At 52.9% G+C, this 141,484-nt stretch overlaps 1 protein-coding gene, 2 long non-coding RNA genes and 1 other non-coding gene across 8 annotated transcripts; 1 reads left to right on the forward strand and 3 right to left on the reverse strand.

The window, feature by feature from the left end:
- Nucleotides 1-300: 300 nt before the first annotated feature.
- SEC14L1 (SEC14 like lipid binding 1) lies at nt 301-56,504 on the reverse strand. The gene is made up of 17 exons (XM_058705096.1): nt 56,356-56,504; nt 55,133-55,236; nt 54,262-54,354; nt 21,181-21,330; nt 20,929-21,060; nt 18,885-19,013; nt 17,864-18,098; nt 17,162-17,271; nt 14,095-14,284; nt 12,016-12,104; nt 10,850-10,920; nt 9,767-9,938; nt 9,295-9,429; nt 6,846-6,980; nt 4,465-4,716; nt 3,022-3,200; nt 301-2,830 (listed from the first exon to the last, which is right to left on the reverse strand). Exons 3-17 carry the CDS (start codon nt 54,322-54,324, stop codon nt 2,725-2,727), a joined length of 2,148 nt encoding a protein of 715 aa, XP_058561079.1. The 5' UTR covers nt 54,325-54,354; nt 55,133-55,236; nt 56,356-56,504; the 3' UTR covers nt 301-2,724.
- Nucleotides 56,505-63,298: 6,794 nt separating this feature from the next.
- On the forward strand, nt 63,299-72,260 carry LOC131498542 (uncharacterized). 2 transcript variants are annotated; one of them, XR_009255467.1, is made up of 5 exons: nt 63,299-64,710; nt 64,791-64,968; nt 65,082-65,520; nt 65,602-65,720; nt 69,839-72,260. It is a non-coding gene; the product is annotated as an uncharacterized LOC131498542 (long non-coding RNA). The 2 variants fall into 2 exon arrangements; XR_009255466.1 differs by having other exon boundaries at nt 64,791-65,520.
- A 13,616-nt stretch (nt 72,261-85,876) lies between these two features.
- On the reverse strand, nt 85,877-93,466 carry LOC131498541 (uncharacterized). 4 transcript variants are annotated; one of them, XR_009255465.1, is made up of 4 exons: nt 93,420-93,466; nt 92,885-93,004; nt 87,908-90,968; nt 85,877-87,069 (listed from the first exon to the last, which is right to left on the reverse strand). It is a non-coding gene; the product is annotated as an uncharacterized LOC131498541 (long non-coding RNA). The 4 variants fall into 4 exon arrangements; XR_009255463.1 differs by lacking the exon at nt 93,420-93,466 and adding an exon at nt 93,193-93,411; XR_009255462.1 differs by lacking the exon at nt 93,420-93,466 and having other exon boundaries at nt 92,885-93,111.
- LOC131498639 (small Cajal body-specific RNA 16) lies at nt 92,660-92,848 on the reverse strand. The gene has a single exon (XR_009255520.1). It is a non-coding gene; the product is annotated as a small Cajal body-specific RNA 16 (non-coding RNA).
- Nucleotides 93,467-141,484: the final 48,018 nt, after the last annotated feature.

Here is a 141,484-nt window from a genome sequence, read left to right on the forward strand (position 1 = left end):
ACTGAAGAAAGGACACATCGGACACCCTGCCCCCGGGCCGGGTTTGCCTTCACGGAGTCCAAGAAACCTACAGCAGGTCCCCTGACAGGAGCGAGGCAGCCGCCAGCCCCGGGTCGCCTCTGTGCGCCAGCCGCTCACAGCCGCGATCCGGCTCCTGCACCAGCTGGGCACTGCTCGGGAACTTCTCGAATACCAGCACGCTGGCTCCAGCTCGGCCTTGGCCCCCTGAAGTCTCCTAAGAATGTCAGCCTCTTCAAGGGAGACGGCCGCTCTGCATTTCACAGTAAGAAAGAGACATCCTTTTCTTTAAACGGTTCACGTTTATTATCGAGAACAGTAAAAAAATCTTTTAAAGACTATCAGTATTGTATTACCAAGAGTGAGGTAATATGCTTACAAAACATTTACAGAATTTGATATGCAAATAAGGAACTTAGGAAGAAAAAGGAGTTAAGACATTAGTAATAGAAGGGAAACCGAAAGAACCCTTAGTGCGGGGGAGAAGTGCGGGGCACTGACAGTCGAGGCTCGGTCCAGACTCGTGTGCCCGCGGCCCCTCCCGGGAGATGCAGGTGCCGTGGCCGTGAGCCAGCCCTATAAACGTGCTCCGAACTCTCGGAGGCACTCAACTCCCTGGGGACAGGACAGGGACACTTCCGAGTCAACTTAAAAGGAACACATCTTCAGCCTGGGGGAGGGGGTGGCTGCAACTCAAAGAGTTCTACAAACATCCCTGGGCTGAGGTGGGCTGTGGAGGGAAGTGTTTTCCTGGCAGCTGGCAGCAAAATCGCCATCTGACAGAGAGAGAGAGAAAGAGAAGGAAGGGACCGCCTTCAGGTCCTTGAAATCAGGAAGGAGGAAGCGCTGATCGGAAGCAGCGCGGGTGTAAGCAACCCTCCTGTGCTTTCTGGAAACAAGGCTCTAGGTGCCAATGACGAGCGTATCTTCTCAGAGGAAGCCGGTGGCTGTGCCCCGGGGAGGCCGGCAGTCCCGGAGGGGCCCAGGGCTCAGCGTGCAGGCCACCCCGGAGCCGCACTGACCGGGCGTCCCTCCCGTCTCGGCGCTCGCAAGGGAGCACAGCGCCCTCCACACGCTCCTCCGCTGCGTGGCCACCCCACCTGGGCCCTCAGAGCAGGCCGCGAGCACCGCGGCCCGGGACGCACGTGCCCCTCACGCACACCCAGAGCGGCCGCGTGGGTTTTGGCACGGATCTTTAAAGACACAGCCTCTTCCGACACCACCCGAGACACGTCACGTCCTTATCACAAACGCGAACCCGATGCAACCTGCAGTCGGATCTGCGAATGACCCGCGTTTCCCGTAAAAAGCTGAAAAAACCACGGGCCACCACGAGATGGACCGTGCTCTGTCGCTGGGGTCAGAAAGAAAACGTAAAAGGCAAAGCAAGCCCACGTTCTGATTTGCTTCTAGAAGAATCCCTTGTAACTTGGACTTACTTTCTACTTGCCCGTTTCTCCCCAGCATCGCACTGCTGCCCCCCGCCCCCGCCCCCCTCCCCGCCCTGCTCAATGCCACCCACTCGTGCTCGGTCTCACACGCACGCGCCCCCCCCCCTCCCCCGCCGGCACTGACTCACAGACACCCCTGCACACGTTGACACGCGTCGACATGCACGTGCGCCCCACTGCTGCCACAGGCACCCCCACGGTCACACCCACTCGCACCACTGCCACCCCCCACCCACATGCCCGCACCCGCAAACACACCCCCAAAGTCCGCACTTTTCTTCTACAAAGCAGCGGGGCTCCCGCAGGCCGCGGGCTCTCCCGGAGCGGCCACACGGCGAGAACACGGTTGGCTGAAGTGGACACCGGACGATCTCAACGTGGCAAAAGCGACTGGGCCTTCAAAATACCCCTCCAGTGACGAGAAGGACCACAGGGGCCCCGATGCTATTAGGCTCTGAGGAGGCACCGGGATTAACGCTGGAGGGAGTTCTGAACCAGCGTCCATAGGGAGAGAGGACGACACGCCACGGGAAGAGGGCAAGAATCCCTTCCCTGCGGGTTCGCTTCCAGAAAAATCCTGCTCTGAAAGTATCAAAAAGGTGTGAAAAGGAGGCAAGAGGAAGTGTTTAATGACGGCGGTGGTTTCCGGGCGTCGCGGGGAGTCCCCGAGGGTCCCCTGCCCGCGGACGCACCTGCCCGCGGGAGCAGAGCTCGGCGCTCCCACCGGCCACCCCCAAGGCCTCCCAGGGTAGCAGGTCTGCCCCCGGGAACGAGGGTGGGGGGGGGAGGCGGCCACTCAACCTGCGGGCCGGGTGGGCTGTGCACGCGGGGTGGGGACCAGCTGGCAGCTTCCACTCCGTGTAGGGGGGTGGCTCGTCTCTGAAGGACGGTGTGGGGACCCACCCGCTAACGGACAGCGTGTGGAGGTTGTCGGAAACGTTTTTTGCATCAGCTTCGGAGACAAAGTCAATGTCTTAACTGTACACGAGCTACTTGCCTTTCGAGGGAGCCCTTGTGCTCTGGTTTGCTTTTGTGCCCACTGTGTACAAAATCTATGGCTATCGAGTTAGAGTTAAAACTACCTGCCGAGAGGGTCTGTCTGGGGCGGAGGACTACGTCTGCCGTCTGCAGAGCTATCCGCGGCCTACAAGGTGAGGAGTCGGCACAACGCGGCCACCGGCAGGGGGCGGAGCGCGGCGGGCCGTCCGAGGAGGCGCGCTGTCCCCTCCGCGCACCGGACACGGGCGTCGCGGCACTACCTGGAAACCATGGAGCCGCAGTGAGACTGGCTGGAGGACGTGGTGGCGGCGCTCAGCTGCGAGAACCCGCTGTGGCTGGACTCCAGGCTGGTCATGGAGCCCCTGCGAGCGGCACAGGGAGGGACGAGGCATCAGGACCCCGCGGCGGGCCGCCCCGCCCCCGCTCTCGGCCGCCCCGCCCCCACCGCCCCCGCACACGGAGGACGTCGCGCGCCGGCCGCCACGGACGGTCCCCGAGGCCACGGCCACCCGTACGCGAGACCCGGCGGCCCCGGTGGGAGGGGAGCCCGTACCGGAAGTCCTCGGACCCGATCACCTCGGTGTAGTACATCACTTTGCACTTGTGGGACGACACCTGCAGCGAGGCCAGCACGTCGTCCACCCGGGGCAGGTTGGTGGCGGCACACGCCGGCATGCTGTGGAACTTCCACTGCAGGATGTAGAAGCCCGGCCACCGCGTCACGTGCGAGCCCTGGAACAAGTCGGTCGGTGCCGGCTGAGAGCTCACTTCGGAGCCCCTCCCCCAAGCCCACCCCCCAGCAGACGCCACCCGGAGGCTGGCCCCGGTCATCGCGCTCCGCAGTGACCGCCGGCCATCTCGGTGGGTGGCCCGCCTGCCGGCCCCGCGGCGAGGGCCCCGCTGGGCGCCGAGGAGGACCTGTGGCCTCATGGGGAGGACGGCCGCAACAGGGGCAGGCGCCTGGGGGGCTGGGTGAGCTCAGGCCACCCTTCGCTCAGCCCTAAGGGGCTCAGAAAAGGTCATCTGACCTGGCGATGCTCTCCTGGACCTGCTCGCAATCATCTACCTAGAGCATTCTGGTTAAAAGGATGTCAACCTAGGGGCTCCTGGAGGGCTCAGTTAAGCGTCTGACTCAGCTCAGGTCATGATCTCACGGCTTGTGAGTTCGAGCCCCGCGTCGGGCTCTGTGCTGACTGCTTGGAGCCCGGAGCCCGCTTCCGATTCTGTGTCTCCCTCTCTCTCTGCCCCTCCCCCGCTCGTGCTCGGTCTTTCTCTCTCTCTCAAGAATAAATAAACACGAAGAAAAACCTTATAAACCATCTAAAGTAGGACTCAACGTCAACGTGGGAAAATGACCGGAGCCTCACCTTCAACTGTCCGTTACTTTTAAAACAGAGTAAAAGCCTCTCTTTTACTCTACTTCTCAGACCAAACACTGACAGGCTTATCCCTGAAAACTGTAAAGGCAGCAAAATTACACGTCTATTATGCAGGCTAGAAGCGCCCAAGGACCACTGTTCTTAGTACAAGCACTGAAAATAGCCGGCCACGACTTAACAAATGAACCGACAGAGCATTTTTAAACGAATTAGAATGCTCAGTAACGACTGCGGACAGCTCCCGAAGCACGTGCCTCTCTCCCCCTGCTGATTTAGGGCACTTTTCCTCTCGGCGGAAGCCTGCATCCAGCTGTACAAGTGCACAGAACGCCTCTCCCTTCCCTCCACGTCACTTTCATGAAAAGAACTTCTAAAAAAACCTCATGCACTTTAGATCCAAGTCATGGATTCAGTCCAGAACCGTCACTCAGGTCTGAGTTTTCTTCGGGGTCTCGCTTGGCTTCCTGAGAGTCGTCCTGACCGGAACGGAAGCTGGACACAGCTACGGGCTCGCCCGAGGACACACCGCGCCAGCCACGCGGGGCATCGGTGAAGCCCGAGCGCCCTCCTTTGCGAGACGAAATACGCAAGCTGCAGGGAATGCCGGACGGGCCTACCTGCACGCTCTCCCCTTCTTTGCAGATCAGAGGGGACTCGACCATGCTGTAGTCACGGCCCGGCTGCCAGACTCGGTCTATCAGCTGCACGTTGTTCCCTCCCGGGGAAGTGATGCTGTGCGCCCCCAGGGAGTCCTTTTTGGGAGGCTGGGGCGACCTCTTGGAGTGGTAGATGTTGAAGACGATGTCCCCTTTGCACACGTCAAAATCCCAAGTGATCACTGAAGAGGCATCCACAATCTGAATGAGGATCTGGAAGAAGAGGTTGCATGAGGCGACCAAGGGAAGCACGAGGCCGCCCCCCTCCGCCCCCGCCCTGTGCTGCCACTGCCACTGTGGTGGCTTCGTCTCCGGAGGGGCTTTCTGGCCCAGCGGTGTGTGGGGGGGTTGTGGGAGGAAGGGAGACGTGTCACGTCGGCCGTCTCTTCACCCACATCCGCCTTCCGGCCACCCAGCCTCCCGGCTCTCCCTTCTTTCGACCAATGGCCCCCGCTCCGGGTCAAGCTCTGTGCTCTTCCTTGGCTGCCCCCACGGCCCAAGACTTCCCACTGCACGAGCCTCCGCGCTCGAAACACCGGGCCCTGGCTGTCAAAATGCCTTAGCCACACAGAACAGAAGGAACTCAACACGGTACAGAAGCGGTTCCGCAGGTCGCTCTAGGCTGGCCAGCACAAGGAAGGTGCCGGAGAAGGCACCAGCGGAACAGAGGGCACGTGGAGGAACAGAAAAGGAAACGTTGCGGGCAAGCGGAGGGAACAGAGGCTCGCAAGGCACGGTGGCAGCCAGCGCAGTCGGGGGAGCAAAGAGCCACGTGGCACGGGGCAGGGGAGGCGCCCCGGGGACCGAGCGCCAACCTAAAACCCGAACTTCCTAACGGCGCGCCCGTATCAAGTTTCCCAGTAGGGGATGATCAAAGTTACATGGTTCAGAACATGACTACGGGAGGGACGTGAGAATTGAAGCCAGCTGTACGAGGCTCTGTGTTCGCTCGGAAACCTCAGCCGGGGCCGGGGCCCCCTCTTCCCGGGAAGAGCCTTCTGCTCGTCGTCGGGCAGACTCTTCCCTCCTCACCACAGAAATACCGCTCCGGAATCTCCCGGAAGAGCAGATTCCGGGAGCACCAGAGCCCTTTGTGGGAACCGCGGTTCCCTTCCTGCAGCGAGGCGGCTCCCCAGGGGCGCAGCTCTCCCGAGAGGCACCCCGTCTGCCCACGGGCCCCCTCCTTCCTGCGCTCATGAGGGGGACACTGAATTCAGCCTTCGTTTCAGGGGCGTCACCATCCTCGATTTGTGTTTTACTTCAGCCCCAAAGCACGTTCTGGTGCTGTGACATAGAAGACGTTCCCACTTCCACAGATACCCCGTGACTCTCAAAAAACGGTCATGCACCACCGAATTCTGTGCCACAGACAAGACGGGGTCACCGGAAAAACGAGAACTCTGCCTCCTTGAGCCTGGTCCCCGTGCAGGAGATCAATATAAATGATCCTGAAGGCAAAGCCCCGAGAATTCGAGATCTCCCTACAGAATCTAGGAATGAGGCACACCAAATGTGCCTCCGCTTGCGTGAGCACAGTGACGGTCCCTGCCCGCCCCGCAAGTGACAGGCCGGCCATTCCGGGACACACACCAGCAAGGACAGATGGTGGGTGGCGGTAAGGGGTCAGCTCCCGGCCACCGGCTGCGGCCTGAGCCCGCAGCCCCTCCTCGCTGACCCCTCGCTGGGAGCCCAGGGCCGCCGTCCTCGGCAACAACCCTCGAGGCGGAAAGCTGCCTGGAGCTCAGGAGGGGGGGCTCGGCTGGGAGCCCTCACAGCTCAGGCCGCCCCCACAATGTCACCAGAGGACACACGGCGTATACAAAACACAGGCGCACTCTTGCTTCCGCACCAGAGGGGACAGCAAGAAGGGAAGAGAAATGTGCTTTTCTCCTCACTCTGCTTGACTTACAAAAACGGGCAAATTCCTTAAAATCTAAACCACCAAGGCCCAGTCAGGAAAAAAGAGAAATGAAAGCGGCCCCATGTAATCGCTAAACTAACCAAACCGAGGAGTCAAACATCTTCCACAGGAAAGACTTTCCACGTGCCCCCCCTCTCATCCCTGCGCTAAGAGGTTATCCAGTAAAACAGAGGTCAGGAGGCCTGATCTCCTTCTGAGCACAGATGCCTTGAGAGATGCCTGCCCTTCAGTGTAGACATGTGCCTCAACTACACATTTAAAAAAACAAACAAGCAACAAAAATTGACAACAATCTAAAGACAACAACCAGAGAAAGCATCTGATTTTCCTGAACTAAATCCTATTCGGAAGGCCGCCTGAAGAATTTCTCCCTGGGGAGAAGGGGCCCCACCGCCCTGGGCCGTCACCGCGGAGGGCGCACCTCGTGCGGGGCTCCCTTGAAGACGCTGGCAGACTGGTAGATGGTCTCGGTGCACAGCTTGAGATCTTCGTTCTCCAGCTCCTCCGCGGTCCTGTACAGAGATTTGGGGACCAGTCCGCCCTCGGGCACTTCACACTGGAAACAGAAACGCGGCAATAAAAGTTGTGCCCGCACACGGGGACCCCCTGAACACCAAACACTCCGGCGAGGGCCACGTCCCAGCACGCTCGACTCCTCCGGGTCGCTCGGGAAACGGAAAACGCTGGCGAGGTCGAAAAACGTTCTGTACGACTTAGCAAAAGGATTTGTTTTTTTTTTTAATTTTTTTTTCAACGTTTTTCATTTATTTTTGGGACAGAGAGAGACAGAGCATGAACGGGGGAGGGGCAGAGAGAGAGGGAGACACAGAACCGGAAACAGGCTCCAGGCTCCGAGCCATCAGCCCAGAGCCCGACGCGGGGCTCGAACTCACGGACCGCGAGATCGTGACCTGGTTGAAGTCGGACGCTTAACCGACTGCGCCACCCAGGCGCCCCAGCAAAAGGATTTTTAAGAACCTCTTAAATACACGTGTCATACTTTAAATGAGAGCAAGTTGAAGCTGATATAGCACAGAATTCACACGAGTATTTACGAGGTACTGGACTCAAATTACGAAAGCTGGTTTATGTAAGAATCGCAAGCATTCACACGGCACCGTGAAGAGGAAACGTTTACGTTCAGAGAAGCTGGATTCTTGGGGTGCCTGGGTGGCGCAGTCGGTTAAGCGTCCGACTTCAGCCAGGTCACGATCTCGCGGTCTGTGAGTTCGAGCCCCGCGTCAGGCTCTGGGCCGATGGCTCGGAGCCTGGAGCCTGTTTCCGGTTCTGTGTCTCCCTCTCTCTCTGCCCCTCCCCCGTTCATGCTCTGTCTCTCTCTATCCCAAAAATAAATAAAAAACGTTGAAAAAAAAAAAATTAAAAAAAATAAAAAGCAACTATCTAAAAAAAAAAAAAAAAGAAAAGCTGGATTCTCGGCAACTACAGGCATTTCTTTACTACATGCAATTGCCGTCGATACATACGTAACCAGCGATGAGAGCTTTGTGTCTGACCCGGGTCAGAGGATCCGTCCACAATGCCAGACAAAAAAATAACAAAGGAGAGCTTCTTCTGAAGCCGCTGCAAACAGGCTAAGTTGAACTAGAATCTGTGTATTTCATAAACTTCCTAGTCGACCTTGACAGAGTGACCCAGCACTCAAGTTCACAGCATCTTAGCAGCTCTCGCACCATCGGCCCCGGGAGGCGAGGACACAGGGAACCCACACGATGGTGTCCGGCCGGCAGTGCGGCCAGCCTGGAGACCTATCCCAGCATGACGTCCTGTTAGGGGACATCGGAGCGCCGAGTGCAAGAAGCACAGTGTGCAGGGACACATGACAGCCGGGAGAGCCTCAGGCGCCGGAGCCTGGACGCGTGGACAGAAGAGGACTCTCAGCCCGGTAATCGCATCACGGTGGTCGGTGCCTGACAAACGTGGTCCGATCCGCCGTGAGCCAGGCCTCCCTCCAGCTCACAACAGAAGGACCGGCCGCTCGGGACCGTTCTCATGTAACGCGAACCGTCTGTAGGATGCTACATGCCTGACCTCCCGATTCAACGTCACGGCGCCTGGTGAGGAGGGCCCTGTAGTTCATTTGCCCCTCGCACCGCGACGCCGCCTGCAATTCCTGAGCGCAGGACCCACGACCTGAAAGCTGGATCCGAATGCTGTTCAACCTCCTCCACCCATCCCGAAAGATTCTCCCGAAAGCCCAGTTCGTTAGCTCATAAACACACACGTCAGATCCAGTGTGTACGTATCCGAAGCGGGTAACTTTATTTACCGGGAGGATGACAGAGGTCCTTCCTCTAACGAGAGCCTGACCCCCCTCTGGCTCCGGCTGTCACTTCGGGAAGCCACCTGCGCCTCCGCAGGTCTCTTTCACCCTTGTGTCATGCCCTGGGGCTGTAAGGTCCTCAAGGACCCCTCATCACAGTTCAGGGCACACAAGTGGAGGTGTCTGCCCGAGAAGCTAGCAACCCCCTTTGAAATGTTATCCTGATTTATGGTCGGGGGGAAATCTTGGGAGAATCATCTGGAGTTAAGTGTTTTTAAAAAACGCACAGCTTCCCCCCCGACAGGTAAAAGAAATCTGATCCACACGAAGCTGAGTGAATAAAGCAAGCCGTAATTATATTAGAGTCTAAAACAAATTCTCATTAGTATTTAACGACAAAGAAATGGGCATGTTATCGACCATCACTTACATGGTTCTATTTAGTTTAACTCTGGGTCAGAGAAATGTCAGCCAAAAGAAAGACAATACTCCCAACTAAAGGTTCTGAAAATCATCTGTACCAACCAACGCCCACCCTCCCTATCCCTGTAAGGCGGCCAAACATGTAACTACTTGCCTAAATACATACCATGCACTCCCCGCTCAGGAAATCTGGAATAATCTCTTTATCGATGTAATCCAGCAGGCCGCCAGGACCCTGGTAGTCATTTCCTGCGTAAATCAGGAATTTCCTTCTGGTGTTGTCATCGATGAATGGACTAACCTGTAGGTAACGAGAGAAGACCATGTGGTCATTTTTGCTTGGCCGTCCGATTTCCAAAGATTAAAATGACAACGAGACAGTATGAGTGGGGGGGGGGGGTGGGGGAGAGGGGGCCGGGGAAGGGAGTCTATACACGGAAAGTCTGTTCCGCGTGACAGAAGGACGCTCGGGAATTCTTTCTTCCCTTCACTGGTTTGAGAAACTGCGTATCTTTCCACGTTTATTTTGTTATTTCCTAGCCAGCTAAGGCTAAGGGTCAGGGACACACGCACGCGGATGCACGCACGTCCGCCTTCCAAGTGGCTCGTCGTTTGTGCAAAGCGGCGTCCAGACCTACCAGCGTCCAGAGGACGGGAAACACCCTGGGAGCGCGAAGAATGAGGAGGCGGCCGAGCGTCTCGGGGTAGTTGGCCTCGACCACCTCTATGATGCGCAGCAAGGCCTTGACGCCGGGTCTCCACAGGTGGCGCATGTTCAGACCCTCCAGGTCCACCAGGCAGGTCCACGAACTGTAAGGGCGTGCAGACGTGTGTCACTCGCCAGACGGCACACTCGCCAACCGCGTCCCAAGCGACTGCTACTGTTTTCTCGTTTCGATACTGGGCAACGGCCCTTTACACACATCAACACAAGTCCACCAGTCTCGAAAAACCAAAGTGTCGCGCACCGTGTTTCTATCTACTCGAGGCAAGCACGCGGGATCGGTGGGGTGGGACCAATCCCCGAGACGGCAGAGCATCAGCGGCTCATCGACCATCGCAACCTCACCCGGGCACGCACGTGACCCAGCACAACGAGGTGACGTGCCGTGCTTGACCCGCTGCGCGGCCTCTGCTGACCCAACGGGGCACGGGCCTGGCCTTCTAATGCGCGCTGTGGCGAACCACGATAAGCTCTTCTTCCGCAAGGATCTGGGTCCAGCGCGGCCTCAGGAGCCGAGACTACGGCAGGGAACGGAAAACCCTCGAAACTCCTTCCTGTCATGGCGGAACTTCCGTTCCAGTTAACCTGCCGTCCCCTTCTGGTGTGAGCCTCTGAACCGCTGCACATTCTCAGAATGGTTTACCAGAACTACAAGTATGGTTTAGAAATGCAGAATAAGTTTTTGCACCCCCGGGGGCTCCCCCCACAAGGACCATGCAGACTAACCAGACAGGCCGACCCACTCAGAGTGAGGTGACAGCAATGCCTCGGGGTTAAAAATGCCAAAACCCAGCACCTGTCCCTCCCAACTAACCGTATTACACGGTTATCCTTCTTCCGCCTTTGAGTACGCTGTAGAAAACAGGCTACTATTTAGATTGGGTTCTAAAACCCTAAAAGCGTGACAATCAAACCAGACTTGGGTCCTAAAAGTCAACTAGAAATATTTAACTCGTATTCTCAATAAGCTGGAAGGGAAAACAACATCAATGTCTACCTGATAGGTCGACCAAAGACTTTTGTATTTTCCTCACACCGTCTCAGCCCTTCTTCGTTTATGGAGAGAACCTAAGTGAAAAAGGGCCATAAAAAACCCACAATTAGTCTAAGCAACACCACCGTGTCAAGCTAGGAACCAAAGGGACAATAACAAAGCCCGTTTTAGGCAAGTAAGTCAACCGAAAGAGTCATCGGTTTAGATTTTACGACACGTTCATACACACACAACCTGTGGCTGACAAAGAATCTCTCTCTCTCTCCACAGGGGGTGAGCACTGTCCTCTGGGCAAAGGTGACAGCTACGTCCCGTGAGATCGGAGCTAGGTGTCACCGGATGGGCGGGGAGGGCGTGCCCCGCTGACCTGTCTCTGGAATCAGCGCCTCTGGGGTATTGGGGGGGGGGGGGGAGGGTAGCTGCGAGCAGGGGAACGTTCAGCCACACGCAAATCCACGAGGAAGGGCAGTGTTAGAGCGGACTGGAAGCACGGCTGAGGGGACTCTCTGATCTGGATTCACTTCCCCTGGAGACACAGTCTATCCACATCTCTATGTGCACGAGTGCGTATATGCGGCCACGCGCGTGTGCACGTGTAAACGCTCTCACGGTGGCGAGGCCGACAGAATACACGACGAGATGCCAACGACAGATATTCGAAGACAATGGGATCATGGAGGTGTCTTTTAAAGTTTTCGTTTGTTTTTTGGTTTAAGGACAACACTCTTCTCCTAACTGCCCGCACTGTGGAGGCTGAAGGGGCAGGGGGGAGCCCGGGGTCCAGGGGTGGGAAGGAAGCATTTCTAATCGCTCAGATGGGAGATGCTAACCGCCCTCCCACCCCCTGGTGAGGCCGTGCTGGGGAAAGAATACCATGAAGAGGTCTGACCTGAGTGAGACACATCTCAAAAGGAGGAAGGGGGAGGGAGCAATTCGATGGAAAAAGAGGGCTCAAAATCGGCCCCAAGAAGCCATTCTGAGTGGCCATGGTGATTTTTCGTTCACGCTTTCCTGTGAAAAATATCTCTAGAGCTCCTGGGCCCTCTTTTGAAATTCTAAAAACGTACTGAGAGAGTTCCTTTCCTGACTGCAAACGCACTCCACGCTCGCTCTGAGGGGACAGTTGTGACGGTCGGAAGGGGGCGGTGGCCTCCCCGGGAAGCACTTACGTATCGCAGCAAAGCCTCCTCGCCGAGCGCTCGCACCAAACCCTTGGTGTCCATCTGCCCCAGCCTGAGCACATACAGCGGCCGGCCGTCTACGGAGGGGAAGGAAACGCATGATCGGCACCGTTCCTGGCGAGCAGCTGACCGGAGCCCTAACAAGGAGCGTGCTTCCCCGCTCAGAGGCCGCAGACGGCTGCGTGGGCACAGCAGAGCCCCCCCAGCAGCCGCCCCTCTGCCCGGGACCCGGGCACCCAGCAGAGCTCAGCCTCCGTCCGGCCCTCCTCTAACCGCCGGTGCCGACCGGGGCTCAGACTCCTCGAGAACAACCAGGGGATTGAACAGAGCCCACTTTCAACAGCGGGGGGGACCTCAGAGTACCCACGCTTCTTCCGTGAGCAGGGAGTATTTTAAATCTTTGATTTTTTTCGGGAAGAAAACGTGTTCATTTCATGGGTTACCAAAAAGTTAAAGTCTAGATTTCCTAAAAGTCCGCTTACCCTTGATTCCCACCTAGAGGATCAAGATAATTGAGGACTTTCAGGAACTCTTTACTTTCATACCAACCAGCACAGGGCGGCTCTACGTGTTTATAGCCTGGAGGCCTAACATGGAGCCTGAGGAACCTCATTCGCTATACAGATGCGCTGTCATCGCACGACAGCTACGCGGACGGCGTAAAGACCTCAGTGGCCACAGTGGGTCCCGGAATCAACAGATTCTCTAGATTCTAGACCCCTGACACTTGTTGTCTCAGGGAAGCAGGGGAAAGGATAGGGAAGGAATCTGCTCCTGACAAGCACCTGAGACCCGTCTTGTGTCGTCCACGGGGGGCCAGCCCGCTCCTCTGACAGACGGGGCCCAACTTTTCCTTGTGTTTATCACCTGGTGAACTTCATTCACCTCCCACTGGCTCTAGACCTGTTCTACGTTTTGTTTTGTTTTTTTAATTTTTTTTTTTAATGTTTTATTTATTTTTGAGGCAGGGAGAAACAGAGCATGAACAGGGGAGGGTCCGAGAGAGGGAGACACAGAATCCAAAACAGGCTCCAGGCTCTGAGCTGTCAGCACAGAGCCCGACGTGGGGTTCGAACTCACAGACCGAGAGATCATGACCTGAGCCGAAGTTGGACCCTTAACCGACTGAGCCACCCAGGCACCCCATAGACCTGTTCTACTTAAAACAAACTCTCGGGGCGCCTGGGTGGCGCAGTCGGTTAAGCGTCCGACTTCAGCCAGGTCACGATCTCGCGGTCCGTGAGTTCGAGCCCCGCGTCAGGCTCTGGGCTGATGGCTCGGAGCCTGGAGCCTGTTTCCGATTCTGTGTCTCCCTCTCTCTCTGCCCCTCCCCCGTTCATGCTCTGTCTCTCTCTGTCCCAAAAATAAATAAAAAATGTTGAAAAAAAAAAAAAAATTTAAAAAAAACAAACTCTCTAGACTCTGGCTCTAGATCTGTTCTACTTAAAACAAAAAGGTCTTTGCGCTCCCAAATCCTGTTGAAGGGAAGGTTTATAAAAAGTGTCTCCCAACGTTTATAAAATACATTAATGTTTTACTACGACGCTTCAGTCTTCGAAGGGTCGGGAAACAGAATAAAGAGATGTTTCCAGTAAGAACTAATAAAGCTACAATTAATATGGAAAAGCACAAAAGATGACGTCTGGAAAACAGACACATCAGACCTATTCCGCTTGGGAAGGGCCTGCTTTGAGGGGGAGGGCGCGCCAGGGCCGCCCCGTGCCCTGTCCACGTCTGCGATCCCGTCCTGTCCGCTGCCCAGCTCCGAACCAGGATGCAGCGGACACGCCTCTGGCAATGCCGGCCTTCCCGCAACGCGAAGGAACTTGGCGGCCAAGGGGGGTGGGGGGGGCGAGAGCGGAGAGAAGGAAGGGACAGCCCGTGCCGGCGTTCCACAGGGACGCAGGGCGGGGGGAGCTCCCAAGCAGGTGGGGGGGGGGGGTGTGGGGCTGGCCGCGATGAACGGGCGCCCCTTTGCCCAGGCGGAGAGAGGCGGGGAGACCACCCACAGGCCCTCTGGACTCCGCGCGAGGCGGCCTCTAAGCGCGCCCGGGATTCCCAGCACACCTCTGTCGTGATGGTGCCAGCCTCCGGCGTAGTAGTCCTGGAGGACCTGGGGGGGGCTCCAGGTATCGAGGATGTAGTCCACCTGGTGCTGCTTCCGCCAAGTCAAAGACTGACACATGATCTCCCTGGCTTTGTCGATGTTGAAGTCCCGGGCACGTAAGAACCGAAGAATGTGCTCGTCCTTTGGAATCTGTGAAGACAATAAGAGGTTTCTAAGCAACGGTAAAAGCCGCTAAGGGAAGAAAACCAAGTGACTAAAGGGGAATGAAACTCTAAAACTCACTTCTCGTCCAGAACGAGCTGCATTATTGCACCATTTAAAATCAGCCGCTACTTGTCGCTCAAAAAGAAACATTCAAAAAACAATTTGTTTTTTAAATCGGCTGTTACTAAAAAACCCCCCTCAAGGCTTTAGAAAATCACTACAGCTAATCTGAGTAATCTTTCCAGAATTCTATTTTAGTGTCAGCAAAGCAGAGCGAAGGCAGAAATAATCTGTTAAACGTCAAATGCTCCGGCCTGCCGGACCGATCCGTGATTGTGATCTGCGTGCGCTTCTGCACACGTGTATCGCACCCGAGCCAAAGTCAGAACGCAAAAGCGTTGTTGGTTTTGGTGGCGGTGTCGCTAACACACAGGGACCTTCTCTGGAGAGTCTGCTACCGGACGAGTCGGCTCCTCTGAGGGAAGGACCAGGCCAGGACCGTGTCCGAGTCTCATCTGGCCCGGCCGTCTTCCTCCACGGCCACACGCTCGCTGGTGCACACCGCCGGTCCACGGCGGGTGGGAGGGCAGGGAAGGGGGAGCCTTCCGACTCCCCCACTGCTGGGAGAGTAACTCCAGGCACAGAGATGGCATCGCTGTGACTCAGAAGGACCAGCATCCCACGGAGGTGGTAAAGAACGAGGGTTCTGGGACCAGAGGGCCCGGCTTCAAACCCTCACGCCAGCACTCCCTCGGGGGAAGACCTCGGGCAAGTTACTTCACTGCCCTGTGCCTCAGTTTCCTCGTATGTACAACAGGGGTGGAAGACCTGTCACCGTCTCAGAGGGACGTTGGGAAGATCTCGTAAAGGTCGTGAGAGCGTCTAGCCCGTGGCAAGCTCACGACAAACGACAGCCATCATTACAGCGGCTGTGCTCCCGGTAAGTGCGACCAACAGTCGTCAGACACGGAGGTGCTGGTAACCAAGGCCGGCAGAAACCAGCGCGTGGGTGGGCTCCATGCAATGCCCAGCTTCCCTTTACTAAGCGATGCCAGTAACTAGCGGGACATAGCAACGTGCCTGTGTTCACTCCTAGTCCCCTGTTAGCATGAGGTGGGTTACAAAAACCTGACTCCTTATAAGGCTAAAATTTTACCAAAAACCTCAAAATCGAAACTCAAACACTTCTAGTCTTAGAACAATCCGTGAATTCCTTCCAAAGCTTCTGAAAATTAAAATGTCAGAATACTTGGAACGTGATATCACTTTATAATTTGACAGGTAATTTTTGAAAACCTTTTCTTCTTTTTATTGCCGAATTTTTTTTTAATGTTATTATTTATTTTTGAGAGACAGAGAGAGAGAGAGAGACAGAGCATGAGAGGGGGAGGGGCAGAGACAGAGAGAGACACAGAATCCGAAACGGGCTCCAGGCTCTGAGCTGTCAGCACAGAGCCCGACGCGGGGCTTGAACCCATGAACCACGACATCACGACCTGAGCCGAAGTAGGACGCTTAACCGACTGAGCCACCCAGGCGCCCCTAAAGATTTTATTCTTTTTTTTTTTTAATTTTTTTTTTTTTTTAATGTTTATTTATTTTTGAGACAGAGACAGACAGAGCATGAACAGGGAAGGGTCAGAGAGAGAAGGAGGCACAGAATCTGAAACGGGCTCCAGGCTCCGAGCTGTCAGCACAGAGCCCGACAAGGCGTTCGAACTCACGGACTGTGAGATCATGACCTGAGCCAAAGTCAGCTGCTTAACCGACTGAGCCACCCAGGCGCCCCTTTAAATTTTTTTTTAACGTTTATTTATTTTTGAGACAGAGAGAGACAGACCATGAACGGGGGAGGGTCAGAGACAGGGAGACACAGAATCCGAAACAGGCTCCAGGCTCTGAGCTGTCAGCACAGAGCCCGACGCGGGGCTTGAACCCATGAGCCACGACATCACGACCTGAGCCGAAGTCGGACGCTTAACCGACTGAGCCACCCAGGCGCCCCTAAAAATTTTATTCTTTTTTTTAAAATTTTTTTTTTTTTCAACATTTTTAATTTATTTTTGGGACAGAGAGAGACAGAGCATGAACGGGGGAGGGGCAGAGAGAGAGGGAGACACAGAATCGGAAACAGGCTCCAGGCTCCGAGCCATCAGCCCAGAGCCCGACGCGGGGCTCGAACTCACGGACCGCGAGATCGTGACCTGGCTGAAGTCGGACGCTTAACCGACTGCGCCACCCAGGCGCCCCTAAAAATTTTATTCTTTTTTTTTTTTTTTTTTTTTTTTTTTTTCAACATTTTTTATTTATTTTTGGGACAGAGAGAGACAGAGCATGAACGGGGGAGGGGCAGAGAGAGAGGGAGACACAGAATCAGAAACAGGCTCCAGGCTCCGAGCCATCAGCCCAGAGCCTGACGCGGGGCTCGAACTCACGGAGCGCGAGATCGTGACCTGGCTGAAGTCGGACGCTTAACCGACTGCGCCACCCAGGCGCCCCTAAAAATTTTATTCTTAAGTGATCTCTACGCCTAACGTGGGGCTCAAACCCACAACCCTGAGATCATGAGCCACACACTCCACTGACTGAGCCAGCCAGGTGTCCCGACGTGTAGCTGTTTTTAAGTGAGACCCTTCTCTGGTAAACCTAGAAAAATAAACTAATTCTAAATAGAAGGGCATCACAATTTGCCATCAAGGACTCGGATGCCACACAGAGAAACACAGATCCTGTGACTCTGGGACTGGGAGGGGCTTCCCCAGCTACGGTAATCGGGAACATTTACTCCGAGGAACCATGAACAGGACCCGGGCCCACAGTTCCACGGACAGCACCACCACACACGGGGGGGCCGGTTCTCACTTTGCCCTTGTGGGTTTCCTGGAGCCACTGGCGAAGCCGGATCAGGCAACTCTCCTGCAGCGGGGTCAAGTCCCCCAGGTATCTCTTGATGTAGTCTGCGTCTAGTTTGTCTGGAACAGAAATTACATGACAGCGTTTACAACAAAGAACGCTGGAACTTGAAGGCGTCCAAAGTCGTCCTGCTCAGTAAAGTGCGGTCCTCCGGCCACAGAACTGAAGGATGCCACAGGGACAGCAGGGTCAAGCCGGCCCCCCCTTAGAGACCCTCAGTGATCGTCTGCAAGACCAAATCCCTGGCCAAGCCGCAGCTCAACCTACTGACTCAATTACCTTTAGGGCCTAGCACACGGGAAGCATAGAGTATCTGGCGACGCTACGATTGCAGTAAAAGGCTTAGTTGCTCCCTTTCGTTTGCTAAGTACGCCTTCAATTAAAATAACTGAAAAACATCTCCCGGTTTCAATAAAAGAACAACTTGATAGAACTCTTCCTGCCCATTAAAAAAAAAAAAAAGAAAAAAAAAAAAGAAACTTTTCTTCGTTCTAAGAGAAAACTACAATGGGTTACCTAAGCCAGAGGAAAAGGGACAGCGACAAAATGATACCTAAAGGTCCTAAGGAGACAAGAACGGGTCGAGGAACTGGAGGGAAAGGACCCCATACGACCCCCGGTCCTGCTCGTGGGACACCGCATCTTTCCTACCTTCAGGGGTCCCCGCCGCCGGCTCGGGCGGCCCGCCGGGGCTGCTGAGGGCCTCGCCGCCCAGCCCCTCCGCCTGGGCAGCGTCCGAGACGACAGCAGCCGAGGACGCCGCCTGTTTCTTGCAGGACGCGGACGTCTCTGAAGAGGAAGCTATGGGAGGCGGAGTCCAACGGGGCACGAACGTGATGCCTTCTTCTTCCAGCTGACGAAGATAGTATTCAATGATTTCTTTCCCCTTGAAAATAAAACCGATTTGACGGTTAGTATATGATCCACATTCAAATTATTCGCCCCTCCCCCAGATTTTTAAGACACTAACAAAAACCGAATAGCCACAGAAGAAATCTATAAAAGCAAAAGCCAAATGCCTCTGTGTCTGGGTTTTGCATAATTATTTTACTTCCTCTTCTCCAAAGGTCCAGGAAGTAATTTCTAAAGAGACGGGGTTTTTTAAATGACTGATTAAAAGCACCCATGTATCACCCTTGTACTCAATCTGTGCTTTGTGTCTCGACCCAAGTTCTTTCCAACACCCTGAAAATAAAGCCAGCCTTCACATAACATTCACGATCTCACACGGACACTCTCAAAACCAAAATCCCACAGCAGCACTGAGCAACAGCACGAGAACGAGACGGAAAGTTTTCCACGCAAGGTGAACCTAAGAACCCGAGGCCTGGGGACCCCCGGGGATCCCCGACAAGCGCTCCCCCTGCCCACAGACAGGTCCGCTCCCGCCTCGCCCACCCACCCCAATCGGCCAACGATTCTGGGCAGAGGGCACAGCGGCCAGTGGCCGCACCTTCCTTCTACATCACTGGCAAGAGCAATATCTGAACTCCCACCCAACCCTCCCCCTCCCTAGAACCCAAGACTCGGGGGAGAGTCAAATCATTTCCGCGTCGTGAAACGGCCGGGACGCCCGACTGGCCCGTTTCCGGCCTTCTGAAAACACTGCCAGCCTCGAGCACCTCAGAGGCTCCTGCCTCCCCTTTTCCATAAAATCCCAAGCTGGACTCACTTTTTTTATGTTGCTGGTGTATTGTTTCATTGCAATTTTTTCCACTGTACTTTCGAAACCAAAGAAAGACTTAATATCTAAACTTGCAGACTGTTCAAAACAGGTCCAGTCTTCATTTTCAGGGTGAACCTGCAGACAGATGAGAAATCATTCCCATTAACTATGCTGATGAGTGACGGCATCATCTGTCGGCTTCTCCATCAACTAGTAACCAAAAGAAAACACTTACTCTACCAGTAACGTTACGGTCATGAAAGCAGCAGATGGAAAATTTACACAGGGAGGCTCAAAATCATAAAAAGACCTAAATATTTGTAAAATATTCTAGGAAAAAAAAAATCGAAAAACGCCTGTTAAAAGGAGAGCTCTGCTTTCATTGGTGGTTCATTCATTCACCGTATTTCCTGAGCAGGGTTCTCCAGTGTAGACAAAACGAAGATCCCTGCCTGATGCAGCATACGGTCCGGAGGGGGAGACAGCCAATTAGCCATGAACATAAAGAGGTAAGAAATTGAAGACAAGCGCTAAGGGAAAAAGGAAAAGCTGGAGCAGGTGAACGAACTGGGGGGCGGGCAGCAGAATTGAACAGGGCGTTCAGGCTGGCTTCATCCGGAAGGGCAGATGTGAGCACAGACCGAAGGTGAGGGCGGGAGTCCAGCAGAGATCCGGGGGCACAGCGCCCCCGGCAGAGGGCGCACTTGGAGCAGAGGTCCTTAGGGGAAGCAGCCTACGCCATCAGGGAACAGCAGGTGCGTAGGCTTGTGCACAAAGACAGCAGGACAGCAGATGTGTGAGGACGAGAAAATGAGGGGCCCTGTAAGCCCCTGGGAGGCCTCTGGGCTTTTCTGTGTGAAACGCAGGAAGGCTGCAGAAAGTATGATACGATCTGACACACTTTATTTATTTATTTAAAGTTTTTAATCTTTATTTATTTTTGAGAGAGAGAGAAAGAGCAGGGGAGGGGCAGAGAGAGAGGGAGACACAGAATCCCAAGCAGGCTCCAGGCTCCGAGCTGTCAGCACAGAGCCCGACGCGGGGCTCGAACCCACGGACCGTGAGATCCGTGACCTGAGCCGAAGTCGGACGTTTCACGGACGGAGCCCCCCAGGCGCCCCTGATCTGACATACTTTAAATGAATCACTTGGGATTCAGCGCTAAGGATACGGTGTAGAAGGGTGAGGAAGAAGCGAGAGACCCTATTAGATTATTCTAGTAATCTGGTGGCGAGTTAGTGACGAAGAACAGCAGATCAGCCTGATACAGAGGTACCCACCACAGGCAAGCCCTGCTTTCCCGAAGTCTGCATTCCGCCCCATCGCCTCTACAAAAGACTGACATTCGTGCCTGTTTTGGCTAACCAAAAGAAATCTAAAGAGGATTTCCTCATTTAGGGAAATGGGTGAACGTGAAAACAGCGTTCCCCGTTTGTTTTGCAAAAGCCGTTACGGAGGCAGCTCGTACCCCAAGCGGCGAGGATAGCACCAAGCCCCCCACCCCGCCTCCGGAAGCCTCGAGACTCCAGAGCTTAGAACAGTGTCTGTGGGCCTCTGGGCTTTGTCTCCGTTTATTCTGTGCACCTGTTAGCAAGACGGGTCCTGGGGCACCAGAAGCCCCTAAAGAAGCTCTGTTTTGCATACGGGAAGGCTAGAAAATCTTCCCATATACACTCGTAATTGCTGCTTTGCTTTGCCCGTGTTCGGCATACGAAAGGCTTCACGGGAATCCTCTACTTTCAGAGAGCGGAGAAAACTGTTCTCTTGGGTCCTTCCCGTGTACTTCTGAAGTGTTAGAGTGGTGCCGGAAAGGAAGGGACATGGGAAGGTCACAAGGCGACCTTGACTGCTACAACCATGTGACCCATTCTGCAGTAAACCACAGCTGCCACCCGCTGACCCCACGCGTCAGAAGCGAGGGGCGGTATCTGAAGAACACAAGGCGGTGTGCCGTTTAGCGCGACGGCCACGCGGGTCCCAGAAGCACAGGCCGGCCCAAGCCTGCGTCCCCTGCCCTCCCCGCGCCACCCCCGCGAGTGCGGTTACTCACAGTGTAGCAGCAATGTTCGTGGATGATGACCCGGTTGGAGAACGTTTCGTTATGGGCCTCGATGTGCAAAGTACGTTCCCGAGAATTCAGTGAGTTTTTTTGGACAAAATAAACATAATCGACTCCTGCAATCTTTAAAAAAAAAAAAGAAAAAAAAGGAGAAAACGGACTTATTAATGACACCGAGTGCAACAGAAGCCGTGAGCGTTAAGTTCGTCTGCAGGGGGACGGCCTAAATGCCCCCGTGGGTACCTTTTTCAGCAGCCTTGGTGCGTCTATGTCCAGCTTGCAGCGCCGTTCTATAATGTGAACGGCCCCGTCTTCGCTCTTGAACTCGTTCACGGTGTCACTGTCCACAAACATCGGGATCAAAGGACACGTAGGGAACCTCCTTTCGTAGGCCTGGGGATAAATTGTTTTAAAAAAAGGAATTAAACAGAGATGCGACCCGACAGCCCGTCACTGAGATTCTCCCAGGAATAAAAGCATCTCCCGGGGCGCCTGGGTGGCTCGGTCGGTGAAGCGGCCAACTCTTGATCTCAGCTCAGGTCTCGATCACAGGGTAGGGAGTTCAAACCCCGCATCGGGCTCCACTCTGGGCGCGAAGCTTACTTCAAAAAAAAAACAAACACGGCATCTCCTGATACACGTCCACGCGTCACCACAGAGCTGCCTTTGCCTTTACATCACAAGCTTTTGTTAAAAAAGAAAAAGACATTCTGTGTTCATGGACTGGGAGACTCAGGGCAGTAAAGATGTCAATCCTTCCCACGTGGCTACAGAGGTTTAACACAACTCCTATCGAAATCCCAGCAGGGCTCGTCTTTGCCTAAGCTACAGACAAGATTATTTTAAAAATTATATGGAGGGGCGCCTGGGCGGCTCAGTCGGTCGAGCATCCAACACTTTTTTTTGTTTGTTTTTAATTTTTTTTAACGTTTATTTATTTTTTGGGGACAGAGAGACAGAGCATGAACGGGGAACGGGGGAGGGGCAGAGAGAGAGGGAGACACAGAACCGGAAGCAGGCTCCAGGCTCCGAGCTGTCAGCCCAGAGCCCGACGCGGGGCTCGAACTCACAAACTGCGAGATCGTGACCTGAGCTGAAGTCGGACGCTTAACCGACTGAGCCACCCAGGCACCCCCGAGCATCCAACTCTTGATCGCGGCTCAGGTCACGATCTCACGGTTCACGAGTTTGAGCCCTGCGTCCGGCTCTGTGCTGACAGTGCGGAGCCTGCTCGAGAGTCTCTCTCTCCCTCTCACCCTGCCCTTCCCCGGCTTGCACTCTCGCTTTCTCTCAAAATAAACAAACTTAAAAAAAAAAAAATAAAGTTTATACGGAAAGGCAGGAGAACTAAACCGGCTAAAACAATTCTCAACAAAAAAAGACTAAACTGGGAGGCGTCACTCCAAGAGGTGTGGGATGGGTGCCTACTGCGCAGCCACGGTGACCCAGGCTTGCGCGGCTGGTGGTGGAAGGGACACAGATGTCACAGGGCAGACAGCCGTACACGGACCCACACAAATACGCCCAAGTGATTTTCTTTTTTTTTTTTTTTTTTAAATTTTTTAAGTGTTTATTTTTTTTTTTTTAATTTTTTTAACGTTTATTTATTTTTGAGACGAGATAGAGCATGAACGGGGGAGGGTCAGAGAGAGAGGGAGACACAGAATCGGAAGCAGGCTCCAGGCTCTGAGCCATCAGCCCAGAGCCCGACGCGGGGCTCGAACTCACGGACCGTGAGATCGTGACCTGAGCCGAAGTCGGACACTCAACCGACTGAGCCACCCAGGCGCCCCCCAAGTGATTTTCGACAGAGGTGCAGGAGCAATTCAACGGAAGAAGGACGGCCTTTTTGTCCAACAAATCTGACTGGAGGCCTTGCACACCAACAGGAAGGAACAAAAAAAAAAAAAAAAAAAAAAAAAAAGGACCTCAACCTGAACCCCACACCGTATGTACAAATTAGCTCAAAACGGACCATGGACTCAAATGTGTTTGTAACCCGCTTGAAATGACAACTGCAGAAACGCAGAACGGATCGGCGGTTGCCGGGGGGGGGGGGGGGGGGGGGAAGTGGGTGCAGCCGTCAAGGCACTCGGAGAATGTTCAGTATCTTCGCTGCATCCACGGCGGTATTCTGGTTGTGACGACGGACCACAGTCTCCCTAAATGTTACGGGGGGCGGGGAGGAACGGGTAAGGAACACAGGGGGACCCCCGGTGTCATTCCTGGTGAATAACAGGGTATTAACATATCGTGAATCTTCAATTATCGCAAACTACGAAACTTAAAGCATGAAAAAAAGCTTCACTTCCTGTATAATTCATCCAAACTTTTCGACAATGCACTCAGGCGCCCGATTTAGTTTACGGCGTAGCGAGTGTGGTGATCTGTGAAGACAGCGTTGCTGACGACCTGACTACTGAATTTACGCTAAAACCGAAGCCACCCGGCGGCTCGCGGGGCTGCAGGAACAGGAAACCGAGGCGGCCGGATGACAAGTGTCTGGGCTCTAAGAAGCAGCATGGAAAAGAAGCCCGGGGCTGGGCCCAGCACCTCGGTGACGCGATGTTCCTATTAAAGTGACAAATGCCACTCCTCCACCAGCTGTCCTAAAAATGGGGGGGGGGGGGGGCTGACTTCCCGCCTTAAGTTAATCACAACCACACACAGATTTGAGGAGAAATGTATGCTGTTGGCAAGGTGAATGACAACCTCAAAGTGGCACCGACTGCTGCGATGTGACCTCCCACAAGGGGCGAGGCGTTCCGGCGCACGGCCAGACTAACACACTGCCTTCCGAGGAGCAGTTTCCTGAAGCTGCCCGTGGACAGACCTGACGTCTGAACAGAAGTAATACTCAGGTCGCAGGAGCTGCACTGAACCCCCCATAAAGCACCAGAGCAACCTATTTCTTATATTTTGTATTTACAATTTTTTTGTATTCGTTTTTTAGAGAGAGAGGGAGGGAGGAGCAGAGAGAGAGGGGGACAGAGGATCCGAAGCGGACCCTGTGCTGACATCAGCGAGCCCGATGCGGGGCCTGAACTCACGGACCCTGAGATCCATGACCTGAACCGAAGTCGGGACGCCGCTACCAGAGCGACCTATTAATCCCTCCACCCGGTTTTCACTAATCTCACTCTAAGTATCCTCGATAATCTGGTACGTATCTCCTCTCCTCTCCATAACACTACAGGGCTACACCAGTCTGCAAATTTCCGGCTGTGCTCCTGCTGTCTATGTAAGATACCACGCGAGGCAATATGGGAGGCAGTGGAAAATGAAGCAGACAGTTCAGGAAAGGGAGTCAGGGTCATACACGAGTGTGTCCTAAGAATAAGCAAGTGCCATAAAGGTGTAAGGAGAAAGAGAACACCCTGAGCTTTGGAGAGAGGGGTGGTGTAGGAAGGCTTCATGGAAGAGGGGGCATTTACACTGGGCCTCAAGGCACACGACTGTTTATAGTCATCGAGGAGGGGAGAGATTTCTAGGAAAGAGAACCCAGGAGCGTGGCCTCAAGGGAATGCCGCAGGGCGAGCAGGGACCGAAAGCCAGTGGAGGAGGGAACGGTGGCCTGCAGTGACACTTGTGACAAGGCCTGTCCCTGCTGAGCACAGCCCACGTGGCCACACCCTGAGGGCACAGTGGGGACTAAACCCAATGGAAGGTCTGGCTGTCCTGGAGTTGACCTACCTCACGGGGCGATGGAGAAGGAGGGAAGTCTACTATGTGACCAGAGTCGCCCTTTCAGAAAATCAAGGACAGTCATGCACGGGGCGGTCTGGAAGGGAGGCAAAACTTACGTGGTGGCCAATTATAACTGCTTTTTAAAAGTCTTTACTTTGGGGGCTGAAAACATATCCTTCCTATTCACCTACTCCCCCCTCCTCTCAAATATATTCTGCATCCCATTACTGCTATAATCTTGACAAATCACACAGCATTCGTCTCTTAATGCATTTGAAATAAACAACACGTAAGGAGTTGAACTGCTCAGACCATACCACACAGAAGTCTCTGGGAGGCCCTAAAATAGGCCGGTATTGAGTATTGAACACGGGAACAACTCTAGAAAAAAAAATTTGCTATCATTTGTTCTACAGACACTGAAAACCATCTAAACTGGGGCGCCTGGGTGGCGCAGTCGGTTAAGCGTCCGACTTCAGCCAGGTCACGATCTCGCGGTCCGTGAGTTCGAGCCCCGCGTCAGGCTCTGGGCTGACGGCTCGGAGCCTGGAGCTTGTTTCCGAGTCTGTGTCTCCCTCTCTCTCTGCCCCTCCCCCGTTCATGCTCTGTCTCTCTCTGTCCCAAAAATAAATAAAAAACGTTGAAAAAAAAAAAAAAAAAGAAAACCATCTAAACTGAGTTTTAAATTTTAATAATTACAAAAAAAAAAAAAAAAAACCTGGCTTTGTATACTCCAGCGCTATGACATATCAAAAAATTGAAATACAAGGATTCAAACAAAAAGATTCTTTTTAAGTTACATACGGGGCAGAGTAGGCACTCGCCAAGAAATACCCGAAGCCGGGATCTCTCCTATCAAAGGACCTATTAGATCATTTTCAAAATGCCCACAACGGCCTCTAAATTCTTGCAACAGAGTGGTCGGCACAGGGCATTACCCTCACAGCCCAGTCTTCAATTGAAGACACAGTACAAACTCTCCATCCCCTGTAAAATCATCCATCCGTGTAGACGCCTGTTTTCACAGAGACTCGCCTTTACTTTGGCCAGATGGCCTTAGACGTGACAGTGCTAACGCACGACCCACCCGGGGAATCGGTACACTCCTCTGCAAAGCTGTCTGTGCGGAAGGTTCCTAGCGAGCTTCTCCCTGCTTCCCTGCGCGCCCTGATCGGCACCTGCCCCCCGTCCCCAGGCACACCACTCAGCCACGGGGCAGGGGCCAGTCCATGTGTCTTCGCATCGCCTAAAACAAAGTCACTGCTCAATAAACATTTTTTGAATTATGGAATAAAACCTTGCTTAGACAGGGGCGCCTGGGTGGCTCAGTCGGTCACGTGTCCGACTTCGGCACAGGTCATGATCTCAGGTTTCGTGAGTTCAAGCCCCGCGTTGGGCTCTGTGCAGAGCTGATTTCAGATCCTCTGTCTCCCTCTCTCTCTCTGCCCCTCCCCTGTTCGTGTGTGCTCGGGCTCTCTCTCTCTCTCTCAAAAATAAACATTAAAAAAAAAACAACAAGAAAAAAAAACCCTTACTAGATAAAGCAACAAATCAGCTCTTTGTCTCTGTGCTCACTTACCTGGGCCAATCTTTTGGAGATATATAAGGCTCAGGAATTCTGCATACTGTTGGCGCAGAAAAGCCTAACTTTCTAGAGGGTTATAGAAAAGGAAGATCGCAAAACGGTGACAAAACTTTAGTCTCTGAAACTGCTTACAGATACCAGACCCCAGTTTTTCAGCACAAACTACAATCTGCAAACTTGCTGCAGCCTCCGAAAAACAGAAGCATCCCAATCTTATTAGAAACATTTATGCACATCTAGTTTTGCCCACAGGAAGGGCCTAGAAGCAATGACACCTCAGCAGCAACAAGAAACTTGGCATCTAGAGCTCGGTTTCTAAATACCACTCAGGACTAGAGAAGAAGGCGTGCACTGTCAAGAAATGACTGATTACAAGTCTGAAGGGAAAGGTCAAGGTGAATCTGAAGTACTTACCAGAAATAAGGATGCGCTCAGTGACTGAGGGGGGGCATGTCAAAAGGACACAGGAACCAGCCTGAAGGGGTTCCACTCCCCCCGTTCCGAGATCATTTGAGCACCAGAAAGAGAAAAGATAGTGATACCCAAGAGAAATGGGCGGGGGAGGAAATCTTACAGACAAATGTCACCTAATAACCACAGGGGCAAACAACACAATCAGAAAACCACAATTCTGCAACCACCAATTCATAACTGGTTCGGGCAAGGATCGACACAGGGCACGACTGAAAGGCTGGAAGAGACAGCACGGTCTCCAAGATCAGCCTGCAGGTTGTCAGTTACAAAGGGACAGATGATGGAAATCCGTCCCTTTATACTGGAAAGATCTAGCAGATACCAGCTCCGGCCAAGGATTTAACTTAGGACCAAGCACGGGACAACCTGCCGCGCTGCTGTGACACAACGGAAGCACGCGCGACCTCTGCAGACCTCACAACAGAAAGGGAGGAAATAATCAAGACAAGTCCAAGATACGGGGCACTGCACAAAAGCACCGGCCTGGCCTCTTAAAAAATGAGAAAGGCCACTGTCTTGAAAGATGAACAGAAAAAGCCGAGAACTATCTAGCATGAAGGCAATTAAAGAGACAGGACTACCAAAGGCTATGCTGCATTGGCTCTTTGGAATAAAAATAGCTCTAAAGAATATTTAAGGACATGTGCCCATGCATCACACACTAAATACTATCGTTCTGTCCGTGTGAAATTTCGCGGGTGTGATAACGATGACCGTTAAGCAGCGTTTCTGTTCTGAGGCAATAATGCTTTAGTACTTAGGGCAAGGGTAATGATACACACAGCTTCTTTCAAATGGTTCTGCAAGACTCAGGCTGTGAGTGTGTGCATGCATGCATGTGTGTGTGTGTGTAAGAGATAAAGCGAATGTATTAATTTATCTAAGTGGAAATGTAGACACGTATTTGCTACGCTTCATCAACTTCTTTAATAATAGAAATTTCTCAAAGTAAAAAGCTGGGGACACTAGCAACAGGGGAAGGTCACTTCGGGGGGAAGGGCAATATGGAGACCAACAGTGCTTTTGCACGGAACTGAGTACGACCTTGTCACATCTTACCCAGCGTGAGGTTTGGCCCAGCTCCAGCCCGAGGTGGAAGGCCAGGTGAGAGGTCCCCCGGGGCCCTGCGCCTCGGCACGGGGGGCCTCCGGCCTGGCCCGGCCACCGTGGCTCTGAGGGGACGCGGGCCCAGAGAGCTCCAGCTGCCGGCTCTTCACGAGAAGGCAGCAGTCTGGATTTCTGTGTGCAGCTTCCCCATTCTGAAGGCTTAGTTCGTGCCCACGGGCCCACGTCCGCAGGCCTTCGAGTCTCCTCCCTGCACCTATCTCTCCAGAACTGGGCAGGAACCCAGGCTTCAGTTCTCTCCGGGTTCAAATCACCGCCTCGGGAGAGCCACAGGAATTTCCCTCCGTCTTAGTTTTCACGAACTATCTGCAATATTATTATGTCACTTCCTAATCACACTCGGCATGTATCAACCACAAAAATCAAGAGAGGCCTGAACAGAATTAAATTTTCCAGAAGGCATTCTTCCAGCGCGAGAGAAGTGTTCTTCGATGTCCTCTCTTAAAAGGAAAAGCTACTTTCGCAAGAGACCAAGAGACGTTGACTATTATAAATCACTGGCTCACTCGTTTTGTTTCACAGAGCCATTGTTTCAATAATAAAAACAAAAGCAGGGCCTTACCCATTTGCCCCAGGGAGGAAAGCTGCCTGCTGGGTAACTCGGCTTCCTCCCACCTTCCTACACCCACTCTTCCTCCTTCAAAAGGGATTTCTGAGCCTGTAATTCGGGAGCTTGGCAACAGCACTTTCAGTTTTTAACCGAACTTTGAATGCAATTTTGAGATATTGAAAGCTTGTACTGTGCTAAATAAAACCATATTTTAGGGAAGACATTTCAACTTGAGAAGTAACGAGCTTAACAGCGCACTCTGCCAGGAAAACCCATTTAAAAGAAATTCCATTTAAAGAATCTACCTTCAGATTGAACTAGGTTCATACACAACTTAGCCAGCGAACTAAGCCAGCCGCTTCCCGGACGACTTGGATATCCTATGGCACTGGACGTGACCCTCAAGCGCACTTAGACGCAGAGCTGGTTTTACCCCGGAAAGACTCCCGAAGTGGAAAAACCCTAAATACGGCGGGAGTCTCTCAGAAGTTGCCAGTGCTCGAAGAGGCAAATATAAAACGCATCGGGGAGACGTGGGAAACTGACCGAAGCCCCTCAGAGTCGGTTTTCCGTAAGTCGCCGACTTAGCAGAAGTGACAGCCACATACAGACAGAGGGCCTGCCGCATAAGCCACCGTGTTGAGATCTAGACAACGTGACTGTGGAAGACACAGGGACGGGGCTTCTTCAGAAGCAAGACACAGACACACGTACCGTCCACAACGAAGAAAAGACAGGGGGGAGGTCACGGACAGCAATGACAATGAAACTGCTTCAGACAGTGGGGGGGGGGGGGGGGGACATGGCTCCAGGATGGGTGGCGAGAGCACGTGTGCAGAAGGGAACGTTCCCGATGGGGGCCACGGGAGCGACACCACAAGGGAGGAGACACTCCGTGGACACGCTCCGGAGCAGCCGTTCAAATCCGCGGACACCGCGTCACCTGCCTCAGAAGCGGCTCAGGCACAGGAGTCGCGCCGCAAAGAGCTTCAGGCACCTGGTCTGTTGCTGGGACTCCAAAGCATACAAACAGCTCGGCTAAGTGAAGGCGTGAAGAGTGTCAACGGCCTGAGGAACCTGGGGGCCCCCCCCCAACACTGCATGTGGTCACAACTCAAGTCCTTGATGGGCTCTTGAATTCCGCCTCCGCTATTACAAGACAGGCGGACTTCTATTTAGTCCACTAGCAAGGCGAGGTTCCGAATCACGTGCTACTTACTTGTGAATAAATGTGTTCATTCTTTTTTTACTTTTTTTAAGTTTATTGATTTTTGAGAGAGAGAGAGAGAGAGAGAGAGAGAGAGAGATAGACAGTGTGGGTGGGGGAGGGGCAGACAGAGAGGGAGAGAGAGAGAGAGAGAGAGAGAGAGAGAATCCCAGGCAGGCTCCGCACCGTCAGCGTGGAACCCAACGCGGGGCTCGAACCCACGAAACTAAGTGAGCTGAAACCAAGAGTCAGACGCTCAACCGACTGAGCCGCTCAGGCCCACTCAGGCGTCCCTATGTATATATGTGTGTGTGTGTGTGTGTGTGTGTGTATATATACACACACACACACACACACACACATATATATATATATTTATCTATATATATAAATATATATTTATATAAACACAAAACAAAATGTTTATAAAAACTTAAATTTTTGAAAATTTGAGTCCTTTCCAAGAAAAGTTATAATCCAATCAGTTGTGATACACTTCCATTCATCCAAAGTCTTCATGACCAACCCAGTCAGATTAGCGATTTTCAAACGAGTTCAAGACCATGAGCGGACTAACTGGGGTAACAGGGTACAGACAACTGTCCGGGCCAAGTGCTGAGTTAACACCAAAGTCCCCATCCTCAGTCACCGGCCTTCAGTGGGACCCACAAATCAAGTCACAACAGACTGGACTAGCCCCGGGAAGGTCACACAAAAACACACAAAGATTCTACGGCAGCTAAAAAAAATACGCAAACATCTGACAGGTGCCAAGCCGTCTTCCTCTGGGATCAAACACATCTGAAGTGTAAATTAGGGATTTCGTCTTAGACAAGCTCAGTTCCAGGGTTCTGAGGACATACTCTCTCAGGGTGACATTTAGTGTGGAGAGGGCGTGAGTTGGGCCCGTGGGGCCGGGAGCTCTAAGGACAGGGCATCATGACCGACGCCAACGGGATCCAGTACAAGAGGCTGGACCCTCTTCTAGGACCTTCTCCGTGGAGCAGGGCCACGATGAGCGAAGACAGGAGCGCAGCCGAAGCGCAGATGGCGGACGTGCGGCTCCCACACCTTGCGCCACAGTGTCCCGACCGCACGCACATTCTTCTGACCGTCCCTCGGTCCCGCGGCCGCCCTCACACCGCGGAAGACACCGGCCGTGTTTCCCGGCGACCGAGGAGCCGGCTCGGTGCGCTCCCCCACACCCCCGGGGGAGACAGGCGGGTACTGGGAGGCACCGGGAGGAGCGCAGGTCAGGCCCCGTGTCCCTCGTTCACACGCCTGTGCCCCTGCTCTGGACGGTTCTCAACACAAAACGGCTGTGTTAAAGGACAGAAAAACTTCGCAATTTCTTTCCCAATCCACCTATTTTCGGTGGGACCACAGCACACGGACGCGGGACATGGTGCCACTGGGGGCGGCGGGCCTCCCTCAAGCAGAGGGGGCCGTGCACGGCGGCCACCTGTGTCCCCTGCCCCGTCACCGGCCTGCAGACGACCAGCAGTGGCAACAGCAGCACAAGCAGAAAGGTTCTGCTGGAAATTACCCACAAGATCAAAGGACTTCACGTGCGAGGAGTTTCAGTTCCAGCGAGGTCGCTACCCTTCCTTATCCATACTACGGTATTTGTAAAGAGGGCCCCAAATCACACAGCAGGAGGGTTGTTGCGACCTCTTCGACAACTCGGGTGAGTGAGACCCAAACCGTGCCTGACTCCGCTCCAAAGGGCAGGGCCCCACACCCCTGAGCGCGAGGTGGGACGGGAGCCCCCTAAACCCAGATGCCTGGCAAAGGTCTCTCCGCGAGGGTAGCGGGAACTGGCCCTCCATGAACTTGTATCTAGTTGAGGATGTCCGACCACAAACGTTTCGACCGTGAGGGTCCCAGCCCAAGTGACCGCGAGTCCTTGACAACAACAGAACACTGAGCCAAGGAGCAGGTGCAGGTGCGGCGGGCGGACCGCAGCAGAATGTGATGGCGCCCCCTCCCCCCCCACCCCCGCACCCAGGACAGCAGGACGTCAACCTGCACCCACGGCAGCACGCGGCCCGAGCACACTGCTCCCGGCTCCCGGCAGAGAAACGCCAAGTCGCTATCTGACAAGGGCCAGCAGAGTCCTGGGACTCCTCGATGCTGTAAGAACCAAACGAGCAAGAAAACAAAGAACTGTCCTTAGAAGAAAAATAATCAATCATCCGAATCTATTTCAAAATTAGCATATGTTCAGGGAGGGGCGGCAGCGCCTGGGAGGCTCAGTGGGTAGACCAAGCGACTCTCGACCTCAAGGACGTGAGTTCAAGTCCCACGCCGGGCACAGAGCTTATCTGGCTGCAGCAAAGCTACCAGGCACAATAGTTTCTAGCTGTTCCTGGTTAAAGACAAACGTGAAACCATTCCTTCCCTCCTTGCGTGTGCAAGCAGCTGTACGGCTACACTCCTGATTCAGTAAGGTCTTCTAGAATACTCTACCTTACGGTACTTGTAATGTATTCCTTCTCGAGAATTTCCGGGCAAGACTACGTGGGAAACTTCTGTGAACACAATTTAATAGACCGACACAGAGTTCTTGAGCTTTCAAATGAAATTCCAAGAACGATCTAGCATGCTCGATAAACCGGATCTTCCGCTTTTTAGCCTAGAGTAGAAAGCTAAGGCCCTCACGTGTTGCACGGTATTATGTTTCTGGAAGAGCTGGAGATCGACATCTCAGACACTAGCCTGGGGGTGACTTCAGTTTGTTTACAGCCTTGAAGATAATCGATGAGGACATTTCTGACTGGCTTCTCTGGGAACGTTTGTCCTCAGGCACCACCACATGGTGCCCTACGTCAGAGGATTCTAAATGTCCCTTCGCAGCACCCTTGACATCTCAGTAACTTTTCCACGGTGCCCCAATGCCAGAAGAAGTATCGGGTGTTATTAGGTCCAGACAAGCTTGAAAAGCACTTGTGTCCTAATAACTCAGTAGCCATCTGAAACAATAATACTCTCAAGTCGAGGGAAAATGTGTTTTTGTTCCATTCCTACATGGCCAGTGTTACTTGTGAGGGTGGACGCTTGGGTGCCACCAAGGCGGGGAATCACACGGGGCGCTTGTGCTCTCGTTTCCTGTTGCCCACGGATTCTCATGCCGCACTAGCTAATTTTTAGCACAGCAGCCAGCGAAAACACAGCTCCACAAAGATGCGACGCCATGAAAAGAAACCGTGTGAACCAATCTTGAAACGTGAGCTACCGTGCATGCGCCAGGAGTCTGCACGACGTCCAAGAAACGTTGACTATCGAGCGTGTTTTCTCAAAATGTAAAAAACACCCAACAGCACTGTGGTGCCCTGGGGTGCCTCGGCACAGTGCGGGAACTGCGGCTGCAGGTGCTTTATTTTATTTATTTTTTTTAAATGTTTATTTTTTGAGAGACACAGACAGAGCCCAAGGAGAGGGGCAGAGAGTGAGGGAGACACAGAATCCGAAGCAGGCTCCAGGCTCCGAGCTCTCAGCACAGAGCCCAACGCGGGGCTCGAACTCACGGACCGCGAGATCGTGACCTGAGCCGAAGTCGGAAGCTCAACCGACTGAGCCACCCAGGAGCCGCAAGCAAGTGCTTTAAATGTTATTCATTTGTTCCTAAGTTCTGCCTGCATACAGAGGCGGTATTCAAAATCTGAACAAATTGAGCTTCAATCCAATGGATCATTCTCTACCATCAGACTTTCTATCAAAAACAAAGGGTCCAGTGTTCTGGTAAGTTTCCAACTTCTGCACAGAGATCCTGGAGAAGCAAAGAGATGGTGAGCAAAGCTTCTGTAGTAAGTGAAGGGCCAAAAAACAAAGACTTTCAGCTTCACGGGCCAGGTAGTCTCTGTCACAAATACTCAACTCTGCTTTTATAGGACAAAAACAGCCACAGATAATACGCGAACAGATGAGTGCAGCCGTGTTCCCTTAAAACTGTATTTACAGACACCAAAAACTGAATTTCATATACTTCTCACATGTCATGAAATATTATTCTTTGGAATTTTTCCTAACCATTAAAAAATATAAAAACTAAATATATATATATGTGTGTGTGTGTGTGTGTGTATATATATGTGTGTGTATATATATATGTATATATACACACACATATATATAATTTATACATATTTTTATGTATCATCTATATGATCTATATATAAAAACTAAGAGCTGTCTGCAAAGACAGGCAACAGGGCACAGCCTGCCCACCCCTGATCTAAGAGATGACCTCTAACATCCTTAATTGGAATTCCTTATGGAATTCCATTCCTTAATGGAATTAAAGTTCCATTTAATTATTTTCTCACAAAAATTCCAGAGTTCTTGAAAATGCCAATCAGAGGGTGGGTGATGGGTATTGAGGAGGGCACCTTTTGGGATGAGCACTGGGTATTGTATGGAAACCAGTTTCACAATAAACTTCATATATTGGAAAAAAAAAAAAGAAAATGCCAATCAGTCAAAACTGTGGACAAAAAAAAACTTTACATAAAATAGAAAGAACTGTGAAGCCATGGATGGTCACTTCATACGTTTTATGTTTATTTACCTGAACCATTCTCCATGAGAAGGCAGGATTCCAACAAATACACATCTAACTGACATCCACAAATCTGACTATGTACATTTCACCCAAAAAAGGAGTGGGGAGGAGGGGAAAGGAGAGAATGCATTTGAACGATGAGGAAAACACCCACCATTCTACGCAATGAACAGACGACTCTGGAACTCTGTCATCTAAACCAGCACCCACTAACCACATGTGGCTAGTTAAAGGGTAAGTAACTTTAACATTTAGTTCCTCAGCCTCACTGGCCACATTTCAAGTTCAAGAAGTTGCTCTGATATTCTTGGCTGATTTACAAGGAACATTTTGACCTGACAACTACACACCTTTGTCCTAGCTCATGTCCCTAGAACGTCTGTGGGGACTGCGGTGAGCCCTAAATAATAAGTCTAACGATAAATGTCTTCTCTCCTCGAGACCCAGAGAGTCATTCATACTTCTTGATAAGCTAATTATACTAGTCTGAGTTTCAAGTCTGTTTTATTAACTGGGTCTTGTTATTTAAAGCCTTTTGTCCAGACGCAGAATAGAAAGAAGGCTGTATCACCTATTTAAAAATTTCTGGGGGCGCCTGGGTGGCTCAGTCGGTTGAGCATCTGACTTCAGCTCAGGTCATGATCTCGCGGTCCGTGGGTTCGAGCCCCGCGTCGGGCTCTATGCTGACAGCTCAGAGCCTGGAGCCTGCTTCGGATTCTGTGTCTCCCCCTCTCTCTCTGTCCCTCCCTCGCTGGCACTCTGTCTCTCTCCCTCTCTCTCTCAAAAATAAATAAACATTAAAAAAAAATTGTTGTTTTTAAATTTCTGGCATCGGAGGCAATTTTTTAGAAAACAGGCAGCTTCTGACCACACACACCAATCACAAAGGTGACTTCGGGTGAACAACAAACAGTACATTCCTTCCATGACTGAGGAGGCCCCCCTCCTCTCGGCGCCCCCACCTTCCTGCTCCACCCTCCCCACCCCTCTCGTGGTCTGAGTCCCAGATCCAGTTGCCTTTTCCGCCTAGAATAGAACTTTAGCAACTACTTTTCATCTTCCTTTTTGCTGACAGCCTGAAAAGTATCCCTTTGTTTTCCAGCTTGCAAGTATTAATCCAGATTTGAAAATAAATTACAGGAGCAATAAAACATAATAACAATAAACCATAGGTTTCCATCTTGATTCTAACAGATCCAAAATCTTAGAAAGGTGCTACGAAATCAGAAAGCGTTCTCTTTTCGGGGTGCCTGGGTGGGTCAGTCGATGAAGCATCCAACTCTTGATTTCAGCCCCAGGTCACGATCTCCCGATTCACGGACTCTGCAAGATGCCTGCTTGGGATTCTCTCCCTCCCCCTCTCTCTGCCCCTTCCCCACTTGTATACCCACGCGCTCTCTTTCTCTCTAAAAAATAAATTTTAAGGAAGTTAAAAAAAAATGTTTCAGTGTTATTTTTTTTAAATGCCAATGTCTTCTGCTACAGTATATATAAATAAACCCACCCAAGGAGACCCTCTTCAGCAATACAATGTGATGAGCGATTCATCCGTGCATACATGAATGAATCAAAATAATTATGCTGAATCAAAGAAAACAGGCAAAAAAAAAAAAAAAAAAAAGTACGTGCGATTCTGTAAAATTCTAGGAAGTACAAACTAATTTACAGTAACCGAAAGCAAATCAGTGGCTCCCTGGCGTTAGGAAAAAAGAAATTATAACGGGACATAAAGAACTTTTGGAGCGATGCCTACGTTAATTATCTTAATTACAGCGATGGTTTCAAAGGTAAGAACACATGACAAAACTTACCCGACTACATAGCTTTAAAATGTACAGTTTTGGGGCGCCTGGGTGGCGCAGTCGGTTAAGCGTCCGACTTCAGCCAGGTCACGATCTCGCGGTCCGTGAGTTCGAGCCCCGCGTCAGGCTCTGGGCCGATGGCTTGGAGCCTGGAGCCTGTTTCCGATTCTGTGTCTCCCTCTCTCTCTGCCCCTCCCCCGTTCATGCTCTGTCTCTCTGTCCCAAAAATAAATAAAAAATGTTGAAAAAAAAAATTAAAAAAAAAATAAAAAATAAAAAAAAAAAATAAAATGTACAGTTTATTCCTAAGAGACTCTTAAATATGGAGAACAAACAGAGGGTTACTGGAGGGGGTGGTGGGAGGGGGATGGGCTAAATGGGGGAGGGGCACTAAGGAATCTACTCCCGAAATCATTGTTGCGCTGTATGCTAGCTAATTTGGACGTAAATTTTAAATAAATAAATAAATAAATAAATAAATAAATAAATGTATGTACGGTTTATTATTCCTCATTTATACCTTAGTAAAGCCAAACAACAACAACAGCAACAAATTCATCGAGTTTTAACTGGCAGCCAAGTCAGGAATTCCTAACATCTGCAGCAGTGACCAGTCTGACCGACAAGGGAACTTGATCCACCAGAGCAGGGAAGCGGCAAGGGTGAAAAGGGACGCAGGGTGAAAGGCTTTGTCCCTGACTGTCCAAGACCGGAAGCAACCATGGTGTCCTCCGAAAGAGGGATGGATTGGTAGACTGGGGCGCGTCCATACGGTGGAGCGTTACCCAGCCACAAAGAGCAATCAGCCATCAACCCCCAAAAATACGTGGGAGAAACTTCAATGACTGCTGTTTAACGAAAGAAGCCTGTGTGAAAAGGCCACCTGTCATAGGATGCCCACCACATGGCATTCTGGGAACGGAAAACGACAGAACCAGCCGAAAGATGAGCGGCTCCCAGGTACTGGAGGAGAGGGGGGTGGGACGGACAGGCGGAGCACAGAGGGTTTCCTGGGCCATGAAACTGCTCCGTGTGATACCTTAACGTGGACACGTGATGTTCTGCATCTGTCCAAGCCCACAGGACGTCCAACACCAAGAGTGAATCCTAATGGGGGATGCTAATGAATAATCACGTATTGGGGCGCCTGGGTGGCTCAGTCGGTTAAGCATTCGACTTCGGCTCAGGTCATGATCTCACGGTTTTCGTGAGTTCGAGCCCCGCGTGGGGCTCTGTGCTGACAGCTGGGAGCCTAGAGCCTGCTTCGGATTCTGTGTCTCCCTCTCCTTCTGCCCCTCCCCTGCTCACACCCTGTCTCTCTCACTCCCAAAAATAAATAAAACATTAAAAAATAAAAAAATAAAAAAGATCACGTATTAATACTGGCTTATCAGCTGAAACAAACACAGCACACGGGCTTTAACGACAGGGGTATCTGGAGACCCTCTGTGTGGTCTCCTCAATCTTCTGCAAACCTAAACAAACTATTCTAAAAAGTAAGACCTATGAAATATGAGAAAAGAGCAAAAATCTATCAAGTGTGCTCTAAGAAAACAAAAGACAAACTTCTTTTCAGAAGAACCTGGAGAAATCACTCAACAAACATTCACTCCCTTCCCCACGGCGGGCGCTGAGGAGGCAGGGACACAGGACAAGGACCTTGCCAGCACAGGAAATGAGGCTGACAACACTCTACCCAAGCATCGCCTACTTACTGACCGCTGCGTATGCACCGTAATTGGCTTCACAAAGTCTAATGCACTTACTAGGCAGAATCTTTCTACGAAATGAGTTTCTCTCTACTTAGAAATGAGGAAATAGAGGCCGAGAGAAGCCAACGTCCCGGGGATTTGAACCCGGGTCCGCGCCCCCTCGTACAGACCTTGGGATAAAAGACCCGCCTTCAGGGGCGCCTGGGTGGCTCAGTCGGTTGAGCCTCCGACTTCAGCTCAGGTCACGATCTCGCGGTCCGTGAGTTCGATCCCGTGTCGGGCTCTGGGCTGATGGCTCAGAGCCTGGAGCCTGCTTCCGATTCTGTGTCTCTGTCTCTCTCTGCCCCTCCCCCCTTCATGCTCTGTCTCTCTCTGTCTCAAAAAATAAATAAACGTAAAAAAAAAAAAAAAAAAAAAAAAAAAAAAAAAAAAAAAAAGACCCGCCTTCAAATCTCAGCTCCGAACAGCAGTCGGCAGAGAGCCCCGGGAGATTCCCGAATTTCGCAGAGTCCCAGCTTCTGCATTTTCTTTAGCGTACAGAATCGTGGAAGATTCAAAAAGGAACTGGTTAGCAGGCCCTGACACAGACTAAGTACAACAGTCAGAAAATGTGGCTACTGTCCTGTGCTGAACTTCCCCAAGAGGAAGAAAGTGAGTGCGCATTGAGTGCGGCAGCCCAATGGTTCCAAGGAACCAAATTGTCTAGGCTCAAAAAGGGGAAGGAAGCCTTTCTAACGCAATTGGCTTTAAAAACTGAAATATTTTTTGACGTTTATCTTTTCTACCATGCTTTGAAAACTCACCCCCCAAAAACCGCTCTGTTCACCAAAGTGGTAATCATATTCCCAACGGCCCTAAAAACACACGATGCAAATCTCATGAGGCTTTGGTGAAAACCCACTATGTCAAGCTTCTAAACAGCCAAGTTAAAACAAAAACAAAAACAAATACTCGGTGTAAATAATATCACGTAGGTCTCCTTCTTCCTATAGAGAAAAGGCAAACCGAAGATACAGACAGAAATCACCTTTACTTCGATGTAGGTCTTATGGATAAAATATTCCCTCTGAAAGATGAAATAAATACAAGGAATAGATTTAGCTAAAGAACTGATTATTAGCTAAATATACTATACTCAGTTGCGGGAATCAGAAGATAGGGCCCTGAAGATAAACACGACCAGGGCTGGGAAGAGACCTTTCACAAAATACAGGGGGTGGAAGGAGGGTGCTGAACGAGAGGACGTTCTCTGAAAAGGTTTCGGTTCCAGGGAGCCCTGGATCAGGCCTCAGGCTACTGGTGTTAACATTTTCCACAGAATGAGGAAACACAATACACTGGAAGGGAAAGAACTCGCGTCAGGAAACTAATCGCTCGGCTCCCATCGCGGCCTGAATAAATGTAAACATTAGACTGCTGTTCCCCACAGTCCCGGGAGAGTCCTCTCCTGCTCCAAGGACAAAGCCTTCTCCGGATCTCGCACCGGATCCTGACCGGAGATGTGATGCCGCACCAGCACTCACGGCCTCCAACGGACTCCTTGGAGCGCAGGGTGCTGGCAACTTCCTATCCACCCCCCCAGCCACCAGCTGTGTGACTCGGCTAGTCACCAGTGTCCTTTCCCTCTGCTCCTGCAGCACTGTCACCTTGGGCCTGAGACACAAACCAGGGAGCCGCACGACAGGGCCAAAGGACAGCTTGGGCTCTGGTGTCGACGGGCCTTGATTTGAATGCCACGGGTACCAGCCGTAAGCAACAGCCTTCGATGAAGAAGACGACTGTGAGCCACCAAAGACAGGGCACGACGGGGAAAAGTGTTATTGTCCGGCAGGCAACCCAGTAGGGCACAGGCAGATCAGAGGGAGAACGAGGAGGAGAAAGGGAGAGGAATTTTAAAGCAAAGCCCACAGACCTACTCCAGACTACACACTCCCAGTTGGAAGATAGGTAAGTCCAGGGGCGCCCGGCGGACTCAGTCGACAGAACGTGCGACTCCTGATCTCAGGGTCATGAGTTCAAGCTCCACGTTGGGTGTGGAGGTTACTTAAAAAAAAAAAAAAAAAAAAAAAAAAGTCCTGGTGATGTAATGCACAGCACAGCGATTATAATTAATACTGCACTGCATGTTTGAAAGCTGCTAAAAAAGGACATTTTTAACATTTGTTTATTTTTGAGAGAGAGAGAGAGAGAGAGAAACCGAGTATGAGCGGGTGAGGAGTAGAGAGGGAGACACAGAATCCGAAGCAGGCTCCAGGCTCCAAGCTGTCAGCACAGAGCCCGACGTGGGGCTCAAACTCGCAAACCACAAGATCATGACCTGAGCTGAAGTCAGATGCTTAGCCAACAGAGCCACCCAGGCGCCCCTAAAAGAGGATATCTTAAAAATCATCATCACAAGGAAAAAAATGTGTAACTGTGTGAGGCGACAGATGTTAAATAAACTTACTGTGATGGTCGTTTCACAAATTTGTACGTATCTCAAAACATCGGTAGACACCTTAAACTAATACAATGTTAAATGTCGGTTATATCCAAATAAAGCTGGTGGGGCCCTACCTACAAAGTAAGTGCAAGCCATCAAAAAGATACCGGTAGGTGGGGCGCCTGGGTGGCACAGTCTGTTGAGCGTTTGACTTCAGCCAGGTCACGATCTCCCGGTCCGTGAGTTCGAGCCCCGCGTCGGGCTCTGGGCTGACAGCTCAGAGCCTGGAGCCTGCTTCCGATTCTGTGTCTCCCTCTCTCTCTGCCCCTCCCCCGTTCATGCTCTGTCTCTCTCTGTCCCAAAAATAAATAAAAAACGTTGAAAAAAAAAAAAAAAGATACCGGTAGGGTCCTCAACTTCTTCCGGGTCTAATTTAGATCTGTGGAAATTAACACAGCGTGTGCAACTCTTTTAAAGATTTTATCTTGAAGTAATCCCTTACACCCACTGTGGGGCTTGAACTTACAACCCTGAGATCACGAGTCACGTGCTCCACTAACCGAGCCAGCCATGCGCCCCTAACGTTTCGTCACACAAACGAATGACAAAATACTTATGTACCCCATAAATGCTCACCATTATCCTTAGACCTTTTGTATGTTAAGTATTTCTCAAACACTTAAAGGGAGAAATGTTGGTTCAAATTCAGCAGGAGGGTCCCTGTTTGCCCCCAGGGCCCGGACAACTGGGTCTTCTCATTGGACTATAAGCTCGCTGAGAGCAGAGCCCAAGAAGACGGCTCGGTCGCTCTACAGGCTCAAGGCCTAGCTGATGCCCTATCAACCTCCTCCAGGAGACCGGCCTCTGAAGGCAGGACCTGTTAGAACCCCTTCCCATCTCCCTGTGGCATCCAGCCCTGCTTTAACCTCCTGGGCACATGATTACCATTCTCAAACCAAACTGCTTTGAAGGTCTTAAACTTTCTTTTCTTAATTAGTTAGCTATGTGACCTCTGTACCCAAGACGGGGCTCCAACTCAAAACCCTGAGATCAAGAGTCACACATTCCACTGGCCCAGCCAGGTGCCCCGAGAGTTTTACACTTTTTTTTTTTTTGAACGTTAATTTATTTTTGAGACAGAGAGAGACAGAGCATGAACGGGGGAGGGGCAGAGAGAGAGGGAGACACAGAATCGGAAGCAGGCTGTAGGCTCCGGGCCGTCGGCCCAGAGGCCGACGCGGGGCTCGAACCCACAGACCGCGAGATCGTGACCTGAGCTGAAGTCGGACGCTTAACCGACCGAGCCACTCGGGCGCCCCGAGTTTTACACTTTTAAAGCTGAAAACATGATATAGTTGTATTTGAGGACCATGTACAAAACACTCTAAAATTCCTTTCGTGAAAAAGATACATGACTGTAAGAATCACAAACGTAAAGACTTCCCGCCTCGACCTTTCCATTGTCAGGTGACAAGAGTTGAAACGTATCCTTGTGATTTTTTCTTTACCTTATTTGGTTGGAGGAATACGGGACATAAGGCACGTGCCAGATATGTGTCGATCAACTGCCTGTGCGATCGGTAAGGCTTCGGTCAACAGTGGCTATTAGCAAAGTTGTTGGAGAATCAAAGGTTATATGTGCAGATTTTTGACTGCATGCGGGGATGGGGGGGGGGTGTCTGTGACACTAATCTGTGTTCAAGGGCCAACTACAGTTGGAAAAAACGGAGGTATACACATCTTTTAGGTAGATCTTTATACGTAAGATATACGTCAATACATTTTGAAGGTCAAAGGTCTCACAGGTGACAATTATTCAGGCCCCAGGCAAACACGAACGCCTGGAGCGCCGTGACAGGTCTCTCTTCTCTGGGGTTTTCCGTGTGCAGTCACATGACGGACCCATGCATGATCCAGTGGGATCCAAGACACCCCGTGATTTACCAAAACCACTCCTAGTCCGTACATTTTTTTGTCTAATAAAGAGCAGAGTGTGGGTGACAACGAAAATAGCGGTTCTGCATATTCCTGTTCAAATCAAGTTGGATTTGGCAGAGTACGGCTTTACTTTCCAGAGTGTAAAAAAATAAATCCAAGGACTTGAGAAAAAGCATTTGGTGTTCTGGGGAATTGCAGCTGTCAGCTTTGAAAGATGCCATGTGTTTGCCCACATAAAAGAACGTAATGAGCTATGGAAATATTATCCGGTTTCATGAACCAGAATAAAAACTCCATCATTAGCGGACTGAAACTAGGAGCCGTTTTAATCCACCAGGAAAATATCTATCACGTACTATTTATTAAAGGCCTATCAGACCCGTCGTACCTCACACCCGAAGTGTCTGATTCTCTATTGTCTCTTCGACTTCTCTTCCCTTATGGCAGGAGCCCAGCGTTTTACATCGGTGGCCCCTACACCTGCTTCTTTCTTAAGAAACCAGGAACAACAGCAACCACAAAATGCACATTATAAAGATATACTCTGAGGGGCGCCTAGGTGGCTCGCTGGGTTGAGTGTCCCTCCCTTGATTTCGGCCCAGGTCATGATCTCACAGTTTGTGAGATCAAGCCCCAGGTTGGGCTCTGTGCTGACAGCATGGAGCCTGCTTGGGATTCTCTCTCTCCCTCTCTCTGTCCCTCCCCAACTCGCACAAGCAGGCTCACTCGGGCTCTCTCTCTCAAAATAAATAAACTTAAAAAAAAAAAAACTTGCTTAAAAAATATATATATACTTTGAATATATGGAACAAAATACAGTAGTAGAATTCTTCAAGGAACTTGCCTTTTGGATCTAGAATCTATTAATATAAAAGACAAAAAAGAAATGAACTTAGATATGCAATTTTTTGGTTGATATAAGCATCAAAAACTAGATCTTAAAAATGTTCAGCCTTGGGGCGCCTGGGTGGCTCAGTTGGTTAAGCGTCCGACTTCAGCCTAGGTCATGATCTTGTTCCCGAGTTCGAGCCCCGTGTCGGGCTCTGTGCTGACAGCTCGGAGCGTGGAGCCTGTTTCAGATGCTATGTCTTTCTCTCTCTCTCTCTCTCTCTCTCTCTCTCTCTCTGCCCCTCCACCACACATGTTCTGTCTCTCTCTCAAAATTAAATAAAACATTAAAATTTTTTTTTTTTTTTCATATTCAGCCTTTTAAGAAGAAAACAAGTTCTGGGGTGCCTGGGTGGCTCAGTTGGTTAAGTGTCCGACTCTTGATTTCAGCTCAGGTCATGATCTCATGGTTGGTGGGATTGAGCCCCGCATCAGGCTCCACATAGACAGCACAGAGCCTACTTGGGATTCTCTCTCCCTCTATCTGCGTCCCCCACCTCCCGCTCATGTGCACGCTCTCGCTCTAAATAAATAAATAAATAAGGAGGAAAGCAGCTCTGACACGTGCTACGACGTGGATGGCCTGTGAAGACAGGTCGCGGAGTCAAACAAGCAAATCACTAAAGTACAAACACTGTCTGATTCCACTTCTAGTAGGAACAGTCATAGCGCGACTCACAAACACAAGGTAGAAAAGGGGGCAGAGGGTTTGCCGGGGCCGGGGGATGGGGAGCTGGGGTTTAACGGGGACAACGGTCCTATTTGGGAAGGCGAAAAACAGAAGTGCTGGGGATGGAGGCAAAACAAGGTGAATATGCCCAACACACTGACTTGTCCGCTAAAAATGCTTCCAACGGCAGATTGTATAGCATTGTGTATTTATCACAATAGAACACAGCACAGATCTTCTCCACCTGAAAATTCGCAGAGTCATACAAATAACTAAGACAAGTTCAGAGAAGCACACGTTATAACTCTGTATCACTAAGTAAACACAGGAACAGTCCGGAGAAGCACATTAAAGCCAGTAGTCTCCCCGTTGGCATGTCAAATCCTTCGAAAGAAAATATGATGTGAGAACAGGCCACAGCCTGTTAGAGAGTCTATTCCTTTCAAAAAGTTTAAATTGAAAAGTTATAACTGAAACCAGCTTCCCTTCCTCCCCTTCCATGTGCTATAAATTCAATTTAGGGAGACCTCAACCAGTGTTTCTCAAACCCGAGCAGGTATCCGAACCGCCTGCGGGGCTGGGACACCGGGCTGCTGAACCCACGCTCAGAAATCCCGATTCGGGAGAGAATCGGAACTTATTATTGTCAGAATTCTCATTCTAAGCCAACTCTGTGTTAAAAGTAAAATGAAGATAAGAGGTGTTTGGAGAAAAGTTTTCTAAATATTAATAGTATAAATCCTGCAATATAATCGATGACCTCTTAGATGAATTTCTTCTTAAAATCTGTACCTTGCAGCTTTTAGCTCTGGACTTGGTTTTTAAGACAGACACGGGGATTAGGCTAGAAAAAGTAAGAGAAACATATCCCTTAAAATTAGACCTACCTCATGTTACAGGATAACATTCATTAAGAAAAAAAGAGACATATAATAACCAACCTTTCAGGTTTAAACCTGAAGAAATCTTTTTAAAAAAAAATCAGACCACCATACTATCAGAATCAATCATTTTTAGGTGAATTTTATGTTCTATAGGAGAACCCCAGAAACGACATTCTCTTACACTTGGTATTCGTCACTACGGGAGAAAAGCCACTCCAAACACCAAATAATCCATAAAGCAGGACACGTTTTCTACTCAACTACACTGATTATAAGCTTCAGTTCACGGACTATAAACACTATTCTACCCACAAAACATGGTGTGAGTCAGATTCCTTCAAAACATGAGTTGAAGGGGTAAGGGGCATCAAGGAGGACACTTTTGGGATGAGCTCTGGGTGTTACATGTCAGTGATGAATCGCTAAATTCTACTCCTGAAGTTATTGTCACACCATACGTTAACTAACTTGGATTTAAATTTGTTTAAAAATACCAAAAAAAGTTTTTAAAGAGCCACGGTTTAAGCGTAGGTAGCAAATACCTCCGACTGAAAGAAGACGCTCCAACGTGCCCTTTCGTCAAAATTCTCACTGGCTCTGGGTACCAGGCCGAAGAAGTTGAGCCTCACCTTGAAGGTGTGGGGCGGCCACTCAAAGAACTGTAAACGCGAAGCGTGTTCAGAGTTTCAGTCGGAGCCCCCGGCGGCAGCCCCGAGCGAGGGCAGGTGGGTGAGGGGCAGCGGGGAGGCGGCGTCCAGGGGCCCGAACGGGACATCAGGCGCTGTCATCGGAGAGGAGCCAACACGATCAGAGACGGGCAGATTCAGACACGGTCCGGGAGACATCAGGGAAGGTTCTGGTCATCACAGAGCCTGAGGGGTGGGGAGGGAAGGCGGCCAGGAACGCCGAGGCTTCCGGTCTGAGAACAGGGCACGTGGTGATGGCACTCGTCAGGAGCAGGAGTTCACAGGAAAAGGCAGAGCTCCTGAGGGGCATTTTATTGGGTGTGTGTGTGTGTGTGTGTGTGTGTGTGTGTGTGCACGCGCGCGCGTGTGTGTTCTGGTGGGCTGTGTTCTTTGTGCGGGCAGGAGGAGGCAGTGGATTCTGTTTCAGAAACGCTAAATTTGTACAGCGTCAAATGGAGACGTCCTAGCAGGCAGCTGGCTAGGAATCTGGAAGTTCCTGAGTGGGAGTCTAGGCTGAAGATAAACTCTGGGATCTTCTGTTTCTAGAGTGACGGTTGAAGCCATGGGTTTCAGAGGCTGCCCAGGAAGAGATGTCAGGTGAGAGAGAACCGGATTCTTCTAAAACAGCACGGACTACCAATTAAAACAGCACGATGTTTACGATGGCCAGAAAACACGAAATATACAACCGGTGGTCCCAAAACGGCAAACCAAGTGTCAACAGAGGAGGGGTCCATCTGTCCCCGAGAAGGCACGGAGGTGGGAGAGAGAGGCAAGACCGGTCAGAGGGGCAGGCCAGAGAGTTCCACGTGCAGCCTCGATCAAATATGCAGGACACTCACACATTGGCTGCTCATCAATAACTCAAAGTGCACGCTGAATACTCTAATGCGAAAACGTGCAGGGGAGCCAGGGAACACACGGCAAATTTCTGAATGGAGAAGGGACCCGGTATACATCAAGACACACAAAGCATAAAGGTTTTGTTCGTTCGACAAAAAGACTCGTTCTCCAGGGGCGCCTGGGTGGCGCAGTCGGTTAAGCGTCCGACTTCAGCCAGGTCACGATCTCGCGGTCCGTGAGTTCGAGCCCCGCGTCGGGCTCTGGGCTGATGGCTCGGGGCCTGGAGCCTGTTTCCGATTCTGTGTCTCCCTCTCTCTGCCCCTCCCCCGTTCATGCTCTGTCTGTCTCTCTCTGTCCCAAAAATAAATTAAAAACGTTGGAAAAAAAAAATTAAAAAAAAAAAAAAAAAAAAAGACTCGTTCTCCTAACCTCAAACCGTGCCTCGCCAGGGAATCAGAATGCAGTCTATGCTCTGTTTCAACACGGGAAGTCACTCCCCTAGAAATACACAAAACTGGTTCCCTCTCATGCACGTTAAAAAAGAAAGAAGAGGGGCGCCTGGGTGGCGCAGTCGGTTAAGCGTCCGACTTCAGCCAGGTCACGATCTCGCGGTCCGTGAGTTCGAGCCCCGCGTCAGGCTCTGGGCTGATGGCTCGGAGCCTGGAGCCTGTTTCCGATTCTGTGTCTCCCTCTCTCTCTGCCCCTCCCCCGTTCATGCTCTGTCTCTCTCTGTCCCAAAAAAATAAATAAAAAACGTTTAAAAAAAAAAAAAAAAAAAAAAAAAAAAAAAAAAAGAAAGAAGAATCAGTAATGACAACGGCGACCAAAGTCCTCTCTTCAGTGAACCTGCCTGCGGGCACTTCTCCAAGCGGCACCGCCACCCCGACCCCCCCTCCACCAGATTCCCCCAGGCACTCCACTGCTCACGCTACCCCGAAACCCTCTCAGTCGGCCCTGCCATCAGATGCACTCCTTCCCTGCTTTCTGTAGGAACCACAGGGACCCATCATAGAAAGACCCGGTTTAATTTGGGAAAGAATATTTTGCCTCTTATTTGCGCTTCAGCTTTCCGGAGGACGGCCACAGGGACGGATGGGGAGGCCGAACCGATCGAGGCCGCATGTGCTCCCATAGGCTCCCCGGAACAGTGATGGCGGCTGAGGGTTAGGGTGACAGGAGGGGACGGTGGCAGTTTCTCTCACAAAGCGAGGGCACGAAAGGACACGAAGGGAAGGGAGGAGGTGGGAGAAGCAGGGAGACTGAAGACAAGAACCACGAGCGACAGCTGATCTGGAGCGGGAACCAAAGACACTGTTTTAGGCGATCGAGAAAGTCTGAACGTGGACCCGGTATTTTTGTTAAGTATGACGATGACGTACATGGCGATTATGTTGAAAGAATAAAAGGTCCTTACTGGTTACAGACCCTGCTGAAGTAGTTATGGGTGAGTTCACAAGATGCCTGAAACCTGCTTTAAATACACCAGGGGAGGGGCGCCTGGGAGGCTCAGACGGTGAAGCATCCGACTTCGGCTCAGGTCACGATCTCGCAGTTCGTGAGTTCCAGCCCCACGGCGGGCTCTGTGCTGACAGCTCGGAGCCTGGAACCTGCTTCGGATTCTGTGTCTCCTCTCTCTGCCCCTCCCCGACTTGTGCTCTGTCTCGTGTCTCTCAAAAATAAATAAATGTAAAAAAAAAAAAAAAAAAAAAAAAAAAACAACTTTAAATACACCAGGGGAAAAAAATGGGGAAAACAGATTTAACAATAGTGCCAAAGCACAGCCCCCGCCACCAGAGGAGGGTGACGGGCCCCTGGCCCTGCCTGGACCCTTCATTCTCCCAACTTGGAGAGGCTTGAAAATGTCCGTATCAGTGTTCGGGGGGTTGTGTCTTGTTTTTTTTTTTTGCGTGTTTTTGCAAAAACAGGTAAACCAAAGAGGCAAGGAGCTGAATCAGATCCTGCTTTATTTTTCCTTCAGAACCACAACTGTCTCCACCCTAGCACATTAAAAATAATTCAGGATGCATGATGTGTTGGAGAGTGGGTGTCAGAGAAGGGAAAATGCCTAGTTCTATACAGAGTAGTGCGTACTGAGTACTAATGTACTATAACTGTCTGTTTCCAAAACTAAGTGAGTCTGACTAATTACACCCCAATGTGTATTAAATGCGGTAGGATTCACACCCTGGCACTCGAGAACCTTATAAATAAGAAGTCTACCCTCTCCCCGCACTGGAAAACTGACCAGGATCCTAATATACCATCAGAGGGACTGGGTCCTTTCCCTCCACTCCCAGAACGAGTAAAACTGTTGAAAGGCAGCCCCCGAGATACACGAGCACGGCTTGTTCACCTCTGAGCAGAACAACCGCTCCTGCCCACCAGGCCGCTGGCAGACCTCACAACACTTGCGTTAACGAAAAGGATGCATCTCAGTGTCACCTCGAGAAACTGGGAAACCGGAGTGAGGGACGCGAAAAGGCCCAGGGCTGAAATCTAGGGTGAGAGGAAGAAGCCGTGCTTCGAGAAGAAGGACGACAGATGGCACGACAACACCTCAAACTAAAATCCTGCTCAAAACCCAACGTGCACGGCACTCGGGTCAGAGGAAAAACCCAGAGAAAACGGGACAGGTGGCTCAAAATGTCTTCGGGAGAGCGGACGGGGCTTCGGGAGGCAGCCGGCTGCCACACGGAGCGAGAAAGGACAAAACAGGAATGCGCTCCGGCAGGACCCGTGCCCCTCTATCCCAGCCAACCCGAGGAACAATCTGGAAGCGGCTGCCCGCGGGGTTGGCTTGTGCGCCAGGCCACCTCCTCAGGAAGCACTCCACCTGCCAGATTTCTGCACGCCTCGCACTCGCCCCCCCAGAAGACCAGACTCGGGGCTCTCCTCACACTGCGGTCACACATGCAAGGCGCCTGGGGCCCCCGCAGGTCTCCCTAGCTGTTTTGACAAAGGAAATCTGAATGGATGCAATAAAGCCTAAATAAAAATACAAATGCCCATTTAATGCAAAAGACATAAAAGACAAAAAAGAAAACAAAACACACACGTTCAGAGACGTCATTAACTTCCTGATGCACTTCACTTCGTACGCGGAGGCAGGCACAGGGCTGGCTGCAAGGAAGAGGGGAGGACGTGTGGGTCTCGCCCTCCCCCACCCTCCTCTCTGCGGGCTAATTCCAGCACCTCCTCACCACAGCCTGACACTAGGAAACTGACCCGTCCCCGAGCGGGTTTGCGGCAGGGCCGGTGGGGACCGAGCCCACAGCCAATCTCTCCCTCCTGCCTTCGTCATCTGGTCTTAGCAGGAAGCCAGGGGGCACCTGAGGAAAGGAAAAAGGGACTAGAAACAAAAACAAACAAAAACCAAAAAAACGGGATGAAACAAACAAAAATGAAACACGAGAGAGAAGAACAAAAAGTCAGTCTTGTGGTCGTGGGCCATTTAATCAACAGCGGTACCCCGGCAAATAGCTTCTCTGTTTATTCAGCCTACAGAAATACATCGTTCAAACTCCTAATAAGGGGTTTGTCAACAGGACTTCGTAGGATTTAGGAAGATGTAAAAACAAAAAAAGAATTCGCCACATTCCCCACCAAAAGGGCTCTGCTCCTAAGGGAGGTATTAGCTCACTGAAGGATCAAAGTGTTCCGTGGGGAACACGTAGATCTCGTGTCTGAAAACAGACCACAGGGCGACATTTCAGAGCTGAGTTTCTGTCAAACCGACCTCCCGAGTCCTCGTACTCAAAGCTCAAGTGCACACATGTCGGCTGATCTGAGAGACTACTATGCATTTAGCGCTGACACTCGAGGGAACAAGGAAAATAATACATGAGGTCACTGCCCCCGAGGAACATTCGAAATAGCTGCATGGAACCCTGAGAATGAAAGAAACGCTAATTACAAGGGGGAGTAGCTAACACGGATGACCCTGATAAGGGATCGAGGAAGGGGAGACAGACCCTAGCAGCGGTGCTCAGAGGCCTGGGAAAGTCAGCTGGGTCAGCGGGACGGAGATTCAGAGGACAGACGGGAGAAGCAAGCAGTGAAGGGAAGGAAGGAAGGGTCAAAGGGGTGTGAGGGCCAGAAAAACACCGTGTGGCAAGCCAGGACAGCACAGAGCAGACTTAAACGTCCATGTTCGCGAAGTAAGGTGAAACAGAGAGGGGAGGACAGGAAGGGCCTTGCGAGAGAGCAAAGGAGTTTAGAGCGGGTGGGACAGGTAAGAGGTCAAATAGGCGACTGCCGGGCAGACACAGCGTATGGCAGCCGAACGCAGGGCGACCTGTCCACGTAAAAGACGTAAGGACAGAACAAATAACTCAGGTGGTGCAGGGAGAGAAGGGGACAGGAAGCGCGTGACCCGAAGGCACGACCAGAGTACAGGTGTGCTGGGACGCAGACGGTGGGCGCTCTGGAAGAAGGACGGGGCTTCTGAAAGGAGGGAAGCTGGCCAGAGCAGGGCAGGAGGGGAGGGCACGACGTGGCTGGCGCTGACGGCCGGACAAGGTGGCGGTCCGCGGGGTGGCAGGGCACGTGGCAGAGCCTCTCCCATCACGCGCTCCAACTGGTCAAAACGACGGCTGTCCTCAGGTGAAAAGGGATCATTGGCAAGGGGGCGCCTTGCCGGCGAATGCTGGCAGAGAGCCGTCTGGGCCGCGGGCTTTCCTCCCCCTCGGGGCCCTGGCCTCCCGCGTGTCCCTCCATTTGCTCTCCAGCAACCTTACCCTGCCTCTGGGTCACGTAGGAAGGGGCCCTTAACGGTCAGCGGGGGGGAAGCCGTCACTGAACACGTCTAAGTTTTAAAATTATGTTTTAGCTCAGAAATTTCCACGCGCAGCCCTCTCGAGCCAGCACGCCAGAACCTTCCTGCCCATCCAGAGCCCCTTCAGTCCCCCTCCCCACGACCCAGGCAGGGGAGCCCCGGGAAACGTGCTTGGCTGAGACTGGACAAGTCCAAGGCGCCCTCGCGAACAAGAACCTTCGGAAAACACCGCGGGCACACGCGGGGCGCCGGAGGCCTGGCAGGATAAAGAGAACCGAACGCGGGCAGCAGACCTCTACCACGAGGTGTGTCTCAGGTTCCTCACCCTCCAAGGTGCCTCAGGTGGTCTCGGGCGATTTCTCAACTCGCTGAGGCTCTCCCGTTCCGTTTCTGGGCAAATATAGCATGAGAGCGGGCCCTTAAAACGCCACAACCGTTTTTGCTGGTTTCTGCAGAAACTCCACCTCCGTTTTGCTGGTTTGCCATTTAATTCAAATGGGTTAGTGAGAACGCTCCCGTGATTTCCTAATGCTACCAGTACACTGATCCCAAAACAAATGCTACACTGAATCGATCAAATGCAATTCACATACTTGATACACCCGGGGCCCGAGCAACTTACGAGCAACTTACACTAGTCACTGTTCCCCTAAGCCATTTTCAGGCCATAGTAAATTACAGTCACGCTCTCGGTTAACAGACAAGGGCATCCGTTCACGGAGTGGCATCTTCCCCAACAGTCTCCTCCCCACGGGACCCCCGTAAAGCAGGGCTTGGATCCACCCCCAGATCCCACAGGCCGACCACCTGCCCAACGCCGCTGTCACCGCCACGTGCTGTGACTAGCGCCTCACCCCTTCTGAGGCTCGCTCTCAAAAACGTTTCCCTTGAAGCTGTAGTTCCGTTCTTGCTTTAACTGGCCATCTCTCTCCTCACTCTGAATGAGCCGCAAAGACTATTTCTACAGGAAGTCTGTTACACTCCTGCTTAAGCTCAAGGAAAAAACCAGTGATAGGACAAGGTAAATGAGGATTTTATGACGTACAACTTCAGCTTGAAAAAATGGCAAATGACACCACACCAAAAAATCACTAAAGACTTGAAACGTGCTAGCTTCTAATTCCCGAAGGAAAACACATTTTGTTTTCAGATTAAAAAATATTTTCGGGGGCACCTTGGGTGGCTCAGTCGGTTGAGCATCCGACCTCAGCTCAGGTCACGATCGCCCAGTGGGATCGAGCCCTGAACCGGGCTCTGTGCTGACAGGAAGGAGGAGACTGCTTGGGATTCTCTCTCTCCCTCTCTTCCCCTTCCCTGCTCATGCGTGTGCACGCACACTCTCTCTCTCTTTCTCTCAAAATAAATAAACTTAAAAAATATATATTTTCTCACGACTCAAAACAAAATGATTCCTTGCTTCAAAATAAAAGCAATTTAAAAATGCATTAATTTTAAAAGACTGGGAGGTGGTTCAGAATTTGAATTTCAGTCTCCTGTAAATCCATGCATAAAAATGGGCAGGACAAACTTTACCATTTTGAAAATAGCAAAGTAAGGAAAATAAGGAAGTTGATCACTAGACAGTCAAAACTCCTCTTTATTAAGCTAGCATCTGCAGAAGAGACCAAAATACCTTTGCCACACAGAATCAGGGTTGCACGGAGCTTTTATAAGATAGTACTTCATGTTTTAGAAAACAGAATGGCTCCTGTCCCCCTGCCCCACCAGGCCTGGCCCAGTCCTCGGGGCAGTCCTCTGCCCCACACGGTGCCACTGGGCTCTGTTGCTCCCTCACCCCTCTCCCCCAGTTCCACCAGCCTCTACCAACTGAAAAGGGTCAGGCCGCCAACCCTGGGCAGATAATCCACAGGCTGGCCAATAACCTACATCCTAGCTCCAGGGGAGAGATGACCGGATCAAGTCTCTCCAGAATCTGAACTAGGAAACAAGACCAGAATCGGTCACTTAGAAACTGAAAGAATATAACAAGCAATGCCACAAACTGGGGCCTGCGGGGTTTTGAATAGCTCAAAGAGCACGTGAGCTGAAGCCACAAGGGAGGGAAGACCAGGAGCGAGCAAAGCAGCCAGCTGGTAGGAGAGGGGGGCTCCCGCGTACGGAGCAAGGCAGAGTCCCACGGGGTAAAGTTCCAGGGACAACTGCTGTGGACAGACGTTCCCCAGAGCTGCCAGGAACCACCCTCCAATGCCAGGTCCTTGGAGCTCAGCCCATCCAGCTTGCATTCCTGCATTTCTGTGCAATTCACATCACCCCACATGTGCTCCCACGAACAATGCCCCTTCTCAAGCTCTCTGGAGTGGGTCTGTGCTGCACACAACCAAAAGCCAAAACAGCACGTATAACATGCAAACAGGAAACAAGCCTTTCTTGATAAACCATTCACAAAACATACTCAACGGTCCTAGTATTTAAGGGAAATACAGGGGTGCCTGGCTGGTTCCATCAGTAGAGCACAACACTCTTGATCTTGGGGTTGTGAGTTTGAGCCCCACGTTGGGGGTAAAAATGACTTAAAAATAAAATCTTGAAAAAGAAAAAAAAAAAAAAAAAAAAGGAAATACAGAACTAGAAACACCACCCCCACGCCAAAAGTAAAACCCCCAAAACCTCACACTGACTGAGGAGAGGCACAAGGCAAAACTTTCTGAGGTAATAGATGGAAAGGTTCTACAAGTGACGTGTTGGTCACTCTTCCTTCAAAACTGATCAAAACGGACACTGAGTATGTGACCATTTCACTGTATGTAAATTATACCTCGATTTACAAAAACAAACTCCCTAAATCTAAATTGCTTCCTTGAGAGGACTTGAGTTTTGGAGGTTATTTTTCAAAACTATATTGACCTGGATAAATCTCACAACCAAGGTTGAGCAGAAACAACCAGATGCAAGAACACCTGAGTTTCTAGTTAAATACAGAAACAAAACAGCCAACGCTCATCAATGGTGTTCAAAGTGAGAGCGGCGGCCAACTTTGAGGTGGGAGGGAGGTGGGGAGTGGGACTCGGGGAAAAAAAAACCCTCTCCACATCCCTCTTCTCCTTTAACAAACAAGAAGAACAAAATCCAGAGGAAAAAGTATTTCATCAGAATCCTGCTTCTGAGGGGCAAAGGGGGAGGGAGAGAGACAAAGAAATCTTAGGCAGGCTCCACGCTCAGTGCAGATCCCGGCGCGGGACTCGATCCCGCGACCCTGAGATCACGACCTGAGCTGAAATCAAGAAATGGACACTTAATCAACTGAGCCACCCAGGCGCCTCAACTCAAATCCGTATATCAACCTGAGGTGCAGTTTTAAAAAAACAAACAGGCAGGTTTTGATTTTCAGAGACTGACGGTTTGAAGACACTTCACAAACTCTAGCCGTGGCTCGTCAGCATAAAAACAGAACAAGTAAAAATGGGAGAATGGAGACAAATGATAAACATCCGGCTACAGATCAAATCTGAATACTTGAGACAGGCCAAAGAGTAAATCAAAATGTAAAGTACTTACAGCCATAATTAACTCAAAGGGGTGTTTATACACCCTCACTGGTGACTGGTATTTCTGCACCATGATTGTAACACAACAGCAAACCTCTCACACCTGCAAGACACAAATGTATTGCAATTACAAAAAACACCCGTGATACAGGGAAAATTTAAATCCGTGTTTACTCATCAAACCACAGCCCGAGTGTAGAAAGGGACCTCAATAGGTCACATCATTCTCTACACACAAAAATCGAAAGATGCTACTTTGATTACACGAGGAAGGAGAAGGTAATGAGACAGTTTAAGAGTCGGTGAAGGAAGTTCAAGCGTAATGAGGGAATCCCCTCTGGTCGGCCTCCCGGGGCCTCTCCAGGGAACGTACGGGGGTACAAGATCCCAGACCTTTCCGGCACTGAGATGTTATGATCCGAGTATTAGTTCCCGAATCATTTTCTCTTCCACAACTTTTACAACAAGCCAAACCAAAATGATGGCACTTCAGGATATGAAGTCTGGAGACACACAAGCATAGAAGTGGAAGAAAATACTACCGTATCTCAAATGATGGAAAACTCCTCAAAAGCGAGCTTCGAAGTCTAACTGTCCATCTCTGTCTTCTAACTGCGGTGACCACAATTTCAGAGACTTGTCTTCACGTGGCGGCAACACCAAGCACTCTGGCTGGAGGCTCCCCTGAAACTTCCAAGCCTCAAATAGCTGTGGTATCTGTCCGCAATCAATTCATATTCCTGCCCCGGTGGTGCCAGCCGCCGTGCACTGTCGTGAAAAACACACTCTTTTTGGTGGGGGGGGGGGGGGGGGGGAGTCCTCCGCGAGACCCTACTTCCCTATTTAAAAACGAGGAAGAAAAAGAAATCCAAAGAGCCTACCTGTCCTGCTGAGGATAATCATTAAGAAGGTTACTTCATGCTGGATACGGTGAGGGGCTAGTCCAAAGTACAAAATGGAAAATATCAAGGAGCCCAAAGTCTAGCTGTAAAAAAAAAAAAAAAAAAAAAGAAAAGAAAAGAAAAGGATTACGGAAATATATTTTATTTCAGAAGATTCCTATCTACGTTATTACATTTAAACAGGTCTGGAACTCTCTCCGGCATGTTTGTTTAGCTTATCTCTCTGAAGGAACAGGTTATGTTGGAAAACAGCGCTGACAGTCTGAAAACTGCCACACAATTACTCTCGGTGACCTCAAGCACGTCCCTTGACTTCCCGTGGACTCAGTTTCACCTCTGTACAATGAGGTTTGGAGTGCGATAACCTTGAAAGACTTCCAGCTCTAAAATCATGACACGCAGAGCCCCAACTCCGGGACTCTCCACCTCCCCTGGAAGCCCCGCATTAATCCTCACTCTGGGACTGGCAGGTCCTGATGCGCTGGGACCACGATCGATTCCGTTTTGCAACCCTGGCGATGCTGGAGCACAATTTGAAAACCGGGAAAACGGATTTCCGAGGATCTCCCAGAGAAGGGGAGGGCGATTACGGGGTATACAAAGGGATGCGGGGGGCTGGGAGACTCAAAAAGCAGTGCTCGGCTGAGATACTCTAACATCCATTCACGAGTCCACTGCCCGGCAGAACCCACGCTGGGGAACCCGCTAATTCACGAACTTCTGAACTCCTGCCAGTTCCCAGCTTCGGATGCTCGGGTCCAGAGAAACCTCCTACGTGGGAATCCGGAGTTACGACGGCCAAGTGGCACCCCGGACCCGGGCAGCCTCTATTGCATGACAATTGGTGCTTAAAAATCAGCCAATGGCCAGACCCAGGGAGTCCACCGCGCGCAGGCTGAGGGCAGCCGGGCCCTCGGGCCGGTACGGGGGCTCCAGCGCGGCGGCCCCCGCGGGCCCCCAGCCCCGACCGGCCCGGGGGAGGGGAGCCGGGGACGGGATCAGACCCCAAATTCTGTCTCCCGCAGGGAGGGCTCCCGGAGTGGGAAAGCGGGGGGGGGGGGGGAGTGCGGGAGCGGGGGGGGGGGGTGGCGCTCCCGCCGGGGCGGAGGAAGCCGGGGGGCCGCGAAGGGCCCCGCGACGCCGGGAGGGGCCGGGCCGGGCCGGGGGCGCGCTCGGAGCCCGCCGCGGCGACGCGCGCCTACCTCTTGTCAGAAAGGCCGGGCCCGGAACGCGGGGCGGCGGGGGGAGCTCATGCCGGCGGCTCCGGGGTGCCGTCGCCGTTCCACTGCCTGCGATCGCAGCTCCGCCGCCGGTTCCGGGGAGTGGACCGGGGGGGGGGCGGGAGGGGGGACGGGCAAGGGAGGGGCGCGGCGAGGCTCCAGTGGTTGTTACGGGTGACGGGGAGGGCGGGGCCGGGCGGCCGGAAGGGGCGCGCGTGCGCGAGCGCGGCCGAAGGGCGGAGGCGGGCGCTACGACCGTTGCTAGGGGAAGGGGAGGAGGGGGACGACCCGGGCCGAGCCGCGCTGCGCAAGCGCCATCTCGGCGGCCGGCGGGCGTGGGAGGAGCTGGGAGCTGGCGCCGGCCCTGACGCAAGGCTAGTCTCGCAAGAGGCCGCTGGCCCCGCCCTGTTTTCGTCACAGGGCGTGGCTAGGCTGAGGAGCGGGGCTCGCGGGCCGCGGTGGGGGTGGCGGGAGGCGGGGCGAGACACGGGAGGGCGGGCAAGCTGGGCCTGGAGTTGCGCCGAGTTGGAGCAAGCCGGTTCCTGCCAGGTCAGAGTCAGCTCGGGGCCGGGGCCAGGCCGCTGCTGCGAGGCCCGGCCGGCGCCGGAGGTCCGGTGCCTCCTCATTTTTTTATGGACTGCTCGGGGGCGGCAGGCCTCCCCCTGCAGCGCCCTGACCGCATTCTCGCCGAGTAATGCAGCGGAGGCGAGTGCCAGGGCTTGGGAGGGGCTGGGTGGAACCGAGCATCGTCTTGTCAACACGTCCAGGCCGCGCGATGGAACGAACGCGGGGCCAGGTCAGCCCCTGGGGACCAGGAGGGCTGCATTCCAGCGGGACAGCCGCACTTCCAGCTGTAGCTTCAGAGCTCGAGGGTGATGCACCTTGAGACCCGGCGCCTTACGGGGAGCGAGGGCTGGAGGGGGGCACGGCGCACGTCCCCCCACACACCGCAAGGCTGGCTTTACCGCCAACACACAATTTCTCTGGCCGTGTCACTACTGCGCCCTTTGCATTAGTCACCCTGGGTGGCTGCACTTCGGATGCTGCCCCTGCACAGAACACTTCCGGAACTGCTTTGGAATTTCCTTCAGGGTCAGTTTAGCAGGCACCCAAGAGCACCATTTATAACTTGGTCACACCCTATTTTTCTCTGACCCTCATTTTCCAACTTGAGCAGCCACACTGCTCACTAGACTCAGCTCCGACGGGCTTCGGCCAGTTTGTAAAAATTGCATCCACCTTCAAAAGATGCTTTCGGAAAGAAACATCCCGGGAATGATGAACCTCCCGGTAGGAGTAAACAGCGGCACCCATGAAATGGTCTTGTCAAAAATTGACCTGATCTGATAAGCTCTAGGTGTAACCACCAATTTACTGGAAATAGAGAACAGAGAAACGTGCCAAACGATTTCAGGGGAAAAGAATCGCCCAAGTTTCAACTGTGGGAAACACTGCATGACAAACATTATTTATCGAATCAATTCTAAAGGAAAAAGGGGGGGGGGGGGAAGGACCTAAAAGAGATTGGGAGATCATTGAGCCATACGCTTATGGTTTGTAGGCTTTTGTGTATATATAGTATACTTCAGTTAAAACTTTTCCAAAAGGGGCACCTGGATGGCTCCGTCGGTCAGTTAAGGGACCAACGCTTGATTTCGGCTCAGGTCATGATCTCACTGTTTGTGGGATTGAGCCCCAAGTCAGACTCCTGCTGCCAGCACGGAATTGAAATTCAGTCTCTCTCTCTCTCTCTCTCTCTCTCTCTCTCTCTCTCTCCCCCTTTCTCTGCCCCTCCCTCACTCACACGCGTGCCCACACGCTCTCTCTCAACCCTTTAAAAAAAAAAAAAAACTTTTCAGAGGAAAAAAAAAAAAAAACAGAACTAAGACATTGACCATGAACCTTATTTGTCTTGATTCTCACCAGTGAAATACATTGTTATGAAACCGGGGAGTTTAAACACTTTGAACATGTTACGATACTAAAAAAATTAATTTTTTTAGGTGAGATAATGGTATTATACTAACATTTTTCAAAGAAGCCCTATCTTTTTTTTTTTTTTAATTTTTTTTTTTTCAACGTTTTTTATTTATTTTTGGGACAGAGAGAGACAGAGCATGAACGGGGGAGGGGCAGAGAGAGAGGGAGACACAGAATCGGAAACAGGTTCCAGGCTCCGAGCCATCGGCCCAGAGCCCGACGCGGGGCTCGAACTCACGGACCGCGAGATTGTGACCTGGCTGAAGTAGGACGCTTAACCGACTGCGCCACCCAGGCGCCCCAAAGAAGCCCTATCTTATAAGGATGTGCCCGGAGATATTTTGCAGTGAAATGATGCGGTGTTGGAAATTACTTTCAAAATAATCTAGGTGGGGAGAGGGAGGAGTAAGGGCTAAGACGAAATAAGATTGGTCCTAGGTTGATAATTGTTCATTGTATGATTCTGTCCGCTTTTGTACACTTGGAAATGACCAATGTTTGAGTTACCACATTTGAAATTACCAATAATAAGACGTTTTTCACACACAAAAAAAAGATGGCTTGTCACCACTGAGGCTTACGTTGGATTGTTTTTAAATCAGTTTTATTGGGCAATTGTCGAAAATGCACAAGAAACTCTCCCGAGCGACATACCACAGAGTTACGTGAAAAGATCCAGTGTCCAGTCTCTTTTTTTTTTACATGTACATGGACCTCTTATTATGTGGCAGACACCGTGTGAAGTGTAAAGATAAGTACAGTGTGGGGGCGCCTGGGTGACTCAGCTGGTTGAGCGGCCGACTTCAGCTCAGGTCATGATCTCACAGTTCATGGGTTCGAGCCCCACATCGGGCTCTGTGCTGACAGCTCAGAGCCTGGAGCCTGTTTCGGATCCTGTGTCTCCCTCTCTCTCTGCCCCTCCCCTGTTCACGCTCTGTCTCTGTCTCAAAAATAAATAAACATTAAAATATATACATATAATTTATAAAATAAAACATAAGGGGTGCCTGGGTGGCTCAGTCAGTTGAGCGTCCGACTTCGGCTCAGGTCACGATCTCACAGCTCGTGAGTTCGAGCCCCGCGTCGGGCTCTGGGCTGACCGCTCGGAGCCTGGAGCCTGCTTCCGATTCTGTGTCTCCCTCTCTCTCTCTGCCCCTAACCCGCTCACATTCTGTCTCTGTCTCTCTCAAAAATAAGTAAACATTAAAAAAATATCTAAAAAAGATGAGTACCGTGTGGAAGGGGAAACGGAGAAGTGCGGGGGTCAGGTCTGGCTGCCGGTGCCCAGGACCCCCAAGCAAATGTGTCATGACAGAACCGAAGTTTATGTCCCTGTGAATGGTGTCCAAGGATGGTATGGTGTCTCATCATCACTATCAATTGCCGATTCCCCCAAAGGACCACCCTGATGACCCAAGGCTACGGTGATTAAGTCAAGTCCAGCAGGGGAGAGCTCCACCTTAACCAGAGTCAGCCTGGAGACACTCTTGGTGGGTCAGCTGGGGGAGGTTGGGGGCACATTTCAGGGGATGTGAGTTGGCTTAAGCGTTCGAGGCAGCTGTCTCAAAACCGGGACCAAGAAGGACTAGGTCCGTTCGGTGATGTAGTTGTTTAGACCTGATGGGTACAGCAAGCAGCGGGTCTTGAAGATTTGAGCCTCGACGAGTACACGGCCGTCTGCTAAACAAGCTGTTTGCCAAGATGAGCCATCTTTTGTTAGAAGACATTATTTTTTCATGAGTTTCCTGAAGCAAACGGTGAAGCCGTTCGTTGGTTTACGGTCTTATCTTCCCCGGGCAGGAATTTTCCAGACACACAGCGAGTCGTGTTGACACAGGAGTCCCGATAGTCAGGCTGTGTGGACGCGGGCGGTCTCGTCTCTCATCGGCGGGGCCATGGGGTCCTTCCGTCTTGCTGCCTTGTCTTATCTCAATGTTTCCTGCACCCCCAGCCAGCAAGGAGGAGGAGAGCGAAGGTGAGGATCTAACACCCCTCCTTGATGGCGCTTTGTGGATGTAACGCGTGTGCGCGCACAGTAGTGCGTGCGTGACAAGGCAAAGGGCAGGACGGCCGGTGGGACGGCGGAGCACCGGTGGAGGTGACGTGACGCGGCCCCGCTCATCTGCCGCAGCACCCCTGGCTCTCTTCCTCAGACTCGCAAGTTGTACTACGAGAGAATTCTGAGACACCTGGAGTGAGCCCCCAGCTCCATGAGCCTTCTTCCTAATAAGCTCCTCACCTGCTGTCACCTCTCATTGGGTAGACGGAAGCCTTGATGGGGACCCTGGGACAGAAACCGAAGAGTCCCAAGTTCTGACATCCACAGAGAGACCCTCTGGTTCCTTTGGGTTGCTCAGCTGAGTGTCCACTAGGAGCCCGAATCTAAAGCTCCTGTTCCGTGTGGCCACCTCCGGCTGATGTGGATGGATGTGGACCCCTGGGCCGCTCACACCTGGGCCTGGGCACAGACCCTGTGGCTGTTAACGTCTTCCCCAATAGAAGTAACCTGAGCTGGGGACACTGTCACTGTCCCTGCAGCCACATCTTCTCCATCGCTCTTGGTGCCCTTTCAAGAGTCATTCCGAGGGAAGCATGGGAAGGTGGTGACACCGAGAGGTTTGGGGATGTGTTTTAAGGGGAGGGTCATTCAGGGGAGACGCTGGGAGCCAAGTGACAGTCTCAGCTCAAATTCCAGCCTGTGGAGCCCAACCGCTTCCCCACAGCAGCCAGAGAAACGGGAAATAAGGTCTGAATGATCCCTTTGAATGTGACTGAGAGTCAGGGTCAATTAAGTATCCAGGCTGTGTGACAGGCCCAATGGCACTTATAGTCCGGCGGCCCTCCCCCCCACCCCCGCGTTGGTCCTTTACACATTGGTCAGTCACAGGGACATGTCAGCCCTCTTCCGCATCTGGAAGAGATTACTTTCTCCTTTGGTGGCAAAAGACAGCCTTGCAAAACGTGACAGATTCTCCTGACACGGGCCATCTGGCGAAGTTTCCAGCCTGGAGAAGTCTGGGGGTTGGGGGAGGTAGATTCCCCCACAGGCACAACTTCCTAATTGCGCTCTGGCGGTCAGCCAGTGGCCTTGAGCGAATACCATTGCCTCATTTCCAACCTGGGAAAACTTGAGGCCAGGAAGCCAGATTTGCAAAAGTTATCATCCGACCTTACCCGTCTCTGAAACATTTCCTTTCAATCCGGAGAGGGCAGAGCTCCCGCTTTCTTAATTGGTTTGGCCGCCCAAGTCTTCCCTCTTCCGGGGCACCCTTGAGGCTGCCGGCAGAATATTCTCTCTCGAAACCACCAACGCAAACTCACCCCTTCACTCGACACCTGCACTGACGACAGAAATCAATGTAAGCATCGAAGCCTGCCATCCGAGGTCTTCTATAAATCTGGTCCCCAGCTTTCCTCTGTCCAGAATGATTTTATTTCCATCCCCCCGCTGTCTGTTCCCTGATTTCGTGCCTTTGTTAACTAGGCAAACACTTATTCGGCTCCTTAATTTATTCAGACACCATATCGAGCGCGGGAGTGTGGGAAGATAACACTATATAAAAGCAGATTTTCCCTCCAGGTGCTCAGCCTACGGCACAGGACAGACGTGGAAACGGCGAAGATATAGCTGCTGAGTTCCACAGCCCTCCCCGAAGCCTTTCTTGTCACCTGCTCTTTCTCTAGATGCTTATGTGCTTGGCACTTCCGTTGAAGGCAAGCCGTCTTCAACGAGATTATAAAAGAATCGGGTCGGGGCGCCTGGGTGGCTCGGTCGGTTAAGCGTCCGACTCTCGACCTCGACTCAGGTCATGATCTTACCGGTTCGCGGTTTCGAGCCCCTTGTCGTCGGGCTCTGTGCTGACAGCGTGGAGCCTGCTTGGGATTCTCTCTCTCCTTCCCTCTCCGCCCCTCCCCTACCCACTCACGTGCTCGCTCTCTCTCTTAAAATAAACTTGAAAAGAAGAACCAGGTCTGTGTCCCATCAAATTGTAAGTTGCTTGGGTCCTAGGACCATATGCACTCATTTTCTCCCACCTATCATGGCACCTGGCGTTTTTCCAGAGCCCTATTACATATTGGTTGGGTTGAAGTCATGAGCCTTACATTCGGCCTTTATTCTTTTCTTTTTTAAATGTTTTTAACGTTTATGTATTTTTGAGAGACAGAGAGAGTGCCAGCAGGGGAGGGGCAGAGAGAGAGGGAGACACAGAATCCCAAGCAGGTTCCAGGCTCTGGGTTGCAGCAACAGAGCCCGATGCAGGGTTCGAACCCATGAACCGTGAGATCATGACCTGAGCCAAGGTCGGCTGACCAACCGAATGAGCCACCCAGGCACACCCCCACCCCACCCCACCCCAGCCTTTATTCTGAGTGCATTAAACACATCTCTCCATCCCACGGACTGAGCTGAAGCATCCTTGAGGGCGGTGGTCTCCCCACCCCGGTCTGTCCTCTGTGTCACCAGGCTAGGACATCTAGAGCCTAGGGAAGCAGCCTGGCTTAGGAGGCAAATTGTTGCGTGTGCCCTGAGAAGCACAGCACTCCTCCAGTGAGATTTAGGACAACAAAGGATGGCCTGAGGCCTTTCAGCTTCCGGCTCAGAGAAATAAAAATAGCCAATCCAATCATACTTCTTTTTGGTTTGTTTGTTTGTTTCGCAAAATATAGTCCTGGCTTCTCCGCCCCATGCAGCTGTGTGGCACTTTTCTTGTAGGCTAGAGGGGGACTTAGGTTAGCAAGCCAGCAGTGGGTCCCCAGACTGCTCTGCTGGTGACACAAGCTGGGGGTGGGGTTGGCCTGGCAGGACCCGCTGAGTGCTAACAAGGGACCGACCAAAGGTCACACAACAAGGGGACCCTGAGCAAGGAATGAGAAGCCGATCCCTCGGGGCGTCTGGGTGGCTCGGTCAGTTGAGCGCCCGACTGCAGCTCAGGTCGTGATCTCGCGGTTCATGGGTTCGAGCCCCGCGTCGGGCTCTGTGCCGACAGCTCGGAGCCTGGAGCCTGCTCCGGATTCTGTGTCTCCCTCTCTCTCTTCCCCTCCCCTGCTCACACTCTGTCTCTCTCTCTCTCTCTCAAAAATAAATAAACACTAAAAAAAAAGAAGCAGCAGCAGCTTGAGCCCTCTAAATCTGATCAATGAAGCATCTGTCCCAAGGCTAACTGTGGACAGCAGCACTTTCAGTCTGTGGCCCAGAGGTCCCCCGCTTTCTCCGTGACACAGATGAAAGAGAGGTCTGCCTCAGACCCCAAAATCTCCTGTCGCCCCCAAAGACTTTTGAACATGGTGAGGGGGGGAGTATTTCCGCTCAATTCCTTATTTGGGGCGCCGCCCACAGCCAGCCGTCCGACAGCTCTGCCTCCAGAATGTTCTGTGGCCTCCCGCTGAGAACCACGCATCTGCTCATTTCACACCTCGCTGAAGATCCCATCTCTCAGCCCTTCCTACCATGGCAGCGCCTGATGGAACCATGGCTGTGGCCCAGAGCAGCTTTGGAGGCCTTGCTCTTCCAAAGGGGGGAAAAAGAAATTTTTTTTTTAATTGGATGTTGATGGGATTTGGTGTCAGAAAACGTTTCTCACGGGGTTTTCAAGCTTAGATAAGAAAATGTTTGCGAGAACCCTTTGTAAACGGTGAGGCTGTATGCAAAGGCTTCCCACAGCCAGACATCTTATAGCTCTGCCTTGGGAACGTTCTGTAACCAGAGATTATTATTACCCTGCCTACGCCTCTGGTTGGTTACTAGAACCATCCTCTGTTTATTTAGATAAGCCCTTCTCCATCTGAAATTTCCCCCCAAACCCAAAAATAACAAACACAGAGTGCTGCTCAAAAGACCAGTCTTCGCCTGAATGGCTGGAGACACAGACCTGCCCGCTTTCTTGGTAAAGCGCCTTCGATAATTATAAGCTAGATAGGACTTGAAGGTGTCGGGGAAATGCAGGCAGAGACGGTCACCTTGCTTAGCTGGGCACGGCAGCCCCGGTCACCGGTCACCCTCCACGTTCGGAGAGCTCACTCCACTCTGAAGTGCTAAGGCGACCTTCCTCCACACCCCCCGGGGACAAGAGGTACACCTTTGAACTTCACACAGCAGGGAAAGGAGACTTTTTACCACCAGCAGGCTCAGGAAGCACCCAAAGCCAGAGGACAAAGACATCTCTGTCCTTGGTGACCAAGGCTGACCTCTGTGTCCGGGCTGGCCTTGTCGAAAGGTTCAGGACGTGCACCTGGAGAAGAGCTGGAATCACAGGCAGGGACGCGAAGGACTTCTCTGGGGACCGGCTTCTTAGCGGCTCAGAGAGTCTTTCTCCGGTGCTGACGACCTGAGTTTATCCCACATTCCAGGAAACCAGAGTACGGGGAGGCCTGGTTGTTTAAACCCTGCAGAGAATTCAGAACTCGGGAGCCGGCTGACCATGCCTCTCTTCCCATAGGACATCCGAACACGGCGCCCTCTTTAATATAGTTAAATTAAGAGCTCCAGCTGAGACCAAAACAGCTCCCTCGGCCACCTACCAACCGCATTGGGCCGGTGCTAGGCACTTCACACCCATCCTCACGGATCCTCGGGAGAGCCCATGTTACAGATGGGGGCACCAAGGCACACACAGGGTAAGCAACTTCCAGGGCAAAGACTCTGAGCCCAACACCGACTCCAACGCTCAACGGGGGGTTTTCACGTTGTATCAGCTTCTCTCCGTTTTGCGTTTTGTTCTTTCTTCCAGCTCACCAGCTTCCAGATTTGTGTGCCCAGGTGTCGTGGTGGAAAGCCCATCACCCATAAGCACAGAAGGCATGTGAAATGCCAGGCGGTGTCCACCTGGCGGTGCGTGAGCGCCCGATGGACGGAGGCGCCCGTGCGTCCTCGGACATTCTGCTGAGCGCGGCTGAGCCAAGAACGTCTCTGGCCTTAAGCTATTTCCGTATGGGCCCTGAGTAGCAGTCTGAACTGTCCCGATTTATAAATCCTTTAGCTAACAAGTGGCAATAACCTGCACGACTTTTTAATGTTCCATTTATTCTTCCAAGCGTCTGTGGTTCGGAGATCTATAATCGCGGCGCTCCTGAGTGCCGAGCACATGACATAACGGAGGGAAGAAACACTCCACAGCTTTGCCAGGCAGGGATGAAGTTCAGGTTTCAGCAGGCTCAGTGGAGTTAAAGGTACCCTGCACTCGGCGAGAATAATAGGGAGAATTTTCTTTCCCTTTCTTTACTTTTTTTTTTTTTTTTTTTTTTTGGCAGCAATCTCTGCGCCCGGCGTGGGGCTCGAACTCACAACCCCGAGATCAAGAGCGGCGCGCGAGCGGACCCAGCAACACACTTCCGCCAAAGCCCTCCACGGCGGGGCCGACCACACGACGGTAGTTTTCAGCCTTTAAAAAATTAGCGCAATTATTTATTTATTTTATTATGTTTCATTTTAGGGAGAGCGCGCGCGCGTGTGTGAGCGGGGGAGAGAGGCAGAGAGAGACAGAGGAAGGGAGAGAGGGTCTTAAGCAGGCTCCGTGCCCAGAGCAGAGCCCGACGCGGGGGCCCTGACCCGAGCCGATGTCAAGAGTCGGACGCTCGACCGACCGAGCCACCCAGGTGCCCCTGTCATTGTTTAAGTTATAAAATAACATCTGCCATAGTAGACTGTCTACAAGGCACCCATCCCACATCTTCAGTCCTCAACGCCCCGACTTTGTTCAGGCATTTGCCCCCGTCCACGTTACGGGGCCCCAGGGCCACCTCCGGCAGGTAGACCAGGTGAGTCTAAGGCATCCCTTCTCCCACGGACAGATTTTTTTTTTAATTTTATTTTTACATTTATTTATTTTTTTTTGAGAGACAGAGAGACAAAGTGAGAGTGGGGGAGGGGCAGAGAGAGGGGGAGACGCAGAATCGGAAGCAGGCTCCGGGCTCCGAGCCATCGGCCCAGAGCCCCACGCGTGGCTCGAACTTAGTGAACTGCGGGAGCGTGACCTGAGCCGAACTCGGAGGCTCCACCGACCGAGCCCCCCGGACGCCCCTCCCACGGACAGATTTGGGAGTGAGCGTGTCACCCAGTTGTGACCAATGAGACCTACAGGGAAGTCTGCCAGGGGGTGCCGGAAGGGTTCCCGCACTCTGAAAAGGGAGACGCGGAAACAGAAGTCCCCTATGTCTGTGTCTGGCCCTGTCGTGCCTGCTCGGGTCCCTGAGGCTGCTACCGTTGGGCCGTGTGCATAAGAGGAGCCAGCGTTTGGTGGGGAGGACGCTGGGGCCACGGGGAGGAGGTGGAAGAAGCAGAGGGAGTCTCTGGTGACGTGTCCTTGCGACGCGTGGGGCCCTCCTTCTGCCAGACATCCAGTCCCGTGAACCCATCGGCGTCCTCACCGGGCGGCCCAGTTTCACGCCACGTGTTCTGTTCCTCGCAGCGAAAACCCACCGGAGCGCAGGCTCAACTTAGAAACGTGTTTAAAGGCGGACGCACATCCAGAAGAAAAGAAAAATCACCTGCAACGCCACCATGCCGTCATAACCACAACGTAGGTTTTGGTGACTTCCCGTCACCCTTTGGTGGTGCCCATTTCGAAGCGTCATTGCCTAAGGGCGACGCTCGCTGCCTGGAGGAAAAATTCCAACGGAGAGGTGGCCGAATGCAGAAAGCGCTGAGCTGCCGTAACCGCTCCCTCTCGGTGGGGGACCCTTTGCGGTGTTTTCCGAGGCCTGAGCTGCCTGCCCCTGACTCATGAAGACCCACATGGTCTGTTGAGCCCACGGGTAAACTGCACTTTTTTTTTTTTTTTCAACGTTTTTTATTTATTTTTGGGACAGAGAGAGACAGAGCATGAACGGGGGAGGGGCAGAGAGAGAGGGAGACACAGAATCGGAAACAGGCTCCAGGCTCCGAGCCGTCAGCCCAGAGCCCGACGCGGGGCTCGAACTCACGGACCGTGAGATCGTGACCTGAGCCGAAGTCGGACGCTTAGCCGACCGAGCCACCCAGGCGCCCCTAAACTGCACTTTCAAGATAGGGGTCAGAGAAGGGAGACGCAACGAGAGGGGGCGCTCCTACTCCCTTCCGTAAGCGGGGCTGGCCTGGGCGGAGTGATAAGGTGGAGAGATCCCGGGCTTAGCGCGAAAGGATCCGGGCTCCCATTCCCGGGTCACAGTGGCAGGCGGTGTGGCCTTGGGCAGGACCCTTCACCGTTCTGGGACGAGTTGCTCGTCTGTAACACGGGAAGAATCACGCCAACTAGAGCTGTTGTAAGGGTTGCAGCGAACGCACGCGGCGGGGCCATTGTTCAAAATCCTTGTCAGTTTCCCGTATCTTTTTCTAGACTCTTCTGCCGTATCCTGAACCCCCTTTTCCCTGCTCTCTGCTGTCCTCGCTCTGTGTCCACCGGGGGGTTCTTAGTCGCGGACAACAGAGTCCGCTGTGGCTGGTTCAAGCCAAAGAGGTTTCTGAAGGGAGGTGGGGGGGCAGGGAGCTCACGGGGTTACTGAGATGCCGCCACCGGGCAGGCTTCCAGGAACAACCGGAGAACCGGCTCACCGACGGGGCCGCACCAGGATCGGGAAGCTGCCAAGTCAGGATGTTGCTACCTTGGCTCCCGTCTCCAGAACCGGGCTCGCTCTGCCACAGTAGACGCCACCAACACCGTGCCCTGTCCCCTACCCCCTGCCTGCGGCGTGAGTGCTGAGTCAAGTCTCCCGCGGAGCACGCGATTAGTTGAATCTAAATTGCACATCTGAGCGCCAGCGGGTCTTACGTTTCCACGTTGGAAAGGGGACACCTGCAATCTGGAAATCTGAGCACAATCCACGTGTAGAGAGAGGTACAAAACCTCTGGGGCAGCTCAGACTGTGGTGGGGAGAAGATCAAGGACACATGCTTGGGAGTCACCCACCTGCTTCCCCGTCCATCGGAGGTGACTCGGTGACCGGCTCCGGTGTGACCCCAGCTGAGCTCAGATGCGAGAGGTGAGGCCGGGAGACCGAACAGGCCATTCCTGGGGGTACATGGTTGATGGGTCCTGCACATTTTGTACTTTTAAGAACATGCTTGGGTGGGGTTCAGGACATGGTACCCCCAAATTTGGCATCTTGGCACGTTAAATATTGCAAGCTAAAGGAATTTGAGAAGACAACAGAAGCAGGAAGTTCAGGCCGACCTTCGTCCACTTTTCCCTGACATAGGTCATAAAATCCTGACATGAGAGGCACCTGGGGGGCTCAGCTGGTTGAGCATCTGACTCTTGATCTCAGCTCAGGTGTTGATCTCAAGGTCGTGAGTTCAGGCCCCACGTTGGGCTCCATGCTGGGCGTGAAGCCTAGAAAGGAAAGAAAAGAAAGAGAGAAAGAGAGAAATGAGAGAAAAAGAAGGAAGGAAGGAAGGAAGGAAGGAAGGAAGGAAGGAAGGAAGGAAGGAAGGAAGGAAGGAAGGAAGGGAGGAGGAAGGAAGGAAGGAAGGGAGGGAAGAAAGAAAGAAGAAGGAAGGAAGGAAGAAAGAAAAAGGAAAGAAGGAAGGAAGAGAGCGAGAGGGGGAGAGAGGAAGGAAGGAAGGAAGAAGGCAGGGAGGGAGGGAGGGAGGAGAAAGAAAGAAAGAAAGAAAGAAAGAAAGAAAGAAAGAAAGAAAGAAAGAGGAAGGAAGAAGGGAAGGAGGGAGGAAGGAAGGAAGGGGAAGGGAAGGAAGAAAGGGAGGGAGGAAGGAAGAAAGGGAGAGAGAGAAAGAAAAGAAAGAGAGGAAAGGAAGGAAGGGAGGAAGGAAGGGAGGGAGAAAGAAAGAAAGAAAGAAAGAAAAAATGAAGGAAGGAAGGAAGGGGAAGGGAAAAGAAGGGAAGGAAGAAAGAGGGAGGGAGGGAGGAAGGAAGGGAGAGAGAGAAAAGAAAGAAAAGAAAGAGAGACAAAAGAGAGGAAGGAAGGAAGGAAGGAAGGAAAGAAGGAAGGAAGGAAGAAAGAAAAAGAAATCGATCCTGGGGCACCTGAGTGGCCCAGTTGGTTAAGCGTCCAACTTCAGCTCAGGTCATGATCTCACGGTTCGTGGGTTCGAGCCTCACGACAGGCTCTGTGCTGACAGCTCGGAACCTGGAGCCTGCTTCGGATTCTGTGTCTCCCTCTCTCTCTACGCCTCCCCTGTTCGTGCTCTGTCTCTCTCTCTCTCTCTCTTTCTCAGAAATAAACATTAAAAAAAAAAAAATCCTGATGTGAGAGGTGCCCTCCCTCCACCCAGGGCAAAGGGGGTGTCTCCGACGCCAGGGGGACGCCAGGAAGAATCCCAACAAACGGCCCTTCCGAGCGTGCCCCCGCTCACCACCCTTACCTCTAATTTTTGACCTGTCACATTCCTCCACGACCCTCCACTCGGCCTCAAACCCAGCACAAAAATACTCAGGTTTAACTGTTTCCTCATATGTTCATTTCCTCGTGACAACTCCCGGTGCCACAAACAACTTCCACTCCGTAACCGTTGGGTGTTTTTCTCCACTAACGTCGTTGTCGGTTTGATTTTCAGACCTCGCCGGGGACCTTACGAGAGTCCAGGAAACGTTCTTCCTCCCTGTGCTTGTCCACTTTTATCTCCAGTTGACGATCTCTCGGCCAGACTGGCCCTCTCCTCGGGGATGATTACTCATTACGTGCCCTCGGACGTGCTATTTTGCACTCACTCAGCCTAAGTGATGTTCATCACATACACCCCCCGTTCTGCAGGCGGCTAAAAGAAACCCTGCTTCCTGTCCTGCCAGAGAGCTGGACGCCTTCACGACAACCCGGTCTCCTCTCCCACAGGGTACGGGCCGTTTGTGAGCCCTTCCTCCAGCGACTGCGGTGATTTGAGCCTCGGTGTCTCAACTCCTGAGAGACGCAGGTGCTTCTTGCGTGGCCGGGGGCCTGGAAATGACCCGCAACCCCTAAGGAGGGTGGGAGGCCAAGTGATCTGCTGAAGACTCTTATTTTCCTTCCCCCATCGCTGCGCGCGGAGGCTCATTTTCCTGGCTGTTAATCTAGCTCTTGGGACCCTGCTCGGGAAGACAGCCAAGCCAGCCGCTGCCTCCCTCCCGTCGAAGAGGGTGGGGAGGCTACTGGAAGGTGCTAGTTACTTCTTTCCTGTTCTGGACCCCCTGGGATCACCTTGCCAGCCAAAGCCTGCGCTCCGTGCGTAAAAAGACAGGAACGCGCTTACAGAGGTGATGCTGATGTTACTAGAGACGGCAGCGGGTCTGTGTCCTACCCGCACGCGTGTGAGAACAGTTACGTGACAGAGGCTCCCGTGCTGCGGAAATGTAACCTTGACTCAGGAAAGATGACCTTCTCTGGCCACGGCCAGGGCTCTCCCTGGGTTAAATGCCATTCCTGGACCGGCAGCTGGAAATACTCTGTCCTTTGTCACCTTTGGACTCAGTGGCGCCCGAGATTGCGTTACAGAAGAGAAAAGTGTCCGTTGCCACTGGGCAAGTGTAGGGCTCAAAGGACAGTCTGACATGGGTGGAGACAAAGGGGCCTCGTTCACATTCCTTCCCTTCTTTGTCCTTTCTAGTTAGGGTGACAGGTGTCCCGGTTGGCCCAAGGCAGTCTCCGGGTATGCCTGTGGACTCAGAGTAATTATTCACAATGCCCTCCTGTCACTCTCAGAAGTGACCTGGTTGGACGACACATTTTAAGATCATCGGTTTGTAGCAGTCGAGAAGAGGGAGACAAGGCCTCTCTGTGGAGACGGACCCCCTTGAGAGCCTGCCGGGATAAGAGGCGTAAGGTTGAAGAAAGCAGCACTTTTTCCAAACCCTTCCAAAGAGCCCTCTGCGATGCCCACCCTTCGTGGCTCTGAGCAGCCACACACCCCCAGCTCGTGAGCCACTGAGGTGACCAAGCTAAGCCAGGTGGACCTGTTGGCCTCCTGGGTGTGATTAGAAAATCACATTATTCCTGCCATCCCGCTGACCCCGCAGCCGCCCAAGATGAAAGGCCAGTCTTGCTGCTGGGCCCCCAAGTCTCAGGCCTTCCGGTCGCAGGTTCAAGGGCACATGGGTGCCAGGCTGGCACAGGAGCTCTTGTTTTTAGGGTCTTCTGACCGTGCCGGGTCCCATCACGGCCCATTCTGCCTTCCTACGTACATCCGCAGCTAGAGAGATGGGAATACGAGGGAGGGCCGGGCAGGGGTCTTCAGGGAGCCTCAAAGATCTGACCCCCCCCCCCCAACCAAACATAACCTTTTGCCTCCAGCTCCGCGGTAATGAAGGCACACCTAATCCCTCAGCCCTGAGAATGTTTCTTCCTGCAGGAGACGGCCAAGGCCAACAGGGGGATGGGTTTTCCTGAGCCATCGCTGGGGACAGACCAACCCCGTGGAGCAAATTCTCCTCTAGGGCTTGATCTGTGAAGTTACTCTATAATTCATCAGCTCCGTCTAGAAGCTGTGGAACACATCGATCACCATTAGGCTGTCAAAACATCCATTCAGCCGGCAAGAATAGCTTATTAGAGATTTTAAAAATACCAGTCGTTTGCAAAGACGTTGGTCGGGTCTCTGCGTCTCTGCATGCACCCAGAAAGTGCCTCTGCACATAGGTTAGTTTGCTAGCGTTTCCTGCAGAGAAGAGAGAGGCTGGAGACTGCGGGGTAGGCGGTGCTCAAAGGGCCCAGAGAGCACCACCTATGGCATCAAAAGGATGCTGAACGTTTAATTTTGTAAACATGGGGTGTTGGCCTGTAAGTCACGGTCCAAAATCTCCCCCAGCCCGAGGCCTGGCCCCCCACTCACATCCACAGTCCACGAAGAAGGGTCAATTCTACAGTCGGTGGTCGGGTATCTTGCCTGGTGGCTTCTTGGAGGAATGGGCAGAGGTTGCGGAAAAGTCTGTGGACCTCCACGGTTGTTCGAACACGCTGCCGCTGGTAAAAGTGCCTCTTTGAATTTCAAATCGAAAATCCTGACCTTGTGTGTTTGTGTTAGTTCTCAGACTTGTAAAGACAATACAAAAACAGCAATCAAAATACTGGGTTTCTTTTTTTTTTTTTTTTTATGTTCATTTATTTTGGAGGGGGAGGGGCAGAGAGAGAGGGAGAGAGAGAAGCCCAAGCAGGCTCCACGCTGATGGTGTGGAGCCCGACGTGGGGCTGGATCCCACGAACTCTGAGATCATGACCTGAGCCGAAATCAAGAATCAGACACTCAACAGGCTGAGCCTCCCAGGCGTCCCCAGAATAGTTGACTTGAATTTAACTTTGCCCCAAGAGCCAAGTCCATCGTGCTGGGGCTCAAGGGCTTGCTGTTCCGGGAAGCACACGCCTCTCTCCCTTTCTGGAACTTTGAGCCTCTCCCACCTAGAAGGGCTTTGGTCCCAGTATCTGCTCTGAGAAATCCCACTCCACCCCTCACGGTTCCGTTCCTCCGTGTAACACCCAGATGCTAAGGTCAGAATTAATTCCTCTCTCCTCTGGACTCAGGGTCGGGGGTTTTGCTCACACTGTCATTAATGCTCTCATAATGGGGTGCCTGGGTGGCTCAGTCGTTTGAGCGTCGGACTTCAGCTCAGGTCACGATCTCGCAGTCCGTGAGTTCGAGCCCCGTGTCGGGCTCTGTGCTGACAGCTCAGAGCCTGGAGCCTGCTTGGGATTCTGTGTCTCCCTCTCTCTCTGCCCCTCCCCCGTTCGTGCTCTCCCATTCTAAAAAATAAATGAAAACATTAAAAAATAAAAGATTCTGCCTGATTTAGCCATTCCACAGATACACCAACTCCCTCCAGGAGCGAGAACACCCCAAAATGGGCTCGTTCGCATCTTTACAGCCTTGTGAATTTTTGTAGGGTTTACAAAGACATACGAGTCAAAGCTCTTTCATTTCTTTCTTTTAATTTTCTTTACGGCACCATGAACGGACTTCAAAACAGGGCTTGACAGAGAGGCTTTTCAATGTAAGTGTTCCTGCTTTATTCTGCCAAGTACTCCCAGGTACTTGGAAAACATCTCCCACGACCAAACTTAGCTGCCAAAGGCCAAGGGCCTGGAGCATTAAGCAGCTGATACAACCACAGAAACGCTCTGCCTGACAGTCCCCAGGAGAAAAACCCACATTTGCATTCAGCGGTCTGTCTGCAACCGGTGGACGCCAGACCCAGGAAAGAGCTGGAAGGGGGAAGTTTTCTGGAGTGAATGATTCAAGGCAAAACAAGAAAACAGATCTGAAAGTAGGACCTGAGGGGACCTTTGTTCCAGCAGTTCATGGCGGTGGGCCTCCAGAAAATGCGAGCCCACGGGGACTTAATGGTTTGACGTTTGTGCCCGACTCCTGAATCAGGAGGTGGGGTGGAGGGAAAGGAGAGGCTCCTAAGACCTCTATGCTAATGGCATTTATCACAGATCTCCAGGGGGGTCCACCCGGTATTGTTAGAAAGGTCTCACGTAGGGCACCTGAGTGGCTCAGTCGGTTAAGCATCTGACCTTGGCTCAGGTCACGATCTTATAGTTGGGGAGTCTGAGCCCCACTTTGCTTTGGGAGAGCCCCGCTTCTCTCTCTCTCTCTCTCTCTCTCTCTGACCCTTGTGGGATTCTCTCTGTCTCTCTGCCCCTCCCTCACCTGTACCCTCTCTCTCCAAAATAAAATTAGGGGCGCCTGGGTGGCTCAGTCGGTTGAACATCTGACTTCGGCTCAGGTCATTATCTCACTGTTCATGAGTTGAGACTGTGCTGACGGCTCAGAGCCTGGAGCCTGCTTCAGATTCTGTCTCCATCTCTCTCTGCCCCTCCCCTGTTCATGCACTGTCTCTGTCTCTCTCTCTCTAATATCAATAAACATTAAAAGTTTTTAAAAATAATCATAAATAAAATAAAAATTTAAATAAAATAAAATAAAATAAAATAAAATAAAATAAAATAAAATAATAAATAAAAAGGTCTCACTTAAGCAGGGATAGCACAGACAGTGGCCTCTCCTTCCCACCCCGGGGAGTATTTTAGGTCTTTGAGATAGGATACGAGGTTGTGTTTACAGCACACCAGGAGCAACCATGGCCTAATGTGGAAACAGTAAGAAGGGATAGCTCGTGTTTAACTGTGTCGCACTCGCGGGAAGCACGGAGGCCTCGGAGATCTTCACTTCTGAACTGCTGTTTGTCCCAAAGACAGTGGTCCGCTCGGCCCGGCAGTGTTTCCGGGAAGAACGTGCCGACAGACAGATTCCCCCAGGCTGGTATCCGTTCTTAACTGGTTCTTCACCTGCTGTGTGGCCGCAGCTACATTTTCGGGTGCACTTGGCCCGTGATCCAGAAGGTGCCCAAGAGTGGGGGGTGGGGCTGGCCGGGAAGCAACCGTGCGGACGCTCCCGTGGTCAGAGGTAGCACTGCCCCGTCTGGGACACGGCGGGGGGAGGTGAGCGGGCGACCTTGCGGGGACAAGGAACCCCGGAGTATCGTCATGTGTTTGTTTCACCTGTTTACAAAAAACCCCCGTGTGGAGCATCCTTTTGTTTCAAAAGTTAAACCTGAAAGCCTGATCGGAGTTTTAAGCAGAAGAGCGGTTCTTCTGGCTAAGAAGATGGCTCTCGCCTGTCCAGGAGCACGAGAGGCTCCAAGGGCAGTGACAACGCGTGGCGGTCTGCTCGAGGCTTCGGCGCTTTGGGTTCATCTCTCTGAACGTCAGAGGCTCAGGCACGCGATCAGGTGCTCGGCACCACACCGGGATGCTCTCGCCTCGGCGAGACAGGGGCGTGAGATTCAAAATTGCCTCACTGCAAAAGCGGTACATGCGTTCCCAGGAAAACTTCTGAAAATACAGACGAGGGAAAAAAGGGGCGGGGCGTGGGCGGAAGACCAGCCTTCTCAACTTTCTCAGGTATGCCCGCGGCCGGCAGAAGGATGTCGCCCAGTGTCCACATCCGAAGCCTGGAACCTGTGATATGTTAGGTCACACAGGGGATAAGGGGCCACACGATGAAGCCGATGGAATTAAGGGTGCTAATCAGCTGACCTTGAAATATGGAGATCAGGGGCGCCTGGCCGGCTCAGTGGGTAGTGCACGTGACTCTTGAACTCGGGGTTGTGAGTTCGGGCCCCATGTCGGGGGCAGAGATCACTTGAAAGTAAAATCTTCAATGGGGCGCCTGGGTGGCTCAGTCGGTCAAGCGTCTGACTTTGGTCTAGGTCGTGATCTCGCCATTCCCGAATTGGAGCCCCGCGTCGGGCTCTGTGCTGACAGCTCAGAGCCTGGGGCCCGTTTCGGATTCTGTGTCTCCCTCTCTCTCTGCCCCTCCCCTGCTCATGCTCTCTCTCTCTCTCTCTCTCTCATTCTGTGTCTCCCTCTCTCTCTGCCCCTCCCCTGCTCATGCGCTCGCTCTCTCTCTCTCTCTCTCTCTCTCAAAAATAACGCTGAACAAATTTTTTTAAATAAAAAGTAATAAACTCTTCAAAAAATAAATAAATACAAACAAAACAGAGAGATCAGCCGGGATTCTCCAGGTAGCCCAACGGAATCACAAGGGTCTTTCTGTAGGGTCCTTGATTTCAGCTCAGCGAGACCTGAGCCGCACTTCAGACTCCCAGAGCTATAAAGAAAACACACTTGTGTTGTTTCAGGCCACTGAGTTTGTGGGAATTTGTTACAGCAGTTGCAGGAAAGAAACACGATGCCCCCCCCTCCCAAGGTCTTCTTTGCATATATATTTTCCACCAAAAAAGGGACCATACTGTACATGCTATTTTTTAATGATCTTTTTTTTTAATGTTTATTTTTAAGAAAGAGAGAGACAGAGCGCGAGCCGGGGAGGGGCAGAAAGAGAGGAAGACACAGAATTTGAAGCAGGCACCGGGCTCTGAGCCATCAGCACAGAGCCCGACGCGGGGCTCAGACCCACAAACCGTGAGATCATGACCCGAACCGAAGTTGGGACGCTCAACCGACTGAGCCCCCCAGGCGCCCCTTTTAATGACCTTTTATTGAGGCACAGCGTTCAAACAAAATCCCAGATCCTCGGCAAACAGGTGGAGATCAGGGAGAGGCACACCTGTGTGACCACAGCCCCAGGTCAAGAGCTCTTCCTTGACCAGCTCCCCTCCCCCAGAAACCCCTCACCCTACTCCCGGTCACCCACTCCCCAGAGGGAGTGAGCCCACTATAATTCTTCGACACCACGACCTAGTGCTCCTGTCCGTGACCTTCCCAGACAAAGTCACATCGTCGGTACACGGTGGGCTGGCCTTTTCATGGAGCCGTAACTCACACACAGCAAAGAGCACAAAATCTAGGCGTGTCTTCACATTCGCAGACACGGATTAACTGCCCTGATAAGGTGAGTCTCAGGACCAGGTCCCCAAAGCTCCCTCCCCACTGCTGGCCGGTCCCCCGTCCTCCCCAAATAACTAGTTTTCTGACCTCTGCCACCACAGAATGACTTGTGTCCGATTTGGGACTCTGTGTAAACGGCACCCTACAGGACGCGGAGACCTTCGTCCTCGCCCATCGACATGCCATGAGCACTTCCCACCGCGCGGCCGTGCCCTGCCTCGTTCGCTCGACTGCCCCTTTTTGTCTCGGGCTGCTTCCGGTGTTGGGTTGATGTTGAGAATAAAACATCTGAGACACCCCAGGCTTCTCCGGCTCACAGAGGCCAGGGGTACAGATCCGCGGCCTGGTTCTCATGCTTGGTTCCAGCCACGTCCGGAACTGATGGAGAGGAGACTGTCCACCCCCCACCCTCAGAAACAGTTGTTTCCTGACAGTCCCAGGGTCCAGGCCACTGCCTCTCCTCGCGACCTGGCAACCAAGAGGGTATTTCCTCTCTGAGCTCTGTCAACCGGCGTCTGATTACTCCGGCTGGCAAGTCACGGCCGAGAGCTTCGTGTTCCAAGACAGGAACTTTTCTCATGCATTCTTTGGAAGACAAAGAAAGTTCCTCAACGCAAACCAAGTAAACGCGCCCACGCCTCCCTTCTGGGGAACGTGACCGAGGTTGATACGAGTGCCGTTGGCCTGTGGTTGGTCTCAACTATTGTGTTTGCCCCAAAAGTACGGGATTCGGAAGCACAGGGGAGCCCGGCGTATTCCAAGGAAAATGTTTGCAAGCTGACAAATGATGATAAGATATGACCTTACTTTCAAAAAATGTGCATAGTAGGGTGTTAGCTTTTTTTTTTTTTTTAAGTTTATTTATTTTTGAGAGAGAGAGAGAGACACAAAGTGCGAGTGGGGGAAGTGCAAAGGGAGAGGGAGACACAGAATCTGAAACAGGCTCCAGGCTCCGAGCTGTCAGCACAGGGTCCAACGTGGGGCTCGAACTCACGGACTGCGAGGTCGTGACCTGAGCTGAAGTCGGACGCTCAACCGGGCGCCGAGCCACCCAGGCGCCCCAGACATATGATGTAAACACTGCCGAAAGCAGATAGAAAGCACAGCTTTGAACACCTAGTTTCAACCATTCCTCCTTCAGAGAGAAGCACTTAAAACGCCTGATGAAACACGCTTTGCTACTGTGTCACGGGACTTTTGTCTTGGGACGGCCACAGTTCTCACGGACCTGAGATGAAGGCACATTTGGGGTGGGAGATGCGACGCGTGCCCACGATAACTTGTAACACTGGGGTCCCCTCCCTCTGGCCCCACCTCAGGTCCCGTGGGAAAGAGCGAGAGCCCCCCCGGGCCAGGCCACCCTCTGCGCCTGTCCCCGACACACACCAGGGCCGCAGGCTGCAGGCCTCGGGTTGGGATGACAGGTCAACTCAGCACCTTCCGGATGAAGGTGCTGGAAGAGCCGGGCCGGGCCTGGTGGCACCACCATCAGATGGTACCAAACACGTGGTGTGTGCTTACCCGACAGGCTGGTGGGGCTGAAAACAAGGACATAAATCCCAGCCCCAAAGTGTCCCCTTCGCAGACTGTGGAATGGTACCCATCGGCAAAGGCCCTTCGTCACAGGGACTTTTGGGGGTTGCTGACGCCCTAGCACAAGAAAGCTCCAAAAGCACTCGACCGTCCGCTCGTGTGGGACCTTTAGAACTTCTAGAACCTGGGGCGCCTGGGTGGCTCAGTCGGTTGAGCATCCAACTTCGACTCAGGTCATGATCTCACAGTCCGTGAGTTCGAGCCCCGCGTCGGGCTCTGTGCTGCCAGCTCGGAGCCGGGAGCCTGCTTCGGATTCTGTGTCTCCCCCTCTCTCTGCCCCTCCCCTGCTCATGCTCTGTCTCTCTCTGTCTCAAAAATAAATAAAAAAACAAAAAATATTAAAAAAAAAAAAAAAAAAAAAAAAAAAGAACTTCTAGAACCTCTGTCAAATGAGCCCGTGTGCCATTGTGGGCTAGAAAGTCAAGAGAAGCGCCTCTCACCGCGCCCCCTTTCGACGTCTTCGTGAACTGCCTCTGACAGAGAACGGAAACCCGTCCGAGACATTTTGTACTTGCGATACTTTGACTCGTTTATGTTTTGTGAGCTTCAACGCAGACGAACGAGACTCTTGTCACTGCCTGTCGCTGGGTGGGTCAGGCACGGCCCACGTCCAAACCCCGACACTCGCTGGCTGCGGGGCCCTGGCAGCGGCTGTCCCTCCGGCCCCCACGCCCTCATCTGCAGGGTGGGGGACAATGGGGCCTCAGAAATCTGTCCGGAGGAGCAGTGAACGAGATGAAGGCAGTGAGCCAGGCCCGGCACCCAGGGCGGTGAGGGGTCCTTGGGTGGAAAAGCAGTTCTCCGCCCGCGCTCTCCCCCTGTGGGTGGACAGCACGGGCGGCCGAATGAATGAGACCCTTCATTGCTACCCCGGAATCTCAGGTCACGGGGGCTGCGCGGTGAGCCTCTGGTTTTCTGCAGGACAGAAGCGACCCCTTCCCAGCAAATCACAGCCCCGCGGGGGTAAACGAGGGCTTGTAGGTGGACACGCCAGGTCCTGCTCGTGGGGCCCGGTGGGCTGTGTGGGCAGGACTCAAGGGAAGTCAGCTGCGGGGTGAGGCCAGGTCACGGCGGGAGGTGGGGGGGGTGGGGGGGGGGAAGCCGGGGCCTGGAGGCCCCAGCCTGCTTCTTGCCTGACTCTGGAAAGGGCCTGAGTGATTTCAACTTCCCCTTACTTGGGAGGAGGGAAGTACAGGATTTCCTGGACTCCCAGCAAAGTCAGATAAGAAGGAAGCCAGTGAACGGGTCCAGAGCGAGAGGGGTTTTTGGAGCTGTTTGATTTTCCGAGCTCTCTTTATCTGCCCGAACGCAGAGCCACTGGAGAGGATCCAAGGGTCGCAAGTGTCCTTCCCAGGCTGAGGGGCAGAGCATAAGCTAGCACTCCCCCCCGCCAAGTAGGATAAGGAATGGGGTTTAAGTCCTTGCCGTGGTGACGTGGGAAACTAAGGCAGAGGAGACACTAAATTCCCTTACTGCCTACAGCCCGCTGATGAGTCCTGGAAACCAGCAGAGTGACCACCCTCTAGGAGCTCGGCTGCCTCGATGGTGACACTTTGCGGGGGGGCCAAAGGGAATCTTGGCTTAACGTGATCCCAGCCTCGGGGACCCTGTAAGTCAACTTCCTTTATCTCGACGGCCCCAAGATATATGCTGGCAATCCCACTCCAAGCTCACGGCCCCCAATACACATCTGAAGGGTCTCAGGACGGAGGTTTTGCTAAATGGTAATAAATTGAGTTTTCCTAGCAACAGCTAGTCCCTCAAGGTCCCGGAAACCTTGCTTCCAAGATTCCTTAGAGACTCACGCTGTCCCTGCCCCCCTCCCAACCTGAGGGGATACAACCCGCCACCCATCACAACCCCAGCGCAGCTCTTCCTGCCCACGTGCTTTAACAAAATCGCCTTTTGGCACCCAAGACGTCTCAAGAATTCTTTTTCGGCTGTCGGCTCCGGACCCCACGAACCCCACCATCACCCCAAAACTTCATCAGGGGCACTGTCGCGAAACCATCACGCCTGTCACCTTTTCAAAAGGCTCATTATGTTTCTAGAAGTCTTGCTTTCCTGCAAGTGTCCTCCCCTCCTCTCCCCAGGAGCCCTCACTTCTAGCCTCCAGAGACCTTTTTCTGCAAATTCCCGCTACCAGCATGAATACAAATCGGACTTTCTCTTGCTAAACTGTCTTTGTCTGTTTCACCCGCAGGCCTCCAAAGAACGTGAGAGGGTAGAAGGGTTCACATCTCGTTACTACTACCGGTAAGGAAAACGCGTGCAGTGACACTTGTTAAGGACGGTGAGGTCGACTCTATTCAGGACCTTCGAGATGGAGATGGGACGGCGGGGACGTGCCGTGGGGGAGAGAGAAGGGGTTCGACTCTTGCTAACGCCGCATTTGACGAGGAAGTGCATGGAAGGGCCGACGAGAAGGTCCAGGCGCCTGACTGAAGTTTGGTCCGAGAGCCCTGGATAACAGACCTCTCCACCAAGGTAGAAGAGAACAGTGCTGTTAAGTGTTAAACCACAAAATATAGCTTTAAACCACAACGCGAGGACCACCCCCAGGCTACCCGCTGAAGGGACCGCAAACACAGAAAACGTGCTCTTTGCGTTCAGTCCTCACGTAGGTTGGCGATTAATCTGGGGCCGGTGGAGTCTGGCCATCCCCTCCCAGGACACAGAGGGCATTAGCCTCCTCACAGCTCAAAGAGAACGCTCTCTGGGCCCAGGGAAGACATTCCTGAGTTGGGAGCCGCCTGAGACTGATTCAGCCACAAACAGATTAGCAGGGCAGAGAGAGAGAGGGAGGAGCAAATGCTTACAGCATGCTTAAGCAAATGCTTAAAGCAAATGCTTACTCCCCAAATATAGGGAGTAGGGGTGGGGGAGGCTCCTCCCTTGTTCTTTTCCTTTCCTTTTTTTTTTTTTTTAATTTTTTTTTTTTGTTGTTCTTTTACTTTTCAACAATGCCTTATTTTTACAGGGTTTCAGATCCTTCAAAAAAAAATTTTTTTTTTAATGTTTATTTAATTTTGAAGGAGACAGTAAGACAGCATGAGCGGGAGAAGAGCAGAGAGAGAAGGAGAAACAGAATCTGAGCTGTCAGCACAGAGCCCGACGCGGGGCTCGAACTCCCGGACCGTAAGATCATGACCTGAGCTGAAGTTGGACGCTTAACCGACGGAGCCACCCAGGCGCCCTTCCCAACTGCTTTTCAATCCCCGTGTTCTCAGAGACCAGGGAACAAGGGCCACCAACACCGGCTGGGCGTGGGGCCGCCCCTCTTTTCCCGAGGTTCCCAGACCTCGACAGCGGTGTGCCTGACGTGCCAGAAATGCCGGAACTACTTGTTAGGCTTCCACGCCGGGCCCGTGCTTTCCCGTGGGAAGTAGAGTTCCTCAATGTGACAGTTCTGGCGTCAGCGCTGGATCAGACACATCCAATCATTTCCCGGTAGGAAGGAGGACAAGTCACTGATGCTATGCATGTAGTTCCTTAGCTGGGAAAGGACTTTCCAAGGCATCGCGGCACGGCCCGATCGCTGCCAGGAACAGGTCGTGGACCAGGCCCGTCTACACACGTTAAATTTCTAGCAGACTGTGACGGACTCCGCAAACTTACATACAAAGGTCAAATCTTGGGAGTTTGCTCCCAGAAAGAACCAGGTGGGAGGCCTTGAACAAGCTGCTGACCTGGAGAGTCTGCTGGGCTCTGCATCTACCTCCCGCCCTTACCGAGAGCCGACCGAGGGGCGTGGGGCGCTCGGGAAAGCATCAGGCTGCGTTTGCTGCCTGAGCCGCCACTTTAAGCATTTCCACCAGAAGGAAACTCCAGTCCGCAGGCACGGGTCCCGTGGGCCCAGCCTCTGCTCCGAGAACGTGTTGACTGAAGGGGAGAACAGACGCCCTAGATATGCCTCTTTGGCATATTACTTAAATTGGTTATTTTTAAGAAACTGCAGGCACAAAAGCTCTGAAGGTAGGGGAAACGTACCCTTTGGTAAGAGAGAGACATCTCATTCTAAGAGAAATCTCCACGGATGCGGGGGTCTCCAGAGATCTCTAGAAACTCATCAGTGGAGGCGGTGTGGACTTATATGCACACCACACCCTCGCCTTGTTGGTGGTGCTTTTCCTGGCCCCCTCCCACAACTGATCCCTCACCCCGACATCTCCTAGGTCTTTAGCCGGAGGTGGTATCTAAGGTGATGGCTTTGGCCATTTGGGGGAGTGACTCTGTTTTTTTCTGCCATGTTCACAGGAGGTATGCACTTGATTAAACTTTTGTTTTTCTTTTTTTTTATATATATATTTTAACGTTTATTTATTTTTGAGACAGAGAGACACAGAGCATGAACAGGGGAGGGGCAGAGAGAGAGGGAGACACAGAATCCGAAGCAGGCTCCGGGATCCGAGCCGTCAGCACAGAGCCCGACGCGGGGCTCAAACTCACGGACCGTGAGATCATGACCTGAGCCGAAGTCGGACGCTTAACCGACTGAGCCACCCAGGCGCCCCTAAACTTTTGTTTTTCTCCTGGTAATCTACCTCGTGTCAATTTAATTATCAGCCCAGCCAGAGAACAGTAAAGGGCAGAAGGAAACTTCTTCCGCCCCTGCAGCCTCACAGGGTGGCCTCATCCCTCCCCCACACCTGCTCCCCCTCCCCCACCCCACTCCTCCCACGAAGGAAGTGTCCTTTTTGCCGAACTCTTCCGTGGCAGATCCCTGGTCAGAGCATTCTCCCTGGTGGGAGAGAATCACCCTCACAATCATCCTTAACAAGACAGTCTCTGTTTCCTAAGTCGGGATTTGTTTTTTGACACGGGGCAGCACAACAGCAGAGGCCTTGGTGGGGAGACCATGCTCTTTGGGGTCGGGAAGCACAGGGTTCAGGTCCCAGGGCCACCCCGCTAGTGGTGACCTGTTGTGCGGCCTTTGCACATGCTGTTCCTGCCACCTGGAATGCCCTTCCCTCTTCATTCCTGGCCCATGGCTTCCTGTGATTCAGCTTTCCGTGCAGACACCAGCAGGGAGGACTTCCCTCTCCTCCAAGCCAAGCGGGAGCCCCAGCCGCACCCAAGCGCAGACCAGGGACCTTTCCCCAGCCGTGGTGACGCTCGTTCCCCCTGTATCCCCGGGGCCTAGCACGGTCTCTGCGTGTGTCACCCACATTTGTGAATGAGGAAGTGAACACTGGCCTCTGACCCCAGCAGTCACCTGTCCTTGCTGAGCCTCCTCCCCCCACATGAGACAAGAAGTTTGAGGAGGGAACATTTGCAAATTACTTGGAACCTACCAGACCCGTAAGAAATTTTGCTTCCCATTCTCTCTCCATTATAGAATATTTCCTTTTCTCTCCAATTCTGGAAAGCGTTCAAATCAACCTCAAAAGGATTAATGAGGGGAAGGTTGGGACAAAGATTCTTTGTCAGGCTCCTGAACCTTCTGGCAGCCCCATCCGCGAACTTCCTTGTCAAATCCAGTTTTAGCAAGAACCCTGCTGAGTCAGTTTCACAGAATCACCCTCTGCTTCCCAGATACTGACTGGGTTCCCCATCCTCCACCGGCCCCTGGGTGACGCCTGACACCCCCCCCCCCCCCCCCCCCCCCGCCTGCCTCCGGCCAGAGTCCTGCTGGGTCGGATCAGCCAGAAGCTCCCTGCCCCGTGATGTATTGTCCTCATAGCGATTTTCCACCCGCTGCCCTCCTCCTGCTCCCTCACCGTAAATCCCCACCTGTCCCCGCTACATTTGGAATTGAACCCCGGTCTATACTGATGTCTCTTTTCCTTTATTGCAATAGTTCTGGAGAAAACCTGTTTTTACCACTTTAATCCAGGCGCTGATTTTTGACAGCTGGGAGGTTTTTGGTTTTTTTTTTTTTTTATATTCTATTTCATGTGACCTTGGTTTTATGAGGCAAACGGTAAGGAGATGTTTATCATTGCTTCTTGCTGTAGCCAGCTGTAGAAGAGGCCTCGCAGAACCCAGCGTATATAAGGAGGGAGTTCAGGGTCAGATTCTAGGCCCAGGTGCACAGACTGCAAGAGATTACCACTCCATGCTGCACAGGTAAGGCCTTCCCTAATATAGGAAACTGGCTCTCGTGTGTGTGTGTGTGTGTGTGTGTGTGTGTGTGTGTGTGTGTGTGTAGCTACTGCTGGTAACTACAACTGGGTATGTGCCACACAAATGAAACCCACACCCAAGCCTATCATCAATGGGAGATGTACCTAGCAACCAAAAATGCCCTCCGTCACTCCTCAAAGGGTGGCCCCCCAGACCAGCATCCCTCGGGAGCTCATGAGAAATGCAGAGTTCCAGGCCCCACCTCAGCCCTGCTGTGCCAGAATCTGCATTTGACAGATCCCTGGTGGGGGACGGTGGTTGTGCACAGGTTGTCTGGGAAGTGCTGACCTGGGCAACACTTTTCGTTTATGTTCTTAGAACCGAAATGCAGCGAGGCGCATTCTTGAGCAAGTCAGAGGCGAGGTCTAGGTCAAAAAGACGGTATAAAGATTGGTCTAGGGGCGCCTGGCAGGCTCAGTCGGAGCACGCGGCTCTTGATCTTGGGGTCGTGAGTCTGAGCCTCACTCGGGGGTAGAGATTACTTAAAAATAAAATCTTGGGGCGCCTGGGTGGCGCAGTCGGTTAAGCGTCCGACTTCAGCCAGGTCACGATCTCGCGGTCCGTGAGTTCGAGCCCCGCGTCAGGCTCTGGGCTGATGGCTCGGAGCCTGGAGCCTGTTTCCGATTCTGTGTCTCCCTCTCTCTCTGCCCCTCCCCCGTTCATGCTCTGTCTCTCTCTGTCCCAAAAATAAAAAAAAAATATATATATATAAAAAATAAAAAAATAAAAAAATAAAATCTTACCCCCCCCCCCCACCAAATTAGTCTAAACCTGGCTTGGGACGGAGCCTTTTTTTGAATAAAATCTGTTCTTTTACCACTTTAATCCAGCTCTCCTTTTTGACAGATGATAAAATTCATAGCCTCCTTCTGGGAAGATTGGCCTCCCTGATATAATTTGCAAGGAATTTCCTAGGAAACCTCCCCACCCAGATGACCTCTAGCTGGGGCTCTTTCTGTATTTACTCTAACGATAATCCACCCTCCCCTGTAAAGTATTCCAAACTTCCCTGCAAAATACAAAATCCCCGACTGAGATCAGCTTGGGGATTGGCCTCCTGAGGCCTCTCCCCTCGCACCCGAGATCGTAACAAAACCGTAACAACGTTCCCACCACAGCTGAATTGTCTGCAAAGTCTTTCACACGTCTAAGCAACGGACCAAACGGACAGATCACGAGACGTGGTTGACCTTGTGCAAAGTCGGGCGGAGAGGCTCCGGGCCCTGCAGGAGTGAGAGGTGGCCACCAAAGAAAGTTCGGCCACGGAAACCGTGAGACAACAACTAGGCGGGGAACAGGAAGGAGACGCAGAGGGTCTGGCCAGACGAGTCCAGGAGGCGGGCGACTGTTGTGTCCGCACGACAACCGTGAACGCTGGCTGAACAGAAATCGCGCAGGAGGACTGTACTGGAGGACGGGGAAGGGGAAGCAGAGGGGGTCCGTGAGTGCTCAGCCTGAATCCGCCAGAAAGGAAGTCAGCGGGCAAGGCTCAAGACAATGGGTCAAAAGGCGCAGCGCACGGATGTTACTCAGAAACAGGAGACCCGCACGCTTGGAAGACAGAGCCACACAAAGCGGGCGCCGAGGCCAGGCCCCTGGGAAGCCGGGCGCCGGGAGCTGCTGTTCAGCGCCAGCCTTTTAATCCTCTGCGCTTTGCAACTTGTGTGTTGTTACCGTGGGGCGAAAAAACTAAAGGCAAACACCCAGCAGGGCTCACACGTATCTACAATGACCGGAGAAGGAACACCTTTCTGTTACTTTGACTCCCTCTCTCCTATCTCCTCCTTTGACTTTCAAAGGGGTGCAGCGATCTGGAACAAAGAAGGCACGTGGGTGAAGGGGACGCCGCCCATAGCTCACCCAGCTAGAGGACAACCGAGGAAAATTCCCAAAGGGGCACATATGTCAGAAGTTGGGCTTTAAGAAGCGTATCCCACGGTCGGGCGGGGGGTGGGAGGGGGGCACCGCCGCAAAGACGGAACACACATGGCTCACAGAGCCTCTAGTGGAGGTCAGGGTAAAAACCCAAGTCTGGTTTTCACAAAGAATTTGTTGTCCGAAGAAAGGCCAAGTCTTATTTTAATTCCACGTGGTAATGTGGGCGCTGTGCTGACGGCCGCTGCATTCTGGAGCGGTGCTGGGTGACCATCCCACAACCCCACGGGTCCCGGGCCCGGACACATGTGACCTTCCAATGACTCACTCGGCTCCGTATTTAACTAAGTCTGCAATAAAAGAACAAGTTTTCTGCTGTGGCTGCATTACTGATCTGCACAAATACCGGAACGAATAGCTGTTTTAGCCACACTCGTTATGGATGGCCACGTGAAACCGGGACAAGCCTTGGCCTCGTAAAGGTTCGAGGAGAATGCGCTTTCTGTAGCCTTCTTGGCGTTAATTTAAATGAAAACACATCTACTGTTCGTTGAGAAAGCAAGGAGGGACACGGCTCCTGCGAGGGGGCAACAGGCGAGAAAAAAAAAAAACCAGCGGGTGAGTCCTAGGACGGAGTCCCGTGTGCCCGGGGCCCTGCTGCTCTGAAACCAGACGTGTGGCCCGACTCCGGCTTCATCCGCGAGGTGAAAGGCACCAGGTCGGCTGTCCCAGGAGCTTACACCCAAATGTCTCTTCCCGTGTCAGCCATCCTGGGGACGCCACAGTCACGGCTCAGCAGGGCCGAGAGGGAGCCTCCCACAGCTGCCAAGGGAAGGGACACACTGTGCAGATCTTGGATCCTCTCAGGGGGCAAATCTGCTGACACAGGAACAGGAAATGCTTCGAATGCAAACTACTCTGTTGGGGGGGGGGGATGGTCTCTAAAAGATGAGAGAAGACATGTAAGCTAGTGACACCCACTTGGGGAGTAAAGGCCAGACTTTCCTACAAGACCCCGCAAGACCCCACGCCCCCGGCCCCTGCAACCCGGCTCAGAAAAGCCTTGTTCACTCACCATCGTGCCGGGCTGGACCGGCTGCCTTTGCACTGGCTGCTCCCTCTGCCCCGCCCCCGCGCTTCCAGATTGTCACGTGACTTCTTCTCTTCCCTTAGGATTTGGGCCCTTTCCTGACGACCCCTTCTGAAACTGAACCCCCCCCCCCATCCACCCACCCCTCCACACTGGCCCCGTTTTCCTTTCCTGCAGAGCACATACCCTGCTTCTCCACATTTTTAAGGACTGGGTTCTGGTCCCCCCTGCTCCAGAATGGAAGCGCTCCGGGGGCGGGGAGTTTCCTATGACTGGCTCCCGTCCCGGCCTCATGTGGCCAGCAGGAGGCGCCCAACCCACCGTTTGTTCAATTCATCAGAAAGCAGTCAACCAGGGTCACAAACCCTGGTTGTGAACATTTAGTACTCTGCCTAAAATTAGGCTTCGGGATCGCAACTCTTTCCCCCGATTCAGCAGCACTTTCCAAGTGGACGACAACCAGCAATCCAGACCTCACCAGCTCGGCATAGATCTTGTTCAGCTTTGGTCTGTACCTTTCAACTTGCAACTATGAGCAGCGTTCTCTGGAGAGATGCTTCTAAACCCTTCACACACGGTCTGGCACCTCAAATACCGGTTTGTGTATTGCACTGGGGTCCTTACCAAAGAAAATCTGCTCACACTGAGTAAAGCCACCTGCTGTCGGGTGGGGAATCCGGAGTGAATCCGGATGGAACGTCGCATCACCCTCTTCTCCCCAAGCGCCAGTGTCCCGTGCCCGGGTTTGGTTCAGCTCGTCCATGACACGACCAACACCTCCCAGACACCGTGTGCAACTGGGATACCCTGGCGGATTCCTAACAAAGAGCCCAGCCCTGCAGATTAACCTTCCGCATAACTTTCTGGTGAAATAAGGGCTCGGCTGCATTAAAAACCTAGAACTGGACCAAGTTGCCAAAGAGAGCAGGCTGGTGTGGGATTGCATCCCCTAGTGGCCAGAGAGGGAACTTCAAAACCATGACTCGCTGTAACTCTTCCGCGGTCGTTTTCATTCCGTTTCCTGCTACAGGCCTTTTGTGTTCCACGGCTGTTGTTGACATTAAAAATCACTTCTCGCGGACCACGCGTTTCGTGATCTAGTGCTCCGCTGAAGAGTCTTTGGCAGCCTGGGCTCCTGCCCCTACTCCAACCCTCTCTCACACAATCCAGAGGAACAAAAGCCAGAGATGCTGAAGTCCAAGGGCGTCCTACCGCAGCCTATTTCAAATTATGTGTTCTTTGGGGAAAACACCGTCGCCGCGCCCAGGCAGGCATGAAGGAGCTGCGACCGAAGGAGCGGGAGACCGCTGGCATCAGCCACACGAAACGTCCTCCCGAGTCTCCTCCCGTGGGTTCGGGGCTGCCCTCCCCTCGCCGACAGCGCCCAGCACACCGCGTTCGTGCACCGAGGTGCAGTCGCAGAGACGGGGCTGGGGGTGCAGGTTCAGAGTCAAGCAGCCCCATCAGGGGAGCGCTCCAGCAGACTGAGAAGACGAGCAGGCATCCTGAGGGCTGCGGGACTGCCAAGGAGGACCGCGTGGTCTCAGCCCACACCACCCCGCATCAGAGCATCCCTTCCCCTGTCCCGGGCGGGCTCTTCCGCCCCAGGTCTCAGACCAAGCCACGTGGACCCACCGGGGACGACACTCGAGCACCCAACCCCCGCCAACATCGATGTCAAACGGGAACGGAAGGCGGCACGCGCACATCACAGACGACTGCCCAGCCGAAGCACATCCGGTTTTGCCTTTCCCGCCCCGGAAACACCACGTTCCTGCTCAGGGGGGCCCGGAACGATCTGAGGCCTCCGGTGAACCTACCGAAGCAGAGGCTGCGGTAACTCAGTGAGCCAGTCTGCAGACAGAGCCCACGGCTGCTCCGCTGGACGCCACCGAGGCCAGACCGGGCCCTGCCCACGGCCACAGTGGCCGTTTGCCCTCAAGAAAAACACCGCAGGAGAGCAAAGCAGGAAGCGGGCGTCGAAGCTGCTTATTATTCCAGAAATGCCAACAACACACGCTGTGTTCCCCAGTACACACATCTTAACACAATGTCAGTCTGGGCAACTGATACTTCCGCCGAAGACGAGCGTGTAGAGGGCGGGTGACCACACTGAGAGTCACGTGCTCGTGTGTGCGCCCCAAACGTGGACACTAACAGGCTCAGAAAGCCAGGAGCCTGTAGCAAACCCGCCTCAGCTCCCACGCTTGGCAGCAAGGACCTTCCTGTCGCCCTCCCGGGCCCGCCTGCGCAGCAACAACCTAGAGGCTCACAGCGGGAAGCACCGTGAAAGGCTCCGAAAGTCCGAGAATGTCCATCAGCCAAGGCTGATCTCAAGTGCTCCTGACTCGCTCACAGACTCCTCCCAGGCACCGGCCCGTGGGTGTCCCTGTCATCAGAGTCCCCCATTTTACTAAGAAACAGGGAAGGGGCCTGAGGTCGCAGTGCAGGCCAGGGCGCAGCTGGGATGGGAGACCCCGTGCTAACTGTCCGGGCTGTGCGGAACGTGGGAACGCCTGCCCTTCGGTGCGGAGGCGCTTTCTGGGGCCTCTGAATGGACATTTCCCTTGGGGGCCACGCCCCCCACCCCCACATCTGTAGTCTCGGACTGTCGGTCCGTTATAAAGCCCGCTGACAGTTCACCTTGCAGGTTTTAAGTTGCATTCTCGGCTTTGCAGGCACCCGTGGGCCCGACCCTCCCGGCACTTGAGCTGGACAAGATGAGGGGCGGGGGAGAGGATGCCAAGACACCCACCCAGTATGGGGGCGCCTGGGTAGCTCAGTTAAGCATCTGACTCTTCACTTCCGTTCAGGTCATGATCTCACGGGTTCGTGGGTTCAAGCCCCATGTCCGGCGTTGATGGTGACGGCACAGAGGGATTCTCTCTCTCCCTCTCTGCCCCTCCCCTTCTCACGTTCTCTCTCAAAATGAACAAACTTAAAAAAAAAAAAAAAAAAGGACGTTATACCCCAACTGTAACAAGAAGAGAGCACGAAAACAGTCCAAGGCTCACCCTACGTGTACAACCATCACTAACGCGACAGCTACAAACACAGGCGGGCTGGGTTTTCCTTTTCTCACATCAGTAGGTGGTGAACAGTCAGAAGACAGGAAGGCCTGGGAGAGACGGGGCGGGAGACATCGGGGAGGGAGCAGGGACGGGCAGTGCCTGGCAGCGATCAGTGCCAAGGTCACAGCCGTCTTTGGAAATTCTACCCCAAGTGACGTCTGAACAAGGTGACCACCACCTTGAGCTACACCAGCCTTCCCCCTGCCCCCCTCAGATCACGGAGACAACAGTCACTTCCCTCCACGCGTCCCCAGCGCTCACACTTCCTAGAGACCCGTGGCTGGCTCCCTACGTCACTCTCCAGCTGGGAACACTGCTGCCATCGACGTTTCTCAGAAGCAGAAGCGACACATCACGCACAAGGTCGCTGGGAACGAAAACCACGAAGTGCGTGAAATGCTCCTTGGGGACTGACCCCTTTTATTCAGGTCCATACAAAACAGGGTCTGAAGCACGAACAGGGCCCGCGTTCCAAAGTGACATGGTTGAGGGAATGAAACCAAAGGAATCTGGAAAGTTCCAGGCCCCAACAATTCTATTTCAGGCACACGGAACCAGGCAGAAAAGAAACTGGCACACGTTCAGCCTGCACACAGATCTTCCCGTAAACTCACCTGCAAAGAAAGTGCACGTCAGTTTTTATTCTACCTGGGCAAGTCTGTTAGCACCGTAAGACACCCTCCAGAATCGAGCAAGCGGCCCCGGGACACAAGGTGGGAGGTAGTGACCCTGCGTCTACCAGCCCCTCCTCCCTCCAAGCCTGCGGGCTCCCTCTGAGGGCTCATCGCCTTCTACCTCAAGGCACCCACAGTGATTTCCCAACCCACCTCCCCCTGGGCTGTAATCCGCATACCGCCTGGGGCCTTCCTCAGAAACCTGACTGCACAGGAGCCACGGCAAACCTGAACTCTGACGGAGCCTCTACACCCCACGCCCACCCACGCCTTCCTCCCGTCCTGCCCGATTCCGGCCATTTAGTTCCCCAGTTTGGCCCCAACGTGTGAGCTGCTCACATCCCCCAAGCATTTTCAGGCTTCCTGCTTTTTGCCACACTTCAGCAGCTGGAAACAGCCGTTATGTCCTCACAGGGGTCCCATTCCACGAAGTCCTATTGGAAATGTCCCTTCCCGTGGCTCCATAGCATATGACGTTCACCTCTCCGCATGCTAAGCCCCTCAACACCCAGGACCACTTTTCCTCACATCCCCTCCGAGGCACAGACGTGACGCGGCGACCCCGGCAGGCAGTGCTCTCTCTGCATGGGGACAGCCCACCAGGCCGAGGAAGCAGGAGGGGCAGGAGGATGTCTGGCCAAGAGCCCAAAGTCCCAGGTCCCACCAGCAGGCACTGCGGTGTGCGAGCTCCTCGGGAGACAGTGGGAGGGTTCTCAAAAAGCAGGATCCCTCTCAGCCTTGACCCGGGGACGGGATGCAGTGCAGGAGACACGAGAGGGTGCGTGTGGCATGATCCCAAAAAAGGTGCTCCCGTGCCCTTCAAAACGCGCTACACGCGTGCCCGACGTGGCGGCCACCAGCTACGTGTGACTGTTTATGCTGAAATTAACATGACAAATCTTGTTCCCCAGGAGCACCAGCCACGCTGCCAAGTGCTCACTGCCACCTGTGGCTTGTGGCTGCTCAACTGGACAAGGCGGGTGTAGACCACTTCGTCACCGCGGCATGTTCTATCGGACAGCACAGTTCTGTACACAGTGTTCTCTTGAAATTACAGATTTTAGCACCTCATCCTCTTACTTAAAACCCACGATGCCCCACATTTGATCTTAGGAAAGATCAAAATGCTCACATGAGCCACAGGCCCTGTGTGGTCTGGCCCTTCCCCGCCTTTTCAGCTTCATTCCACCCCATTCTCTTGCTTTTTGGGTTATAATGGCCTTCTTTCGGCTCCTCCACTAGCCACAATCTGCTAGGCCACCAGGCCTTTGCACGTGCTGCCCCCCCGGCCTTCCACGGAACCCCCACATATCCTCCAGACTCCAGCTCAAGGATCCCATCCTTAGGAAAGCCTCCATCATGCTGTAATTCGCCTGCTAACAAGGCTGGGCTTTGAATTACACCCTCTTTAGTGCAATCATTTAACCTCTTCTCCCCCCGACGGGGGCTGTAGCTCCCTGAGAACCAGGGCCTGGGCTGTTTTGTTCATCTCTGTACCCTTAACGTTCAACACGGTGCCTGGCCAAAATTATCAATATTTATTAAAAGTCTCCACACTCTGTTTACAGATGTTTGGAAATCACCGTTCTCGGATACTAACTGTAAGGGTTTTTTCCTTCTTTCAGCGTAGGTCCTGTTTGCAGTATCATACATGATCATCAAACTGCTGCTAGAATGTTCACACCTGTTACTGCAAATTCAAACCCCAGGAAAAACTTGCTCCCGGGAATTTACTTTAGGTCAGGGTCGGGCTGTCTGGTTACAAGGCTGCACCCGCAAGCCGGCAGGTTCAGCAACACAGGAGCCTCTCCCCAGACCATCGGCCTCAAGACTCTCCGTCCCCGTGACTGGCATACCTGGATCCCCAGAGGGAGGGTGCTCTGGGTGCTGTGACCGACGAGGACAAAGCGGCCAATCGGTGCCTGCCTGCATCTAATCGCCGGGGGACGGGAAAGTTCTCGTTTTCCGAGGAGACCCTGGGGAAAGAGTAACAACGCGCTCTAGGAGGGTGTCTCATCCGCTATCTACACGCTCCCCAGAAGCCGCCTTGCCACCCCTCCCCCCACCCCCCCACCCCCCCCACCCCCCCCACCCCCCCACCCCCCCCCACCCCCCCCACCCCGCCCCGGCGGGGCCTCCAAGACTCATCGGCCAGCAGCCGCACCTACTACTGCCCGCCCCGCCCCGGCTTCGGAGCCCGCGTTCGGCCCGAGCCCCCTCCGCCTCCCCGTCCGGGGCCTGCGGGGAGCGCTCCCGAGGCCCGCGCCCCGCCGAGAGTCGTCATCACCGCCCCCGCGATCAGCCCGAAGCCAAGTGCGGGGGACAAAAGGGCAGAGGGTCCTTTCCTCCCAACGCGAGGAAGCACGCTTCCGCGCTCGCTGCCCGCCCCACCTCGCGCCAAAGCCGCGGGACGCACCGACTTCCGGCCGGAAGTGACGACTCACCATAGAGGCGGCAGCCAGAGGGTCTCCCTGGGCTTTGAAACTGGGTCCTCCATGGCCGTCTTAAAGGGGCCGAAGCCGGGGATGCGGGTTCCAGGGGGATGTGCGCCGCGGCAGGTGGTGGGAGAGCCCTAGCGCCAGGGAAGCGGAAGGGATCCGTGTTTGTCGAGGCTCATCCAAGCTATAGCATGTATGAGTGCTTCATTCTTGTTTATGGCCAAATGACGTTCCACTCTAATAGGCAAGAATTTTTTTTTTTTTTTTTTTTTTTTAATGTTTCTTTTTGAGCCGCAGGAGAGGGGCAGACAGGGGGACAGAGGATCTGAAGCAGGCTCGGCACCGACAGCAGTGAGCCCCATGCGGGGCTAGAACTTACAAACGGAGAGATCATGACCCGAACCCACTGAGCCACCCAGGCGCCCCAATAGGCAGGACTTTGAAGGTTATGCCCACATCAAGAGGAGCGTGGAGGTGCCAAATGCCCCCACCTCCAATGGTGACTTGCTCGAGCGGACACAAAGGCTCACACTGCCTGTCCTCTGCTTTCTTTCCGGCCTCTCCAGCGGAGATGGGCCGAGCAGCCAGCACAGGGACTGTATGTCCCCTGAATCTCCTGGGCAGAGCCGTGGCCTCACCCGCAACCCCCCACCCCAGGCTGCTCTGTCCTCAGGTCCTCAGTGCTTAGTGGTGGCCTTCTTAACGCAGAGCCACCTCTGATTGCCCAAGGGCTGTGGGCGGCTCCCCCCGAACCGTGCCACACACAGGGGGAAGCCCCAGGCTCCAGGATTCCCCCCCCTCCCGGGGCCTCTTCTTTCCCCTCTGGGTTCCCACTGATGAAGTTTTGGGGTGACGGGTGTGTGTGTGTCCATGAGGTTCAGAGCCGACGGCCAAAAAGGAATTCTTGAAGACGTCTTTGGTGCAGAAAGCACGGGGACAGGACCCATGGGCAGGAAGAGCTGCACTGGGGTCCTGATGGGTCACTCACTGTATACCCTCAGGTTGGGACAGGGTCAGGGGTAGAGTAAGTCTGTAAGGAATTTTGGAAGCAAGGTTTCCAGCACCTTGAGGGGCTAGCTGTTGCTAGAAAAATAGCATTTATTGCCATTTAATAAAACGTCAGTCATGAGACTGAGTCATGTGACAGAAAGCCAACTCAATTTCTATTAGAAAGTGGACTTACTCGTGGGTGGAACTGATGTGTCCGGGGGTGGGGGTGGGGGGGGAGGAGCTGCAGAAGTTCAAGAACCCCGTCACGGGATGCGGTCAGGCCTCTGGACCTCTGGCTGCCCTCCCTCCTCTCCTCTCCAGGTGGTGGAGGGAGGGTGAGGGTGAGGTGGGGCCCAGAGTGGACAGCTCCGGAACAGGTGAGGCCGGAGGGACAGCGGTATAGCGGGTCTGGGAGGCAAAGTTGCTGTTCATGCCCCGGTCCCTGGACCCTGTGCATGTCACCTCACAGTGCAGAAGGGACTTTGCAGGTGTGATGAGGTTAGGAGGCCTGGGGTGGGAGATGGTCCAGGGCGCTCCAGGTGGGCCCAATGTCATCACAAGGGGCCTCCCCGAGTGGGAAGCAGGAGAGTCCGGAGATGTGACAACAGAAGCTGCTGCACTTGAGGGTGGGGGGAGGGGGCCATGAACTTGGAATGCAGCAGCCACTAGAAGCTGGAAGGAAGCAAGGAAAGGCTTCTCCCCTGGACCCTCCAGAAAGAACCAGCCCTGCAGATGATGAGGTTTTGGGGGGCGATGGGGGGGGGGCAGGGGGGCTTCATGGAGTCTGGAGCCGACGGCCAAGAAATAATTCTTGAGACGTCTTTGGTGCATAAAGGTGATTTTATTAAAGCATAGGGACAGGACCCGTGGGCAGGAAGAGCTAGCTGCCCCAGGACCATGGGGAGAGACTGGTTATGTACTTGGGAGTTTGGCGGAGGTCAAGTCCAGGGGAAGTTTCCAATGAGATTTTCATAGGCTAAATTAGACTCACAGGATCCTGGAGGCCTAGCTATTGTCAGGCTAAGGTTGTCTTTCCCTCTAGCAAAGCGCCAGCAGTAACAAGTGGGGGGTTCCTGGAGAAACGTTTTGCTCTGCCAGCCTCAAGGATTTGCCAGTGGGCTGCTGGTTCTAAGGAAATTTAATTTCATCTGCCATTTCCTTCTGCCTTTGTTTCCCACTTCGCAGTCAGCTTGATTTATCACATTTGGCCACCAGGGAGTTTAGAAAAGTACAGCCTTTTAACTGGGTACTCCTGCTGCCGGAGGGACAGGGGCTATTGGGGGGTGACTCTGGTCTCTTCCGGGGCCCTGCAGGGTGTTTGAAGGCCCAGCAGTGAAAGGGCCAGGCGACAGCTGGTGCTCGGAAGCGGCTGATGTGCGGCTCTGTGTCTTTGTTTTCAAAAATGTCTCCTCTGAACACCGAGCGCATTTATACCTGTAACAGGAACTCTCCGGATGGGCAGTGATTAAATGATTTGCGGACCCGTTACTTTGGCGTAACAACCTCTTCATCATACAAGAGTCACAGTGGAGAGGAGGAACTAATGCCCAGGTTTGGAGTGATGCCCAGTGGTGAGCGGAGTGATGCCGGCTCAGCTTAATGAGGACTCTTTATCCCCTTCAGTCTAGTGGCTCGGAGAGGCCCAGGAGGACCCGGCTAAGCCCTGTCACCTCTCTGAGTGACTCTGGGTGTCCTCGCCCAGAAGCCAGGGGGCTGGGGCAAGCCACGATTCAGCAGACAGGGGCTGTGTTCTGGACCCACCTTAGGAGACTTCCTATTGGGGGCCAGCGAGTCCTGGGGTTCGAATGCCAGGATATTGTGCGCCTTTGAACCTGACACCCGGCACGCCCCCTTTCTGGGGCGGTGGGCATCCTGCCCTGGCTTTGCAGAACTGGCCCCCTGTCCCCCCGGCCTTCCTTCCCCTCTTTCTCATCAGTGTCGGGGAGCCCTTCCAACGTGCCAGGGGTTTTAAGTGCACTGCCTTATCCCCACGACAGTCACACGAAGCAGGTATTATGAGGAGGAGAAAAACTGAGACCCGGGGGTTAGGGACACAGAGCTGCCAGGTGACGGAGGCAGAATTTGAACCCAGAGTGGGTGCTCTCAACACTACACTACGCCCCAAATCTGAAGTCCCCCCGCCAAAGTATTCCAAGCAGGACTGCTGGATTTAGCAAAGCAAAACAAACAGGTTGCACAATTAAGTACGAATTTCAGATAAACAACACATAATTTTTTTTAATGGGGAAAAAAATTTTTTTTATGTTTATTTTTGAGAGAGAAACAGAGACAGAGCATGAGCGGAGGAGGGGCAGAGACAGAGAGGGAGACACAGAATCCGAAGCAGGCTCCAGGCTCCCAGCTGTCAGCACAGAGCCCGACGCGGGGCTCGAACTCACGGACTGTGAGATCGTGACCTGAGCCGAAGTCAGAGGCCCAATTCTGACTGAGCCACCCAGGCACCCCCAGAATTTATTAATGAGGGATTTTGCTTTTTATCTTTTTAACCTAGTCTTTGAAATCCGGTGTGTATTTTAAACTCACGGCTCATTGGGGTTTGCACAAGCCCTGTTTCAAGTGCCCAGGAGTCACGTGGGGCTTGTGGTGGCCTGGAAAGTGCTAGCACCTGGAGGCTGGCCAAGCCCGGTGCCTGGATTCTTCGGGATAGACGAGGAGGGAGGGAAGGTAACCCCACCCCCATGGCTGCCTGGGTCACATGGCTTTGTGATAATTGCTTTTCTGTACATGGTGTGATTTCACCTTCAGAGAAAGCTTAGGAACTAGGGATTACTGTTATTATATTGGAGGCTCCGACTTGCCTGAGGTCACTCAAAATTCCCTGGTCGCCAACTCCCAACAGCTGACCGCCCCCATGATCTGCCAGAATCTGTGATGCCCCCCGAATCTGTGATGACCAGCCAGGCTGGTCAGCTGGCTCAGGGTTTTGGCTGCCCCGTCCTCCCAGACCACCTCCCCAGGCCGCCCTCCAGGGTAGCGCGGGGGCGGGGGGGGGGGGGGGCCTGGGAAGCCAAACACGACAGCTCTCCCTCGACTAAGAACGAGTTCTGGAGGCTGAGAGCAGACGTGCTCCGTTCTGGCTTCTGTGGAAGGAGCCGGGGGTGAGGGGGAGCTGGGGCCCCCACCATGCGTCTGGATTTATGCCCTTGCCCCGCAGCCCGCCCATCTTGTGGTCACACGCTTTCTTGTAGCAACTGGTACAGTCGTTTTAAACCCATTTATTTAGCCGGGTGCTCAAAGGACTTCTGGTTACTGTCACTCTGCGGCACTGCCAGAACCGATTTCCTAGATCTCTTCTCGTTTGCTGCTCTCAAGCTGTGGGTTCCTTCTGAGTCCTGGAAGGAAAATATTTTCGAAAGATGCCATCTTCGGGAACGACCCTCTCCCCGCCAGGCTGGGAGTTGGAGGGGGCTTGTCCTGGGCTGCCCCAGCTTGGTGCCTTCTGCACAAAAGTAGGCACATTTCAGGACCGGAGAGGCACAATGGGAGGCAGGTGGGGCAGGGGAGAGGAAGAGGAGGGAGGGTGGAGGGAGGAGGGTGGGGAGGGGAGGGGAGGGGAGGAGAGCTCCTGCTTGGATGTCTTCAGAGCAGTGCTTCTCTGGGGCGCCTGGGTGGCTCAGTCCGTTGAGCGTCCGACTTTGACTCAGGTCATGATCTCACGGTTCTTGGGTTCGAGCCCCGCATCTGTGCTGACAGCTTGGAGCCTGCTTCAGATTCTGTGTCTCCCTCTCTCTCTCTCTCCACCCCACCCCACCCCCCATCTGTCTGTCTGTCTCTCTCTCTCAAAAATAAATAAAAACATTAAAAAAAAAACCAAAACACAGAGCAGTGCTTCTCAACTTGGGTGGCACCTCAGAATGCTCTAGGAGCTTTAAAGACCCTGAGGCCAAGCATCGCCCCCACCTGCCCTGAAATACTGATTTTATGGGTCTGGGGTGTGGCCTGGGAATCAGGATGTTTCAAGGCTCCCGACCCATTCTACTGAGCTGGATTGAGGTGAGACAGTCCTGCAGGTGTGAGAGGACTGAGTTAGTCCCCTGTCCAGAGAGATTGTCCACCTGAAAATGGAGAAAAGGACATGAGCGCTTTCGACGGGGCGCGGCCTCAGCACCCTCCCCAGAGCTCGCCTGGTTTTGGAGGCGTCTATTGACTGGGCAATTTTACACCTCTTGGTGGGGCGGGGAAGGGGGAAAGAGAAGTTAAGTCATTAAAACTGAAATAACTTTTGTCCGTAACATCACAAATGGCTTTTGTCTCGAGGGGACATGAGAGGGTGGCATCGATCAGCAAATCCCATTCTGGCATTCCTGATTGCCCGGGTTCACGGCTGATTTGCACATTCTCTTTTCAACCGGTCATCTTGTCAGTTTCCTCATTAATTAGCAGGCTGGAAAAATTATACGTATTCACTTTTTTAAATTAAAAAAAAATTTTTTAACGTTCATTCATTTTTTGAGAGGCAGAGAGAGACAGCGTGAGTGGGGCAGGGGCAGAAAGAGGGAGACACAGAATCCGAAGCAGGCTCCAGGCCCCGAGCTGTCAGCACAGAGCCCGACGTGGGGCTCGAACTCACAGACTGTGAGATCATGACCTGAGCTGAAATCAAGAGCCGGATGCTTAACTGACCGAGCCACCCAGGCCCCCTAGTCTTTCTTATTTTTAATACGCACACTCAGGGGTTTCACTGACCTCTAAACAGCAGGTTAGCTGTATCTCACGTGTTTTCATAGCGCACAGGACCAGGACACGTGGGACAACTCTCCTGCCCTCCGGCGGAGTCTCGGGGCTGTGCTCCTCCTCCCGCTGCGGCCACTGCGGTCACGACTGCTCGTCCTGGGCCCAGACCCAGCGTCCAAGTCGGGAACGCGGAGGCCGTAGACGTCTTCCGTCACAGCCTTGGAAATCACAGCATCGCTTCCAACAGCCCCGTGTCGACCCAAGCCAGATCCTGTCGTGTGGCCAACTCAGCCACCTCGCATCCACCACGGAAATACTGCACGTCTATTCGACTTCCATCAAGTGCAGAAACAGACCCGACGCATCTGCAGAATAAGTGTCCGAATGGTGGTTGCGTCTGGGGGTGGGGATAGACTGAAAACAGCATAGGGGAATTGTCTGGGGTCCTGGCAAGATTCTACGTGTTGTGTGAGGCTGTTGGTCACATAGGTATATGTGCGTTTGTCAAAACCCATCAAAGTGTGCACTTAACAGCTGTGCATCTTACTGTATAGAATTGTATCTCGGTAAGTAACCAACAACCACAAATACCACGCGCCTATCTGGGTCTTAGTACCCCTCCCCGCAATACACACACACACACACACACACACACACACACACACCCAAAGACCAGAGCCAGCGACTAAGGCTTGTTTATTTAGGAAATAATCCTGTTCAAGGAGTGAGGGGCTGGGGGACGAGACAGGGGAGGAGGGAACACCAATATCAACCAGAATGTGTCATTAATTTACTGCCCCCGGTGACTGGTGCTTGACTTCACCGGGACCTTCTCGGGAGCCTTATGAAACGCATCTCGGAACTGTCTGCCTGAGAGGGCAGAGGGGAAGGACTTTTCCATTGACTCCTGTCCCTCATGGGTCCCAGTTGACTTCCCAAGCATTAACTCACTTGTGCTTCTGGGTTGTTCAGAGGTTCATAGGCAGCTCCAAGGTGGCCCCCAGGGACGCTTGCTCCTGGGATTCTCAGCCCTGTGTAGTCCCATTGTGTTCTAGCACTTGGGGACAGAGCATCACCTGTTGGCCATCCATCTAGCACATCCACTCTATCCTAGAGGATGGTTCGGCTACACGGCAGGACGTTACCCCGGTCAGGTGCCTTTGACGAGCCTTTAGTGAGCCATTCTACTGTTCTCTTAGTCCAGATGTTTCCAGATGATAGGCTATTATTTATATGGTAAGGTCAATGGATCTCACGGTCAAGTGCACATTATCACATCTCCTCTGCCTCTGGGACTTAGGAGTGGGAACTGATTGGGACGGGAGGGAACTTTCTGGGATGATAGCAATGCCGGGTATAGTGATAGAGGTTTGTGACACACAGTATAGGAATTTGTCAAAACTCGGCAGATATACGCTGAAGATCTGGACATTTCTTTGTGCTTTACTTTGCCCCCCCCCAAAAAAAATGCAAATAAGTGTATAGCTCTAGTGAACGAAAGCCATGCTCAATTATTTCGGGGTGTACCGTGACAGCAATTTCCTTTTATTTATTTATTTTTTATTTTTTAAAAGTAATCTCTGGGGGCGCCTGGGTGGCTCAGTCGGTTAAGCGTCCGACTTCGGCTCAGGTCACGATCTCGCGGTCCGTGAGTTCGAGCCCCGCGTTGGGCTCTGGGCTGACGGCTCAGAGCCTGGAGCCTGCTTCCGATTCTGTGTCTCCCTCTCTCTCTGACCCTCCCCCATTCATGCTCTGTCTCTCTCTGTCTCAAAAATAAATAAACTTAAAAAAAATTAAAAAAATAAAAGTAATGTCTGCACCCAACGTGGGGCTCGAACCCACAACCCTGAGATCGAGAGTCACATGCGCCACCAAAAGAGGGAAAGGGGGTTCTTGACGCCTCGAGGGCGTGGGGGGACTTGAAATAATCTGGACGTAAGCATTCTTCCGGACAATAGTGATCCACGGAGCAGGACAAACTGGGGATTGATTTGGCCGCTTCTCATCTTGAGGGTGTGACGAGCAGGTGAGTCAGGGCTGCGGGGAGCTCATGACCGAGAGGACAGGCTTCGAATCTTGACAAACGATGTCGCAGCGACGCGAATCGTCTCAATCGCGTCCACTTGGAGGTGAAGTGTCAGGCAAGTCGCCGAAACTTTGCTTCAGTGCGTTTCCTCGCGTGCAGTGTGGGCATCGTTACGCCTCCCCCCACAGGTAGGGTTAACCAGAACCCTGTCTGCAAAAACGTGTTGTGCCTGGCACACGTAAGTGCTCAATAAGGGGCAGTTTTTATTCCTCTACCTACTAGGTAAAGCACTTGCCCCAGAGTACTTGATTTCATCCGGGCCACGATTCAGGAGGACACTATCTGTCGGGATTGGAGCCCAGGAGACAGCCCGTCAAGTACAACATTTCTGACATGTGGTTATTCGTGGATCCTGTACGTCCACTGCTTCTCAGCCCCTTTGATTTTCCGCGGAGCTTGACAAGAAAATCTCCTACATCTCCCCGCGTCCCACAACGTGTCAGTGTCGCTCTATTATCTGCTACATTTCTTTTCTCCCCGCCGTCTTTCTTTCAAAGCGGCAGCTACAAGAGTGAGGAGCTTGTACGTGTTTTATAAATCCTTTCTCCCTCCTGTCGATTGCTTGGCAAGCGTCCGATCCCATTATGACACGGAGAATCAACTGCGGGCCGCGGGGGGGGGTGCTCGCCGAGCCGCTGGAAAGCCTGGGCGCCCACTCGTCACCCTCTCCCGCGCGGCTGCCGGCCCCGATGTTCAGCACATCAGACACTCGATGGCTCCCGACTTCCTCCACCGGGCTTCATATTTGACAACCAGCAGGCTCTACAGAGGGTCTGCTCCTTCCTGCTTTGGTGAAAAACTGGCAGGTGGGGGGGGGGGGAGTGGATCGTAAAGTCCCCTCCTCCTTTCTTTTCCCTCTCATCTGTGAGGGCTTCCAGACACACATGACTTATTTATATTCTGACTCTGAAAGAGGCTTGTTCTGAGGATGCCTGCTGGGTAATTGAAGGATGGTCTTTGGAATTTTTCTGTTTCCCCTGTCAGCGTGCTATTCAGTTACCCACAATGGCATTCCTGCAGAATAGAGTGCTCTTGCCAGCTCTGGCCTGATTCTGTCTACACTCGCTGCTTCCTCGGCCACTCGAGAGGCGGGGGGTGCCGGATGGTGCCCAGCGGCGCCCAGGAATGGGTGGAGAACAATGGGAAAAACCTTTGTTCGTTCTTTTCCCCAAGGTTTTCCCATTCTTTTTGCTTTATGGCATCTGTGACGGTTTGCCCGGGATGCAAACCCGTGAGGCAGGGGAATGCGCACAGACTCTTGGGTCAGACGGCCCCGAGTTCAAATCCTGGGGCCCCGGCCGTGGTCGATGAGACCTTTGCTCCCGACTCTCCACTCCCCACCTGTGTCAGAATGGGACACTGTTGCCCTTTGGCGTGTGCGTCTGGGTGTGAGTCTCGAGTCCCTCCTGCCAGATGGGGCAGGGCCTGTGGCTGTTGGGGGCGGAAGGGACCGTGTGGCCCAGGGCATTTCTGCCGTATGTCCTCTATCCACCATGAGAAGGACCGTGTCCCCGTGACTGCTGGCCCCCGACGAATACAGATGGAGCCCGCCTGATCCCACCCTGCAGCCTGGGAGCCGTCCTAGCCGGTCCAGACGACTGGGGTGGGGGAGAAAAAGAAATGTCGGCAGGATTTGGCTAACTTTTTCTTCACAAGACCGGCTACTAATTATTTTAGACTGTGAAAGGCCAGATGGTCTCTGTCGCAACTCCTTAACTCCAGCCGTGTAGGGCTAGGCAGCCACAGACGGTTCATAAACAAATGAGTGCGGCCGGGTCCAATAACATTGTATTTATGGACATTGACATTTGAATCATACATAAATCTCTCCTGTCACAGAATAGTCCTCTTTCGGATTGTTTTTCTTTCTGACCATTTAAAAATGGAAAAACCAGGGGCGCCTGGGTGGCGCAGTCGGTTGGGCGTCCAACTTCAGCCAGGTCACGATCTCGCGGTCCGTGAGTTCGAGCCCCGCGTCAGGCTCTGGGCTGACGGCTCGAAGCCTGGAGCCTGTTTCCGGTTCTGTGTCTCCCTCTCTCTCTGCCCCTCCCCCGTTCATGCTCTGTCTCTCTCTGTCCCAAAAATAAATAAAAAACATTGAAAAAAATTTAAAAAAAAAAGAAAAAAAGAAAAAAAAAACAAATTGCTTGGATTATGAGTGTTTAATCTGTTGTGATTTTATTTTATGTTCCAGTGAGGGCGGGGGGGGGGGGGTGCCAAGCGAAGCAGTGTTTCCCTCCCCACAGTGGGGCTCCAGGGGATAACTCTTAGCCGTTGACAGGGTCTGTGGGGAGAGGCCGTGGGGGGCCGGCCCCTAGCTGGGTGCCTCCGGGGCTCCAGTTTTCCCTGTCCTGCTCTCAGGAGTGGAGAAGGCATCTCTGGGAGAGCCAGGCTTGGGCCTCTGGGTATGGTGCGCATGCAGACATAGGAACTGACAAACCCTTGCCACCTGGAACATTCTGGGGTGCAGGTACCAGGAAGAGAGGACAGGGGGTCTTCTACCCATTTCTTACTAGTTCTTAGGAGTCATTGGAGAGCGCCTCACTGATTCCTAGGGTTCCGTGCGCATGACCATGACACTGAGGATAGGCAGCAGTCGTGCAATGCCCGGAGACATCCCACAGAGGGCTAAGGGCCCAGACCATTGGCACGGCCTGGGCGGACATGGGCATCTTTTCAGAGGGCGTCCTCAGCCATGGAGATGCCCAGAGTCTGAACATCATCCCAAAAAACTCGGAGGGGGAGGGACCTGCCATCTCCATGGAGACCACCTGGAGGGCAGCAGCTCCCCTGGACCAATGGAACGAGACCAAGTCAGAGACAGATGGGGCGGGAGCCCTGCCCACACCTGTCTCAGGCTGCGGCAGGGACAGAGACCCAAGGGCTCAGAACTGGACTGAGAGGAAACCAGAGGGAATTGATTCTTTCCTTATTTTATTTTTTTATTTTTGAGAGAGAGAGAGAGACAGTGTGAGCAGGGGAGGGGCAGAGAGAGAGAGGGAGACACAGAATCTGAAACAGGCTCCAGGCTCTGAGCTGTCAGCACAGAGCCCGACGCGGGGCTCGAACTCACGAACCGCGAGATGATGACCTGAGCCGAAGTCGGACGGTTGACCATTTAACCGGCTGAGCACCCAGGTGCCCCAGGGAATGAATTCTAATAACAGAGAGTGATCAGAAGACGGTGGGACCTGCCTGAGATGTCAGCAGGAGATGAGACAACACGTAAAAGCATCTTATGTTTTTATGTTTATACCCTCGAGCCTGAGGCCGCTCCAGAAGCCAGGTAAACGTTCGATTACAATCCTCATGGTTTCCCTGCACCCCATCTCCCCACTCCCCGCCAGTGGGGAAATGTTTCAGCCTCTTGCCGGAGGAGGGAAGGAAAGGGAGAGGGAGAGAGACAGACACTGTCTGTTAGGCTATGACCTACATGGGTTATAAAAACATGGAAACACAGCTAAAAGGACAGTTTATGCTACCGAGCTCAAATGAACCAAACGCATGCTTTCTTTCTGGGTCCCTTCCCTGCTCTTCCCCTTAAAACTTCCCATGCATGGAGCGCCTGGGTGGCTCAGTGGGTTAAGCGTCCAACTTTGGCTCAGGTCATGATCTCCCAGTTTGTGAGTTTGAGCCCCGCATTGGGTTCTGTGCTGACAGCTCAGAGCCTGGAGCCTGCTTCCGATTCTGTATCTCCCTCTCTTTCTCTGCCCCTCCCCTGCTTCCTCTCTCTCTCTCTCTCTCTCTCTCTCTCTCTCCATAAATAAATAAACTTAAAAAAAATTCCCATGCATATCCAAGACCCAGTTTTAACTACCTCTTCTCCCCGAGTGGTTTCAGACCGAGGCATGGAGGCACAACTCCTAGCTAAGGACATGAGGCCTCCCCAACCTGCTTGATGGGCAAGCAGGTTGATTCAGTCCCCAGATTAAAAAACATGTTCTCGTATTCCTAAATTCGTTGACTTGGTCTTACGCCCACCACACTTGGAAGGCTTTCCCAGCTTCAAGAACCTCAAAACATCCGTGCAGATTTTCTTCTAGTTACTTCGATGATTCCTTTTTTTTCACATCGATATCTAGAACCCAGCTGGAATTAAGTTGGGTATAAGGATAGAGGCAAGAGGCAAGATGTCGAGACAAACCCGTGCTCCCCGGAGTCACGTAACGCGGCAGCTCTCGCATCACACCTGACAGGTACCGTTCGCACGGCTGGCACGCCCCTGGGAGCCCGTGCAAGGGCCAAGCGGGTGCAGGCCAAGCACAGAGACGGCGGAGTCGGGCAGGACGGCGGCGGACGGCGGCGTTCTCCGAGGCGAGTAGCAGACAGAGAAAAGCAGGCGTTAAGCTCTGAACCTGGAGACACTGCCAAACCTAGGAAGCAGAAACAGGAAGGAGGGCCCTCAAGGGGACAGCCGGCACAGTCCGCCCAAGTGCGGGCAGCCTGGCTGGAGCTGTTTCTGCCGCAGCTGGGATGGGCATTTCCAGGACAGCAAGGGGTGGGCTTTGGGGGTCTGGCATCCTGCCTCGGGCTTAGTCTAGCTGAGAAACCTTGACCCGGCTAACTACCTTTCTGCAAAAGCCTTCATTCCCTGCTTTGTAAACTAGAAACAATGCTCGTCCCTGGGGTTGCTGAGGATTAGCCGAACATTCAGTAAGCTCCCTGGACGGTGCCCTGTGCGGGGAGAGCCTAATATGTTAGTTCATTTCTCTTCCCTCCCTTTTCCTTTGAACTCCACCAGAGGGAAGCTGCGGCTGGGGAAGCCAAGGATACATTGTTTCTTCAGGTAAAAAGGTTGCAAGGCATTCTGGGTGGGTTGCCCTTGGGGCCAGAGAGGGCTTGGCAGGATTGTTGGGTGTGGGTGTTAGAAAGCAGGGTTTCTCTATCGCACCCACCCTGGAGGGGAACGGAGCCCCAGCGGCACCTGCACGGCCCTTCCCCGGGGAACCTGTAGCCTGTGGGTGTCTGTCTGCGTCGAGGGAAGGATCATGGGGTCCGAAGCTCTGCCCCCAGGACCGTGGGGACTTAGGAAGCCAATCTGGCACCAGCTGCTTGGAGCAAACCAATTCCCACGTGGACCCATCTCCTGGGTGTAAAATAGACGCACCGGCGAAGCCCATTTGTAAAGGTTTATGAGTGAGCCGGGGTTGCGGGAGCACCTCTCCAGCTCTCCAGAGGGGGGCGCTCGCAGGAAAGGATGAATCACCGAGCGGAGATACAGAATCATCTTGGAATGCGACACGGACATAAGGTGCCCTCTCCTTCCTTTCTCTTCCTTTTCTGGTTGCGTTAGAGAGAAACAGAGAGGGAGGGAGGAAGAGAGAGATGACCGATGAAGGGGGAGGGGGGAGGGCGCGCACATGCCCTAAGGAAGGACGCTCAAGATGATAAAATAAAGCCCAATTTTTGTCCCTCTAGGGGTGCTCGTCGCTGAAGCCGCTACGGATGTCAGTGGATGTCAGCGCTCACGCGCAAACACAGTGCTCCGTAATCCTGCAGCCACGGCCTGAGGACGGTCACATGTCACCCATGTGTAGGGACCGGGTTCCTGCCGCTCGCGGTCCTTCAGTCATGGTAGGAGGGGAGCAGAGTGTTTAGACCCACACCCGGGCGCCTGCCATCTCTCTCCTACCTGCTGGAGATGCCCCTGCGGGACAGACGTGTGTTCATCAGACGGATGTCCCTCTGCGCACAGGGGCTCTCTCCGCATAAGTGCCCAGCGAGGGGGGTGTTAAGGGGGTGTGTGGGGGTCCTTTCCAGGGTAGGCTATGGCAAGCCCTCCGGGGGGCTGTCAGCCTTTGTTGCGCTGGTATTCTGGCTCCAACCGAGGGTCCCTAGAGCAGAGATGCTGGACAGTCGTGTGACACGGGTGGAGGGAGGTATGACGCTGGAGTCAGAGGGAACCAGACGTCGTCCCCAGAGATGGCTCGTGCTGCCATGACTCGGCAGCGACCGGGCGCGCTTCTAATCCACCGGCGATGCCTTGCTGATGGGTCACCAAGCGTCATCGGCGTAAATCTTTTTTGTCTGCTGTCTGTCCTCACCATAGAGCTTGGGTTCCGTGAATGCGGGGAAGGTTTTTGTTAAATTATTATGTCCTCAGTAATTAGAGCAGGGCACAGAGTGGTACCGAGGATATTTCGGGAATGGCCGAAGAAAGGAATGAGCAAGGAGGAGAGTGGACGCTCCCGAAGGCAAGGTGCCGGGATTTGAGAGCCACATCTCCACGGACCGCGGCCCTGTTTGGGTCCTTTACCTCCCTCTGCCCGAATGGCTTGGGTGATCTCTGAGGTCCCCAGGGCTCAGACCGTCCTGAGGCTGCCTGCCTCCTCCATCACTGGTCCAGTTGTTCTGGAAATCTCCTTTATTTTGTTTTTCGGTGGCAGAGATGACAAAGGACAGGGAAAATTTAGCCTCCAGGCCCTTGGTTTGCTTAACAGGTTTGAGGGAAAAGTCACTTCTCCAGCCCACTGTGAGGCTGGCTTGCAATTGCGTTGGTTATGGGTAAATGAATATGCAAACGCCGCCCTTGGCCTTGAGAAAGCCCGTGGTGCCTGAGAGGGAGTGGGGTAAACGCAGGGGGGAGCATAGATGAGGGGCACTTGGGGCCTTCCAACATCCCCCCTACCCCCCACCCCCGCTTTCAGAGGTGGGAGGCGTGGGGACAGGGTGGCCGTCCCTTTGCCCGACCACGTCGGTGCCCAGCACCAGGTCTGCGCGGTGGCCGAGACTTCGTGTCCAGGAGCCACCTGCTGGGCCGGGAGGGGGTTTATTTATCAGTGTGAAACACTCCACCCTCCCGAGTGTTTTATGGGATTCCCAAACCATGGCAAGCAGACGAATGTTCTTCCCCCAAGCTTCCCTCGGGAGAGAGAGAGGAAAAACACGAGGATCGGAGAGATGAAAAGCTTTTTTTCTCCCCCTTCCCCCACCCCCCCTGCAAAACTGGGACTGCACTTCAGATGAAAATAATGCGTCTTGAAGGTGGTGATAAGGTAGAGGCGAAAATTGCCCCCGCGCTGTTTAAGACGGTGCTTCCGGCTTATCTCTGCGGTGCCCGTCAGGTGGAGACGGCATTTGCTGCCGACTGAGAGAGCCCAGGGTGTGGAACAAAAGCTGTCTTTTGAAACGCGGTCTCTGAGAACACTGGCCTATTTTTTTAAAGTGTTTAATTTCAAGGCTTCAACGCATCCTTTTTTTTTTTTTTTTTCCTTCTTTACAATTTTTTTTTTCTTATAATAGGCGATTGTGGGGCACAAACAAAATGTGGCCGCCGATTAGGGCTGTGTCTCGCTTGCTCGTCCAACTGTTCCGTCTTTTGTTGTGCCGTGAATGCGTTTTCCTAAGCCACTTGGCTTCTCGGATGCTGTGTATTTAATTTGCCTCGAACATTCCTGCAGATCAGGCCCTTTTAGACCAGCGTTTTGTTAGGGCCTTGTATGATTGCACAGGGAGTGGGGCCACGGGTCCAGGAGACTGGGTAGGGGTGAGGGCGGTCTGCTGGCCCGCTCAGCTGGCTCCACGCCTGCCCCTCCAGGCCGTCTGACGGGGGCTGGGCGTCTCAAACATCCTTCCCAGGTCGCCCTGGCTTTTATCTCCCCCCACCCAGGCTCTTGGGCAAACTATTTCTTTAACATACCAAAAAGCTGACCACTTGACCCACAAAAGCCTGACTTTCTAGAACATTCCTTTACACTCAGAACAATTGTTTGGACTCAGAACAATTCTTTGGACCCCTGTCCTTCAGAGGCCTGCCGGGATGAATCGGGCAGTGAGGGCATCTTCTGAGCTCTGCCGACTTTGAGGGGTTTCTGCTCCGCTGAGGGGCGTCAGCTTGGTGGTGTTGACCCTAAGACATGCTTCATACAGCCGCCCCCATAATTGCAGCAGGTGCCTGACACCCGTGAGGGCCTTGGGGGACGGTGAGACAGGGTGGGGCCTGGGGACTGATCTGGGGCCACTCCCGGGGGTAGGGACATCTCTGTAGCCTTTTAAAGACGGGGAGTAATGGAGCTGAGTGTGGGAGGTGAGCGAGCCAGATGTGACTGACATTTTGAGGTCAGAGCGGGCAAACCCGGCGGGGAGGGCCCACGGGACATCAGACACAAGTGGACTTTGCTCTTGACCCCGAGGGAAGATGGGAGCCCGATGATGCACGATCCGTGTGAGGGTTGCCGTGGACAATAGTGTCCCCTCCTCAAAAGACATACTCAAGCCCTAACCTCCTGTGAACGTGACCTTATTTGGAAATAGGGTCATTGCAGATGTAATCGAGCCAAGTTGAAGGTATACTTGATTAGTGTGGGTTGGGGCTCTAATCCAGTATGACTGGTGTCCTTACAAGAAGAGAAGACACACACACACACACACACACACACGCGCGCGCGCACACACACACACGTGCCCACAGGGACGATGCCGTGCGGATTGCCCACAGCTCCCAGAAGCCAGGAGCGAGGAGGCATGGACCAGTCTGTGTTAGGGCCGCCAGAAGGAACCAAGCCCGCGGACTCCTCGGTTTTGGACGTGTGGCCTCCAGAACTAGGAGAGAGTACTTCCTGATGCTTTAAGTGACCCCCTTGTGGCCATTTGTGATGGGAGAGCGACAGGAAACTCACACGAGGGCCTGCTGTGGGCCGAGGCTTCATATCCGTCTCCGTCGGATTCTGACAACAGCCCAGAGGTGGACGGTGACTCCTTTTCCAAGATGTTCCGAGTGAGCGACAGGGTCAGGATGGGAACCCTGGCCACCCGATTCCTCAGAGGGCCAGCCCGGGGCAGAGATAGCTCTGCGCCTCTCGTCTCCTGCCCGGACACAAACCCACTCCTGCGTCTCTGCCTCTGGAAGGCTTCTGCCCTCGCTCCCCACCTGCCCCTGCGCACGGGGCCAACTTCTTCTTTCTGCATCCCTCTTGGACTTTGGCCACCCTGCCCTCCACACCCCCTGGCCTCTGGTGGGCAGAGCCGTGGAGCCTGGATGCCAGGGGGAAGCTGAGGTCTCCATCTGAAGTTGGAAACCCTTCCGCAGACAGGGGGCAAGCGCCCACGGGTGGGGTCCTCCGCAGGATGAACAGCTGCATCCGTTTCCCCTCAAGCAGGTCCCCCAGGGCCACACCAAGCCTGTTGCTGTCAGAGGGCTGGGCCTGGGTTTGCCCCGTGGAGACGAAACAAGCTGAACTACAGCATTTCAAAGGCGCCTGGAATTCTGGTCTCCGTTTTGGAACACTCCTCCTTGCGGTAAGTCCGGGAGCCACTAGATGGCAGTAAAGACCGAGGCTGGACCAGTGTCACCGCCAGGGGCTGGATAAGGCAGGGGGTGGGAGGGGGGGAGACCCAGAAAACCCATTGCGGGAGAAGAGAGGGCACTCGAGCCACCGCTGTCCGTGAGGGACCCAGGAAAGGGGACGGAAGGATCAACGTGCAGTGAGGCTGGGCTGGGAGCCTGACGATTGGACGCACGGGAGCCTCTTGGAAGGAAGTCGGTCGGAGAGTCCACCTGGTTCCTTCATTTTGAAACAGGTGACTTTCCAGAGCCCCAGGCATTTTTCTCAGGGATCACAGGGCCCAAGGCTGTTTGCCAGACGGTGCACATCTGTGTGTCAGGCCAAGGAGACCCAGGGAGATGGCGGCAGTTGGGGGGGGAGGGGTGGCCACAGCAAGGCAGAGCTAGGGGTACTGAGGCACGCGGGCCTGGAGGAGAAGCCTGGCATGACTACCTACCAGTTAGTGACCCCAAACAGGTGACTTACCCCTTCCTCACCTGTAAATTGGGGTAATGACAGGTAATGGGGTAACCATGGCGGGGTTACATGAGACAGTGCAAGGAAAAGACGCACAGGACCTGGTACCCAATTCAACCCCGAGCCTGTGCTGTTAGCAGAATCACCAACTCCATCATGCTTGTTCTTCTGTTGTTTTTTTTTTTAAGTTGTTGTTTATTTATTTTTAGTAATCTCTTCACCCATCGTGGGGCTCGAACCCACGACCCCAGAGATGAACCCCTGACTGAGCCACCCAGTCGCCCCCATGTTATTCTTGATAGCATAGGGTTATCTTAGAAGAGGAGTCAGGTGTAGGGATACCTTGTTGGGCATCTGACTCTTGATTTTGGCTCAGGTCATGATCCCAGGGTCGTGCGATCAAGCCCCTGGGTCGGGCTCCACGCTGAGCATGGAAGCTGATTAAGATTCTCTCTCTTGGGGAGGGGTGTCTGGGCGGCTCAGGTGGTTAAACATCCAACTTCGGCTCAGGGCATGATCTCGCGGTCTGTGAGTTCGAGCCCCACGTCGGGCTCTGTGCTGATGGCTCGGAGCCCGGAGCCTGCTTCGGATTCTGCGTCTCCCTCTCTCTCTGCTCCTCCCCCGCTCATGCCCTGTCTCTCTGTCTCAACTATAAATAAGACATTTTTCAAAAATTAAGATTCTCTCTCTTGGGGAAAATGGGTGATGCATTGAAGAGGAGGGAGCTTGTTGGGATGAGCCCTGGGTGTTGTATGTAAGTGATGAATCATGGGAATCTGCTCCCGAAGCCAACGGCACACTGTATACACTGTAGGTTAGCTAACTGGACAATGAATTATAGTAAACAAACAAATAAATAATAATAAAAAGAGAAGAAAAATGGTTCTACAAATATCTCCAGCTTCATTTCCTTGAGCATGACCTACCTATTCTGACCCTCTAACATTCCACGATCAGGGCTCAATATGCTGAATCCTGAAGACACAAGATGCCAGGACCCAGGGCTAATGGGACACAGAAGACAAGGGCTGCCCGAATAAATACCATCACCATTCAAAAAAGAAAAAAAAAGATTCTCTCTCTCTCTCTCTCTCTCCCTTTGCCCCCCCCACTCTCTCTTGAAATGAAAGTAATAAAAAAATAAAAATAAATAAAGAAGATGAGTCAGATGTAAAAAAAAAAAAAAAAAAAAAAAGCAAACCAAATCTGACTCTGTTTCGCTGCACACTCTGAACGCAGGATGCCCGGCTTTGGATTGTAGTGCGGTCCACCCGGCCTCTTCCAAGATGCTTTCCAAGTTGTCCCTTCCCATGGAGGGCTCAGCTTTGCCCGTAGATGTACGCAGGCTCCCCCCCTGAAAGTCAAGGAGGGCCCTACGTGCGGGGGCATCAGGCGGGGGGCTCCACCTGCCTTTATCTGTGATGATGGAAAATGATACAGGAGTTGTGTCCTGAAGGGGCCCCAAGGTCAAAGCCAAGAGAACAATCCCCAAGCCGGACATCGGCCTCAGGGCTGGGCTGAGAGTGGGAGCCACCATGTGGGAAAAGATGAGGCCGGGCAGAAGGTCTAGGAGGACTTGGAACCCGGAGGGCCACCCAGCTTTGGGGACAGACCCCAAAGAGAAAACACGGGCCGTGTGGCGGCCTTGACGGTCATTCCGCAGCTCGTTTGGATGGCTGATTAACAAGGCCGAGCAGCGGCGTGCGGGCTCAAGGGAGAGTATTGCTTGGTTCTGGACATGGGGGAGGCCCGGGGGTTAGGTCAGAGGCCCGTGTGTCCCTTCCAGGAGCCGCTCCACACAGAGCGATCGCTTTCAATAAATACTGACAAAGTGCCGGCAAGTAAGAGCGCGAGGCCTCCTGGTCACTTTGAACGGGGTGCCCTTCATTCACCACACACTCATTAGATAGGATCCTTCTGGGTTAGTTAGCTCGTCAGATCCTTGGGGTCCTCGAGAGAAGTACCACTTACGTTTGCCAGAATGCCTGGCCACGTTCGGTTCCCCTGGGCCAAAACCAGGACCATCCTACAAGACGCTTCCTGGGGTCTTTGGACCTGGTGTTGACAGTGATGACAAGGCAGCAGGGGAGGTTAGTTCTTTTCTTTTCTTTTTGTTTAATGTTTATTTCTTTTGAGAAAGAGAGAGAGAGCAGGGGAGGGGCAGAGAGGAAGAGAGAGGGAGACACAGAATCTGAAGCAGATTCCAGGCTCTGAGCTGTCAGCACAGAGACCAACACGGGGCTTGAACTCATGAGCTGTGAGATCATGACCTGAGCCGAAGTTGGACACTTAACCCACGGAGCCACCGAGACGCCCCAAGACATTTTATTCTAGAAAATAGATATTATAGGGGCCCCTGGGTGGCTCCATCGGTTAGGTGTCTGACTCTTGATTTTGGGTCAGGTCATTGATCTGACAATTTGTAAGATCGAGCCCCGCATCAGGCTTTGTGCTGACAGCGTGGAGCCTGCTTGGGATTCTCTCTCCCTCTCTCTCTGCCCCTCCCCAACTTGCGCTGTCTCCCTCAAAGCAAATAAGTAAACATTTAAAATAAATAAATACTGGGGTGCATGGATGGCTCAGTTGGTTAAGCCCCCGACTCTTGGTTCCGACTCAGGTCATGATCTCACGGTTTGGGAGTTCGAGCCCCACATCGGGCTCTGTGCTGACAGTGCGGGACCTGCTTGGGATTCTCTCTCTCCCTCTTTTTCTGCCCACCCCCCACTCTCGGTCTCTGTCTCTCTCTCAAAAATAAATAAATAACATTTAAAAGTAAATAAATAGGGGCGCCTGGGTGGCGCAGTCGGTTAAGCGTCCGACTTCAGCCAGGTCACGATCTCGCGGTCCGCGAGTTCGAGCCCCGCGTCAGGCTCTGGGCTGATGGCTCGGAGCCTGGAGCCTGTTTCCGATTCTGTGTCTCCCTCTCTCTCTGCCCCTCCCCCGTTCATGCTCTGTCTCTCTCTGTCCCAAAACTAAATAAAAAACGTTGAAAAAAAAATTTTTAAAAAAAAAAATAAATAAAAAAAAATAAAAGTAAATAAATAAATCCCATAAAAGCTAGCATCTGTCGGGAGTATATGATGAGCTAAGCACTTTGTGTATGTTACCTAATGTAATTCACAATGACCCTCTCAGGGAGCAAAACAATAACTCTGATGAAGAAACTGAGGTTCAGAGAGCCTCAGAGACCTACGAGGCAGTGTCATGAATCAGAAAGCCCTGGAACCAGAGTTCAAAGCAAGCCTTGGCTCTGTTGAACCCGCTCTATACAAGAAAGATGCTCACCATGTGTGCAAAAAATGTGTCAGGATGAGAGGGGAGGCATTCAAACTGTCTTGCGGAAGGGGTTGGTGGCAAGGCTCCAGGTTGCAAACATGGTTTCCGGCACAGTCCCACCTTCCGCAGGTATCTCTGGTAGAACCCTACAAGAGATCTCCTGAGGGAGCAAGATGGCTCCCCAGATAAGACAGTTTGGGCAATGTGGATTAAGTGCACTGCAGTAGGGGTCTTTATGGCAGGATTTCCCTGGGCTTCCGTTGAAGCCCAAGTGGGTCTCTGACAAAGGAGGGTACGGGGGATGACGGTCCCAAAAGCTGTTTGACCACAGCCCCTTCCTGGGAACGGCTGGAGGGGTTTGGGTTCCAAAGGACACACTTTGGGAAACGCTGCTCCCTTGGACTCCGGGAGACTGAAGCTGTGATTAGCAGAACAATGACTCCCCAAGGACGCGCTCTCGATCCTGGAGCCGGTGGAAATGTTAGTGTCATGGTGTTCAGAGACTGACCTTGCCCAAAGAGGGATTCGGTCTTTGTCCTCAGCTCCTGGGAAGTTACCTCTGAGCCCTTGGAAGGTCCTGTCTGGTAAGAGTGTCTTTGTGTCTCTGGGGACCTTGGGCCAGCCAGACAGTCTATGATAACAATGAGTTCTAGGGTTGGAGCCTTGGGCCCCAGGGTCCCAGCTCGACCTCTGGGGGGGCTGCGGACTGAGGTCAGCATGGCCAACAATCAGCTGTAGTTACAGGACTTAGACCCGCTGAAAACTCTGGATACCAGGGCTCGGGTGAGTGGCCCTGGCTGGCAGTGCCCCACGTGTGCTGTCACCCATCTTTGCTGGGAGAATGAAGGGCCATCCGCACGGCCCTGCCTGGAAGCTTGCGCCTGGCTTCTCCCAGACCCTGTCCCGCGAGCCTCTTCCCACTGCTGATTTTCATCGGTGCCCTCTCATTGCGATCAACCCTAACCATGAGCATTTTTTGTTTCTGAGTTCCATGAGCCTTCCTAGTGAGTTATCAAACCAGAAGGTGGTCTTGTTGACTCCAAAACTTTTTACGTGGCCGCCGGGACTCTGCGGGTATAGTTAGACATCTTTTTTTTTTTTTTTTTTCAACGTTTTTTTATTTATTTTTTTTGGGACAGAGAGAGACAGAGCATGAACGGGGGAGGGGCAGAGAGAGAGGGAGACACAGAATCGGAAACAGGCTCCAGGCTCCGAGCCATCAGCCCAGAGCCTGACGCGGGGCTCGAACTCACGGACCGCGAGATCGTGACCTGGCTGAAGTCGGACGCTTAACCGACTGCGCCACCCAGGCGCCCCAAAGTTAGACATCTTAAAACAGGGAGGTTAGTTTGCGTTATTGGTGAGGGGTGGGGCATCTCATAGCACGAGCCCCTCAAAGCAGAGAAACTTTTTTCCAGCTGAGGTCAGAAGAGGAAGCAGAAAGATTTCACGGATGACAGGAAGCCAGCCTGCCGTTGTTGGAGGGACACAAGAGAAGGAATGTCAGCATCCTCCAGGAGCAAAGATCGGCCCCCGCTGACAGCCAGCAAGGAAGGGGGAACCTCAGTCCTCCAACCTCACAGAACTGAACTTGGCAATTACCCGAGCGACCTTGGAAATGATTCTTCCCAGAACTTCCTGATCAGAGCCCAGGCTGGCTGATACCTTGATTTTGCCCTTGTAGAACCTGGAGCAGAGAAACCAGTTGGAGCCTGGATATCTCACCTGTGACCTGACAGATCTCTGTTGTTTTAAGCTACTGTGTGGCAATTTCTCACGGTAGAGTAGGAAATTAATACACTCATCGGACACGGATCTTTCCCTTTCCTGTTTTCTGAACCAGACCGCATGATCTCTGGCCCTCCTGCAGCAATGTCCCATCCGGTGAGAGGCTGTCACGCTCTGCCCTGGCTCCAGGGGTGAAGTCTGAGAACCAGAGCTCAGAGGTCCTTTTGAAGTTCTCTGTATGAAATAGGGTCTTCAGAGGCTGGGGGAGAGGCGGGGAGGCAGGAAAGATGTGCTTGGCCCAACAAAAGCTATTTTGGACCCCCAACACAAGAGAATTAGAGTTGCTTAAATATAATTATCTGGCTTGGGGCGCCTGGGTGGCGCAGTCGGTTAAGCGTCCGACTTCAGCCAGGTCACGATCTCGCGGTCCGTGAGTTCGAGCCCCGCGTCGGGCTCTGGGCTGACGGCTCGGAGCCTGGAGCCTGTTTCCGATTCTGTGTCTCCCTCTCTCTCCGCCCCTCCCCCGTTCATGCTCTGTCTCTCTCTGTCCCAAAAATAAATTTAAAACGTTGAAAAAAAAAATATATAATTATCTGGCTTTATGCAGAGTTAAAGAAGCCAGACACAAAAGAGCTCATTCTGTGTGATTCCATTTCTGTGAGGTTCTGGAATAGGCACAACTAATCTTTGGTGACACAAATCAGAACAGTGGTTGCCTTGGGGTGGGGGTGTTGGGGGTGTGGGTGTTGGGGATGTTGGAGGTGGGGTATTCGGGGTGGGGGTGTCGGGAGTGGGGTGTTGAGGGTGGGGGTGTGGGGATATTGGGGGTGGGAGTGTTGGGAGGGGGGTATTGGGGGTAGGGGTGGTAGGATGGGGGTTGGGGAGTGGGAGTACTGGGGGTGGGGGTGTTGGGGATGTTGGGGGTGGGGTATTGGGGGTGGGGGTGTTCAGGACAGAGGTGTTGGGGTGGGGGTGTTGGGCATGTTGGGGGTGGGGTGTTGGGAGAGGATATTGGGGGTGGGGTTGTTGGGGGTGGGGTATTGGGTGTGGGGGTGTTGGGAACAGGGGTGTTGGGGTGGGGGTGTTGGGGATGTTGGGGCTGGGGTGTTGGGAAGGGGCATGGGGGGTGCGGTTATTGGGGGTGGGGGTGTTGGGAGGAGGGGTGGAGATTGATTGGCAAAGAGCATGAGGGAACTTTCTAGATGAGAGAAATGTTCTGTATTTTGGTAATAATGTGGGATACACTGGGATATGTATTTGTCAAAAGTTATCCAATTGTATACTTAAGATACATACATTTCAATGCATGTAAATTCTACTTGGATTAGAAATTAGAAAAAATTAGAATAATGGCTTAGAAAAACATAGCTGAGTCTTGTGAACAAGCCTCTGTCATTCAGAGAGAGGTGCCTCAGCTTTACACATAAAGAAAACACATTTCTCTCCAACGTCCAAATAACACACACTCCAATGGGCAGGACTGACTCTGGGGTCCAAGGGCGAGTGACGGATGGTCTGTTTCTGCTGCTCTGTCCCCCGTGGGTCCTGACTGGATGGGAAGTTCATCGGTGTGTCATGGGCTGAGAAAGGATGGGAAATTCTGGTACATGGTTTAGGGCTGCCCAAAGCAAGGCTGGAGCCCAGGACCCCCCCTGAGGAGCCTGTCAGGTGGGTTAGGGGCACCCCTCCACCCCCCAGCTGCTATTTATGTGTAGGAGAGGCTATGAGGAGGGTGTTAAGTGCTCAGAAGATTCCCCTGGTGTTGAGAAAACACTTCTTTTCAAGCACTGGTGTTACAGTCTTGGGTGACCCCTGCGGAGACCGAAAGTTGGGTTAGACCTGGTTATGCCCGCCGGCCTGAGGGGAGCCGTGTCCTCGGGAGGGGGTGTGGGGGGCACAGAGTTCTGGTGGCCCCGCCTGCATCTCCTTTGAGCACCGATCCTAACCGTGTGAAGGCGGCAGGGACCTGGGCTCCGGCCAGGGCTGAGGAGGGTCTTGACAAACTTGGTGTGTGGCTGCTGGGAAGGTCTCGGTCCAGGCTGCAGGGTGTATGCCTAGGGGAGCGCTGGACCCCAGGGGCAGACCTGGGGAGGACGCTTCCCACCATCAGCCCTAAAGGATGGGTGGGCAGAAGAGGGCAGAGACAGACGGAGACAGAGAATCCCAAGCGGGCTCCAGGCTCCGAGCTGTCAGCACAGAGTCCGACTCGGGGCTCGAACTCCCGGACTGTGAGATCATGACCAGAGCCGAAGTCGGACGCTTAACCCACTGAGCCTCCCAGGCGTCCCATTCCACTCTCTTTTTTTAACTTTTAGATCTAGGGGTGCATTGGTAAATTTTAATGACTGACTCTTTGGACCAAAAGTAAAAAAAAAAAAAAAAAAAAGCCATGATTTACAGTATTTACCATTTTCTGTGGCGTCAACACTCCCGCTGTGGTTGATTTCGATCTATCAGCATGAACACAGAGCTACTCGATACCATTCATCTGGTATTTCGACCGTGTGAACACTTACGTGGACATAAGCGGCCTCAGGAGCACAGAGAACAGGAAGATGTCGTAATCAGGAAGCGATGCGTTTGGGTTTTCATTATCTTTTTATAGAATCCCTGTCGCTGTACGTTTGCATCATTTATTCTTTTTAGTAACGGCCGTGTTTGACAACTGCTGTGCCGAAGTCCTGAAAACCTCACGATCTCGCGAGCAAGTAGGAGTTGGCCCCAGGACCGCGCCGGTGCTTAGACCAAATCCGAGACAAAGGAAAGCCAGAGCGGCTCCAAGCTGGGAGTGGGGACAGTAGCCAAGCCCTTGAGCAGTCTTCTGAAGATTGGGGGGGGTTTAGCCATGCTCTCCGCTGAGATAGCAGAGCCCCTGGGAGGGACAGGAACAGAATAAGCCCTTGACGGGCCTCTGGGCATCCGGCCAGGAGACGGACACTTACCTTTCCCTCCAGTCCCTCCCACGCATTCTTGGTGCACCATTTAATACCTTGTATCTTTGTGCCCTGACTTAACAGTGCCTGGGTTTCCGTGCCCTCTAAGTGGATCTCAGCGTCGGAATGTTGCAGGTTTTAGGCTCCTGGATGTCCCGTTCTATTGGGCAGGGATTCTCAACCTCAGCTGAACAGTGGGACCACCTGGGAGGCTTTTAAAACTTCTGAGGTCTGGATTAGGCGCCCCCCGCCCCCAGATTCAGAATTATTGGCTCTTGGGTGCATCCAGCAATGGGTGGTCTAAAAACTCCTTGGGTGGTTCTAATGTGCAGCGGATGACCCAGGCGATGGGGAAATAGGTGAAGACACCCTTGTCCCAGCCTTTGGGAGCTTAGAGTGAAAGTCCAGTGGGGCAAGTCCAGGGGGTCCAGGCCACCAAGGGTCCTGGTGTCTGTTCCCCAGCACTAGTGCATCTGCAGTCGATTTGCAAAAAATTGTCCACCAGTTCCTTCCGTCCCCGCACGGGTGTCCCTTTGCAAGGTGACTTTGCCAACCCTTCCATTCTGAGGTGAGTCTACTGGCCATCCCCTTGAGTTGGTCTAACCTTGCGAGTGGCTTTGACCCACAGAATGTTCCGGAAGCGGCGTGTGATGGCGTTGAAGCAAACCGCATGGTTTGTCGTCCACAAGACTGCCCTCAAGTTCAGACACCAGCCACGAGTTCAGGGGTTGGCGATGAATTTGGGGGTCCCCACCAGCCCCCTCAAGTTGGACATCTCACTCAGAATGACTCTGAGCTCAAGAAGGGGTTATATTTAGCATTACGGTTTTATTAGAGCAAAAGGATACAAATCAGGACCAGCCAGAGGACAGGTGAACGGCAGGTAGGGGTCCAAACGTGAAGCTTCTGGTCATTCATCCTGTGGGGTCCTGGACCATGTAACCTCCTCCTGGCTACGCTGTGTGTCGGCACACAAGAGCATTGCCAACGAGGGAGGCTCACTGAGGCTCGCCGTCCAGAGTCTCCCCGGAGCTTGACTTCACGCCTCCACACGCTGACCTTCAGTTACCAGCTCCTCTGGGGGTTGCAAGAGATGTGACATGTCCCGAAGTCCATCATGAGTCACACTGGCAGACTTCCCAGTAGCCGAGGGCAGAGGCCAGACCTATCGCCGGACGACGTTATTCTGAGTCTAGACCTCAAGAGGCTTTGTGGTCTCCACTTGCGCCCTCTTGGAAGGTTCCTGTCACCTTGTGAGAAAGCCCAGGCTGGCCTCCTTAAGGGCGAGAGAGCACTTGGAGGGAGAGGCCACCTGGCAGCCAGACTGGATGAGCGAGGCCATCAGACTGTCCAGGCTCTGTAGGGCTGTCAGATGACCGCAGCCACGAAAGTGGCCCTGGGCTAGGTTGCCAGAGAAGATATGGAACTTTCGGTTAAATTTGAATTGTATGTAAACAATGAATAGTTTTTTAGCATAAATTATTGCCCGAGACAGACTAAAAAAATTATTTGTTGTTTCTTTGAAATGAAAATTTAATGGGGCATCATGCATTTAAAAGAGAATTTTTTTCTAACATTTACTTATTTTTGAGACACAGAGAGACAGAGCACGAACGGGGGAGGGGCAGAGAGAGAGAGAGAGACACAGAATCTGAAACAGGCTCCAGGCTCCGAGCTGTCAGCACAGAGCCCGACGCGGGGCTCGAACCCACGGACCTCGAGATCATGACCTGAGCTGAAGTCGGACGCCCAACCGACTGAGCCACCCAGGAGCCCCGCATCATGCATTTTTAATTGCTAAATCTGACAATCCCATCAGAGGAGAGACTGAAGACCCCGCCAGGGGAACCAAGCCCGAACTGTTGACCCGGAGTCACAAGCAAACAAAATAGTTGTCGTTTAAGATGCTAAGCTTTGGGGTGGTTCGTTCCACAATAGGTAATGACACTCCATCCCAAATGGGGAGTCTCAAGTAGGGATTCTCAAACTTCACCACGCGTTAGAATGTTCCAGAAAACCCATTAAAATGCCATCTGGAAACAAAAAATTAGTAGCATTTCAGTTTAACCTAGGTAAAATGTTTTGTTTTGTTTTTCGTTTTTTTTGTTGTTGTTGTTGTTTTTTTTTTTTTTAATAAAATCATATGCCTCTCATTTTACACAACCTTGGGAACTGGTATTTAGGAAATCCCGTAGGCAATGTAGAAGTTCATCTTGGGTCGAACAGCGGTTAAACCATGGTTTATAAAATCTATAATACTAACTATATTACAGCTAATAAAATATAGTCTAAAAAAAAGGCAGTCTGCTGAGGCCCACCCCCAGAGATTCTGATTCAGTGGTTTTGGGATGGGGCCCAATAATCTGCATTTCTAACAAGTTCACCAGTGGTACGGATCGTGCGGGTCTGGGTACCACGCTTGGACAACCACTGGTCGGTTTGAGCCAGAGCCTCCGATTTCCGTGGCCAGTGATTGGCTCGTGAGTGAACATGTGACTCCATCCTGATCAAGGGGCGCTGAGGGAGTCTGCTGAGGCACTTCTGGGAAAGGTTTTCAGGAGTCTTTTCTTCCTTCGGATGCTGTCCTCTGGACTTGATGTCTGGAGCTACCTCGGCCACCTAGTAGCCCTGGGGAGACCAGCCTGGTGCCACAGCCAGTGCCCTGGGGGAGGCAGAGCTGGGAGAGAAAGAGGCTGAATCCTTGTGACATTGTTGTTGTTGTTTTTTAATGTTTATTTATTTTTGAGACAGAGAGACAGAGTGCGAGTGGGGGAGGGGCAGAGAGAGGGGGAGACGCAGAATCCGAAGCAGGCTCCGGGCTCCGAGCCGTCAGCACAGAGCCCGACGCGGGGCTCGAACCCACGAACCGGGAGATCAGACCTGAGCTTAAGTCGGACGTTTAACCAACTGAGCCACCCAGGCGCCTGCCTCTTGTGACATCGTTGATCTGCTGACCCTAGCCTGCTCCCTGCCCTTCCCCCACCGCTCTTGCTGTGGCGATAGCAAGGCCCCTCATTAATAAGGCCCTTCATTACTGCAGCCAAAATCACCTAAGCTGACCTACGTATAAGCAATTGCCAAACGGCGTGACAGGCGCTAGAACGGAGATACGCCCGGTACCCGACGCAGCTCGCTTAGGTGCTTCCGGAAGATTTTCAAGGACAGAGCTGGTGATGATGTGGGGAGGTGGCTGCTGGCCTGTGAGGTGGGAAAGAACACTAACCATCCTCCTTGTGCCCCGGTTTCAAGGTTACAACGACAGGGACCACTTGACAGCCAGTGTTAGGAGTGCTGTGTGCACCTGCGGCGGGAAGCAATCAGATCAAAGGTTTAAGTCTGTCTTGTAATAGCTGCCCTGGGCTAGCAAGAGATTTGAGGGGACGGGGGATGGCCAAGGGGGCTCTCCAGGCCCTTCTAGGAGGTGGGGCTGCTTCCTAACTAATTTCATGTGGGGAGACTGCTTTGCAGTCTTCGAGGAGAATTAAAGGGGATTTGGGCTCCTGGGTTTGGCTTAAGGAGACAAACCCTCGGTTATTGGATTAGCATCTCGCCGGGGCAGCGGCCGATCCACCTTTCCTTCGGGTGCTCGTGAGCAGGACGGTAGAATCTCAAGAGCGCTTGGCCGCTGTCCAAACCCTGCCTCGAGGCTGCTAGGCTTTTTGTTTCTTTTGGACATGGTCTAAAAGTAAGAAGTAAGGTTCAAAGTCCTCAGCAAAGGGCATTCAGATGCCCCATCTCGACGGAAGCCCTTCCTCTGACAAATACAGGTCCTGGAACAAAGCAAGGGAAGGAAGGGGCGGAGGATGATGCAGCTGGGCGCCTGGATGGCGCAAGGTCGGAGCCTCTGCCGCGGGGCTCTGGGAATTGGGTGCTGAAACAGGAGGTAATTTGACCCGAAAGGGGTAATTTGCGCGAGAGCCAGGCGTGAAGTCATTAGTCATCATTTGGAGTTGGTGTGACTTTGCTTTGTTTTTGCTTAAACATTGAGATAAGCCTCACCTAACTTCAAATAACCAATTTAGGGGCGCCTGGGTGGCGCAGTCGGTTAAGCGTCCGACTTCAGCCAGGTCACGATCTTGCGGTCCGTGAGTTCGAGCCCCGCGTCAGGCTCTGGGCCGATGGCTCGGAGCCTGGAGCCTGTTTCCGATTCTGTGTCTCCCTCTCTCTCTGCCCCTCCCCTGTTCATGCTCTGTCTCTCTCTGTCCCAAAAAAATAAATAAAAAACGTTGAAAAAAAAAATTAAAAAAAAAAAAAAAAAAAAAACAAATAACCAATTTAAAAGCGAACGATTCCGTGGCACTTAGTACGTTCACAGTGTTGCGCAACCACCACCTCTAACAAGTTCCGGAACATTGTAGTCCCCCCAAAAGGACGCTCCAGACGCATGAAGCCATCGCTCTCCCTTCCTCCCTCACCCTAGAAACCTCCGATCTTCTGTCCTTGTGCATTTACCTATCCTGGATATTTCGTACAAATGGGATCATATGATATGTGACCTTCAGTGTCTGGCCTGCTTTCGCTTAGAATGATGTTTTCAAGGTGCATCTGTATGTTATGTACCAGTACCTCCCTCCTTTTTACAGCTGAATAGTATTCCACTGTATGGATATACCACATTTTGGAGGTTTTTGTCTGTTGGGTTACAGGACATTTTGATTATCCTCTCACCTGTTGATGGACATTTGCGTTGTTTCCACCTTTTGGATATGACGAATAATACTGCTTGAACATTCGTTTCTACGTATTTGTTTCGATACGTGTTTTCAGCTCTTGGGACGTGTTTTATATTACTTATTTTAGGACATATTTCCAGGAACTTCTTATAGGGTAGGTCTAAGCATACGGGCACACACACGTGCTCACACACGTGCCTGAGCGTGCATGTCAACGCACACACACACGCGCGCACACACACTGAGATATCCGAATGTTCCAGCTCTTACACCCCCAAGTTGTTATACAAGCATTTTAGGGACTGGAATAAATGAACCCTGTGCACTGGCGTCCCACAGGCTCCCACACCGAGCAAAAAACAATTTCCTCGCTGAGAATGTCAGATAAATGATAGCACATTCAGAATACGGAATACAGTGTAGCCATTAAGACGATTTTCCAAGACCGATGTCTCTAGGTCACGAGATTATGCTCAGCAGAACAGGCAGAAAGCCGGCGTCTAATATGCGATGCGATCATTATGTGATGAAAAATCCCTGTGCGCAGATGACGAACTACAGGCAAATGGGTGGCAACACCAAGGGCTTTACTTCCCTTCGTTGTTATTTTGTATTTTGCAAATTTTCTATACTGAAAATATTAGGTGGACTAAATGAGTTAATGCATCTAAATGACTTAGAACAAGGCTTGCTGCACAGTGACTACAGTAGATGTCTTTGCTCCCGTTATAACAATTTCTGCTTAGAAACACCATTTTTAATTTTTTTTTTAGTGTTTTATTTATTCTTGAGAGAGAGAGAGAGAGAGAGAGAGAGAGACAGAGCACAAGCAGGGAGGGACAGAGAGAGGAGGAGACATAGAATCCGAAGCAGGCTCCAGGCTCTGAGCCGTCAGCATAGAGCCCGACGCGGGGCTTGAACTTACGAACCGTGAGACCGTGACTTGAGCCAAAGTCAGATGCCCAACCGACTGACCCACCCAGGTGCCCCAAAAACACCATTTTTAAAGGAAAAAAAATACTTTTTGTCTTCCTACCCTTCCTCGGGATTGGAGCTGCATCTCTGAGGGGGCAGGGAGGGTCTGGTGGGGCCTGGGGGTGGGGGTGGCCCCACAGATGTGGGAAGAAAGGCAGAACTCCTTGTCCCTGGCAATTGTCCGAGGATGGGGTGAGACACTCCCCTCACCCCATGTCACCAAGATCCCCTATCCGTTTTAGAAACTATGCAAAGAGGGCTCCAGAGTGCTCTCTGAACAAGGAGATTGTTGCTATGAAAGGTATAAAATTGCATCAGGCTGGAGTCCAAGGTGACACTGGGGGGGGGGGGGGTGGCGTTAGTCCCAGGGGAGGTATCGTTTCCAGGTACCCATGGGGCTCTGCCCCCGAAAAGCACCCGGCTGCAGGTTTCTTTCTCTAATACCCAGGGTTCTGGGAGGAGGAGGGGGGCCAGCAGGGGCCAGCAGGGGTGTACTTGTATCTCTTGCCTCCCCCCACCCCTTCAGGTGTCGCGAGGGCACCTCGACACTCCCCCCCCCCCCACCCCGCCCGGCGGGAGCCGCTGTGCCTGCACGGCTTGGCCACAAGGGGGAGCTCCGGAGCTTGGATGCGCCTCCCGTAAAAGAAAAGGAAAATCATCTTCTCAAGGCGAGGGGTGAGGCTTTAGCTGCAGCAGACCATTCCTAACAGGGGGAGGTGCAAGCAGGGCTGAGGAGGGGCCAAGGAGGGGCTGAGGAGCAGGTTTGGAATAATTTCCTTGCCTGGCCTCAGGACAGGGCTGAAAGAGCAGCTGCCTGTGAAGGAGGCAGGAGGCAGGAGGCAGGAGGCAGGAGGCAGGAGGCAGGGGTTTCAGGGGCCCAGAGGGCCAAGGGTTCAGAGCTGGCCCCTCCCAGCCCGTCTGCTGGGCAGACAGGGAGGGGGGCAGGCAGGGGCAGCAGCTCCTGGGGGTAAACAGCGGGGCCGGGGCCCCGAACGCCTCCTCGAAGTCGAGGCCTGGCTGCTGGGCTCACAGCAGAGGAATACCAGAGCGTGCGTGCGAATGTGCGAGAGAGAGTGTGACCGTGTGCACGTGACTGTGCATGGTGCGTTGACCACCTGCAGGATGCCCAGAGCTTGTCAACCCGCATGCACACGCGCGTGCATACACGGGCACACAGACACACAGAGACATGCGTTCGCACGCACCCACAGTACGTTCACAGACATGTGCACACAGGTACACACAGGTACCCGTGCCAGTCGGAGGTAATGTGACAAGACACCCCAGAAGGAACAAAAACACGTAGAGGCTGTGGGCTCCTGGCTGCTTGTCGTCAGCCCCGCAGAGTTGAGTCGTGACGGAAGCAGAAAGCCACTGATTTGCCCGCTGACCGATGTGCCACGGAAGGGCCCCTGAAGTCAACTGTCCCGGTGGCTGTGCTTTTCTGGCGGCGGAGAAGCTGGAGAGCCGGGTGCCTGGGAGGACAGGGGCAGACCTGGGCTCGGCCCGGGCTGAATGTGCTAGAGATTCTGGTCCAGCTGCGTGAGACCCAGCCCCCTCCTTCCCTGCAGGTGACAGAGGGCAGGGGGTGACAGTCCCTCCTGCTGGCCTGCAGAGCTGAAACCTCAGCCTGGCTCTGCTCGGTGACCTTTGGAAACTTGAAAACAGAGCTGGGGGTCGTCGCATTGGCCCTGGGTGCGGTGGGGTGCCGCGGCCCTCACCAGCTTCTTGGCTCCTGGGTGGGAGAAGGCTTCCTCCTGCTTCTGGCCGGGGCGCTTTCCCACCTGGCTCCCCCTGCGCTCTCCTCACATCCAGCCCTCCACCCCTGCACACGGCCTGCACCTGCACTGCCCCTTTCTCAGGCCCCCACCCAAAGGCCTGCCCCTCCTCTCTGGTTCAAAGGCCTGCCACCTCCTTGCACACTTTTAAAAAATTTAATTAAAATGTGTTTGGGGCGCCTGGGTGGCGCAGTCGGTTAAGCGTCCGACTTCAGCCAGGTCACGATCTCGCGGTCCGTGAGTTCGAGCCCCGCGTCAGGCTCTGGGCTGATGGCTCGGAGCCTGGAGCCTGTTTCCGATTCTGTGTCTCCCTCTCTCTCTGCCCCTCCCCCGTTCATGCTCTGTCTCTCTCTGTCCCAAAAATAAATAAAAAACATTGAAAAAAAAAAAAAATGTGTTTAATGTTTATTTTTGAGAGAGAGAGAGAGAGAGAGAGACAGAGACAGAGACAGAGCGCAAGCAAGGGAGGGGCAGAGAGAGAGGGAGACACAGAATCTGAATCAGGCTCCAGGCTCTGAGCTGTTAGCACAGAGCCTGATGTAGGGCTCGAACCCACGGACTGTGAGATCATGACCTGAGCTGAAGTCAGATGCTTAATCGACTGAGCCACCCAGGTGCCCCAATATGCCTTTTTTAAATGAGCCTTTTTTCCTCATGGAATTTGCCCCTCCTTCTCTCTTTCTACCCACCTTATCCTGGGAGGAAACTTTTTGGTAAGGAGAGCTTCCTTTGCAGGATTCTGGCCAGGGTCCGGCTAGGAGAGGATGAGCCTCTAGCCCGCGGAGGTTTGCAGGAATGAGGTGTCCTGCGGGGTCTGACTTCAGGACGGAGCAAGGACCCTGGGGTGGAGAAGGGGAGGGGACCAGGGAGAGAAGAGCCCCCAGGAATATTTGCACTGTGCCACTCTCTGGACGCCATAAGGACCCAGTGCACCCACACTGAGACTTTCCTTAGAGTGTCTTCAAACCACATGGTCCCCGATGCTACAGGGACAGCCTGCAGGTGACAGACAGGCAATGGAGATGCTGCTTGACCCGGCCTGGGGCTCTGAGGGCCCAATCCCAGGCCACGGTGCAGATTCCCTAGGTTCCCTCTGTCCTGGGGTGAGGGGAGACGGTGCCCGTGGCGGCAGCCTGCCAGTGACAGGGACCACAGGGAGCCAAACGGGAGAAATAGTGGACGGGGCCATGGGGGGGGTGGGGTGGGTGGAGTCAGGATGGCCCAGGCTCCAGGTGGCCCACTAGAAGGTGAGAATTCAGCAGGAGGCCCCCTACCCACTGGAGGGGCCGCCTGCACTTGCCCCAAAGACAGCATAAGGCCTGCTCACCGGGGTTCCCCTCCGCACTCAAGACGAAGCCTGAACTTCCCGGAGCCGTGCTTGGTCCCAAGACCATCCTCCCTTGTGAGGCAGTTGCCTGAGCAGACCCGGTGTTCCGGTCCGCAGCCCAAGGTCACAAAACCAGAGCGGACCCAGGGTTTGAATGCAGGCCTCTCTGACTCCAGAGCATTGCGATCATGACCGCGTTGAGGTGGTGGCGGCTGGGGGCTGGGGCCTGGGGGCTGCTGGTTTACCCTCTCCAGACTGTTCCGGATGCTCCCTCCGCCTTGCGCCTCTGGTCCTCACACAGCCGGCAGGCCGCGTGTTATTTGGACCACTGTTTTATGGACAGGGAAACGGAGTTATCATTGAGGACTGGACAGCGAGTATTTCAGGGGACAGAAGAACAATGAGAAACGGTGAAGGTAGTCACTTGGGAGATGTTTACCAGGCAGCGGTGTGCCCAGAGCTGGGCCTTCCGACTACAAAGATGGAAAACAGTGGTCCCTGAGCGCGAGGCCTCCTGGCACAGAGGCGACACGCTGTAGCAGATGCTCTAGGAGGGTGGCGAGGACAGGAGCCGCCAGCGGGGAGGACGCACGGGTCACACCAAGGCATGTGGACAATTGCCACGAGCCCTGGGACCCATCAAAGTAGGGGAGGGACAATCAGATCAGCAGACGGACAGCTTCTCCCATGCCCCTCCCGCCCCAGCACTTTGGGGACCGCATGCTTCATCTGTGGCGGGAAGAACGACATTGATATTTGAGACAACATTCAATGGAACCCAAGCGTACCCATTTCTGCCCATCTCTGGGGGAGGTTCTGGAACAAGGGCCTCAAATCAAAGCCCAGTATTATCTGCTGCCTTGACGTCTAGTGATGTCTCCTGCGAAGAAGTCCCCTAGGCAGACAACTGTTCTTACCAGGCTGATGGAGCATGATTCCCGCTTATCCCTGAGCCGTAGGCTTTAGCTTTCTAGCAGTCCATGGAATTGTTCAAACAAGCCAATTGCTTCCTACCAGAGAACCAGAGGTCACACCATCCTTTTGATACTCCTTTAAAAATTTTTTTTTAATTTAATTTAGGGGAGGGCAGAGAGAGAGACAGAGTCCCAAGCAGGCTCCACGCTGTCAGTGCAGAGCCCAATGCAGGGTTCAGACCCATGAGCTGTGAGATCATGACCTGAGCCAAAGTCAGATGCTTAACCGACTGAGCCCCCCGGGCACCCTGATACTCCTCTTGAGACCGAGTCTGTCTCCCAAAGCCCACAGCCACGTTCACTCTGTTCCCGAGTGCAACTCCCTGCATGGTGTATGGTGTCCTCCCCCCAGGCCGTGAGCACCTGGGACTAATAAACTCTGGAGAATCTCATCTGTCCAGGGCTGGGTGCTGTGTGTTTAGTCCTCCCTCACTGACAGGGTCAGGGGGAGGTAATTAAACGTGCGTGCTTGGTCCTGCAAGGAAGATGCATCGATGGGACTTTATGATGAAGACAGCAGGCGGGGCCTCTGAATGAGGCAGAGTTGCACTGGGAGAGGAGAGAGAATGTCCTTGAGCAAGGGGCAGAGAGTCCCGGGGAAGCAGGGCTGTGGGCAAAGGGTCCTGATGGGAGAGCCCCTGAGAACTGCTGGGGGCAGGGCCTGAAGAGGAGGGCAGCGGAGGAGAAATTTTCCTTGACTGGGTTCTCCGAGGAATTCAGGAACAGAGGATATTCACTCACGATAATGATCAGAGCTTCTTTAGCACGTGGCTTGTGTCGAGTGTTGTTTTTGCTGCCTCTAATTTTCAACTTTGCCCTCAGAGCAAAGTGCTTTTCCCATTTCATGGATGAGGAAAACAGAGGCTGGAGAGGCCAGTCCCTCGCCCACAGAGACCCACAAGACCTGTGGGTGGTGGAGTCTGGCTCCATAATCCATGTCATTTTGGCCACAGAGGTTTCACACCTCACCATTGGCCTTCATGCCTCCAGGTGATGGGAAGACTGCCGTGTGGCCGAGGCTGGCCAGGGTGCCAGCTGACCCACTCCAGGATGTCCTTGTGGCTCTGTGTTCTTAGTTTTCATAGACTGAGGAGTAGCCCTGGGGAGAAGCCGCTGGGGTGCGGTTTGGGATGGGCATCGTGCTTGGGTCACTGGGCCCCTGGACTGCCTACCTGGCTCTTTTTCGGGGACAGCAGGTAGTATCCAAAGTGACATTTTAAACCAGGGGGACTGGCAGGGCAGAGAGGCAGCCTGCAACGTACAGGGCACGTGGGGAGGAGGAGGAGGCTGGAACTTAGCTTCTGTCACTGCCTTTTGGATAAGCTTGGCCTTGACACGGTTGACATCAGAGCACGACTGAGGGAGTTTTCTATTTGCATCGTTTTCAATTTATCTTTTGCTGTTTTTTTCTGATGCTTTGAAGAGGTTTTAAGTGCCCATCAATAATACTTTCCAAATGTTCACAGATGTTAGGTAATTGATTGGGTCTGGCATCAGAGCGTGAATGAGGAAGGAAGGAGAGTGCCTGAGAGGCATCCTTAGCATAGTCAAACATGCTCTAGCCCTTTCTCCGTCCCACTAATGGGTTAGTGGGGTTAATCAGGGCCAGGATTGGGGTCCCCAGCAGGGAGGACCAAGCACCTACTTGTCTGCTCTTGGTTTCCTTTTAAAGAATGTTCTCCTTCCCATTTTATTCTATTTCTGAGAGAGAGAGTGATAACAGGGAAGGGGCAGAGAGAGAGGGGGACAGATGATCCAAAGCAGGCTCTGTGCTGACAGCAGCGAGCCCGATGTGGGACTCGAACTCACAGACTGTGAAATGATGACCTGCGGCGAAGTCAGATGCTCAACCGACTAAACCACCCAGGCACCCCTCCCACTCTATTTTTAAGTGAAATCCAATGTTAATGATAATATGCCTATAGTTGAAAACATCAAACAATAACAAAAAAAATTACAGCCCCACCCATACACTGCCCAACCCTCGGTTCTGGGACAGCCAATTATAACTTTTCATCTTTTTCTTCTGTGTTTTGTCCCCATGATTCTAAATGCTATGCTCACGTTGTTATTTTCTTGATTTATTAAGTGTAGATATTATCTATTTATTTCCTGTTCTGGTAGGTGAGGGTTTAGCTCTCTTATATTCCAACTTCCACCCTATATTATTTCCCCAAATCCTCTTGATATGGTTATATAACTTTTGTTGTTGTTGTTAAATAGTCAGTGTTTACATTATTATACATACGTAAATATTGCCATTTTCTTTCTTCTACAGCTTTTTGTTTTTCCTGGTGCTAATCATTGCCTCGGTTTTTCATTTGTATTGTTTTCAGTTTAGCTTTTGATGTTTTCCCACATGCTTTGAAAAGCTTTCAGATGCCTACAAATAGTATCTTCCAAATGTTCATAGGCATTAGATAATATACCTGTTCCATTCTTTTTTTGGAGACCTTTCTTTTTGCTCTGATCTGCAACCACCCTTTCCTTTAAAAAAAATGTTTATTTTTGAGAAAGAGAGAGAGAGAGAGAGAGAGAGAGAGAGAGAGTGCAGGGGAGGAGGAGAGAGAGGGGGAGACAGAGGATCCAAAGCAGGTTCTGTGCTACAGCAGAGAGTCTGATATGGGGCTCAAACTCACCAACCATGAGATCATGGCCTGAGCCTAAGTGAGATGCTCAACCGATTGAGTCACCCAGGTGCCCTGGAGCCATCCTTTCCATCATTTTTTTCCTTCTCCACCATTCTGAGACTTCCTCTCACTATTTTCCTGTGGTTGAGTCTCCTGTTACTTGGATCCTATGTTTTTGTCTAACTTGATTTATTTCCTCATTTTGCTGTAGCACATCCTCCAAAGCTTTCATAGAAGGGGTAAGTGGGAGTAAGTGTCCTGGTGACTCTGAAATCCTCCTATACAGAGGGTCCTACTCTGCTTCATCCTCCCACTATGATCCATGATCCAAAGAGACAAAGTGGTCTAGAACGAAATCTCAGGCCAGAGCTAGATGAGTTCCAGGTGTCAAGAAAAGAACAAGCTGTGGGTCCTCAGTCTACAGAGGAGACTGCCTCTTACATCTGCCCAGGGTTTGTTCACCCTAGCTGGACTGGCCTTGCAGATAAACCCCTGCCCTCCCAACCAGTCTGCTCAAATGCTAACCTGATCTCATGATTTCTACCTTCTGCAAGATCATACAGAATGAGCTCCTGCCCTGGATACCAGCTTGGGAGTTCAGCCTTGGGTGAACCTCACACACTCAGTGGCCACAGATTCCCCCCATGCCCTGATGTTCTTTTTCTGCAGAAAATAACACCCCCTCCTACCCCTACACAGCCTACTTCCCTTCCCAGGCTTGTCTCTACTTTATGTCCTAAGGCAGTTCAGGTGGAAAGTCTCTGAGCCCAGAGTCAGAGGCTTGGATTTGAACCCTAAACCCAGCAGTCATGAAGTGGTTACTCAGCTCCATTCTACAGCTGGGTAAACAGAAGTCCAGAGGTTCATACGTCCCCGTGGTCGAATGAGAACATATACAAAAGGATTTCTATGGTATTTGAACACTACACAGAGTTTGGGATTATTGTTACTTTTGAAAGAAATCAAATCATTCCTGGGGGTCCAGTCTATCAGCTAATTTGCCAAGTTACTGAGATGTTCAAAGTCTATTTTACCTGTGGGCAGATGCTATGCAGAACGGAGTGACTTTCTTGAAGCTAGAGGGACCCAGAGTTTCCAGGAGCTCATTTAAAGCATGAAGAAAAGTGTTTAGAGCAGCAGAAGCAGCAGCACAGCCTTGGCTGAGCATTAGGCTTACCTGGGGAGCTTTAAAAAATGCTGTGCCCTTGGGGCGCCTGGGTGGCGCAGTCGGTTAAGCGTCCGACTTCAGCCAGGTCACGATCTCGCGGTCCGTGAGTTCGAGCCCCGCATCAGGCTCTGGGCTGATGGCTCGGAGCCTGGAGCCTGCTTCCGATTCTGTGTCTCCCTCTCTCTCTGCCCCTCCCCCGTTCATGCTCTGTCTCTCTCTGTCCCAAAAATAAAAATTAAAAAAAAAAAAAATGCTGTGCCCAGGTTGTGCCCTGGGGCCCTTAAATCAGAGTCTCTGAAGCAAGGGTCCTGGCATCAGTATTGTTTAAAGCTTTCAGAGAGTTCCAGATGCAGTCAGAGTTAAGAAACCCTTGCATCAAGGGTTCCCTTAAGGGAGTGATTCTCAACTCTGGCTGGACATTCAAATCCCCCTCATAGGGGGATCGTGGAAACACTGATGCCAGAACCTCACCCCAGAGAGCAATTGACTTGCGACAAAAGCAGCCCAGGTGATTCAAATGTGCAGGCAGGTAGAGGAATTTTGCTGCAAGGCCATTATCGCCTTTCTCGAAGACCCCCAGGAATTAGAGGGCAGAGGCTGAGTGTGGGTGTCTTGTGATCCATGGAGCTTTAGGGTGTAAAATGTGCTTTGCCCGGAGGAGCCACAGGGAGCTGATGTTGCCTCTCTCTACTTCTTGTTCTGTCTCCACAGCTGCCACCGGCGCTTCTTTCCAAAACATTTCCTCCACCATAGTCCCTGCCAGTGCACCAGACCTTGCAAGCCCAGGGGTGACAGGGCACCGCCTTCCAGCTCAGCTGGAAAATGCTCTGTTGGCAAAGTGGGAGGGGCCAGGGCTGGAGGGTGCACTTGACAAATGTGTGCCTGCTGAAGAGTCTTGGGTTGGTTCCTTGGTTCCTCTGCCCACCGTCGTGGAGAGGTCAGCCTGGTATCTGAGGACACTCAGAGATTGCATGCAGAACACCTCAGCCCTGTGAGCACGCCATGATGGGGAGGGTGGTTATTGAGAGTGGAAGGCACTTTTTCCCCCCACTGGATAGAGATTAGGGGATCTGGCTTTGTCTTCCTGGAGAGAGGAACTTTCTCATTGTCTGAGCCATGGCTTGCTTTTTGCCTCCAGGTGTACGGAGCATCCTCCCAAAGGGGAGGTAAATCCATTCGTCTCCTGGTCCACGTAGAACTTGCTGCAAAACAGCAGGATTTGGGTTCCACTTCCTGGGCACCGAGGCAACAATATCCTGGGATGGTCGTTGTGAACTGTTGGGTTCGCCCTCGCTGAATTAAAGCTAAATGCCAAGCACTGCTGGGCTACCAGAATTCCTGGATGAAGAGTACAGTCCATGTTTTTAGGATCCCCAGCCCCACCCCTTGTGCCATGCTGGCTGGAACCTGGACCGGGCTCAGCATCGAAGCAGGTGGGTTCTGTGCTGGCATTTTCACTCACTCACTGTTGACTTCAGACCTTGGACAGCGCTTTTCTCACCTGTCACATGGGGTAATAACTGGTTTACTTAACAGGATTTTGTGAGGCTCAAACATGATAGTGTGAGCGAATTGGCTTTGAAAAGCATTTCCAAGGCATATAAACACAAGGGATTATAGGGCGAGGTCCCTCTGGATCAGTGGTGCTGTGAAGCTGTGTGCACAGCTCACGATCCCCCATGGAAGTGGAGATTGTAGAATTCATTGCCTTTGGAGGCTCACTTTGTTGTGTGTGCACAGAGGAGAAGAACGGAGGTGGCGGGGAGGGGCTGGCCTTTGCCTTTTATGGCAGTCTGGGAACTTGAAACACTCAAATCCATCATTCTTAAAAAGCTTTTTATAGTCCTTCAGAAGCTTGTGTCTCTGCAGACCCACACATCACAGGTACACAGCTAGAGAGGGCTCGTTAAATCATGAGCTAATGCAGGGGCTAATTAAATGCTTCTGACACTTGTTACCATCTGCCGAGCTGGAGTGAAGTCTGAAAGTTCTGTGTGTTTTATGAAAGCCTCAAGCCACCACCACCCCGTGGGGCTGAGCTCTCGTGGTTGAAACCTAGAACTAGGGAAACAATATCAGAAGACAAATTCGATCCATAAGCGATTTCCATCTTAAGGCACAAGCTGTGGGGATTATTACAAAATTGCTTCAGTTAATTAAAAAAGAGAAAAGCTTTGAAGTAATTTACTAGTGTTTATGCGTTTTGTCCCAGAGTGGTCTCTGCAGATATACCAAATTCCGGGACTGTGTGGCTTTCTCTTATCACTGACTGCAACAGAAGAATCTGTGAGATTAATTATGAACATTGGTTTTCTTGACCCTTCAGTAACTTGGAAGAATCCTGGTTAGTCGGGCTTTGAAAATTGATTGACTGTTTTTTTTCCAAAGTAGCCCCTCCCTCCTCCAGTAAACATGTGAAATGTTCATTTCTTTCTTCTTCTTCTTCTTCTTCTTCTTCTTCTTCTTCTTCTTCTTCTTCTTCTTCTCCTTCTCCTTCTTCTTTGATGTTTATTTATTTCTGAGAGACAGAGTGTGAGTGGAGGAGGGGCAGAGAGAGAGGGAGACACAGAATCCGAAGCAGACTCTGAGCCATCAGCACAGAGCCCAACGCAGGGCTTGAACCCACAAATGATGAGATCAAGACCTGAGCTGAAGTCAGATGCTTAACCATCTGAACCACCCAGGTGCCCCGTGAAATGTTCATTTCTACGGTTGAAGAGAGGTGGATGGATTGTCGTCACGTCCCCCCATCCCCTGTGCTCCCTTTCTCCCCAAAGCCTTTTCTGTTTATTGGTTTTTAGTTTTAGATTCAGTTCCAGGAGAGAGGAATAGGAAGCCTTTTATTCAAAAAATAATGGGGTGTCTATTTTTTCCTTAATGATTTGTAAAGGTTCTTGATATATTCCAAACATGACTCCTTTGTCAAATACATGTATTGCACATCTCTCCCTCCACTCTGTGGGTCGGCAGTCCCTGAGAAGCAATCAGTACCTGCCAACTTCACAAAAGAGAGAGAGAGAGCGAGCCCGCATTATACGGTACTGATGATAAAGGCTACTTATAAAGTAGTCTTACCACCACATCAAACCTGAGTGTGACCGCGCTGCCTGATCTAACTGCTAATCCACAGGAAACATGGCAGACAGAGGAAACTGGGAAACCACACCACAGGTGTAAGATTCAGCTCCTGGGAATCTCTACAGGACAGGTGATCCTCCTTTTCAACAAATTAGCTACAAGGAAGATGGGTAGATTATAAGAAACCGGAGAGCCAACCCCACCAATTACAGTGCTTGAAACTTCCTTGGGTCCTGATGACAATAAAACCGTAAACCAAAAATTAAGACACTTGGAGACATTTGAACACTGGGTATTCGATGCTGAGAAGAAGTCAAGGTTATTTCTTACAGGTGTGCTAATGATGCAGCGGTCTTTGTTTTGAGGAGTCTTTCTCTTTCAGAGATGCCTCCTGAAGTACCTACCTGTGGGGGAGGTTGCTGATTTGCTTAAATAGAGTCCGATGGGGGCCAGCAGGTGGGGGATAGGAGGTTGCTGAATTCACCAAGGGTTGATCATTAGTGAAGCTTGGTAACAGGTCCGTGGATATTCACTGGAGTGTCTCCGTGTGTAAGGATTTGAAATTTTCCACAACGAAACGAATTTTTAAGCAAGTGGTCTGCTTTGAGCCAGGGTGTCGGGTGAAACCTCACTAAAGTCTCGAGAGCAGCAAGTCCTTCCTATGCCCAGAGTGCGGTTCTCTGGCTTAACGTGCTGCTGATCCTTAAGAGCCAGCCCCGTGTACTGCCCCACTTTTGGCAGCTCCCTTCATTGCATGAGGACGATGTGAAGGCTTCTAGTTGCCTAGCAATGGCTGGCAGCAAATCGATCCCCCACTCTGCAGCACAGCAGTCGAATATTGATTATCTGGGTGATTTGGAGATTTGACTCCCTGGATGAACAAATTTTTTTCCTGGGCGATTGATCAGGGCCATGACAGAGGGTAAGCAAGAGACATTGAAGAGAAGGGCTGGAACCAGGTGGCGAGGCTGGCAAGGAAAAGGAAAGAGTGTAGGGCAGAGGGTGGAGAGAGCAGCTGACTGATGTCAGCAAAGTCAGTGGTGTCCCTGAGTGCACCACCCTCGAGCTCTGCTCTCCAAGACCTCCAGAAGGGACCTCCCTGGATTCAGCACCGCCGCTGCTGGACAGAGCTTGGGGGAGGCCGGGTTTCTGAAGGTGGCCGTGGACACTGCACTTTTCCCGAGGGCTGGAATGGTCCTTGTTACAGCTGGCTGGCTCAGGTGGTTAGCACATGATGTTACGGAGTCTAAGTCCCAGCTTGGAGCCTGGCATTGACCAATTGGCTTGAGCCGTTGAGATAGCTTTGCTCTGCTTATAGCCATATTGATAAGCAATCGGGGTGGCTGTTTGCTGGGAAGCCTGGCAAGATAATGGGCCTGACTCCCCGTAATGGGACCTCCAGTCCTGGCAAAGCTACTGCAAGTTTCCACTCTTCTTTGGGCATGATCAGCAACGCCAATTGCTGCCAATTTCATATTCAAAAGAACAGCTGGGGAGAATGTGGAAGGAAAGGAAGCCTGCCCCCTTGAATTAGCTAACTATTCTTGTCTAACAACCCATTCCAAAACTCAGTGGCATACAACAATAAGCATTTCTTCCTCGCTCATTTGTCTGTTAGGTCAGTGGGAATTTGGCTGATCTCGTTCGGGTTCAGCTGGGCTCGGCTCCAGGATCTGAGCGGGGTCTAGACCTGCTCTGTGGAGCTCCTGTCCTCGCCAGACCTGGAGTTTGCTCAGGCCGCATTCTCGTCATAGGACGATGCCGGTGAGCAAGAGGACAAGCCCATACACGTGAGTTTACGTCTGCCCGTTGTCGTATCACATCTGCTAACATTTCGTTGGTCGGAGCAAGTCCCAAGGTTAAGCTCGAGCTCATCGGGGCAGGGAATTATGCGCTGCCCACAGCGTACATGGTGACTACTTACTGAACGGTAATTTAATTTACTTGAAAAGCGGTCTGTAGTTTAGCTGGAACAGTCCTGAAAGAGACAGCGATGGAAGAGGGGAAGTCAACAGTGCATATTCTAGTTAACGATTGCATAGGGAAGGGTCTGTCTCTGGCCCTCCTGCCCTCCATGGATCCCTGAAGGTAACTGATATAGGAACCCCGCAGCTGCTGGTAACTGGTGTAGGGGGCCGAGGGAACCTTGGAGCCTGGGAAAATGTGCTTGCAGTTTTATTGAGCTGAGCAGTCTTGCAGCATTAAAAGTTCCTCTCGTGTGTGTGTGTGTGTGTATGTGTGTGTGTCCCTCTATTTATAGACTCTTGGCGGGGGGGCAGGGATAAGTAAGGCCTCCATCAACACCAGGCAAAGAAGGCAAAGGGATTGTCAAGCCTGCCAAAGATGTATCAAAGACGCAGTGGTGTTTGCATAGAAATCTCTGGCGTGTAATAAAGGCTGGGAGGAACAGGAAGACTGAAATTAAAACACAGGCTGGCTAGTTACTAAACACAGTGTTTCCTGGGAGGCGCTAGCAGCTGTTTAAATTCCAGAGCATGGAATAGCACGTAACTCTGTCTTCTTCACCTGGCGACACCACAGGACTCTGGCTGGGCACTGACGCGGAGTCACCGGGGAAGCAAACCCATCAGGGTCCGACAGATTCCGAGGTTGGCGCAAATAACACGTGTGCCCAGAAAGCCCCCGGCTAGTCCCCGTGGCTGCGCCTCAGAGAGCGGGAGACGGTCTCCTTCCTCCTTCCTGGGAAAAAGTGAAGAAGAATGACATCAGCCCTGGCACACGGGGGAGCCGTGGACCCCTTCCCTGCCTCCTACCTGCCACGATGCTTTTTCTCCAAATGTAGGCTCAGGGAAAAGAGATGGCATCATTTCTGGAAATGGGGGACAAGGCTTCCCGCAGAATATAACAGTGAGCTAAGTCCTGAAATATCTGTAGGCTAAGGAGAGTGTATGAGAGCATTCCAGGCCGAGGAGAAAGCGAGAGAGGGCAAGAAGTCCAGGTCGGCGAGGCACAGTATACAACGCTTTAGGGTCTGTGTCCATCAGCTGTTGCCGCGGCGATGCCGCGGAACAAATAATCCCACGACAGAGTGGCTGAGAACAGCAGTCGTGTGTTCTTGCCTAGGTCTGTGGGTGGGCTGGAGTGAAGTCGCTGTGTTCCATGTGCATGCACCTGGGGCCCCAGGCACAGCAGGTACCCACAGGACGCCCTTCTTCTGGAGATGGCAAGGGGCAAGGGGCAAGCTCAAGGGCATGCACTTGGCACCCCGGCCCGTGAGTATCTGTCGCTAATAAACTGGGGACAACCGCATCTGTCCAGCGTCAGGTGCCGTGTGTTTGGCCATATTGCGCTATTTAGTGAAGGGTGCCCTCCTTCCCTATGGAAGTGGCCGGAACACCTCCCTTCCTGCTCTTGTCAGGCCTTGGGTTGGTTACGTGCATTTGGCCCTTATGTCTCTTTCCCTCAAGGTCAGGGACGGCATGGCCCCATCTTGGGGGCCCCAGCACCTTACCTGGCCCGTGCAATCAGTTCTGGAAACGTGCGTCGACCAGATGGTTCCTTCACTCCCCTCCCCCACCCCTCCCCAGCTCTCCCAGAGCCCCTCCTCCAATTCCTCACCCCTCCAAGACTCACGGGACCAAATAAACCCTTGTAATTTGGGGCTACGTCCTGCTTTCTCAGTCTTCTTTGTCCACACCTAGGCTGAGTTGGGGAATTCCGGGCAAACATTTATAGACCACCCAGGAGCCCTTGCAAAGACTTCCTCCAGAATCAATACCCGAAGGCCATTTAAACACTGTCTGAAAGCAAGCCAGCCCCCCCCCCCCCCATCTCCCTCGCTCACCTCCCAACGATGTTTAATTTTTCTCTAAATGAACTTACACTGTGTCACAGCACATTACCGCACCTTGGAACATTCCTACCCCGGATCTGCGAGCAGCTGACATGCCGAGCGAAGGCAGCGCTTCCTCTAAGGACATTTTCCGGTAATGTAGCTGATTAAAATACAGCTGACTGCGGGAGAGGCACAGGCGCTCCCGCCAGCCAGCGTGAGCCAGGGAAACGCAGAGATAATGAATAATGGTTTGTGGCAAAACTGATATTGTATCGACTGGGGCCGCGGCTTCCGTTAATCGCGCTAAATTGTTGGGCTGGAGCTGTGTTCTATCGGAGGCCTGGTGGCTGCCCTTCCCCTTCTCAGAGCGTCCATTTGTCTGAAGTCGGGCCCTCGCTTCTGCCTCCTGTCATTCCATTCAAATGAGCTGGCTACTTTTGCTGCCGGCCGCGTGGGAGTGTGAGTTTGGAACCGGGCTGGAGCCGTGCGTTCCATCTGCTGGCGGGCGTGCCCGCCTCCCACGGAGGTGCGCGCCACGTGTGCTGGCTGCCCGGCCGATGAACGGGGCGCTCGTGGTCCAGGGGAGCAGACAGACCCCCGTCCGTGGTGAGGGCGATGGCTCCAGCACCAGCCCCTGGGTTGGAGGTTCGAATCTGGCCTCCTCCACTTTGTGGCCCCGAGACCTTGAACCTCAGCCCCTGGAGGATAAAGTGGCGATACTCCTGTATGTACGTGAGACGGTCGTGGCCTCAAAGGGGCCACATGAGGGGACTGCTTAGCACTGAGCTTGTCACAAGGGAGGCCTGTGCAAAGGGCCACCGGGGACAGAGGAAGCAATGGCCATTCCCTTGAAGGTCAAGGCAGCTTCACAGTGGAGGTGACCGGGAGCTAAGTCTTGTAGGGGTGAGTAAGGCGATGGGGCCAGGTCCTCGCCAACCGCCAGGGGCTGCCCTGACCCATCTCCCCCATCTGCTCACGCTCAGAGAGGCCCTGAAACGTGGAGGGTGCCATCGCCCCCGGAGACAACTTCGGCCCCCGACAGGAGTCTCAGTCCCCTGCCCTGTGGTGGGTGAGTCTGGGGCACAGCCCATGTGGCTCCTGGGGCCCCAGCAGGCTTGAGCCTGGGGTCCCGGCACGTCCTTCGCTGGTTTGTCTTGTGGTCCTGCCTCCTGGGGTCTCCCCAGATAAACAACCCACTTCTTTTTTATTTTTATTTTTTTATTATTTTTTAATGTTTATTTATTTTTGAGACAGAGAGAGACAGAGCATGAACGGGGGAGGGGCAGAGAGAGAGGGAGACACGGAATCGGAAACAGGCTCCAGGCTCTGAGCCATCAGCGCAGAGCCCCATACGGATGGGGCTTGAACTCACAAACTATGAGATCATGGCCTGAGGCCAAAGTCGGAGGCTCCACTGACTGAGCCCCCCAGGCGCCTAAACGACCCACTTCTATATCCTGGCCTCAGGTTCTGCTTCAAGGGGAACCCAACCTGCTGGCAGTTGGCAGGTGGCTGGGGGGCTGATTGGTCTCGGACAGCCACAGCTGGCCTCCGCGTCTTGCCATCCTCCCCCGGGCCAGCCTGGGGCTTGTGCCCATGGCGGGGGCCCAGGAGAAAGCGGAGGCCGAGGCTTGGGGCCGACATTACTCTGGCCCCATCCTTGGGGTGAGTCAGGCAGCCAGGTCGAAGGGGTAGGGAGCAGACTCCGCGTTGTCACAAAGGGTGTGGGTAGAGGGGAGCGTGGAGGAAATCAGTCCGCCGGCCAAAGCGCGAGGCAGCCTCTTGTGCGGAAAAAGCCAGGCCCGGTCCCCGCTCTGCTCCTCTCAGCCGTGTGCCCCTGGGTCGGACGCCGAACTTTATCCGCAAAAGGAGATGAAGGCCACTCTGAGGCTTCTAGGGACAATTCAGTATTTGTTGAGTGTATACTATGTGCCGAGCAGGTCTCTAGGTGCGGGCACTGGGACGGAGCTGTGGGAGAGGCAAAGATTCCGACAGCTGACACGGTAGCAGCCGGAGACCACGAACAAGCAGCGTGCTAAGTAAACGGAACAGAACGGTGGAAGGTGCTAAGTGCCGTGGCGAAGCAGGGCAGAGAGGAGCCGCGGGCTGGGGGAGTGTGCGGTGTCGGGGGGAAGGACGCGACCCGAAATAGGGTGTCAGGCCTCACTGAC

This window comes from Neofelis nebulosa, chromosome 16 (assembly GCF_028018385.1).
Source record: "Neofelis nebulosa isolate mNeoNeb1 chromosome 16, mNeoNeb1.pri, whole genome shotgun sequence".
Taxonomy (NCBI): domain Eukaryota; kingdom Metazoa; phylum Chordata; class Mammalia; order Carnivora; family Felidae; genus Neofelis; species Neofelis nebulosa.

Coding starts and splice junctions, on each gene's coding strand:
- SEC14L1 (XM_058705096.1), bottom strand. CDS start 54,324: ATGGTGCAGAAATACCAGTCACCAGTGAGGGTGTATAAACACCCCTTT. Junction 9,430..9,766: donor TTCCCGTCCTCTGGACGCTG/GTAGGTCTGGAC, acceptor CGTTACCTACAG/GTTAGTCCATTCATCGATGA. Junction 3,201..4,464: donor AAGAAGGGGAGAGCGTGCAG/GTAGGCCCGTCC, acceptor GACTTGTTCCAG/GGCTCGCACGTGACGCGGTG.